At 43.6% G+C, this 116,561-nt stretch overlaps 7 protein-coding genes across 12 annotated transcripts; 5 read left to right on the forward strand and 2 right to left on the reverse strand.

The window, feature by feature from the left end:
- Positions 1–16,554: 16,554 nt before the first annotated feature.
- Positions 16,555–49,493, forward strand: mcama (melanoma cell adhesion molecule a). Of its 4 annotated transcripts, none has more exons than XM_062536155.1 (16): positions 16,555–16,715; positions 39,497–39,621; positions 39,826–40,051; positions 40,162–40,232; positions 41,526–41,613; positions 41,884–42,063; positions 42,483–42,610; positions 43,108–43,255; positions 43,698–43,813; positions 44,058–44,199; positions 44,329–44,459; positions 44,823–44,964; positions 45,483–45,515; positions 46,501–46,630; positions 47,085–47,214; positions 47,388–49,493. In XM_062536155.1, the coding sequence occupies exons 1-16, from the start codon at positions 16,655–16,657 to the stop codon at positions 47,388–47,390; spliced, it is 1,854 nt and encodes a 617-aa protein (XP_062392139.1). In that variant the 5' UTR covers positions 16,555–16,654; the 3' UTR covers positions 47,391–49,493. The 4 variants fall into 4 exon arrangements, with proteins under 4 accessions (XP_062392139.1, XP_062392137.1, XP_062392140.1 ...); XM_062536153.1 differs by having other exon boundaries at positions 47,393–49,493; XM_062536156.1 differs by having other exon boundaries at positions 47,100–47,214.
- A 1,918-nt stretch (positions 49,494–51,411) lies between these two features.
- Positions 51,412–55,469, forward strand: rsph4a (radial spoke head component 4A). The gene is made up of 7 exons (XM_062536157.1): positions 51,412–51,614; positions 51,803–52,031; positions 52,212–52,511; positions 52,606–53,055; positions 53,642–53,786; positions 54,714–54,831; positions 55,128–55,469. Exons 1-7 carry the CDS (start codon positions 51,514–51,516, stop codon positions 55,357–55,359), a joined length of 1,575 nt encoding a protein of 524 aa, XP_062392141.1. The 5' UTR covers positions 51,412–51,513; the 3' UTR covers positions 55,360–55,469.
- A 76-nt stretch (positions 55,470–55,545) lies between these two features.
- On the reverse strand, positions 55,546–60,380 carry napaa (N-ethylmaleimide-sensitive factor attachment protein, alpha a). Its single transcript, XM_062536158.1, has 11 exons — positions 60,188–60,380; positions 59,727–59,806; positions 59,518–59,634; positions 59,362–59,408; positions 59,083–59,160; positions 58,786–58,841; positions 58,584–58,668; positions 58,391–58,495; positions 58,070–58,138; positions 57,835–57,885; positions 55,546–57,594 (listed from the first exon to the last, which is right to left on the reverse strand). The coding sequence occupies exons 1-11, from the start codon at positions 60,283–60,285 to the stop codon at positions 57,493–57,495; spliced, it is 888 nt and encodes a 295-aa protein (XP_062392142.1). The 5' UTR covers positions 60,286–60,380; the 3' UTR covers positions 55,546–57,492.
- Positions 60,381–60,888: 508 nt separating this feature from the next.
- Positions 60,889–69,927, reverse strand: znf541 (zinc finger protein 541). Its single transcript, XM_062535827.1, has 16 exons — positions 69,675–69,927; positions 69,115–69,261; positions 68,332–68,554; positions 67,092–68,208; positions 66,901–66,959; positions 66,333–66,444; positions 66,012–66,176; positions 65,488–65,821; positions 65,027–65,081; positions 64,787–64,929; positions 64,215–64,318; positions 64,025–64,100; positions 63,651–63,739; positions 62,942–63,055; positions 62,435–62,574; positions 60,889–61,748 (listed from the first exon to the last, which is right to left on the reverse strand). Exons 2-16 carry the CDS (start codon positions 69,245–69,247, stop codon positions 61,583–61,585), a joined length of 3,030 nt encoding a protein of 1,009 aa, XP_062391811.1. The 5' UTR covers positions 69,248–69,261; positions 69,675–69,927; the 3' UTR covers positions 60,889–61,582.
- A 2,962-nt stretch (positions 69,928–72,889) lies between these two features.
- Positions 72,890–77,891, forward strand: ehd2a (EH-domain containing 2a). Its single transcript, XM_062536159.1, has 7 exons — positions 72,890–73,078; positions 74,245–74,474; positions 74,611–74,787; positions 75,598–75,695; positions 75,891–76,303; positions 76,411–76,575; positions 76,663–77,891. The coding sequence occupies exons 2-7, from the start codon at positions 74,257–74,259 to the stop codon at positions 77,299–77,301; spliced, it is 1,710 nt and encodes a 569-aa protein (XP_062392143.1). The 5' UTR covers positions 72,890–73,078; positions 74,245–74,256; the 3' UTR covers positions 77,302–77,891.
- Positions 77,892–78,515: 624 nt separating this feature from the next.
- selenow1 (selenoprotein W, 1) lies at positions 78,516–80,447 on the forward strand. Its single transcript, XM_062536160.1, has 6 exons — positions 78,516–78,697; positions 79,191–79,215; positions 79,299–79,352; positions 79,531–79,605; positions 79,733–79,826; positions 80,141–80,447. Exons 1-5 carry the CDS (start codon positions 78,525–78,527, stop codon positions 79,808–79,810), a joined length of 405 nt encoding a protein of 134 aa, XP_062392144.1. The 5' UTR covers positions 78,516–78,524; the 3' UTR covers positions 79,811–79,826; positions 80,141–80,447.
- Positions 80,448–82,689: 2,242 nt separating this feature from the next.
- akap10 (A kinase (PRKA) anchor protein 10) lies at positions 82,690–97,855 on the forward strand. 3 transcript variants are annotated; one of them, XM_062536161.1, is made up of 15 exons: positions 82,690–82,887; positions 84,827–84,874; positions 85,506–85,691; positions 87,721–88,305; positions 89,759–89,857; positions 90,172–90,256; positions 90,356–90,479; positions 91,204–91,340; positions 91,588–91,732; positions 91,992–92,162; positions 92,941–93,050; positions 93,592–93,674; positions 93,971–94,023; positions 94,249–94,344; positions 96,436–97,855. In XM_062536161.1, exons 1-15 carry the CDS (start codon positions 82,866–82,868, stop codon positions 96,439–96,441), a joined length of 1,950 nt encoding a protein of 649 aa, XP_062392145.1. In that variant the 5' UTR covers positions 82,690–82,865; the 3' UTR covers positions 96,442–97,855. The 3 variants fall into 3 exon arrangements, with proteins under 3 accessions (XP_062392145.1, XP_062392147.1, XP_062392146.1); XM_062536163.1 differs by having other exon boundaries at positions 93,595–93,674; XM_062536162.1 differs by having other exon boundaries at positions 92,944–93,050.
- Positions 97,856–116,561: the final 18,706 nt, after the last annotated feature.

A 116,561-nucleotide genomic window follows, 5' to 3' on the forward strand; every position in this document is an offset into this window, starting at 1 on the left:
TTGTATGACTTCTTGAATAAGATAATACACTTTTGTCTGAATTATTTTGCCGATGCACAGCTTATATACACATTGGACTATACTTCATCATTCCTTAACCTTGTGTGGCGAGAAACCCTTGCCTTAGCTGTGATTAAGGCCATTGTATCCACCTGGCATCCGGACACAAATTCTCACACAACATAGGAACCAGGCAACCAGTCCTTCCTCACGGCTGCACCTGTGACTCAACTGATAGGGCATGGGACCAACTCTGCCAAGGCCATGCCATTCATTCCTAAAGGGTGCAAACATTGATAACACACACCCAAGCTTTGCACTACACCAAATGTGGTATCAGATGCTGATGCTATAATGATTCAATGTCTGAGGCAATGGACAGTTCTTATGTTGTCCCCTGTTGATGCTGTCATTTCTGTTTGTGTCTTTCTGTATTGCTTGTCCCTCTCTTTATCTTCTGTGTACCTGACTACAAGATAAGTTTCCCTTTGGGATAATAAAGTGACTGAACTGAAAAGAAAAATACCTTATTGGGCGGCTACAGATACATTTATACAAGCGTGAATGTATTTGTTGTCAACAATGCAGTTTGGGGTGGTTGCCAGAGGGGGGAGCACTTTCCATCCTCTGTGAGGGTCCACCGAAAATCTGCTGTACTGGGGAAAAATGAGCTGATGACAAAGACTTCAAAAAACATCACACTAAATCCCTTTGATCACACTTTATGTTGTCAAACGTGATTAACATAGGATTCCTGGTGGATGAAACAGTCAGGTGAATACATTACCTTCCTTGCATAGATTTCCCTCATTAAAGGCAGGGCAGGAAATTAGTGTTTGTGTCTTATTGAGACAACCAAAATCACAGCATGACATTAGGACTCGTTTTATTGTTCTATCTATACAGTCCTTTGTTTTCCATTCAAAACACAGCAAGGTACAAACACCGTGTGGAGGGTTAAAACCAGAGAATATAATGTAGCTTTCAGGTGGCACAGTGGCCTAGATTTTATTACCATGCTCTATAGTGCACTGAAACCCTACAGCCATATGTGTCACCATAATGGCGAAAAGCAAATGAAATTCTCTGCTGTACATATCAAGGCTAGACGATGTACAATTGGGTTTAGATGCTGTAGGGCTTCCACCTCCAAAAAGAGGTGCAGTCACAGATGAAGGGGATGAGGTGAGCACAGTGAGGGGTCGAACGAGTGCGGAGAAAGAGGTGGATGAGGAGAATGAGGAGGAGGAGGAGGAGGAGGAAGGGAGGGCAGTTTTCAGTCCCAGCTCTGTGTGTGCCTCTTTCATCTTTCTCATTAAAGGGCCAGTCAAAGCTGTGGGGGCCGTGCCAGTGAACTGGGGGCTGGTGGCCTGGCGAGAGGAATCACAGTCCGGGCACAGGGGCTCTCCCCCACCCCACCCCACTACGCCACTGCCCCACTGCCCCACACCGCCTCACCTCGCCTAACCTCACACCCCACAATGTAGGAGTCTTATCTGCACACGCCTACCCACTCACACATCCACTGCTGCATGTGACAGGGCCTGATAGGGACAGAAAAATCAGGAGAGGCTAATAAATGAAATAGTATTATATTGAGCAAAGGCTGCAGAAAACTGATTAAGAGAGACCCATACGTGAGATTTTTTTTTCCATTTGTGTAAATTGTGTCCATTTTTTAAACTGAGTGCTTTTCCTTGGTCTGGAGGTTGGTTGATGTGTTTTGCTAAGATTTTATTTAAACAGATATTTTACTTTATTCATAAATGAATTCACACATTTTTCCCTCCACAATTTGTGCAAGGACGATTATCAGATATTGTTTGCTTACTAGATGTATGCCATAGTATTGTAGCACAATGTTAGAAACATGCAAGTACGCTCATTTGTAAACAGTGTAGATTTTCAACATAGAAGAGTGTGAGAGTAATCGATGAAGATGTCACCATATTCTGATCAATAGGTGAGCCTGAAGTCTTTGCTTTGGTCTGCAAAATCAACCAAGAGATATGCAAAAATCTATGGCAATCACAGGGCAGCTTAGTAGGCCTACACATCACTACAGTAATTTCCCGCATATAAGCCACATTGTGTATAAGCCGCAGGACAGTGTTTTATGCGAGTTAAAAGAAACAAAACCATATTAACTGTCCCTGTGTATTAACCTCATAGCTGAAGACATTTTGCCAAATCAATGTATAAGCCGCGGCTAATAGTCGGGAAATTACGGTATAGGTTGAATTTGTAAAACTGGAAGGTATTTGGAACAGTTAAAATACAGTATTTAAATGTTTAAATAGAGACATGGCTCATGTTTTTTTTATTCAAATCACTGAATCACACAAGGGATGTTTTCCCACACTGTCCCGGAGAGATTCCAGTGGGAAGTTCAACAAGCTTCCCACCCCTCATCAAACTGTGACATTTAGTTTTGGTGCTTTTGGGCAGCTCTCCAGTGCTCACAGAGCTCGGAGACACTGATCCTCTGACCACTATAGTGGACGATCTCAAAATGATATTGAAGAGGACAAAGGCTAATTTATTTATACATGCAGTGGTTTGTGTTGCAACACACAACTGTGGTGACTTTCAGCGTTCTGAATATTCATATCTATTTCCACAATGTACACAAGGTTTCTCAGTGTCCTGCTGTATCAAACTGGCACACGGGTATAAGCACTAAGCTAATAATGACCTAAACTGGACATGTAAAAGGATTGCGATACAGTTAATCCTTTTAAATAGACAATGAAGTCCATCAGTTCTGTACTCCAGATTTGTTTTTCCTGCATAATGAAGAGGAACCAAAGGATGACATGCTGCAGATCCCAGACATTTGATGTGCTCAGGCTTATAGCTGATGTAGCGCAGAGATAGCGCCTGGCTCCTTCTGGGGCGAGTTGCGTTGCGCAGTATTTCTTCATTCGGCTGAAGGTTACGATTCAGTGGGATATCAAAACAGATTAAACCACCCATAAGCCTTCTGGGCCTGCGGCACACCAACGCAGGGAGGGGTGGGGGGGAGCAGAGTGGGGTGGCGGAGGAGTGGAGGGAGGAGGGTGGAGGGTGGAGGGTGGGTGGAGCAGGAGTGGTCCTGGCACAGACAGGAGGACAGCCGGCGACAGGCTGTGTGTTCTTGGATGGGACGGCAGCCCGTCACAGTCAGGGAAGGGTCACTTCCTCTCAGCCCAGCCCAGCTCGCGCTCTCCAGCCCCACAGTCCAGGGCCCCCCCGGCGCGGTCTGTCTGTGCTCCACCTCACAGGTTTCTTTACCATGCGGGTGGAGGAGAATCACTCCGCTGCCCACCACTGACAGGATCTCACACTCCTCTGCCATGTGAAAAGCTGGCAAGAATTTAGCGATAAGCTGCTGCATGATGGAAAGCGTTTCAAATTAATATTTTTAGAAGTTGCAAAACATTTAACATATGATTATGATGATCCTTGATGATTATTTGTAGTGGAATCTTTTTCAAACTGTGGTTTACTCTTTCTTTGGACTGGCAGGTATTTGGGACTTGAGGGGGAGGGCTGAGTAAGTTTCTGGACACAAGCAGCTCTGCCAATCTCTGATTAGCCCCCAGTGTAGTCAGCAGACCGCGACATGTTAGGGGGCCTGTTGATTCAGCCAACCAACCACCTCAGATACCTCGCTGGTGTAGCGCTCAATACAGAACCACTGAAGCGATACTGGGGAGGTTAACCAACCCATTAACCAGGAAGTCTTGTTGTCTGCTAAAAGGCTCCATTTTCACTGGTGCCTTCATGCCGAGAAAAGGCATTTGTACACTTAATATTCAGCCTAAATTGTTTTCAGCCTACGATATGTGTTTGCTGTTGTGCTGTAGATATTTTTACGATCAATTTACATTCATAATGTACCAAAACAGAACTGAGGAGCACAACATGTTTATTTGAAGGAAACTACAGCATTTCAAGTAGAGGATTTTGAAAAAGATTGCCATGAAGACAAGAATATTGACCTTTACACTCCCTGAAATGTTCTTTAAATGTCATTAGTCTCTGAAGATCAATAGATCTCATGAATGCTTCATCAGGGTGAACTCAAGTGTCATTATTAATGTGCCACGAGCCTGTCACGTTTCTTTGAGGAAGAGCATTCTGACATTTTCCTACAGTATGTGCTTCCTATCAATAACAACAGTTAATGAGGGAGAAGGCAAGCTGGAGAGACAAATAATATTGAGGAGAGAAACCTTTTTCCAACATTTTGCGTGCTTAGATAAAACCTTGAAGTATAAGACGATTAGGTCATTCTCTTGTACAATGACTGTGGTCCTATCAACTTATGAGAATTTCAGCCCTAGAGAAGAGGCTTCAAATATCTTCAGGAATTGTGCAGCATCGTTTGTGGCCAGCACTAATGGGATATTATGAAGCAGTGGCCACTGAACATCCGCTCTATCATCTAGGGGAAAGGTTACATGGGCTGAATTTCACAAAGTGTCATAGTCTAAGTGGACAACATGGTGGATTCAAACAGTAAAAAATCTCCTCATAGAGACAACATAGCATGGATTGGCCCTAAATGAATCTGTAATACGATCTTTGTGGCTTTCTCTAGGCTATTGCAGCATATCTCACTTTTGTTTCAGCCTCATTCAGTTAGCACACAGAGGTTTTGGGGGGAAGGGCGCAGCCTCTTCCAGGGTTTATAGATGAATAACAGGGTGGCTGTACCCATCATCTGCCAATGTGTCAAGACTCCACAGAACCCGTCTATTTCAGGAGCTCAGCAAGTGAAAACCTTGCTCATCTTTGCATCACCCATACCGTATCACAGTGCTTAGAAAAAATCACAGTGTAGTGCACATTTCTCTCTCGCTCTCTCTCTTTGTCTGTCTGTCTGTCTGTCTGTCTGTCTGTGTCTCTCTCTCTCTCTCTCTCTCTCTCTCTCTCTCTCTCTCTCTCAGTACTCCTCATTAGCAGCTATCTTCATACCCCATCCGCTTGCAGACCATTTTTGCAAGACAGCAGGAAGGAGCAGATGCCACTCTTTCTCTTAGCTGTCACTCATTCTGGAGGGTCCGGAGTGGACCCCCCGCCGGCCAATTCTCCCCTCCCTCGGCCCCCACAAAGGTCTCTCAGCGATGACCGTGCTGGCACGGCTCCAACCGCGAGTGCACAAAGCGCTCCAAGACTGGGATGCTGCACATGTACGTCTGGAGCCACCAGCCACCATCCTACAGACTTCCAAAGCCACCTCAGGTTTTTAAAAGTGATGCTCACAGCCTCCCTGAAAGAAATCTATGGGGGTGGTAGAGCGTGAATGCATTTCTATTTTACCCAAGCCGAAAAATACACACATAAAAATTAAATGGGGAGAGCGGAATTTCCATTTTTCTGATTTAATGGAATGCAGTTTTAAAATTTTTTGTTTGCAAGTCAGCAATTTTTTACCATGGAATTTTTATCATACATTATGCACTTTTAATGGGCTTTGCGAGGGAAAGTGTACTGTCTGGCTTTCAAGCCGGCAACTTGCTGACTTTAACAAATGAGGTGTTTGAGGGCATATTAATGCCTTTGATTTCCAGTCACTTGGTGTTGGGACACCCCTTCACATGTCTGGGCTACGCATGAAAGCCTAGTGCTACTTGTTTGCGTGAGTGTAGGCTACATTCATCTTCACAAGCAAGACCCCAGAGTCTTCAAAGCAAATTTACATATGTCCTTTCAACAAGCCTAACAAACCATAAAACAGTTGTATTACTTAAATTTAATTGAGTTGACTGAGGCTTGTAAAAATCCACCTCCACCCCCCCTCCAAAAAAGAAAATCATCATCATTGAGAATGATAAGGGGGAAATAGGGTTTAGAGGTTACAGTTCAGTGCACATCAATCATTTTGACTAATGCCAATGAATTAAAAACAAGGTGCGATGCCCCCAGGCTTACACCATCTGTGGGGCAGAGAGGGTAGTGCTGCTTCACTTTATATCCAGATGGGTATAAGGGTTGTAACGCCAGTAACCGTTCTTATAAATAAAGCATGGGACTGCTCTTTTTTATCGCTCTGTTCTGATTGTCTGTGATGTGAAAACCGATATATCTGTATCTGAATGGCTGTTATTTTTCATTTGTCTGAATTGGTCAATTTTGTCTGCATCGTATGAGGCTAGCTGTAAATTTGCCATTAAGGCAAGCACTTGTAAAATATGATACTATAAAAGATCTCAAATCCAAGCCTCGTGTATACTTGTATCTTCAGATTAAAAAAAAAAAAAAAACTAAGAAAGGTTTTCCCTGTAAAGCTAATGCTGTTATGTCATGCAAGCTTATAGGGGCCCCCATACCATTAGTGGAGGTATACTGTAGGCTACTCTCTCAAATGAGGAAAAATGACGCTTCAAATCTGCCCGGAAACCTCCCTGCGGTCAGAGGTGATTTAGGGGTCTGTCATTTGAAGAGTATAAACTGGAGGATTTATGGCTTTTTTTCTGTCCAAAAAAACCTCAACAAACTGTAAGTGGTTCATATTTCACTCAATATTGGCATGTCTTAACTAGACAATAGAGCATGGGTGGTTCCCTGACCAGACACTATCTACATCAGAGATACTGTACATGTTACGCTCTGGATCTAGAAGTCTCTGCGACATGATTCTTGTTAGATAAAGCAGAAAAAAATTTGAACAATCAGAAAGATGAAGAACACTGTGAGGTTGAAGAAATTCATTCATGAACAGAGCACTTACTCATACAGAGACAGGGGCTCAATGTCTCAATCTAACACAGACTCGCATGGAGTGCTATGGAACACACAGGTTATGTGAGGACAGGGGATCATCAGTCAAAGGCTCCAGCTCTGCGTAGATCTGAGGTATTTTCAGATCACTCGCATGCTCCAGAGTCTATTGTTGAAATGTTCTTGTGTGTGGCCCAAGATCAAGCCTGTGGCTCTGTGCCAAGAACCTCTCATCTCTCTACTTCACCTTTACCTGCCTGCACCTGTCCGTCTTCTCTCACCTGTTTCTTTCCCCTGCAGAGATGAACCTACCCACTGTATCCATACCTGGCTCTCCTGGACACCTTGAACTTGCATGCAAACACTGTGTGTGTAAAAGTTCTGTAGTCAATAGCAATAGCTCAATCGTTCTGACATTCTGACAAGGGGAAAAAGACTTTTCAGCATGATGGCCCAAAGTTAAAGGAATAATTCAAAGCAAAAACAACCTGCGGTCTATTTATGGATGATAACGAGTTCAAAGTTTTGTCTGGGAGCACCATGCCTGTCATCACTGTGGGCCATGTCGATGTTAATGCAACAACAAAAAAGAGCCTGGCTCAAAACACTTCCGATTAACATATTTTTGCTCCCAAACAAAAGTTTGAACTTGTTATCATCCATAAAGCCCTAGGTTGTTTCTACACTGGAATATTCCTTTAAGATAGAGCAGTGTGAAAAAATAGCTCACACACTGATGACGGCCTGAGCTGAAACACGGACATGGTCCAATAAAAGCTTTCATGAGAAAAGGACTTGGGGGTGCGTTTTTTTTATGTTAAAAAAAAAAACTATGACCAGCATGGTGTTGAGATGTTGAAGCAGTACTACGGTTTCAAAGATGTGACTGAGGGGAAATTCCACACTGGCAAGGCATTCACGAGATGACAGGCACTCCCACACGACAGCTGTACAGAAAAGTACACAGAGTGTGAGCCAACTCAAGTGCCTTCTGTAAGGGCCTGGAAGCCCGCGTTCCTCACAACTGCCAGAGGAGCCAAGGGGTCTTGCGAGTGCCAACCAACGGTGGCACGCTGACAAGGGTGTGAACAAAGTAGCGTACAAGGCTCCGAAAAAGTGAGGTATCTGTCACGTACATGGTGGTGCAAACAACATACCCACAGCAGGTATGCTGCCATGATGGGGGGACATTTTCATTTTTGCTTACCTTGTAGTGTGTGACAGGATAATGTTTTCCCCACCATACGCCTTCAGATTTGCACCAAATATCCAGGCTCTGTAAGGAGAGGCACAACTTCATTTTCAGTAAAGCATCCAGGTGTTATTGGACCACTGCACAGCAGATTGGTGTAAAATCTCACACTCTATAAAACTGTAGAAAGCTTTTTAAAAATATATATATCTGGAGAATGCTGGCAAATATTTCCATTCAACCATAGCTGTACCATTGTAATAACATGACACCGCTCAACAACATGATATGTGATCATTATGTTGCCACCTTTGTTTGACAGTTGCATAGCTACACAGTTATCAGGTAGCCCCACAGAAGGCCTAACTGGACACATAATCACTTAAATGGGAAAACAACAGAATTCGTAAAGGTATTCTAGACATGTGACATAAATCCCTTTTCTTTGGAAAACAAATGTCTAGCTGGTCAAACATCAATCTCGTGCAAGTATGCTATTCTGGACTCTCTTGTCATTCAGTCTGTCCAACCTGAACAAAGCTCAAACCATATATGATACACGTTCAGTAATATGATGCACACCATTGTTCTTCTCATTCACCTGAGGCTACACAAGTGAGAGTCATTGGGTAGAGAGAGAATGGAACGAAGAAAAAATGAGTTGGGAAAAAAATGTCCTACCCAAATTTGCTGTGCGAATAGGATCTTTCAGCTAAGACAAGTTTAAGGATTGCACAATTTACTTGTGCTCTGCGGGCCACATTGTGTTTTTGTGAATATTTCACTTTGTCTAATTGTTTTTTAAATGCTCCTATTAGTTTACTATTGCCCCATCTCGCCCCAAGGGCAGAATTGCCATATCTATGTGCTGCATTCATATGCAAATCATGATGTGTTTTGAAATGCATTAAAAGAAAAAATTATTTAAAGTGTTCAATTAATCACAACAGCAGAAGTATTCTTCTGCACAGGATAACATGAAATTTCAATTTCTAACAGAAATTCCTTAGTCACAATCAGAATCAATCGATTCTCAGACGTTACGCATGCTTTTTCTACCATCCTTGCATGAGACATGACATTTGCTTGCAAATAGCTTTCCTGTCTTTCCTCAAATGTCAGTAAATACGTTAGCTCGGGGGCAGGTTATTTGTGACGTCTTCTCGCATGCCTGTTTTGCCCCGTGGATATCTATGAAGGCAAGATCTCATATGACACTCCACCCATCGCATGTCTCCTCTCCCTCTGCCTCTGCCTCTGTATGGGGTCCTCTTTTAAAGGGTTTCATCAATCAGTATGGTATGCATATGAACTCAGGCTATTTTGGGGCATATGTTTGTGACATGACATGTAGATTCCCTGTGTGGCTAATGACGTGAGTCGTAAAAAGGTTTGTGGTCCATTAGAAAATTGTTTGTTGGGTCGCTTTGGGGCACTAATGCAGACTTCACATAATGGAACAGTATAGAATATTTACACTTACAGTAACTGTGTATGTGCATGTGCATGTGCATCCATGTGTGTGTGTGTGTGTGTGTGTGTGTGTGTGTGTGTGTGTGCGTGCCTGCGTGCGTGCGTGCATGTGTGTGTGTGTTCTCTGTGTGTGTGTGTGCATGCTTACATGCATGTGTGCATGTTGTGTGTGAGAGATTTAAACACAAAATCGACCTGCTCAATAAAACATCTTAATAGATTGGAAAGACATTGATTTTAACAGTAAATGTGCTCCTGCAAATTAAACAACTCAATTCGTCAGCACCACCACTCTCTTCCCTGCCAATTTCTTAGTGGTGCATCAACATTTCCTTCTACAGTACTACAGTACTGTCCTTACTAGGCCTACTCACCAGCAATGGCCACACTGCGTGGTTTAACCATACCTAAAAGATCTCAGTGTTTTCTCATTGAAATAGAAAAGCCTTTTGTGACACCCCATCCCCTACAAAGAAGTGAATAAATTAAGATATCACATAGAAACATATGCCATAAAGCAGTGTTTATTACTCACTGGACCAACTGGTGTGTCTGTCTCTCTCTCGCTCCCTTACCCATAATAACAGCTGTTGTCTGCAACTGTCCACAAAAGGGGAAAAAAAAATGTTTTTGACCATATGCATTATCACTACAATTTCCCAGTTCTATCCCACCCCCTTCTTTCTCGGTAAGAGCCTCTCTGAGCATTTTAAACAGTCTTGAGCCATCTTCAGTACTTATCTTAATCCTCTCAGCCCTTTGGTGGTTAAAGCATTACTCAAGGGAACTTCCTGTCGAAATAATGAGTTCTGCACTCATTTTAACTCAAAGTACATTATTGTGTCAGTAAAGATCCCATTAGATAAAATTAGTGATGTTTTAAAGGCGAATGGCAGTGAAGCTAAATGAAATCTTACCTAACATTCTTTCTGATTTTCAGCTTACATGTTTGTAAACGTTCACGTAAGTAACATAAATATCTATGAAAAGGACATTTTGTGTTGCCTTAAGCATGTATGTGTGTGGGTGGTGGGTGTGTTCTCAAAGTGACCCTGAATGCCCTTTAAATCACCCAAAGTTAATGCTTTGTTATGAAAGGATCAGTAACAATTTACAATTTCAAGGTAGAAAATGACGTAAGGGGTTTATTGACATACATTCTGCTACTCCAAAACTTTCCAACTGTCATGCTTAAAAGAGACTGTCATGTTCCAAAGGACAGCAACTTGAATCTTGCAGGGTGGGCTTCTGTCGCTATAATTTTCTCGTCCATCTTTGCCGGTTCCGTGGCGGCGGTCCTGTGGGTTCTGCGACAGACTGACCTCACCCGCAGAACAGCTGAGCTCTAATTGCTTTCCTCGGTCGATGCTCAAGGCCCACGCTTGGAGGAGAAATCTGCTGAGTTGCTCGCCCTTGTCCCGTGTGAAAATCGGGGGGTCCTCCGTGTCTTGGCCTCTCTCAGGAGCCCAAGGGCAAACATAAACCTAACTGCCATTACCTTTTGTCCTCTAAACATGGCATAGAAAAATGCTCAGGGACACTGTGGCGATGGCCCTATATGTCTCCATACTGCCCTGGAGGGTCTACAGCAACAACAATACAGTTTGCTCCAAATGTGTTTAACTGGGGACTGGATCAAATTAAAGGCTTTAGTGGTTTACAGCTCGTCTGAACGCTATCACAAATCACCGACAACTGCAGTGAATAATCATGCGTGAAATGGATGAATCTGCCAAGACTTTGATAACAATGGTCTGTGGCACACTGTAAAGAATTCAACATATCCATGTAATGTTTTTACAGCTTAAAAATGTGCTTGGCTATACTTTCTGTGGTAATTTTCTGTCAATCAGCCAATGTGTGTGAACATGTAGGTCAAGTGTTACTAATGCCCTCGTGTTAAGCATATCCTCCTCTTGTTCCAAAGACAAGAGATTTGGACAAACAACACACAACCCCTCACACACCATGTCCACCTCTCTCTAGTCTCTGGCTCTCTCTCCAGTGACGGCATGGAAATGTCAAGGACCACTCAAGGGTGCACAGCACACACACGGTATGATCACAGAGAGGCGAGCGCGCCCTGTCCGGACCCCTAATGAAGATGAAAAGGTGCCATGATCCCAGTTTAATGCATTATATTGACATCCCGCCCAGCCACCTGGGTACCGCGCCTCGCTCCACCCTCCCGCCCTCCTTCACCAAAGTCTTTATAGCCTCCCTTGACACAGGCTCCGCCCCCCCTTCTCCTCTCTCCGGCCAATCAGCGACTGAGCCCAACAGAGGTGCTCCAGAGTGATTCATTAGTTAATTATGGCCAGGTTCCCATGACGACGCTAACTGCTACAACAGGGGTCACCCTAGACTGTGAGGAGCCCCAAGCCAAAGCCAGCCTTCCTGAATGAGGGCTTTGGGAAGACTGGCACCCGCTGCACCTCGTCCTCCTCCTCCTCCTCCCTCCTCCTCCTCCTCCTCCCTTCTCCAAGGAAGCCTCCAGAGACCCCCTTTCACCTCGCATTCACACAACCGCACTCATATATCTTGTGAAGCGTTGCTGTGTGGAGTCCCGAGAGACAATGGTGCCGCGACTGTCGAAAGGGCATCCACGGTACAATGGACCAACAAATGGAAAAACATGTGAATTATTAGTATTCCCAACACAGACAGCATAGGAGATGTCAGCTATCCCTCACAGCAGACACCAGAATCAAAAGAATTTGTACTAATAATGACAATTTATTAGATTAGCCATATTTGTAAATCTAGATTATCAATGTATCTTTCGAGAAATGTGAAAACAAAGAAAGCGATAATATATCTGTATTTGAAAATGGTATGGTATGGTATGGTATTATAATGGCCAACACCAAGTGTGAAACAAATATAGCCACTCCGTAAAAAAACAAAAAAAACATCAGTCTTCTGCCACAAGCCTCCAAAACATTTCTGAGCAAGAGGAACAGGAGGACTTTGACATTGTTCGATGGTCTTGGTGAACTATCATCTTTCAGCTTAACATTTGGCTGGGGCGAGTCTGACACCCCTGCCGTGACACTCTGTGCTCCCAGACTGTGAAAGCCGAGCTGCTAATGTTGGCTTCAGCTCAGCTTGGGGCTACGGGGTGGAGAATGGCCAGCCTAATCACATTACCTCCCAATCACTTGATAATACCAGGCCCACATTAACTGTCATCAAATAATGCGACTGGCTAGTGTCAGCCATAAACAAGATGGGTCCTGCCTCGCCTAGCGTTGCTTTCATGCTGCAAAGTGTCTAGAGGGAACCTTCTAGACTGCTCGGAGAACATCCTGGAGAAGCAATGCCTTTCTGTGGCTGAAAATGCACTGAAAATGATTTCCACACACGGATAAAAAAAAAATCAATAAAATGAATTGCTAATGACTGATTTGCATTAGGTTAAAAGCGGTTAGTGCATGAATAATGGATTCCACCACCTCAAACTATCACACCACCACCAAAGGTCCCTATGATCTTCATTGGCATCACATTGTAGTTTTCCTGCGCTTGATGAAGTGCTAATTTGAAACGTAGGAATTGCTATACATCGACATTGCCAACCGCGCTTGCTCTCTCTCTCTCTCTCTCTCTCTATCTCTCTCTCTCTCTCTCTCTCTCTCTCTCTATATATATATATTTCACATTTCACAAGTTGGAATTTCTGTTGTGGCGCCATGAACAGAAACATAAAATACTCTTTCCTCATTAACCAACAAGAAAGGTCTGAAAGGAGAGAAGCGAAAGGGAAAAAAACAGCATCCTTATTTTAGCCGATGACTCATAGTCTGGTGTGCGTGAGCATGGCCTGCAGGTTGGGTCTAAGGTGACTGCCCAGGTGGAGTCTACAGGTGCCCGTGGGTAGTACGCAGCCTGCCTTTGTGTGCAGAAGAATACACATTCCTGGCTCCCCAGCGTCCTCCCCATCCCCATCCATGGGCCTGTGCTGTGGGGGGCCCCGGTGAAGCAAGCAGACACCAGCCTCTCTGAGCCTGAAGCAGGGGGAGATCTCAGGGCAGATAGCGTTAGCCGCCTTTGGCAGAGGAGATGCTTCTCAAAAAGCCACCCTCACCTCAGTACTCCTTTCATTATTATTTACAAAAAAGCATGACCAGAGAGAGCAAGCGAGAGAGAGAGAGAGAGAGAGAGAGAGAGAGAGAGAGAGAGAGAAAGAAAAAAGTGAGGGAGAGAGATTACCATGACGACTAGCCACCACGGGCATAACAATAGAGGGAAACAACCGAGACAGAGACAGGCTCCAAAAGACTTGGAGCTCTTCTGATAAACATTACAGATGGCAAGAGGGATGTGGCTCAACACACCTGAACATCTTCAAAGTCCCATCATAAGATACACAGTATGGGCAGGATTCCCCTCCATGGATTAAGGCTAGTCTCAGACGAAAGGAAAACTTCAATGAATATCTCCACTGAAAAAAGCTTTCAGTCTAGAACTTGGCATAGTTAGTTGCCTTATATTCTCAATGGCCTTATATTCTTGAATGTCTATAGGGGTGATGTAATGACACATGTATACAAAATAAAGCTTTTTTTACTGCTGTGGGCAAAACTTGTTAGATTTTTTTGTCTTATGATGCATTTTAATGTGACTCACAAGTGTGGACATAGTTTATGCATCTGCTCTCTGGCCTACTTCAGGCATTTTGTTTGTGACATTTTCTAGTTCCCTATTTCTGTCTCAGTCTGTACAGGTCAAGGTGCACGCTGCATGTGTCTAGAGACTCAAATTCTATCTGTGCGCAATTTAAGATATTCAGTGCTGTCTGCAAAAACCACACTGAGAGTATTTGCCTTGCAAAAGAAACTGGTTGCATGGACTTAGTTTGCAGCAGGTTTTCAGCTTTCATTTTGCTTCAAAGAAGGTTACTGTTTAGCTTGCCTCTCTGACTCTCTCTCTCTCACTCTCTCTCTCTCTCTCTCTCTCTCTCTCTCTCTCTCTCTCTCAGACATACATACTGAACTTTTAGAATGTTTAAGATTTTGTCCTGGCTGTTTAAAAACCTCCTGGAACATTTCCTTCAACAGTTGTAAAGACGCATAAATAAACCAGAAGAAGAGTTCTCTAAAAAGTGTAGGAGAGCTCATTACTGATTAAACAAATGGAATTGAACAAAAGTTCTGTGAGACTTTTCCTTTTGATGAATATCACAGTTCTACAGCATGCATGCACTTTGGAATAAAGTCAGAGTCAGACTTGCATCTTCACAGAGATCTTTGAATCTTTTACAGCACGGCCTATTATCTCCTCATAACATTTGATCACAAATCACAATTAGGTTTTTAGCATTTTTATTTATCTATTAATTTATTTATTTTTTTACTTTTAAAGTCGACCAGCAAACTTGACTCTCTGTTGAGCTGAGCTGGTCCTTTGGTCATCCCACCAATAAAGCAATCTCTGTGTGTGCTAATGGTGTTTGTCCTTTAAATCCTCCTTGTCACCCCTTCCTATCTCGCTAACAGCTCTGTTTGCTCTCCCCTGACACTACACTGAGATAGACAAATGAGCAACGGTGGGATGCAACAGTGAAAGCCAGAGAGGAGAGGAAGAAGGGATTAGGAGAGGGAGATACGAGTGGAAAAGAGAGGGATGAGGTCGATTTGAGATGGAAAATTAATTAAATGAGGTTCATTTCTCACTGGTGAGAAGAAAGAGAGAGAGAGAGAGAGAGAGAGAGAGAGAGAGAGAGAGAGAGAGAGCCTGGAAGGGACTCTGTTCTCACTTCTCACTGGTGAGAAGATGAGTGAGTTTGTGTGTGTGAGAGAGAGAGAGAGAGAGAGAGAGAGAGAGAGAGAGAGAGAGAGAGAGTGATCCGGAGAGATCTGGCCTCCATGCCGACATCAAAGTCCTTTTTCCACTGCTGGCTTATGATCCTTCTCAGCTTCCTCTGAAGAGCCAGACTCAGAAGGCACTGATCGTGTACCCACTCTCTACTCTACTGCCCTGGATCCAAGCTGCGGGCTGTCCTCCGCCCACAATGACCTCGCCAAGCATTGATGATGAGGGTCTTTATTTCATACAGGTGAACAAACATTGTGCAGTGCTGACGAGTCAACTGACAGACCCCACTGAAGTGTAACGAGTGTGTTTCTCTGTGACCTCAGTCTCACTGCGTCCCCACCACAAGTATGCACATTATTCTGAGCCTGCATTATGGCTCAGTGGGATAATGAAATAATGATGTTTTTTTGTTTTAATGGCGACATAATTAAAGGCAACAACTAAAACCACAACGTGTTAAGTTAGCTCCACGGTATAATTTTAACGCAGAAAAAAAGAGACGTTTTTGTTTCACTATGCATTTTTTAACAACTGATACACACCCCCCTCCGCTGCTTCCCCTTCTAAACAGAATCGCTCCACTGATATCTGGCTTACAGTGGAGGGGAAAGTTTAAAGGCTGAATTTGAAAAATGCCATTTTCCCCCTTCCAGTGTAACTTAATATTCCCCGCGATTTTGCATCCCAGGCAGAAGGAATGATCTATGGCAGCCGGCCTGGTTAGACAGCTGGAGTGGCAGAGCCCGGCAGGCAGCCCTCTGCTGCAGCTGTTAGCGAAGGTGACAGCAGAGTGGTGAAAACAGCAGAGGTCGTTAACTACCTGCGAGACCAGACTCTTGTTTGGAGAAGCCCCCATGCGGGATTCATGAAGCCCCCCAATCTCCTCAGGAGCAAAACACAACAAAAGCTTTACTTATTTGCTTATTTATCTCTTAATCTGTTTTATTCTGGTTCAAGGGATGGCTTGGTCCAATCTTTTAATACAATATACACTCTCTAGTCGGCCATAATCATCCTATAAACCTATAATCATAATCTTAAACTCATAATCATGCTATAATCCGTAAACGCCATTTCTATTTGTTTGTAGGGGAAAGATGTATTGTCCGGTTGTGTTGAGAGGAGGTAGGCTAACTGGTCAAGTCCATCAGAGAAATACAATGAATTTCCATTTGCACCTCTTTTAGCCACTGCCTATTCCGGATATTTTGGGGGCCGAGTGGGGGGTACACGCTGGACAACAGCGGGGAGGGGAGTGATAATTGCAAACCCACCACTCTCCTCCTCTTCCCTCGTGGAGACAGTACAATAGCCGGCAGACCACTCTAGCAGTTCGACTCCCCCTCTCCCCCCGTCCACGTCTCTCAACCACCCACCTACTCACTCAAGCAAAGTCTGTCTAGTTGCGTCCCAGTGCGCGGAGTAAGAACGCTTCATTCCAGTGACTGGTACGCTGCGGAAAGCATGGCTTGCCGGAAAGATACCCTCTTGCTCGTAATTTTGCTCTCCCTCGTCACTTTTTATGGTGAGTAAACTCCACTTTCGTTATCAATTCTTTAGTGTTGAATAGTATAGAAACTTCAGAAAGAACTGTGCAATGTGCTGTTGCGCTCTCACTGTAGCAGGAGGATGCTGGCTGTTCAACTCAGGTTAGGTTATTGTGTTGTATTTTCTTGATCAAGAGAGTACAAATCTACTGAATTATGTCTTTTTCTGTCACATGTATGAGTGAATTTGCAAGTCAATTCAAACACGGCAAGACGGAGACGAAGCGCATCTCTCGCTTTTTCAGTCACTTAGATTATGTGGCGTTTTTAAACATGCCATAGTGTCAATGGAAGTTGATGTGATCTTTAATCACAACAACCAACAGAACGTTTAGTAAAGTTGCTACTCATGAAACGGTCTAGTATTATCTGATCTGAAGTAAAAACATGATTATAACCTCATCACATTGCACCACCATCAACGTTTTAATCCAAAGGAAGTTTAACCAATAACTGTTATGTCTCTACCTGCCTCTGTCTTGAGCCTTTCCTCATATCTGAATATCTTGTGCAGGACTGGACAAGCTCTGTTATGGGTTTGTTGTTGGGCTAAAATATTTTTCAACAAATCTGGCACCTGCACTTGAACACTCTATAAACTCTCAGTCAGATGTGTTGGAGTAAATGAAGCAATCCCTGTTAAGGATATTTCACACTCAGTGTAAAATGCTGTATTGCGTGTAACCCATTATTGGCACTTTAGAATAACAACAGTATGCCTAGTTACAAAATTGACAGATATTGCATGACAAATCCCAAGTAATAATTTTTCAGAGAAAGCACCAAGGGCATTTTATGTCTTTATCCCTTTTTGATCATTCAGCTCAGTCGTCCTTGTTTGTGTAGCCCAGGCTTGGAGATGTTTATCACTCAGACTTCACGTCCCCCCATCAACCTGCCGTATTGATCTGATGAGAGTTCTTCCACGTGATGATCTCTGTAAGCCCTGCGAGGAGCCCCTCCCCTCTGCCCCCCCTCCTCTAAATTAGGTCCCCGTCCCCCACCCCTGCCGACCCCCACTCCCAGCTCCCACCCCCCCTCGCAGACGGGGCTGTCTGTTTTGGGATTATTGACTAGTTGGAGCCTGGACCGTCCATACGGATAATACCCTCCTGGCGATGATGTAACCTACCTATTAGTATCTGTACGTTTATGTAAGAAACTGCATGATGGTAAAGCGGCGAGATGTTGAATGGGCCGAGGAAAACCATATTGATTCTGACTTTCTTCATTTATTCTGAGATTCAATACTAGTGTCCTATGGTAATGACCAGTTTTCAGTGTGTGATTAAGATAGAGGTAAACAACCATAGCCTACAGACAGACTGAGAGAGAGAGAGAGAGAGAGAGAGAGAGAGAGAGGAGGGGGGCAGAGAGAGAGGCAGAGGGAGCTTATTGAGGTATTCTTGCTCTGCTCTTTGGCCAATCTCATGGCTTGCCGTACGAACACAAGGATGCCAGAGATGTCATGCGTCTGAGGAGGCCGAGAGCGAGACGTGGCTCTAATAATGCATCTGATGGAGGCCAGATTAGGCTTCCGCTGGCCGGGCATATTAATGCGTCCGCCGCCTCCATCCATCCCACCATTTTATGCATAATGAGTTCAAGTTCAGAGGAGAACCAGTCTGGCCCAGTGACAAAAGGGTTTTTGCTGGAGACTTCCTGCCTCGGAGAGCAGCCTCTGACCTCCACTGAGGACAACACAATCAGAGTGCTGTTTCCCCCATGAGAGAACTCATAGCAGAACTTTCCTCTCAACCACCAAAATAAAGATTGCTTTGCACGATGGACTTTGTTGTCAAGGGCAGACGAGACCATAGCTTAGCTGTGTCTGAAAGGTGTGCTGCATTAAAATGGAGGAACTTGACCTATTTTGAAGCCACCTGCTAGTGGTCATTATGGTGCTGGCTTTATATTGATTTTTTGTTATCATACAGTGCCTATAGAAAGTTATCATACCCTTTTGAAATAGTTACTTTTTTTGTCTTACAGCCTGAAATCAAAACCCATTTTAAAAAAAATCTTTTCCAGTTTTATTTACAAATGTAGCTTTACAACATCAAAATAATGAAAAAAAGTCAACAGTTCTGAAAATTAATAAAAAATTAAAAACTAGAATAACAGGGTTGGAAAAGTCATCATACCCCTGACTTAATACTTTGTAAAGCTTCCTTTTGCTTTCATTACAGCCATCAATCTGTTTGGATATGTCTCTATTATAGCTTTGCACACCTAGATAGGGGAATATTTGCCCAATTTTCCGTGCAGAAATGTTAAAATTTAGTCAAATTCTGTAGGGAATGGCGATGGACTGCTCTCTTCAAGTCAATCCACACATTTTCTATAGGATTTAAGTCAGGGCTCTGACTTTGCCACTCAAGGATATTCACCATCCTATCCTTAAGCCACTGCTTTGTTCTTTTGGCAGTATGTTTAGGATTATTGTCGTGTTGGAAGGCGAATGACCTCCCCATCCTCAGCTGTCTAGGAGAGGGACGCAGGTTTTCCTTAAGAATGTGGGTGTACTTGGCAGCATCCATTTTCCCTTCTATCCTGACCAATTGCCCAGTTCCCGCTGAAAAGAAACATCCCCACAACATAATGTTGCCCCCACCATGCTTCACACTAGGTATGGTGTGTTTTGGGTGGTGTACTGTGTTGGTTTTCGCCAAACATTGCGCTTGGAGTTCAGTGCAAAAACACATCTGGAATATTCTGCTACCATGTGGAAAAAGCTTATATGGTCAGATGAGACTAAGATCGAACTTTTTGGAGACTAAGATTGAAGTTTTTGGACTGAGCTCCAGGCGCTAACCAAACACTGTATACACACCCAAACACACCCAAAACACACCATACCTACTTTGAAGCATGGTGGGGGCAACATTATGTTTTGGGGATGTTTCTCTTCAGCAGGGACTGGGCAATTGGTCAGGATAGAAGGGAAAATGGATGCTGCCAAGTACACCAAAATTCTTCAGGAAAACCTGCGTCCCTCTCCTAAACAGCTGAGGATGGGGAGGTCATTCGCCTTCCAACACGACAAAAATCCTAAACATACTGCCAAAAGAACAAAGCAGTGGCTTAAGGATAGGATGGTGAATATCCTTGAGTGGCAAAGTCAGAGCCCTGACTTAAATCCTATAGAAAATATGTGGATTGACTTGAAGAAAGCAGTCCATCGCCATTCCCTACAGAATTTGACTAAATTTTAACATTTCTGCACGGAAAATTGGGCAAATATTCCCCTATCTAGGTGTGCAAAGCTATAATAGAGACATATCCAAACAGATTGATGGCTGTAATGAAAGCAAAAGGAAGCTTTACAAAGTATTAAGTCAGGGGTATGATGACTTTTCCAACCCTGTTATTCTAGTTTTTAATTTTTTATTAATTTTCAGAACTGTTGACTTTTTTTTCATTATTTTGATGTTGTAAAGCTACATTTGTAAATAAAACTGGAAAAGATTTTTTTTAAAATGGGTTTTGATTTCAGGCTGTAAGACAAAAAAAGTAACTATTTCAAAAGGGTATGATAACTTTCTATAGGCACTGTATCTTGGCACAGAGAATGTAGTTTAGTATTCTAGAAACAGCATCTGATACATGTGATGATAAACATTTGAATTTATGAACAGCTGACAGAATGCTGCACTGATGGTGTTGAAAAACAGACTTAATTCAAGTAGTGATGTCAATAGGGGGCAGCAAAAGGGCGACTCTAAATGGCCCTGGTCCCTCTGCCTGAGATAACCACAAGGACCAAACATCAGGCCTGTTACCCTGTTACTCATCTCTGGAACCATTTGCAGTGGGAACTCGGAGTCCGCAGAATTCATATTCTGTTCCAGCTTGTCGGCAGTTTGAGAGAGACAACAAGTCATTGTAGTAGCTGGGTTGCATAATGTGGGAACGTTTCTGATAATATCATCGTGCCACGCTGTACCTTTTTCTGCGTTTTCCACAGTCCGGGGGCCGACAGACAACTGTGCAAATTGGGGGATTTTCCTGATGGCTGTTCAGAGGGAGCAGCTGGGAGGCTTTGTCTACGCAGCGTTTCTGCGTTGGGCCAAGGGAGAGCCATGCGTGTCGGGCACAGGCACTCTTGTTTGCTCTCATGCGGGCGCCCGAATGGCGCACAACCTGTCCCGTTTGGCTCAATTGAAATGCCCCATTCGTGCTGCATCGAATTCATTTTCTATCGCCGCCTTTGACGCATTTCTTGTTGCGCACGCAAGACTTGGCTTGATCTCGGTCATCTCAAATGTGCTTCTAAAATTACCTAGGAATTTAGCACCCAGGAGCCAGCCAGAGAAATGGAGGGTGGGAGGGAGGGGGGGGGTCATGGCTGGTATGGTAGGGGCACCCGACCCTGTTGCTGTTTTAGCCACCTCCCTGGATAATCAGGAAGTTTTCATTTCCCATTCTGTCTCAAGGGCTGGCTGGCCCGCGACGGGACTCATTCCAGGGCCCGCTTGATCACAGCGGCGGACGCACCTTGTTAGGGCCGAGACCTCGCTGTGCCTAACCTGCTGGACGGTGATGCGGGCAGACAGGGGCTAGACGAGCGGGTCTGTCCACGGGGCTCAGCCTTGAAGTCGCCTGCTTAAGGGTGAACCAAAACAAAAGGCCAGGGGTCCCCTTAAGCACCGCCGACCTCGCTGAATAGGGGGCTGATTGGCCGGAGGTAATCCGAGGTGTGTCTGTCTGAGACAGGCAGACGGCCTCCCATAAAGGATGAAGGCCCAGATCTTATCTCCCTGAGCAGGCTCTTATCAGTGCCGCGGAGGCTGAGCTGTGGTTTTGCTCTCGCCTTGCCCTCATCGCTTATTACAATCCCCAGTCCCTGAGCTGCGCGCAATAAGGGGCCCCCACTGTCAATAAATTGTTGCTGTCTCATCTCTGCAATAAAAATGATGCATTGAAATTTGGGATGGGGCCTTGGGCCGTCAAGGGGCCAAGCTGTCCTTGCACAAAAAGCATCTGAATATGATTGGATGTTCTGGGTTGGACTGTCTGACTGATATTTATTGCTGTAAATACAAGGTATGGTCTGCGGCAGAGATGAGGATTTTATCTAATTTCTGTCTTATTGTGTTTGGCACTAATGTCAGGGTTTCACCTTGTGTGCGCTGGTGGAGTAGAAGGCACCTTATTAAAGTCAGAAGTGCAGACTGTGGTAATTGGGCAAGAGAATGAATAACAGTCATCCAAGTCCGGTGGGGAGAGGGAGGAGGGGGCAGAATTTAGCTATTATGGACTGATGCCAGACACCTCTTTCTCTCTCTCTCTCTCTCTCTCTCTCTCTCTCTCTCTCTCTCTCTCTCTCTCTCTCTCTCTCTCTCACACACACACACACACACACACACACACACACACACACAAAACAGCTCTACATAAAGGACCGTGAGGGACATGCAAAAATGGGATCCTCACAGACACACATCTCCTTGCGTTAGTGGTAATTTCGAACAGATTCACAGGAAATTGTTTTTGCAGTGACAATAGTGCATGTGTTGAGAAAATAACACGCACGGTGCACCGTAAGCGAAAAGACTCGAAGCCGTTGAAATATAATTGCTTAGCGGCGACAGAAGGTGCATTCACTAAAATATACCGTCATCATTGTTTGTTAAATCGCCATCCAGTGTATTGATTAAGGCTGAAGTCTACAAGTTGCGCGACCCATTGTGGTGCCTCAGCATTGTTCGATTTTTCTGCTGAGCGTTTTATGCGGCGTGACCGTATTTTTAATGTGGAATATTAGACGGCCAGTGAGAGTCCAGTCATATCGGATGGGGGGGCCCATCTGTGGGGCACATGGCACTCTCGCAGGCCAGGCTCTCAGCCCTGGCACCAATCCCGGCGACGCGCGAGAGGGGGATTTGAAAAAGCTCTCAGATACTGTCCTCTCAGAGAGAACAAAATCTCCCGCTGAACCAGCCACGCCAATCCTCTTTTTTTTTTTTTTTTTTTTTTGGTTCTCTCCGTTTGCCCCAAATCTCTCCCACACCCCCGGAGCAGAGCTGCCCGCAGCAGGGGCAGACAGCTGCGCACACCTGGCCCCCCGGCTCCACAGAGTCGACGGGCAGATGTGGGTGTTTTTGCACGCGGCGGACTGGGCCGAGGCGCCCTACTCTGGTTACAAGAAATCGTACACCACAATGGCGGGCCGTGCCCACAGCCACAGCCTCTCCTCCTCCTCCTCCTCCTCCTCCTCCACCACCCAGCCAACCCACTCGCCCCCACCCCCACATCCTCCGCAGTCTTCAAGGCAACCAGCCTCCTCCTTCAGCACTCACATGCTCCAGTGCCCAAATATCCCCCCCCCCCCCCCTTACTCGCCTCCCCTCCCCTCCCCTTTCTCCCGCCCCAATCCTTTCTTCCCATTCCGGGGCCCGTAGGCTCTGAGGACTTCACATGTTTTTTTGGTAGCCGGAGTAAACATTATTGATTGAGAAAGAATAAAAAAAAAAGTAGGTTTTGTTTTGACACACCCACAGTAAGAGAGAGAGAATGAGGGAGAAACAGAGGGCAGAAGAGAGAGAGAGAGAGAGAGAGAGAGACAGAGACAGAGAGACAGAGAAACAGAAGAGGAATCGGAAATATAAAAAACAATAGATAGGGGGATGGTTTGTTGGGTGTGTGGGTAGATGGCTGCAGGTGTAGGAGGAGAGTGGAATAAGAATCATAACGAGTACACGAGTATTTATGATTCATACAGTGCCTGTGCTGGCGGAGCTGCATATGAAATGTTTATGTCATTGCCCTTCTGAATTATCATTTTTTTCCGCTGTATTTTATTGTGTGAGCAGAAGAGCTGTCCATTGTGTGGTGAGTAGTATGGTATATGGCCAGCACATGCCCCATTGTCTTGTCTGAGCCAGAGATCCATTTCAAAGGGTTGTGTAATTTGATGCAAAGAATGTGTCATGATTTAAGACCTTTGCCTCAAGTCATTTTCTGAGACCTATTGTAGCAGAAATGGCAATGTTTCATGATTTCACAAAGCATATGTCAACCAATAATGTCAGTCATTCAGATTTTTTTCCACTACCTATATGTCCTTTATGCTAAAAAGCAAACCATCCCCCATGACCACCATGTTATTGTGAGTCACCAGATATTGTGCTTCTTAAAATCAATCAATTACTTGATACATGATTTGAATTAGCCTGCATCTAGACCAAACAGTAGTGTTTATGTTTTCAACATTAAAGTTGAAGAATTCACTTTTGCGGCAGTTTATTCCTCTTTAAATATCCGAATACACAACGGAATCTGGTAAATTACCTCATGGACGGCGACCAGTCCAATTCAAACAGGAGAAGAGTACAACCAAACCAAAAGCAGACCAGTGGCTACCATTTCAGTCTGAAACTCTTAAATGTTCCTCTAAACCATGAAATTGAATTGGCGCTACCTCCCGTGGTAGCACGCCATCTTCTGAAAAGACAAAAAAAACCCAACAACTTTATGTTAGTCTTGGGTTCGGATGGTTGGGTTTCACTGTGAAACCACATTGAGCTGTGGTCGTTATGGGTGGACTAAGGGAGAGTTCGCTCCATGACAGTCAGTGGTGCCCTGGTAAAAGAGTGGGAGTGGCTCCAGGGCCTGGCCAGGTCGCGGGCAGCTTTTGTTGGGTGGGTAGAGCGGGCACCGCGCCCCGTGCCCCCCCTGTGGGCACAGGTGAACTAAATCGTCCTCAGAGGAAGCCTACGCTCCTTCTGGGCGCACCGCCAAGCCACTGACACCAGCGGCCCCCAACCAACACACGCTCACATGCCCCCAGCACATCTGATCTGGCCAATGGCACAAGGGCTCCATGAGCGCAGACTCAGCTCCAGATACTGTAGTGCATATGCACATGCATATTCATGTGTTTACCCCCACCAGTGAAAAAAATAAAACAGCTGTTGCTCTGAATCGAGGTCCTTTGTGTTTGTATTTGATATATTCATTCGCATTCCTCTATGGCCATGTGGAATGTTATCTATACATATCTATGAACAGTTATTATTATGTTCAATTATGTATTCATATTATTCTAAATTCTGTATCACCTAAAATCTGTACTGTTATGCACAATGCTGAAGTGTTTTGAAAAGGCAAGTTTTACAATGGAAGATTTATGTGTGCGTAGTGTATTCTTTTTATTGACAGGCAGCATCCCACACAAAGATAAAAATGGAGCATTTCAAGAGCGTGGTCTTCACCACTCTGCAGGCCAGATAGATTTTTATCCGTTCTAGAAATGTGAATAAATAGAAAAACATTGCGAAAACATTCGGGAGGACGTCTTATATATCCAGCAAAAAAAAAAAAAAAATCAGTCAAGGATTTGGAATTCACAACCTCTCATATTATATTTGGATCCACCATCAAAACAAATGAATGAGTTTCCGTATCGCTTTGTGTTCCAGGATGAGGAAGAGATAGTGATGACAAGAGGCCAAAGTAAACAAGTCTTTGCTTTATATAATCTACCCAGGCCCTAGTGCACGGACTGAGAGAGAGAGAGAGAGAGAGAAAGACAGCAAAACGGATTGATTACTATCAAGTTACACTAACATATTCAGCTGTCAGTTCTTTCCCAATTAGAAAGAAGGCAACCATCACAACAGATACTTTCCCAGTTTTTCTGAGCGGCTCCATGTTATTAATCATACAGCTACAAGATTGTTTCTTTTGGACGGAAAACTCTTAAACAAACGGATAGATTCTTGTGGTTAGAAAATAAAGGATTGCACTAGAATGTCAAACAGCAGAAATGTAGCTGATTGTGTAGGATCTAAGGATAAGACCAAAATAGGGCTGAGATGATGATGATCGCAATAAAGTAACTCTTAGGTTTCGCAGAGATTTTTTCATTTTCCCTGTAAATTAAAACCACGCACTGTAACACATCAGGCCCAGTAAATATGCCCAGACTCATAGCAGCATCTTGACATGTCTCGCTTTGCCAGGTAATAAAAAGAGAACAAATTGACCTGATTCACTCAAAGGCTGTTGTTCCCGAGAACACTGCTTTCTTGTAGTCAAAACCCAGACAGACATTACTGGGGCCTCTTTTTTTCTCGTTGTTGCACCTGGAAATTATTGCAGATCCAGTGTGAGCCTCACAGCCCCGGTAGATGAGGGCAGAGGACCTGAGGCGAATGCCAAACAATACACAGCCTAATTTAGCCTCATCAATCATAATAGGCCTCTCTCGATGGCCCTTTGTCTGTGACATTTCAGCCCTGCGTATATATCGAAGGGGAGGACCCCCATTTCGCCACATGATTTAATCACGGTGAAGCTAAAGCGCTCGAAGGCCAAAGTGTTTCTCCTGGCTGCCTTTAAGAGCAGAGAGCCATTTCCAAAGTGTCATCAGATCCCCCCAGCTGTCCTCCAGGTCTCATATCGCTGCCTTCCCCCTTGACAGCAGCGCCCTGAAGGAGGCCCTTGTGTTTTTGTACGCTGGCCCTTGGGACACTGAGCGATTGTGTGGACCCAGTCTTGTCCACCCCTTCTTCTCCTTCACACGGCCACACAGGCTACTCTCTGACCTCTGAATGGCCACTCCAGCTTATATCTGTGAGGGCAGAAAAAAGCTTTGTGTTTACCAAGCAAATGGAGTCACGAGTACCGACTTAGAAAGGGGTGACAGTGCATCATGTGTGATTGAGACTGTGCAGGAGAGGAGAGCGATCTCCGTAGCTTATCTTGCATAAACTATGTAGAGTGAATCTTTACGTTACAGTTATCAACATGAGCACTCTCTCTCTCTCTCTCTCACACACACACACACACACACTTTCTCTCCCGCTCTTTCTCTCTCTCTCTCCCTCTCTCTCATGCTCCTTGAGCACCTGTTTGTGTTGGGGTCCGCTGGTGGTGGCTGATGTATTTATATGTGATGCATTTAACCCCTCACCCTGCGGGCCTGTGCTTACTAAACACCCACTCACCAGCCTCACACTCCCTCGTGGCCGAGATTAATGACCTGTCCGTTAAAAGACTTGTCTGCACAGTCTCCTTGTCTGGCGGCCACAACAACAGCTGACTCTCCGATGTGAAATAAACACCGAAAAGTCCGAAAGTGTTCTCGGTGACTTTGCCATTTCCCCTCCCACACTGTATTGATTTTCATTTAGACCTAATGCAGTCCTGGGGAGCCAGGAGCCAGGTATTGCAGTGGATGTGAGCCCGCCAATGGACATTTGATTGCTGAGCACATTGTGACCGGCTGTCAGCTCCCCCGCTAACCTCTCCCCCGAGTGCACGTCTAATGCTGCCTTTTCCGAGCTGATCATTTTAAATTGGCCTCCATTTTGACTATAGGCCTCTCTGGAAGCCAGCCCTGGCACACAGCTCCATTTCAGCGTGGGTGCGTGCTTCACCAAATGACTCGGTCCCTCTCCACTCCCCCCCTAACCCCCCACCCACCCACCCACCCCAACAGCACACCTTTACTGTGGCTTGTTAAACGGTCCGTAACCTCCTTGGCCGCCATTTCATTTCCTATCATTAAGCCCCCTAATTAAAGCTGCCTCCTTCCCACACATTCGTCAAGACACACGCCACGCTCTTTTCTTTTCTGTCACTTGGTGAGGGCATACTGAGAGTGGACACTAGTTCCTTGTCTTTTCTCTTTCTGCTCAGATGTTAAGTTTCTACATTACATTGCCTTACATTTGGCTGATGCTTTTTAACCATAGCGACTCCTAACAAGAGAAGCATCAAGGTAGAGTACGATAAGGACTAGTTAGTGCAGCAGTAAGAACTTCTATATAGTCAAGTGTCAGTTCCAATCAGGTGGTAAGCGCTACATCTTCATTATAGAGTGACGTGATAAGTATGGTATGGTAGATATGCATTCATAGTATTGCTAGACTACATAAAGACAGGGAACAACGAGAGCTATTTTTCAATTGAATTCAATATACTAATTTGACTGCACAGATGTCTTGACCCAGACAGGGGGAAGTGATGTTAGGATTTTAACGCATCCTAAATGACATCTTCATGATGATGGGATGCCAGCATGGAGCGACTGATGGATCGCTGTAATAAAATCACAGCAGCAGCTGCATCTCTCCAGATTTAGCCTTGATGTGCATGAAATCGCCCTCTGTAGCTGATCAAAGATGCACTTCAGTGTTGAGACAAGAGGCGAATTATTGTCGTGTTTGGCCTTTCCAGTCTGAATCGTGCCAAGAATACGGTTGTCCGCCCCAACAGGAGGATGGATACCATACCCTGTACTTCCCCTGAATTAATGCATGATACAACGGAAGAGTTTTTGCTTACACACGCTCGAGTAGCCTACTTTCCTTTCAGATTAATGACTAGGGCTGTACAAATTCTGGCATATGCAAATGTGACTAGATTCCAAACCGCCGAGAATCAGTTAATGTTTCAGAAGCTATTAGAAGCAGAGGAACGCCGTGTCCTCTGCAAGTAGACAACAAAATATTGATGGCAGAATTTCTGAACATCTTTACTTTACATATTTTGGCTTTGACCAACCATTTAATATCGATATAATCATAATCTCATTAAGGAGGCCTACTGTACAGTACTGTATCTACACACAAGGGCATTTACAGTACAGTGTGAGTCATTCCCTGTGAGACTGAGCTGTGTTGCTTTATTGATACAAGTTGACCCCCTGCAGAGCACACATGCTAATCAGCTTTTGAAATATTCATGCCTCCTGAGGCATGTCACAGACAGTCACCATCTTAAGGCTGCCTCATTTAAGCACACACTGACATGTAAACTGTGACCACAAACAACTGCAGGACCGGGGCGAGTATTCTCAGGTGCCGCATCCCTGGCACCTGTGTCCACCTCACACAGGCACAATTAGACGAGGAAAGCGGGGGAGGACCAGCGAGCGCTGTAAATAGTAAACAAATAGGAGAGGGCATTGAGGTCTAATGGCAGGGAGATGACTCAGCGCTTCCCCCTGCAGGGCCGGAGGAGCATTGGCACAGCAGGTGCCCCTCCACCCCCAACCGGCTGGCATCTGCTCTCCCAGCTGACGCCAGGAACTGTAATATTGACAGGCAGAGATAAACTAACAAGCACCGGGCACACAGGGGAACTGAGGCATGTAATCATCGGTAGAGGAAAAACAGCCTGGCCCCATGACTTCACCAGAAGGTACTACACAATGGCACCAGAGAGACACCCGTCTGCTTAAATGAAGCCATTTTGTGTTCTTTATAGTGAGGTAAAGCCAAAAAAAAACCCAAATTATTACATTTAAGAGAGTACTGTTCATTCTCAAGTCAAATATTGTAATAACAATCCTAAAATGTTCCAGGACAATTCATATCAAAGTTAGATTAATGTTATTCTTATACAAAGCTGAGGCTTTGCCGTGAAAAGAGTTTCCCCTCAACAAAAGCAGATTGAAATAGCAAATGTCTCTGAAGACCCACAAGGAAGACACAGAGATGCCGGCCATTCTCCGCTCTTCCAATTCCCAGCGTTTTTTTCCCCCTCCAGCTCGGCCTTCTTTGGCTCGTTTCCAGTTCAGCCGGGCAGAGAGTATGGTTGACACTGGGATTGACAGGCTCCAAATGAATTGGCCAGACTTCACACAGTCACCCCCCCATTGACAGGGTGCCCACCATGCCTAGACTGCCTCTCGCAAAACAAAAGATTTCTGCACATCCTCGGGCATATAAATGAATCGCCCGACCACATCACTTCATTTCACAGACATGCCAGTGACGCCCATTTTAACACATTCATTAGTCGTGTGGCTTGTATTTGCTGTTACCCCTAATTTGTAAATACCGATTCAAGTGGAGAGTTTTCACAGCTCCTGACCACTGAACATAGACAAGGTTAGGGTATTAAAAACCCTCCACCCTGGAGAAAAGCATATTCACTGCGGTCATAGATCAGGAGAAGTCCTGCAGATGCACCTCCACTGAAGAAACTATAATGTTTAGATATGTATGGATAATGTATAGAGAAGTGAACTATGTTTTCAACAAAGAACTGCCTGTTGATTGTTGATGGGAACTCGCAGTGGCCTTCTCTTTAGGTCGTCTTGGCCCACAGATCAAGGCAATTGGCTGTTAACTTTGAACTCAGTATTTCAAACAGACACTTAAGTATCAAGGCGTCCTCCTCCTATGCCTAGTTATGAGGTGCTGTTAAAAGATCAGCAGCGAAATCAAAGTGGCCACAAGTATAAGCGCTGATCTCTCAGGATGATAACAGCTTTCGGACAGAAGTGATTCAAACCCCCCTCAACACTTTTTAAAATAATGAATGCCCTGTTCAAGATGTCCAGGCTAGCAGCCTAATTCAATAACCCTAGTAAATGATGTTTAGTTTCTATCTTTGGAGCAGGAATGCAAGACCTGAACATGGCCTTTCATTTCTTTTCCATTTTTCTACCCAACGTCCAAGTAAAACAAACACTGAATGAACACGACCCAGAAGCCAAGGAGCCAATCAGGACCCAAATCACTATATCAAGTTTAGCTGTTGACCGTTATGTCATGACAATGTCTTATGTGCAAATATACTGTATACTTATGGACCACTGTTCACTGTTATGCAGATGATACTCAACTTTACCTCTTTCCGATCTGATGACTCTAATACTGTTGCCTGCCTGACCAAGGGGTTACCTGATCTGGACCATGCTATCTTAAATCATGATCCAGATCTGTGTCCTCTCTGGCTTGCTGTAGTCCTCTGATGAGCGTCTGTTATGTTGGCCTTCCATTGACAATAAGAGGTCATAGTCAAGACTCTTTCCTAATGCTCTTCGTTCAGGCAATATTTTTAGCAATTTTCCAAAAAGTGTCTGTTTTTTTAACTGATTCTTTTTTTGCGGTTGTGGTTTGTGTATGATTGTTATTATCATGTTATATTATATTATATTTAGTCTACTAATAATAAGTGCTATTTTCTTTATTTAGGACACATACCTTAACTATAAACAGTTACTTTTAGTCTTAATGCAATGTTTACTGATGTCACTGTAAGTTGCTTTGGACAAAAGCGTCTGTTAAGTACCATAAACATTATAAGCTATTTATAGAAACAGAGAAAGAGCCATATGATTGGGAGCTTTACACAAAATGTCTGCTCTTATTGAGGTACATTTGAATGTTTTTGGTCTCACCATTGAAAGATTTACCTGAGTGTGTTGCTGCTGCACAGATCTAAATGTGCGGTATGTAAGTGAAACTGGAGAGTTGCCAAGTGAGGGAAAATGGCCAGAAAGAAACTGCCCAGCCCCGAGCTCCTGCTGCCGAGGTCAGGGGACCCCTGAAGATTTAATGGCCCCGTCTCTTTTCAGAGGACCCTGTACTTGGGGGGATAAACTACATGCCCTGACAGGTTAAGAGGAAGGGCAGGATTTGTTGTAGGCACAGGTGCCTGAGACAGAGGACACAAAACAAGGGATGCGCTTGTCAGTCATGGTGTGTGGTCCTACTCGTTGTCCCTCCTCCCTGTGCAGTGTCCGGCTCTCGCAGGAGCCCTTGTCCAATACCCTGTCACGTCCGTTGACAAATGGCCGGGCAACAGGTGTCAACGAGAGGAGTTCCTCTCGCCCAGCTGCGACTGTCCTTCACAGGGGGCAGTGAGAGACGGGCCCATTGTTTGCAGCTGCGCCCCGCGTCCGTGTAAAGCCACCTCCGGGATCCGTGCTTTAACCTCCAGCACCCCTGTTCTCCCCCCTATAACTGCTGACTACCCCGGGCCCAGTGACACAGCAATGTCTCAGAGACGCGGCCAGAGTACAGCAGCCACTGAAGGTCTTTCACAAAGTCTTCAAGGTGATGCAAACTGGTGCTGTGAGAGTCATTATGATTCAGCAAGACCTATCCACCCACTCGTCCTTCTGTCAAGGAAGGTACACAGAAAAATAAACCAGAATAATCTAGGATGGCCATCTGGTTATAACTCTCCTATTTGTTAGTAGGGTGCTGAAAGTGAAGTCTGAAATAAGTTTAAAACTTAAAAAAAAAAACTTTTCTTGTTATTGTAGTGTTCATGTAAGTCACTTGGGATAAAAGTGTCTGCTAAATTCCATAACCATAAGTCACAAAATGCAACTGTTATTGTCATACAGTAGCTGTCCGATTGTAAGGACAGATCAGTTTGATCTTTCAAAAATATACAGTATAGCTCACAGTAGCTTGCAGATCATAAGATAGAAGTATCGTCTTCACTCAGGAGATGAGTCTCACAAGAGAATCTCCATTTGACAAGAAAGGTGGCTCATCTCTCAGCAGAGTCTCCGTTCTTTTTTTGGCTTGTTAGTTTCTGGAAAACAAACACGAGACAATGACATTGCCATGCCTGTGCCTGGAGGGCGAGAGAGAGCGGCGCAGCACAGCACAGCACAGCACAGCTCAGCTCAGCACGGTCGCGGGGACTGGAGGTTGTTTGGGAGGCTCTGTGTTAATGAGAAACATGGGCGGTTTGTTGTGAAAACAGATGGGGCCCCACAGTCCTGTCGTATCGGCATGCGCTGCCCGAGACCGAGCCTGATCCCGAGCCCGAGCGTGCGGTGAGGAGCAGAGCTCCGGGGGGGGGGGGGGGGGACCGGTAGGCTGTGTGGGCGTAGCGGGAGAGCTGCACCAGGCGCTCATATTTGTTTAATTGCTTTCACCTTGGGCTACTGCGATTGACATCACGAGCCACTGAAGGAGAGAGGAGTATATAAAAGAAGCAGCAAAGCTGTTCCACAGACCAGCCTGGCCACGGCCAAGGCCAGTATATCACAAAACAGATGAAGGATTTATGATACCTTCCGCAGTTTAGAGAGTGACCACACCGCAGCGCAGCCCACGCCCCACATCACATCACATCTCCTCCGCTCTGGTTTCAGCCTGCCCTCATCCGACGGAAATGAAGTCTCTCTTTTCCTGTCCGCGGCGATCCCAGCGCGCGGGAGAGATCCTAGTATCCCAGACCCGCTGAGTGATTTCCAGGGTAGGGAAAGAAAAAAAAAAGAGAGCAATGAAATCCCGTGGCGTGAAGGCCTCTCATTAGCCAACAGACAGCCATGATGCCGGGGCAGGAGGAGCAGCAAGAGGAGAGGAGAGGAGAGAGGAGAGGAGGGAGGAAATGGGAAGAGACTCTGCCTCATTAGCGCCAAAGTGCACCTGTGATCACTTTGCTATTCTCTTTGAGGGCATTGGGCCCCCGCAGCATGGGGCCGGGTGGTGGTGGTGGTGGTGGGGTGGAGTGGGTGTGTGTGTGTGTGGTGGAGTGGGTCGGGTTGGATGGGTGCTGGTGGAGCCACTTACTTGTTCGTTCGCTCGCTCGCTCGGTCGTTCGCTCGCACATGCCCATTCACCACGGGGCGCGCGTCTCTCCACCCCCACGACTGTACATTCTGTCTGATGGGCGCGATGAAAGGCGGCGATGGGATGTAGATCGGCGGCTTTGTTGTCGGCTTGTTAAGGGGCCTGGGCGCGAGATGGGGGCAGAGAGAGACGTAGAGAATGAGAGAGAATGAGAGAGAGAGAGAGAGAGAGAGAGAGAGAGAGATAGAAGAGAGGATTGGGGAGAGCGCCTCTGAAGAGTGCCAGCTTTGACACACCCTCGGCAGGCGCTGGCGCGGCGCCAAGGAGATCACAGAGGTGCTGGTCTGCCAACGGGGCCCGAGGGTGGGCCCTGAGCGAGGAGCGTCTCCTGGGACACGGACGCATGGCGCAGCGACGCAGGGGACCCTTGGAGTTCCATCACACACACACAAAAACACACACACACACAGAATCACTACCCCATGCAATAAACATGATATGCCGTGGCTGTGCATGTGGCTGACTGGCCTTCCCTTTGTGCCGGGCCGAGGCGGCTGATGTTTCTGCTACCAGAGGGGGCTGCACTCGTCTCGCACCCTCCACCCGCCCTCCGCCCAGACACCGTCCACCCCATCCATCACTGTGGCAGGCGAGCGCCGCGGCGGCAGACAAGGGCCCCTTTTGTTAAGCGCGCTGTCACGGGAGCTGATGAGAAGCAGGCAGGCTTTTCATAGTGCTATAATAACAGCAGCCGAGTGTTTGATTTGCTGGAGGTTTGCGCCATAGGCCGCGTCTCCACTGACCTTCACTGGTTAATGTCAGGGAGGGCGTCGGCGTGAAATTCAGAGTCCAGATTAAAGCACAAGTCCTCCTTCTTTAAGGGCAAAAACAACATCCATGGTCCTGGCTTTGCCTGACTTTTTTTGCCAACTGTTGTACTATGGACTCTTATGATGTGTTTTTTTAACGGCTTTGCATACACATATACAGTAAGGATGGAATAAAAATTCGGGTGAATGAATTCCCTTATTATGCTTTTTAACTTTAGATTTCTAAAACATGAGTAATATTTCTTACCATCCAACATATTCACGACTCTAATTGGCCTGTTGGTCTGTTCATGTTTTAGGCAGTCTATCATTAATAAATCTAGTGCATTAATATTATTTCACGCAGTCAAAAGCTTTCTCAGTGTATTGCAGAATCCCTTCAAGTCCAGGAGAGGAACCAAAGATTCCACATGAGAGTATCTAAGATATACAAGTGTAAATAAAACATTAATTAACTTCTTCAAGGGGGGGTGAGCCAAAAGGGAAGATGGTGAAAAATTAATGCAGAGTCTTAAGATGTGAGTAAACCACTGGGGATAATTACAGGAGTCAATGGGCCTCATATTTGTCAGCAGCTGAGTGTGGTAAATAGGAAATTATCCGGGAATTAAGACGAGCATTTTTAATGAAAGCTTTTTACACCATGCTGATGTGCCATCAATTAAAATCATGTAGTTTCCTTTAAGGGCTGTGCCAGTGTGACAAGAGGACACACAAAACACAGCGCCTGCATAAAATAACCATGTGTTATCTTTCCCTGTGCATGCACAGTTTGAATTGGTCTTTGTTTGTGTATGAATGCATGGTTGCATATGTTTGTATGTGTATGTGTCTATGTATGTATGTGTGTGTGGACATGCTATGCATTAGTGTCTGTGCATTGGCTGTGTGGTATGTGTGTGTGTGTGTGTTAGTGTGTGAGTGTGTTAGTATGAATGTGTGTGCGCGTGTGTGTGTGTGTGTGTGAATGCATGTGTGAATTCAGGGGACTTCTGTCTGGGACTTGTGATGGAGGCCCTGCCCGGGCCCATGCTCACAGTGGTGGCTTTGAGGGATTTGCATGTTTGATGTTGACCCTCTATGGGAAAGAGCAAACTTTGCCTGCCTATGTGAAAGAGTGTCTGCGGAAGAAAAGGAAGGCCCTCCTCGGGGGGATTTGTGCCAGTTCGTAGCTCTCAAAGACGAGCTGAGATCGACGGGGTCACAAGGGACTAATCTCTCGCGAGGAGGAGAATGTTTTTTTCATCAAAGTGTGAGATAAGCCCTAAGCGCTATATATCCGCCACATGGTTGTGTGATTCTAACCTGTATGATCATGTTTGCGCTGTGTGTATGCGAGTGTGTGTGTCTCTGTGTGTGTGTGTGTGCCACAGTTTGTCTCTGTGTTTGTGTGGGGTTTGAGTGTGTGTGGGGGTGGGGGTGGGGGTGTATGTGGGTGTGTGTGTGGTTGGGGGCATTAGGGAGGTGGTCTGCCGGGACCCTGGTGGCTTTGATCTCAGGTACGTTCGGTGAGGCACCATCCAGGTGATGTGGGAGATCAGAGCATTTCAAAGAGCAGCGGCTCACAATGCTGCCAGCCCATCACAGGGCTTTACATGGCGAGCCACCCAGTAGCCGTCTAACCTTTCTCTCTCCTCTGAGAGCCTCACAAATGCCACCAGAGCCATCTCCCTACAAGACAAAAAAGAAAGAAAGAAAAAGGGGTAAAAGACAAATCGAGTGAAGCTGGAAGTAAGGATGAGCGATGTTTCAAAGAAGAGATCTTTTTAATGTGCCCTTATAGCCAAAGAATTGATAAACACCAGCCTGTAGCGATTAAGAGAAGCCTTTAGACTAGAGCTTAGAATAGATTTTGAATCGTACTGTATGGCTCCAGATGCTCTCCTCATTACTGGGGCAAAAGTAACCCTGGTCTACTTTTTAAAAAGTCCATTTACTTCTAGCTGCAGTGGGAGAGGTGACCACAATGCCTGGTACATTAAAATGTAAAATTCTTGGAAACGGACTCTTTTTCGGAAGGGTTGTTCCTGTAATTCTCACCATTATTGCACAGTCTACATGGGTGGTTCCAAGCAGTATATGTGTGCTCTCTGTCAAGAGACACCATTGACAGCCTATGCATGGTGTGTGCCCAAAAAACTATACAGCCTTGATGTACCACCCTTTTTCTGAACACACACTGAAACTACTTTCAGATTCCTTTTTCACGCCTCAGCCTAGTTAATTGAGTGCATCGTAAATCCCGTGTTATTGCCCGTATAGAGCTTGGCTGCCATAGGCAGACGGACAGAAGGGGGTGAGGAGAAAGATGGAGAGACTGTTTGTTTCAAGGCCCTCCGTTTTATTTACTCTGTCGAAGATGTGGGAGTTCTGCGGCCAGGATGAGGAACAGCTGGAGATCTAATTGGGCTCAGCTGGGAGGGAAACGGGAGCCGATTCTTGCTTTGTTAGACCAATGTTGTGACTACGACACTTACAGGCCACTGCTTTTGTCTGGCTATTAGGGTCACAGTGACACACACTGTAGATATACAGGCCTCTGTGACCATGCTAAGGGGTGTGTCCTATTGTTCAAGCCATTCTATTGTTTACCGCCGAAACAGAAGAAGAAGAAGAAGCCCATTTTCTCCTTCTTTGAACAAAGCGTCTCTGACTTTATGGACGCTGCGACTTGGAAGAACAGAGCCAACTCCTGATGCGTCTCGCTACGGCACGTCCCCTCCCCTTAAGCCATGGCTCTGTTCGAGGAGAATGGTTTCAGGCGATTGAGGCTCCTCCGCAGACTCCCTGTCAACACATTCAAATATCGTCCAAGAGGGTGTTTTGGGCAGACAGAGAGAGAGAGAGAGAGACAGAAAAGAGGCAGAGAAGGGAAAAAAGAGGGTGAGAGAGAAAGGACTCACAAGCCAAACAGTGGCCTGTTAATGGAACACATTGTGACGAAATGACGTGCACGGGCCTCAGGTATGCTGGTTCTCTTGCTGCAGTTCGAGATAAGACCGAGACCATGCAGGCAGCTGCCTAGAAATCTCCTCATGACAAGATATTCCGTGCCAGCACTGCTAATCGGATTAACAGACGTTTTCGAGCTCTGAGAGAACGTAGCTGTCGCTGTCGGTCATGTTGATGTTATGAGTTTTTCAAGTGAGCCTGCACAGCAAGGCAGTCTGGAGATACAAGATGGCGTCAATAACAAAACAAAACAGCACCATTATCAGACAAGCTCCCTAAGCTCTGATTCAAGTTCAGTTTCATGGGCGGATCCAGGATTTGGGGACTCAGGGGTGGGGTGGAGTGGGGTGTGATGGGCCCCACACAAAGACACAACATGAGTCTCTGTAGGCAGATCAGGGGAGGGAACCAGCCAGACGAGGAGGGGGGAGCAGAGGAGGATAGAGGAGAAGAGGAGGTGGAGAGGAGGAGGAGGGACTCTCAGGTGTGGAGGCACAATGACACGGGTGTGAATAGTGAGGACCAGCTGCGCACGGGCCGCGGAGCCTTGAGCCTTGGGCCTCCACGCTCACCGCACAGCAGAGGGGACCGGCTGAAGAAAGGAGCTTCGCAAATAGCTCCCGCTTCCAGACCACAATGAGTCAGGCGGGTTGCCTGGTGTTGAGGATGGAGAAAAGGAGAGAGAGAGAGAGAGGAGAGAGGGAGGGAGGGAAAGAAAGGGACAGAGAAGAGGAGGAGGGAGGGAGAGAGAGGAGAGGAGGGAGGGAGGGGTCAGCCACTGAAAGGCAGGCAGACGGACAATGGAGTGTGAAAGCTGAATAGAGCCAGCAGGATGTGACTGTGAGTTTAATAAGGCTGCATGTGTGTGTGTGTGTGTGTGTGTGTGTGTGTGTGTGTGTGTGTGTGTCCAGGTAATGGTGTGTTCACTGAAACACCCAATACCTTGTTAAAGGAAGTTGGTTTGTTTGCAGTATGTTCAGTCCTGTAATTCATAAAAAAAAAATATTTACAAAGTAATAAAATGTCATGTAAAACCCCCAAAAAAACCTTTGCATTGACAAATTGAAAATGAGAGGATAAAAATCAGTACAACTTGTTTCTTTTCATCGCACCCTGACGAGCAACTTGACCTTTCATGTCGCGGTTACAAAGGTCATAGAAGGACTCGTCATTGTGTGCCATCCTCTCCCCTTCTGTGCCAGCCAGTGTCTCCTGTTTGCCTCCACAGGGCTACCGTGCCAACAACGTGGAAATCCCATAATAACCCATTCCGACGGCACCCCACCAGTCAAATCCCCCACTTCCCAGATGTTTCCAATTAAAAAAAGGAGGCCCTTCGGTCGGTCCTTTTCTCTCTCGCTGCCGAGGGGGAGAGCAAGCAAATAAGAGTCACAATGGGGGGAAGCGAGAGAGGAGACGGAGCCAAGAAGGCTGAGAAAAAAAGACACAGCATTCCAAAAATGTCTGTGACTGAGATTTCTATTTGTGAGTGACTCCCTTTGACCCAAATGATCGAACTCCGAGATATTTTCTTAGATTCCGTGGAGGTTATCTTCGATCTCCTTGTGGTGGAGACAGTAGTCAACACACAAGGACACACAAGTGGCATTATACTGTAGCTGGGCAGTGCATGTGTGGTTCTTATCTGTGGTTCTGTTGTCTCGAGTGCAGAGAAAGGGTTAACGTGCCCACAGCCTTACGGCACCCATTTCCCCATCTGAAAATCTGGTATGCAGTCAAAGCCTCTTTTATGACAGTTTGAAATCTCATTGAGAATGCCTGCCAGCAGTCTACTCGAGGCAAACCCAAAGAAAACATCCCTGAGCTCCCAGGACAGGAACACAGACTCCGGGCATGGAACGTCATGTTGGTGTCCACGCCTAGATTTCTCGAATGCTCTTCGATTCGCAGTTGACTTGTTTTGGCAGCCAATTAGCGTCACATGCCCCAGGGCAATGTTCGGAACAGCCGTTGCCCATTTCTTCCCGGCTGCCATTAATGCCAATCAGTGCTCTCAGGATGGCAATCCAGGGATGGGTGTGTGGGAGAGTGAAATGTTCCGAGTAGAGCTGTCCAGACAAATCCATATCATCATCGCTGATACCTCGTTTACTGCCCCTGGCAGCGATCCTGCAAGGGGCGACTGGTGTAATTATTTTGGTGTTGTGTGAATACCTTCCCGTGGGCTCTGTGGGTGCTAGGTGTGGTGGGCAAACAGGGGGGCTACTGGTGGTGGGCTATAGGCAGAGGTCCACACAGCAGGACAGGGAGTGGGCTCGACACATTCCCCGCATACATGCCCCCTGTCCTCTGAAGCGGTGCCAAGGCAGTTGGGCCGTCAACTGCTGCAGGGACGGTGATCCCAAAATATGGGTCACCCTCTCTGGAATGCCATGCATCCCGTTCATCCACACATTGGATGTGTCAATCAATCTCAGAATTCCATGCTCGTGCTTACGCAATCTGCTAAAAACGTGTGAGGTCTGATTTGTGACAATACTTCATTTATAAAAGTCAGACATTTTAGGAGGAAAAAAAGAACAAGTCTCATACAAATCTCAGCAACCTACACATGGTATGCATAGACTTGCTTTTGAAGGAGTCAGTTGTTGGCCAGCACTGGTAAGCCTGTGCCTTTATGTGGAAAGTGAACAACCAGAATTGATTTTAAATGTGTTCTACTGTTTCTATTTGCAGTGCGGGCCAAGGTGGACATTGACATGGATGACATCGTGTCTGTGTACAGGAACGACCCGGCAGATATCCACTGTCGGTATTCATTCTCTGAGGAGCCCAGAATGATGATGGTCCAGTGGTTTGTTGTAAGTATTTCTGCACTGTGACATTTTAGCTTTTTGAACAAATAGAACCACAAACACTTGTATACTTGTACTTAAATGTATATAAAAACACTATAAGAATGTAATGTACTATTATTGATAAATGTGATACACAAAAGCGCCCATAAAATGGCCATGCCTATCATTTTTGGTGATGATTTGGTCTCTTTCCCCTGCTCTGTTCAGAAATACCCCAATGGCACCAGGATGAGGATCTCCTACCGTGACCTGACCATGGAGAAAGTGGACGAGGGCACAGACTACACGGACCGCATCACAGTGACCGGAGACAACAACAGCGAGATCCTGACCCTTCACGCTGTGAGGCTGTCGGACGAGAGGGAGTTCTTCTGCCAGGTGAATGGCATGGCCGCGGGAAACGGCGAGAGGAAGACCCATCTCATGGTTTTCGGTAAGTGAGGTAGCAGGGGCTCGCCCTTGAAAGAGGCTCACCCAGCATTAGCTGTACAGTATGTCTGGCCTGAGAGTGTGGCGTCTGACCGTTGTTTGGTTATTGTTCAGATCCACCAGAGGCCCCAGTGATTGAAGGAGTCCATTCAGGGATATCTGTGTCCAGTCATCTCCTCTCCAAGGTAGGAAAGTTGGAAAAAAAAAAACTACACGACTTCTCTGCAAGTCTAGACACAGTCATTGTATAATCATACAATAAACAAAGTAGTAACAACTGAGCTAATACAAGCCACGGCTATTATACAATACTGCAGTGATACAATAGTGCTAATATGCTAATAATGCCCCTCCCCATTCATCAACTCACCCACAGCGCACCCCCCCTACCCCACCCCCCTCCTCCCCATCATCCCCTTCCAGACCTCCCACACACAAGCACCAGGGGAGAGGCAGACAAAACAGATAGGATGAATAATTAAAAAGGGAATGGAAATTATGTAAATGCAATGCAGCACAGAGCGTGTAAAAGTGCATAAAGATTAGGTGGCAAGAAGACAACTGTACCTCCCTTCAGATACTTATGAGGACTATTCACAGGGAAGGGAGGGCATCAAGAATAGAAGGGACTGGAATGGTTTAGCTGGTGTGTTAGAGGGCATGTTTTCTATCTGAGTATGACGTGATTTAGGGCAAGAGAGAAGGGCAGTTAATGGTCCACTGGACTCAATGAAGAATGAGTGGGCTGGACCTGATGCCCACTGGGCAGATATTTGAGGGAACAGAATTCTGTCTCAGAATTCGGGATCAAAACATGTGGACCGCGTTAGCCGAGGCCTGTCTGCACCTGTTGCAGTTGTTACATCTATTTTGATGTACCGTGACCTTGCCGCTATTGCATTAGCGAGATGGACACAGTCAGAAATCAAAAGCAAAACAAAATGAAAAGGCCGTGTGAAGTACATAGAGGCTGAACGTCGTTAAATCTATAACTCTATTCTGCAGCACATATGGGAAATCTTAACAAACTGCAGCCTTGAACTTTTGAGTCGGGTCAGACTTTAAATGATAGAGTCGTAATAGAGACAGACTTTCTCTGCTTGAGTGAGAGGTAGCGGAAAATCAACTTTGAAGTTTAAAGAAGAAAGAGTTAGGAACGAGGAATACAGGGAACATATGCAGAAATGGTCTGCTCTGAAAAAGGCAAGAAAGTTGAATTAAGGAAGACTGAATTGGGAAAGGAAGACAAAAAGATACTGACACTGTTACCACTGTGGATAAGAGGGTTGGGGGGACATACAGGACATACAAAGGTTTCAACTTTTTGTATAATATCATACGTTTTGTAAAATAAAGTGAAGTGACTAAAATATACATAAATGTAGAAATGTGGGTATAATTATGCATAACAACACCTACACTCTAATAACTGAAACTGTGTATTTATTTTAATAAATAAATGTTTCTGTTGTGGTTAGGTTGCAACATGTGAGACTAGGCAAGGATACCCCAGACCAAACATAACATGGTACCGCGATGAGACCCCTCTTATACCTATAAACGGAGGTAAGTCATAGCTATGTATGTCATATAGGTGTCTCTTTATAGTCATATGAACTGTAGTCATATATTGTAGGTATCCCTTTAATGCATAACTGTAAAAAAATGGGGTTTTATTATGCTGGATAATACACAAATACTGAGATGTTTTTTATATAATGTTAAAGTCTAGTGTCTACTCATGATAGCAGCGTTCAGAATTGTTGTTTTGGTGATTTAACTATTTTCATGGTGCACAGCATGGCCAATATAACGATCGTGTTCGCCCCCTCACAGAGGTCAATGTGGTCACCTTGGTGACTCGGGAGGCCAGTGGCTTCTACACGGTGCAGAGCGAGCTTCAGTACAAGGTCACCAAAGAGGATAAGGATGCGCGCTTCTCTTGTAAGGTCAGCTACTTCGTGCCGAGCGATGTCAGGACCTCTACTTCGCAGCCCATCAACATCACTGTGCACTGTGAGCATCCAATTTATCACTCTTCTGCACAGCTGTCCACTCCGAGCAGAATGAATGCAGCCTCTGAACAGCACAACACTTGAATAATCTTATTGATCATGAAGTGAACATACTTAATCATTTAGATAGTGTACGAGTTATATGAGTTGCTATGACTATGACCAAAAAACAAGATTAATTCAACTGATTATTGACAATTGATGAACCATATGTAAATCCGTAATATACATTAAAGCAGTACCTTCAAGTATGCCATTTTGTTGCATTGCTGCGGTTGGACTGTGGTAGTCATGACATGGGCAGAAATTACTTGCATTGTCAGCGCTGACTAAATGGATATACTGTACTGTAAGATCATGTTCCCTGGCTACAAACGGGTGAATAGAAAACAATTTATGACCTCCGTTTTTGTCACTTAGATCCCACGACGAGCCTGGAGCTGTGGAGAGAACTGCCTACAGGCCTGGTCAAAGAGGGGGACACAGTGGAAATCCGTTGCCAGGGTGACGGCAACCCCCCACCACCTTTCACTTTCAACCGTGAACAAGTGAGAATGGACCACTCTTTGTGTCCCATGCCGAAATGAGAATAGCCATAAATCTGTGAGAATAGCCTGACTTGCAGTCATATGGGGTTGAGAATGCTTTTCTGACGCACTGCTGGATCCATAACTCTGACTGAGCTTGGCAAACTGAGTGAAGTTCACCCAACTTACGAGAAGACTATTTTTCAAAGCTACTTACTTTGCCCCATAAGCATTGGGGGTCACACAAACTCCTCTTATTTTGATTTGGTTTGACCTCAGTCTTTAAAATACCAACTAAAGAATCATTTTTTTTTTTTGGTAGACTTCTTTGTACAACAAAAAATACGATAAAGCATTCATCTCCATGTCCATTGTTCCTGTTTGTAAGGCAAACATATGCAAAACACATGATGCTGACATGGCCTCTGTGCCACATCCACTATATTGACAGTCCCATAGGGCTACTGCTCAAATGCATGACACAATGTGCTAATGTATTCTCTCCCTTGTGACTGAAGCAACCTGAGATTGAGCTCGACTCAGACTCCAACGGAAATCTGGTCCTCCACGATGTGACCCGAAGGGACGGCGGGGTTTACCAGTGCCGCACTTTGGATCTGGACACCGAGGAGGACGTGGTGGGAAACATGCATCTCACTGTGCATTGTGAGTGAGACCTGTTTCATCCCTCTAATATGCGTCTATACCAGGACCACATGTCCCTAAAGCATGCTAATGTCACTGGAGGTACAGTATTGTTTTTCATTGGTAAAAGGATGGTTAATCTGATCTGGCTGAGTGTGGTTAACATTTACACTCTTAAATAGAATGTGTTGTCCCTATTTGGACATAGAGATGTGTTGAAAATAACACAACTTCCGTTGTTTTTAACACATATTGTGTAAAAAATAAAAAAGGGAAACAACACCAATGCAAGTTGTGTCGTTTCCAACACATTTGTTTCAAGAGTGTTCTTGTTTGAAGAGCACTGATGGAACTGATGGCTGTGTGGTAGAAGTGCATGTTAGTGGAATGACAGAGAAGATGGCTGACTGCTCTTGACAGCTCCTTTTCATTTCAACGCTCACCTTCCACAATCAATGTATAGATCTCGACCCTGCCGTGGTGGTGCCGAAAGATTCCGAGGTCATGTCCAAAGGCGAGAGTCTCACAGCGACCTGCAACGCTCTGTCATCTCTCAACACCTCCACTGTGTGGTTCAAGGTATGAATGGATGCGATTCTTTACCAGACAATTATGCTGAGTAAGCTTAAGAGCGAAACGTCATGTCCTAGCATTTTGAAAACGTGAATGACCCTCTTTCTTTTTACCAACCGAGACATGGAGCTGTGTGCAGTAAACACTTTTACGCTTTTTTATCATCTTTGTGTCCTGAAAATGCACTCATTTCTCTAATATAATTGTTGCAGCATCATCTGTATCTTTTTGTGTTTCATTTGAAATGCAGAATGACCGAGAGATCGGCCGAGGACACAAACTGCTCCTGGAGGACGCCACGTTTGACACGGCAGGAGAGTATGTGTGTGAAGTCTCCGTGCTCTCTCTGCCAGACCTGCTGACCACTGGCTCTGTTCATATCATTGTCCAAGGTGAGTTTGTAGCCATTCATTTACATGACATAACAACGTCATGGCAATCATGATCCAAGTTCAAATAAGCAGGACCCACAGGTTATAGCGCCATCAGTCTAAATCCGTCATTGCTTTTGTACTTTACAGGTTCACCTGAAATACGGGATGCGGAGAATGAAGTTGATATGGAGGAGAGAGCAGGCAAATGGGTGAACTTGAGCTGTGAGGCACGTGGCTTCCCTAGACCCATCATATCTTGGAGTATTCAAGGAACCCAGGTATGTCTACTAAAAATGGACTGCATTTATATAGTGCGCTGTTAGACTCCTGTGAGCACCCAAAACCCTTTACATTGTCATGCCTCGCATTCACCCATTCACGCACACTCTCACACACCGATGATGGAGGCTGCCATGGAAGGCACCGACCTGCTCATCTGGAGCACTGGGATGAAGTGTCCTGCTCAAGGACACTTCGACAGGGTACTAAATTCATACAACTGTGGTGTATACTACACACATACAGTACATCACCGCACATACTACATGAAAACATGCATATTACATCATGTGTAATGGGTGAACATAAACTATATCCTCTAATTGTTTTTGTTTGGGATTTTCTATATTTTTATTTGACAGAGCTGGCGTGAGGTGGTTAACAGGGTCACAGAGGACAGCGTCCAAAGCTTGGTGACTCTCAAAGTCACGTCCGACATCTCGGCCATCTGCAATGCCACAAACGACATGGGCGTGGAGACCAAGACATACAACATCAAATCCAGTGAGGACCCCATTTAATTGACATAAATTGAATTTAAAAAGAAACGTATAAAGCGCCGAGTTCAGCAGAGAATAGTGAAATCCCCAGTGAAACAGTACCCCTGCGGCATGTGTCTGAGCAGCCCACTGACCCAGGAGGACTATAAGCCCAGCTGGGACTTGTTTTCCAATTACGTCGGGGACTGACAGCCTTGTATGAGTTTGACCTCTTGGTGCGAGACCGGAGGAGAGCGATGGCTTTTGTATAGTAGCCATCGAAATGTACTTTTACGTTATGCAATAGTATGTTTTACAAAGGCACCCTTTGTCTATGTTCTGCTGAGTTAGCAGTGTCTATGTTTGGTTTGTGTCAAGAGCAAATTACTGCTGATATTTGTGGTTTTCTATCCTGTAAAATGTACTAACTCACTGTGTACCTACAATCACAAAAGACAAATTGTGTCTGTGTGTAATATTATTACAAATCGGAATGATTTTTTTTCCCTCGATCTGTAGTTAAACCTCAATTTTATTTTGCAGACTCTATGGTGACCCCAGCAGCAAGATTTCAAGGTAAGAATAGGAAACCTTACAGACATTACTGGAATAACATTACGAGTGAAACCAAAATAAGAAATAGTGAAATAAAGGCTTACAAAGCATTGTTTTTCATACATTTGTCCAGCCAGAATTTTCAGTCACTCTCTACAATATCAACTCAATAATGACCGATCAGCTGACAGGAATGAATTATTCATGATTTCCTGATGGTAAAGCTGAAGCTGCATTGCAGTAGGATTGGATCTCCTCTGTGCCCCTGGGCATATTTAAAATTCTGTGTGAAGAAAGAAAGTCTAAAAGAAAGAAAAAAAAACATAAGCCAGACACTGCTTAGAAAAATGGAGGGGGATCCAAGACCAAATGTTTTTCCAAGAAGACTATATAATTAGAGTTTGTTGAATATTTTGCAACTGTCTCTGCAGTGCAGAGTTAGTATAATGAAAGTTGTTTGGGCCTCCTGCTGGTTTATTGGCCGCTGTGGCTTGTAAATTCATTCCTAGACGATTGTTCGCTGTCTCAGTTTGCGTTTATATATAGGACTTAACAATAATACCTCTGAATGGTAGGCTTTAATTTCCCCCCAAGAGGATGACACAGTCGTGTTAAGGCTGCTACCACATCGGTCACTTTCTATTATTGTGAGAGTGAGCTATGAGAGTCGAGGTAGCTGGAACTGAAGCCTGCTCTCACAATTTCTCGTAAAATGGGATAAATAGGGTGATTAAAATGCTGACTGCACAGCGTGATTCATCCTAGTGTGTGCACGGAAATACAGGTCACTCACTCAACCAGCAAATCAGCTTATAAAGTCCGAACCACGCTCACCACTTAAATCACTTTACACACAACATGAGGAAAATCATGACCATCAAAATGGTCACACAATGTACATTCATTAGGCCTATCCAGTGGAATTAGTGATGGTAATATGCAACAATTTTTTTTTTGCTGTTGTTGTTGTGCAAACGTTTCTTACATTGTTCTGTCACATTTGCAGCTGAAGGTAGTGGCATTATCATAGTGATCATCATCATCTGTATCCTTCTGCTGGCCATCTTGGGGAGTGTCCTCTACTTCCTCTACAAGAAAGGAAAGCTGCCCTGCGGACGATCAGGCAAACAAGAAATGTGAGTGTTACTGCTCTCACACACTCTCAAGGTGAATGTGTTGGAAACAACACAAACTGTGTTGTCCATATCTGGACACAGAGATGTGTTTTAAAAACAACAAAAGTTGTGTTATTTTTAATACATATAGTGTAACAAATAACAAGCGCAATGTGTTAGAAATAACACTAATTGCAATGTCCCTATCTGGACACAGAGATGTATTGTCTTCAACACATTCATTTTGAGAGTGCACACCAGGTTCCATATGTATCAAACATTAATAAATACATATAGCCTACATACATGCATACAGACATACTGTATACTAATTTACATATGTGAAGACATATGCACACATAGGTCACCCATTGGTGACATTACCGCTGGTAAGTTCCTGTTCCATTAATGCATAGTTGTCCCAGCATTCTTAGCTGTGTTTGGACAGAGACTATCCGTGTGCTAATGTTTACAGCATTAATGTCTACAGCACCACTGAGAAAACCAACAAGGATGACATTGTGGTCGAGATGAAGGCTGAAAAAATAGAGGAGGCCGTTCTTCTCAAAGGAGTCAATGGTGACAAAAAGCCCATGAATGATCAGGTAACTACACGAATAAACACGGAGGTGGTTTAACTCTCTCTCTCACTTGGCCATTTGTACATTTTAGTGGAATGTGTGCAAGCACATTAAAATGTTTGTTTTCTTTCTTTTTTGCTTCTCCCTACCCTTCCCTCCCACCCCACCTCTGTTCACCTGCTGTTTTTTTCCTGGAGTAAAGTACATTGACCTGCGCAAATAACCTGGATGAAAGTCAAGTGCCGAAGATGCCAGCTGTATCCCTTGTGGGACCTTCCCGGTCTGGCAATGCCCTCTGGCTCAGGCTTTGAAGGTCATGTACATACACTTCTCACTTCCTTGGCTCGGTACATCTCGTTGATCAGCAGTATTTCCGATTGAACACACTGGACCAATTTGGACCCTCTCGAAAAGATGTGAATTCAAAAAAACAAACACGAAACCTTTTCTTCCCAAAATATTTTTGCTATCTTATCTGCCATCTTTGAAACACAATGAATCAACAATTATGTGTTCTTTATAAAGTGTACATATTATATATATTTAGTTATTTAAAATATTTTGACATAAACCTTTCTGCTATGAAAAACACAGTTCATGGGGAAAACAGTGCACTCCAGTAGTCTAGAACATTTTCACCATTTTAGCGAGTGGGGAGGTGTTTAATAGGCCTCTATCCTGGTGTTCTTCATTCCCCTCTCTGTACAGTCATGCTACTTCAGGTTTCAGTTCTATCCTAGAAATAACTGCCAAAGGACCAAGCTGTCCTATTCCTCTGTCTCTGACCTGGGCTTCTATACTACTACTTGACAGACTGAAACGGTGGCCACCATACACCAACAGACCTCTCTGACACATGCCAAAAGATTGTAAAAAAAAGAGAAAAGAATAGGTTTGATATCAAAAACTGGTGATGTGTAGTTTAATGTCTTGGCACTGTACCCATAGTTTTCAGCTCCACTGGTTTATCAAAACTATTTTTGTATTATTTCAATGTGTATTATTAATGTTGCTGTTCATTTGTATTGAGAGCAGGTGTAGCTAAGTTGAAAAGGTTTTTTTTTTCTCTCTCCAATAAACGAAAGCCCTTAATGATTCATCGGTTTTAGTAATCACCTCACATTTAAAGTTTAGGTGAATATGATCTGTGATACATTAAATGCTTTCCGTTATTGAAATATTACTGTTGATCAGTGGTCACTAATGGAAATATATCATAGTTCACAGTGACAGCAGAGCAAAGAGCCAACAGCCATCTTTGCCTGCTTGTTTATGTTCAACATGTCCAACCATGGTGACTACATCCTTAACACTGATGAGTATCTGCCAAATCCTGTTTGTTTCGAGTTGCCAGAGAGAAATGGCACAACATGGTGTTTCTTTCTTTTTCTAATTATTTGTAAAAGAAGAAATTGTCCATTGCATTTGTAATGTGTGGGGAAATCTGGAAGTGTTTGCCCTTGACAAACTACTGCTAAGCTCTTGTATTGTTTGTAAATAGTAGCAAAAACCTGTAGCTGTTATGTTCAACTGCAGCGGGGAGAGGCATCCTCCTGCTGTTGCATGAACTACAGTGCCTGTGGACACGTCTCCATTTTATGAAATGTTTGTAACACTGAAACTTTTGGTCTTTGTATGTTTGTGCGTGCGTGCGGGAGAGAGAGAGTATGTGTGTGTGCATGTGTCTGTGACTGGTGAAGGGAAGTGGTGTGGTTACAGTCATTGTTTTTAAAAGCTGTACAGAAGCGGTATTAAAATATACATACTGATGAATTGGACAAATCCTTTCCTGTTTGATCCGAGATTTTGATTTCTTTTAAAATCTAGACGACATGCTGGTACTTTGTACATATACAAGGGGGTAATATTCCTGTACAATTTGAAGTACCTGATTAATGGGGATAATGCTTATTTTCGATGCAGAGTTGATCTTTGCACCTGAAAGGTTAGTCCCTGATGAATCATGCTGAACAGCTACCTATGTAAAAATGAAAGTACAATCTTATTATCACAGACCTGCTTTTTAATCATCATTAAATCAAAACATGGAAGTGTCACAAGAGTGGGTATGTTCACTGAGTGCTATTTCAATGAATAGCCTACTAGAACAGAAATGAACAGCGCCCTTAAATGTCTGTGATTATTACCCCAGACTTTACAGAATCTGCGGTGTTCCTGCGGGATCCTTTTCATTTGTTTAGAGTTTCTGAAATTAAACAACTCCGACTTAAAATTAAACTGCAATCAGTGACTCATTTGAATACCCTCTGGTGGGCTATACACAAAGAACCAACCCTCATGCATTGTGGAAAAGAAAAGAAAAAAAGACAAAATTAACCCATTCAGTCAGTAAGGATTATTCTCCAAATTTGAAATTCCAGGTCTCAGGAAGTGTATATTACAGCTGGAAACAATCCCATAGGATTGCCTGTAAGGGCTTGGATAAGTGACTGATGTTTTATGAAAAAGATTGTCTTTAAAAAATAAAAAAAAGTTAGTTCCCTCCTTCATTGTGTAGAAATGTTTGAGCTTTGCTATATGTATTTTATAATGTTCTGGTGTGTGTAAATTGCGTACTTGTGATTTAAGGCTTGCTTTTTTTATCATTCGTTTTTTTGCAAAAAACAATGCCAAATAAAAAAAAAATATGCTACATACAGTGCTTGTTCTGAGTTCCGTCCTTCACACTATTTATTTTTAGATAGAGACCACAAAATATTCGGAATGCAAAAGCTGAGCCTCTCCATGCCTTGGCTGTGTCATGTCTGATTTCCAATTTCACATTTAACTCAGAACTGTTTAAATATGTTATTATTATGTCTGACTACATGGCTGACTGTGGTCTGTATCAGGAAGCCAAATGTGACTTCTGAAGAATGGGGGGATTTCTTTAAACCACGGTTTCCATGGTATCCTGTAGGGCTGCAGGCCTACTGTAGTTATAGATCGGTGTGACTCCAGGGGGGCACATACACAATTTTTGCCAAGACGTGCATTCTGTAGGCCTACATACAAAGAGTTAGCACTTTAGCATTACGTAGAGTTTGAATATTAATGAAAATGTCTGCTATTATAGCCTATAATACCAATTTTCATTTAATTTTCATGCATAAATCTTTTCCAATTTCAAAATAAAATCCAGTCACCATAGGCCTGCTATTCAAGCACAACACACCCACTGTGAGTCTAATTTCTCATTTAGCTAATCAAAATAATTATGGGTCAGTCACACAATCAGGAGAGATGCTGGCTTTGCCCAGTCAGATCTGCGGCTCTGCTCACAGTGGTTCCATGCTGCCCTCTAGTGACTGAAATCATCATGATTTAATGGGCTGCATGTCGTCAATGTAATCTATTATTCTCACCACCACTGGCTTCAGTGGGGAAAAAAGAATGAAGGCAAATTCAGATCCTCACAGGCCTTTTATTCAGTTGCTTTTTAAATACACTATAAGTACTGGGTCACTAGCCTTGACTCGCATAAACTTCAGTGACATCCCATTCTTAATCCATAGGGTTTAATATGATGTCGGTCCTTGCAGCTATAAAAGCTTCACCTCCTCTGGGAATGCTTTCCACAAAGTTAAGGACTGTGTTTATGGGAATTTTTGAAACACAACACAACACAACACTTCCAGAAACACATTTGTGAGGTCAAACACTGATGTTGGACGAGGAGACTGGCTCTCAGTCTCCGTTTTAATTCATCTCAAAAGCGTTCTATCGGGTTGAGTTCAGGACTCTGTGCAGGCCAGTCAAGTTCATCCACACCAACCTCTGTCATCCATGTCTTTATGGATCCTACTTTGTGCACTGGTGCAGTCGTGTTGGCACAGGAAGGGGCCATCCCCAAACTGTTCCCACAAATTTGAGAGCATGGAATAGTCCAAAATCTCTTAGTTAATGCTGACGCTTTCAGAATTTCTTTCACTGGAACTAAGGGGCCAAGCCCAGCTCGAGGATGGCCCCTTCCTGTTCCAACATGACTGCAAATTAAACAGAGTTTATGGGTTTCATCAGGTCCCTTTCCACAAATGTATAAATCAAGCATCTAGATTATGAGTGCAGACTGGTGCTTAATATAGCCTACCTGTAGAAAAGGTCCCTTTCTACAGGTGATGAAACCATAGGATGAAACCATGAAACCCATGAACAGTCAGAGCCCATGATAGTCTACCACGTGAGGACGCAGCCATGACAACCGTTTTGTTTATAAAAATTACCATAGCAACAGGTTAGGACCGCAACAAGAGGAGGCAAGGAAGTTCCTCCTTGCTTTGACTTCATAAATAACTGTTAAAGACATTTTTTTTCCTAGCAAATATGAAGACCTCGGAGGATGCAAAAGACAAAAACACGGAGCAGATGGCGGCATGTCTAAAATCATTCATGCTGAAGAGCAGCACGAAAACTAACCTCAACCTGTAAGCCACAATTTCAACGTAACGCTAATGATGTCTAGCATTGCTAACGTTAATGCTTGTTTTGACAGTCTTCTCAAACTATTAATGACTGAACAAGTTATCTTTTGTAGTAATAAATAAGCTCAAATTGTGCTTTTAACATTTGGCACTACCACTGTCTAAATGTTAACTCTTTTAACTTTCCCAAGATATGATCACCTTGCCCGGTTGCTTCATAAGATTCTGGATGAGCGTCCCGAAAATGCAGTTGACGTGTTTGAGGACATGAGCCGAGATTTGAAACGAGGCCTAATGCAGGAGAAGCGGAGTGCCTTGCGAGATATGCCATTCACTTCTGCACAGCAAGATCTTGCTGAACTTCAACGGATACTGTTTGCACGCCAGCCAGGTGACGATGGGGATCACGACGACGAACTGGTGAGAACACCGACACAGCTCCAACGTTAATGTGTGTAACTTGAGTTAAAAATACTTCAGATCACAAAATCTGAATCCAACCTAAAGCTCAAGCAAGAATGTGTCTGTTGTCTACACAGGCCCACCATATGCATTGTTGTTTATGAACGATATGTTCTCTATCACTGTGCCATCATTCAGGTTGAGGCCCCAATACCCAATGTGGCAGAGCTGGCGTTTTACCTGGAGCAGGCCGGTGTAGGGATGGAGAGGGAGGAGATGCAGAGGATCTTCTTGGCACTGAAGCACCTGGTCGACACGCAGCCCCTGCAGCGCTGCCGCCTCTGGGGCAAAATCCTGGGCACTGAGGCCAACTACCTGGTAGCAGAGGTGGAGCTGAGAGAGGGTGAGGAAGAGGAGGAGGAGGAGGGGGCGGAGGAAGCGGCAGAGGAAGAAGAAAAAGAGCCACGTGATGAGGAGGAAGGAGAAGTTGTGGAAGTGGTAAGCTCAATGCAGGGTTATTTTACTATTTCGGCTTAAAAGAGTCTCTAGATACTGATGTCACTAAAGGTTAATTAATGCCTATGTCTTGTAGGTTGACAACCTTCCAAAATCTACACATAAACCCCCACCAGTTGTGCCTAAGGAGGAAAATCGCACTGGCACAAACAAGTACACATACTTTGTTTGCCAGGAGCCTGGCTTACCTTGGGTCAAACTGCCTAGCGTCACCCCTACCCAAATCTCAGCTGCTCGACAGATCCGAAAGTTCTTCACAGGGCGCCTGAACACTCCGATCATCAGTTATCCACCATTTCCTGGCAATGAGGCCAACTACTTGCGGGCCCAAATTGCACGGATCTCGGCTAGCACACACGTCAGTCCTCTGGGATACTTTCAGTTTGGGGAAGAGGAAGGCGAGGATGATGATGACGGCGCTCGTGCCAACTTTGAGGAGAACCCTGACTTTGAAGGCATTCCTGTATCAGAGATGGCAGAGTCATTGTCCACATGGGTGCATCACGTTCAGCATGTCCTAACTCAGGTAACTTTCATGCAAACTATGCTATGCACTGTTATTATTAGGGTTCATAATCAACTTCATAATCTTACAGTTAAGTATTCATCTTGCCCTTGTACAGTAGGTTGCATTCTCATGTAAGTTAATTGACAGTGTACCTCTCTCTATATATAACCTAGCTAACATGGTAACTGTTGCAACTACATTGAAAATGTCATTGTACTGTAGATGCAATTTATCTTTTATCGATGTGAAAGTAAAATTCATTATGCCTAAGGATATTCACTTAAACCTACAGTATAAATAGCAAACACACTGGCAGTGGCCTAGCTGAGGAGTCTGATCTGAAGTTTTTGCCTCGACTTGACAGCTGTGGCATTTGTGTGACACACTCGGTGCCTCTCATGTAAAGTTTATACGTCCTCCCTCGCTCCTCGGGCCTCGATCCTCACTGATCTACATAAAGAATGATGGGGTGGCAACAACGATAGTCTATCCCTTCGTCTATCTTTCTTTATGTAGATCAGTGAGGATCGAGGCCCGAGGAGCGAGGGAGGACGTATAAACTTTACATGAGAGGCACCCACTGACTGACATGTCTGTCTCCCAGGGTCGCTGTGTCTGGGTCAACCTGGCCGAGAAACCCGCAGACGAGTTTGACGAGGACGAGGAGGAAGAGCAGAGAGAAGAGGAGCCCGATGAGCCGGAGCCCGAAGTGGGCCCGCCCCTCCTGACCCCTCTGTCTGAGGACGCAGGTCAGAGGTCACGTCATCTCACAGCCACAGGCTTACTAGATCACAATTTTAGATGTGTACTAGTTTTTCCCACTTAACAGGTTCTCAGTATTCACACTGCAGTATATAAAAAACACAAGGTTACTACCAGATCACAGAGACACTGGATTACTACATCACAACTTTAGATGTACTGTATGCTAGTTCTCCCTACTTAACAGGTTCTCCGGATTTACACTGCAGTATACTGTAATAAAAACCACAAGGTTACTACTAGATCACAGAGACACAAGGTAGTTACTACCAGAGCCAGACATTGCTGAGTAAATCATCTGGATGGTAGACATCTTAACCTCACAGGGGGTTTACCACATTATCACAGATATTTACTGCAGTGTAAATATGGACACACTTTAAGTGGGAAACACTAGCATACATCTAAAATGGTCTAAACCAATGTTTTGTGAAAGCAGAGCTAAGTATTGTTGCTAGCTCTGGAGGGGCTGTGGCACAACCATTTGCAGCGCCAGTACCATATTCAGGTCCATGTATCCTCAGGAACACAAGTTTTAGCCCAAGTCATTTCCTGATCACACCCAATTTTTTGTAAAAGCATTGTTTCTTACTCTGAGAGTCAAAGGATTTATGAGGGTGTCAACGTGTATTAAAGAGTTGCCCTTTTGGGCATAAACAAGATATTCAGTGAACACGAGAGGACCAGAATATAACTAAAGATGCCATTACGAAACAGCTGACATTTCACCAAAAATATATGAGCTGGCTGAAAAGCATTCCTGGCAGAAAGGCAATTCTCTGAGTTTGTTTTGTGATCACAAAGAACCTGCCACGTAATTTTGCGCTCACGTCCTGCTTAGATGATAATCTGTGTTGCACTACAGAGACCTCTTGTGGATAAAGTATGAGCTCATGTGTGATATGTGTATCTAGAAGTCAACAGCACCGTTCCATGGACCAGTGGCCTATCCTCAGCTCTCATACCTCAATTTGCCATCGCTACTCTGCGCTCAAACCTCTGGCCAGGGGCCTACGCCTACGCCTGCGGGAAGTAAGAAGCAATTTCACAAATTACAGTAACTTCTTACCATTACACAAGTCACTCATGATCAGCCATTCGAGACAACTGACATACCTGCATATTTTGCCCCCTCAATTTCACAAATTACAGTAACTTCTTACCATTACGCAAGTCACTCATGATCAGCTATTCGAGACAACTGACATACCTGCATATTTTGCCCCCTCAATTTCACAAATTACAGTAACTTCTTACCATTACGCAAGTCACTCACGATCAGCCAATTCGAGACAACTGACATACCTGCCATATTTTGCCCCCTCAAGGAAATTTGACAGCATCTACATCGGATGGGGCCTGAAGAGCGCCGACTCCAAGTACGGCTACAGCCCCACCATGGTGCAGGCGCCCCAGGCCGAGTACACGAGCGGAGCGGAGGTGACGGAGTCCCTGGATCCCACGCTGGAGGAGGAGCAGGCCCTGAAAGCCGCCCTAGAGGAGCAGAGAGCCGCGCAAGAGGAGGCCGAGGGCCTGGACGACGAAGAGGAAGATGACTGAGGAGGAGAGGAGTGCTACACAAGACATCTAGACCAATTTCTTTGTTTTCTAAAGAGGGCAACTATACATCATACCCCTATTTTAAATAAATACTGGACTTCAGCACACAACAGCATCCTGTTTCACGTACTATACATACAACAAGTTGTGTCCAATACAGATTCTGAAGACAGGTCAGCAGACAACTTTGACAGTATTTTGTTTTTTATTTAGTTGTTGTCAAAGAATTCATTAAGATACATACATGAGAATTGCTGAGAGCAGTTGAAATGCTATCACATGTTGGTCACAGACTAAAAGGTCACTGCTAAATTTAATCTAAATTTAATCTAATTTACATAATGTTTTTATTATTATTATCATTACAATTTACATTGCTTTTCAGCCTCAGCAATAGCAAGTACTTGCTTAATCATGTATTTTGCCATAGCACTTAAATAAATGTAAATAGAAAAAGATGGGAATACAGGAAACTTTTCCTTAAATGGTTGGAATGGTTTAAAATTCATGAGGTTTATTTATTCATTGTAACTAGTTCACAGTTAATTAAATACCTGCAATGTTATCAGTAATAGATGTACGTGAAAAAAAAAGTATGGTTTTAATTCCTTGGTAGTGCTTGGTAGTACACTCACAGTAAATACATTACAATTTTGCAAGTTCTCCTGGACCTTGCAGAATGAAATTCATAATAAATAAATAAAATATAATTGAGTGAGGTCCATGACATTATAGATGGTGGGTTTTTTAGATTGTGAAAGCTTAATAATGTTAAGCTATGGCCAAGTTCCTCAATAGAGGACATAATTAGTATCTTTCCATATGAAGCCTACATAAAAATTAAATGTGTATAGTTTAAACAGAGGACTCGACACTCAGCTTCAATTTGGGTTGACCTATGTAGTAATGGCAAAGAATGCTATGTAGTTGGAAAGATATCATGCAGAACAGATCATATTAAATGGATGTAGGCTTTTGTAAAGAGGTGTAAAAGTCTGGCTTCAGCAAGTAAAAGTCCTACCGTGTATTTTTTCTAACTGTTCACAAAACCAGCTGAATGGAATTACCACTACTGTAATCTTCAGCCAGGTAGATCAGCTAATTTGTGAAATCACCTGTGCTAAGTGCACAGGTGGAAACCAATACATGGCAGGACTTTTGCTCTTTGAAGCCTGACTTTTATAACTCTGCCTATGTAGTAATGATAAAAAAGTGGAAAGACGTCATGCAGAACAGGTCATACTAAGTGGATGTAGGGTATTTAGGATGCAGTACGTGCTCTTGTATACTAAATAATTCCTGATCACAAAAAAGGAGTCTGTGAAGATGCTTAGGGGTAGCTTGCAAAGACAGGAATTACGGATAAGTTTGGAATTATTCATCCCATGCCTCGTTGAAAAGGTAATTTACTACTGTTTCTAGCCTTTCTCTTGTACGAAAAATGTTAATTGAGTTAGCAACCGCTCCAATTAAAACGTATTTTCACTCTATTACAGTTGGTGAGTTTTACTGATGCTAACATTGCAGCTACAGTATGTGGCAATATGGCGAAACACTGTCAGGCAAAATAAAGTGAACAAACCCCAGCTTACATGAAAGCATGGTTTGCCATGTTTTTCTAGATCTAGATAAGCATTACAACGCCATGAGTTTCATGTTGTAGGTGTTCCTGATTACTGGAATTAGTCCACTGAGCTGCACTCAATTATACAGAAAAGTAGACGACATTATATGGGGCAATAACAATTTGCCATTTCCGATGTAACCACCCAGGTGTCACAGAAGCATAAACAGTGGGTGTACACCTCTAAATGGTCAGTAACTTACCAGGAAAAGTATGGGTTAAAACAAATAAAATAAAATAAATAAAATTAAGAAACCAGCTTGTTCCCTTGCAGAACCAATACTGTGTCTTTAACAAGCATAAAGGATTCATATAAGCAGCACTTGGCTCCGCTCTGTGTGGAAAAAACATACTGTATGCTACTGTTCTTTGGAGACATTACCTATACTATACATGCCACATTTGAAAACGGTGAGTGCAGTTCCCATTGAAAGGTGTAAACATTAAGACAAAGATACGAAAAGGGAGTAGGATGGGGTGTGGGGTCACCAGGCAACGCAAAAAGAGCGTTAGCGCAGGTCACTCTCATCATCCTGGATAGTCTTCTTGATTCTGAGTAACATTGTGGTCTGCCATTGATCCAGCCTGGTGATCGAGTCAAATTCCTTTATCTGAAGTCAGAGAGACAGCAGAGACAAGGGTCCAAAAAGGCATTCATAAGGTGATGCACAAATTATACAGAGGTGATTTTCTCTTGTTTTTAAGTCTACTCTAGTAGGTATGACTAGTTTGCTTAACATCTCAACCAAGTAATGAATTTGGCTGGCATTTTACACAATTCTCAAAACCTGCTGAATACTTTTTTTGGGAGCTTTGGGAATACTTTGGGAACACTTTGGGAGCATACTCACAGCATCAGTGTAAGCATCAACACTCTCTTCTTCATGCGCAATCAGGAGTTTCTGTTCAAAACAAAAATTTGAAGTGATTAAGAAAATGACATGACACTATAGGAACAAAATTGCTCACACAATCCCTCACAACTAATGAATATATTTCAACATAAATGCACAATGGTGACACAATAGTGAAAGTAAGGCATGTCTATATTAAAGATTGAGTGTTGCGTTTGCTGTTAAGATGTACCTTGACAAGTTTACACTCTCTTGCGTCGGAGAAAGCTGGAAACATTTCCTCATACCTCTGAATGGCCAACTGTTTAAAGAGACAGAGAGAGACAAAAATTTCAAAAATGTAAGAATGTACCAGTGGTTGAGGGTGTCTTTCCAGTTCCATTAAGAAAGTTAAAGGGACACTTCACCGATTAGCATTAAGCTTGGAATCTTTAGAAAACCAGTCATGTTTTTGAACATGACTGGTTTTCTAAAGACACAAAGCTTAATGCTAATCGGTGAAGTGTCCCTTTAAACACACAAAAATTGCACTGCAATAGAATGTAAACATTACCTTTGCATTCAGCATGTCTACACAAAAGTGACATAGTGCTGCTTTGAAGAAGTAATCTTTCGCACCATACTTGAGCAAAGTGCTATCCATTGCATAGGTGCCAATCTGAAAAAGAGACAGCAGGTCAAAATAAGGTTCTAATTTAACAAATATGTAGATTTATGAATGACAGAACTTTTGAAATACCATGTACCTGCTCATAGATTTCAATAGCTCTTTGGTACTGCTCCAGTTGGGCTGCATACGTAGCCACTTTCATGAGACATTTATTGCCAGCACTGCACAACATGGGATTAAGAAACATGTATTGAATCTTTCACAACAGGTTAATGTTCAGATTTGTAGTATCTAGGCATATGTATTTAAGCATACTGTATCATATGGATTCTAAATACCTGGTAGACTCTTCCATTTTGTAATAGTCCGCTGCTTGTTCATATTGGGCGACAGCCTATGAGGGAAAGAAATACAACTAGAAGTTAACAAAAACAAAGATGCACACCTGCAGTGAGTTTGTTAAAGCAAATAATTCATCAATAAATTCAGTTTCATTTCGGTGGCATTTTGCAGATAACTGATTTGATGGAATGCAGTTCTCGCACATGCGGCTCATGCATACAGCATGAATGTCACATGATGGTTTATTACAGGTGAAGGTAACATGAGCTTCAAGTAGTCCTTTTTTGCCTCACCTTCTCAACGTCCAGAAGCTCATTTTCATATATTTCAGCAGTGGTAATATGATGTTTAGCTGCAATTGTGAAACGCCCCTGATGAGGTAGAAATACATCAAAGTGTTTAAAAATCAATGTATAGATAGCAAAACAACTGTCCTAAAACTCTCATGTCAACAGTGTGTACCAAAATCCATCTTCTCATTTTACAGTAGCAATGAAATATCAACTACATTGTTACAAGATCATACAATGTTCTTATTTAGAGACAAAAGTATGACGGTCTTTTCTTCTCACCATATCAGTGTAGATCTCAATCGCCTGACCAAGACATTTCACTGCCTCTGTAAACAGCAGAAGAAGTTACAACCCCCATATTACAAAATATTTTTCATCAGGTTAATTCAGTTCAAATGAAGTGTGAGAATAGCCTACAAGAGACGAGTAGCCTACCTTCAGGGTCCGATTTTTTAAAGGCATTTCCTGCGTCAATAAAACTCACAGCGGCATTTAATTTGTTGTCCACTCGCAAGTACAGTCGGGCAGCTTTGCTGAAAGCATTGCCTGCCGCTGAAGGAAACAGACAACACGTTTAGCAGTCCTCTGCAAATTGTGACCAAGAAGTGCCTCAGACAGATAGAAAAGACCTAATAGATGCTTACCATTCCAATTTTTGGCCATTTTGAACATATTTGCTGCTCTTACATACGTATCACAGGCATCTTCGGCCTTTGAAGAGCTCCTTAAATAAACCATATGATGAAAAAAAGTTAATGAACATTTGCAGAAATAGATCTGAGATCTCAGATCTGAGTCTGCCTGGCTCAGACGTCAAAGTCTGGATAGTCATAACGACTACAGAGCGTACTACGTATATGTAAGCACGACAAATCAGTTGCCCTGTATGTGGACTCAAGCCATGGACTCAAGCAAGCAAGCAATCATATAGTTTCCTTTCCGTTCATCTATGTCTATCACTATCTTGATTAAAAACCAAGTAACACTACACAGTGAGTAACCACTGCACGGCTGTTTGCAATGTAAACAGTAGGCTAGCTGCTGCTGCTGCTGCTAGTAAGATTGATTAGCTAAGGAAGTAGCTAGCTGGCTAGCCAGATCTTACCCAAATAACGTCCCCAAAAACGTCCCTGGTGACTTCATTTTCTTATCTGCTTCTGCCACCAAAGCCATAGCCTCCTGTTCTTTTGCGGAGTGGTCCATTTTTGGATTGTTTTGAGAGTATGTTAAGCCTACGATTAACCTGACGTTTCTAGCAATGTATCATCTGAAGTCTTCCCACTGCATCACAGGGCTGCTACGCTAGTTTGCGTTCAATGAGGGGAGGGGCTTTGCAGCAGCAGGTAATGAGGCAAACAGGAGCAAAAGGACCGATTGTTGTCCCAACCAACCTCAAGTCACATTTCTCTATCAGCTGACAGGTCACCGTTGTCGTCTCCAACCGATGAGTCATGTTGATCTGATTTTGCACAGTCTGCTAAAGGACAACCGTAAACAAAAGTGTGAATCTGTGTAATTTCAGTATATGTCCCTCTCTTAAGCACTTTTGAGGAAATTGGGTTGGAAAAAATAGTAAAATTATAACCTAAGATTAGTCTATGTTAGCTCATCCTAGGCTGAGGCTCATCTTTGATCTGAATGAATATGTATTGGATTAACCTAGGACTGTATAGAACTATAAAACATGGGTGTGCCAAAAAGTCTGTTTGTGATATTCCAATACAAAAACATTTAGCAGTCGTTGAGACCATTTCATCACCTTAACAATTCCTTTAATAGGACAGTTAACGCTGTCATACACAAAAGAACATCTTTCAACACCCAGAAATCTGCTGCATTTTCCCTATTAAGAATATAGTGCTGTTTGAAGTAAAAGAAAACAATGTTGAACAATTGTGAGCACTTAAAAATTCAGTTTCAATCTGACCGTATCAAATAATATATTTGTGTACACAATTCTGTACAGCCGTCTCATTTCAAACCAATAAATAAATTCAAAGCAGAAAAGTAATAAATAAAAAAGTAAAATACAATAAATAAAAAGTTCAGAGAGTTTTTCATGAGATCACTTTAACCTGGCCATAAAAGCTCAAATTCAACATATGCAGCAACCCAACGGAACATACACACCAAACTGAAGTTGAACAGAATGAACAACAGCTGATTCTACATTATATTTAAAAGCACCATAATTTAAATGCCCATTGCCATTGCCCATCATGCCCATTTTAGTTATCCAAATAATCCAAATTTCAAGGCTACTATAAGCCAACATTTGACATTAATTTGAATTATTCTCAGCTAAAAATATTTGACATTTGAATTATGTCCTGCTAAATATCTGTTTTCAATTAGTTTTTTCGTTTAAGTACTTTTTAAAAATGTAAAAATTATTCATGAACTGAACATTTTACTTGCCAATTTGAAATCTGTGGCTTTTGTAATGTACGTTTGGTTGCTATTAAAACATGTTGCTGTTGTAAAAATGCAGAATCCTGCGTTACTGCGAGTCTGATTCGGAGGTGCCAGCGAGCTCTCCTCCAGGGATAGGCTGTTGGGCTGCCTCTCTGTTGCAGGCAGGCCAGCTGTATGCCATGGAGCAATTCCGCTCTTGGTGTCGGTGGGTCTTCATATGGGCACTCCGACTCCTGACCTTCTCGAAGCTCCTGAGCAATAACACAGGGTATTCACAAGATGCTTTGCCCTTTCCAAAATAAAAAATACAGGCCTTTCCCAGACTGATTATGTTTTCTTTATGATGCTAAATTGTGTAGTTTTGTTAGGCGTGTACTGTAATATGTTGGGATTTTGACCTTTGACCTTTCAAATGAGCAAATCATCCAAATGTTTTCAAGACCTTCACCCATATTTCCCTACTTTTCCAGGTTTGGAAAAACAGTAATTCATATTTCCGTACTTTTCCAGACTTTCTTCAGACCTGAGCAAGCGCCTTGATTCATCACCTGGTACACTGGACGTCTGCCAGGTGTGGTCTCTATGCTCTGCGCCAGAGCGGTAGATAAAACAGAGTGGCGACACTCCCATAGACCTCCATAGGAAAAAATGGCAGCGCTTTTTCCAGGCTATTTCCTCGTTATGGGACTTTTGGAACTATTTAAAGCCAATCTCTTGGTCAGTAGTCAATGAGTTAATTGATTACACCTTCCAGCATCCAGAAGGACATCCCACCCTCCTGCGATTCAGCCATTCAGCACAGGTTTTTTGGAACTTTTGATTGTGTGGTAGCAACATCAAAGAGTGTCGCAACTCTCTCTCTCTATGGCTCTGCTCTGCGCTGACCACACGAGGGTTTTTTACACGGCAATGTGTCGAAAAGGCTGCTGTTACTTACCGACCGCACTCCTCACAGGTGTACTCCATAGAGGCGTCTGCAGCCGTCTGCTGCTGCTGTGTGGGCCTCTGTCTGGTCAGGGAACGCTGCACCCCCCTTCTGCTGCCCTGCTGGTCGTCAGGACCATTAGGCGACTCTGTCTAAGAGGCAGAAAGGGATCTTTTAGACAAACAACCTCTCTCTGTGTTCTTTGATATTTTTGCTTCCGCTGAGTTTGTTGGTGCCACTTGCCAGCTGAAGGCCCTTGAGTCTTGTACGTACATTTCAAGCACATACTCAGTACAACATGGTGTTTTTTTTTTTTTATTGTGTGGTAAAATCAGTACACTTAAATTAAATACACATTCACGACAGTATCTTAACACCCTTGGTACAGTAGTGTGCTTGTTTATCCATTTACTCTTGATAAGCTTGAGGTCAAGATAAACATCATTTTCAACCAATTTTCAAATATCAACTACATTTTACATTTGATGTCTTCACTTGTCATCTAGACTTAACACTCACAGAATCCATTCCTCCTCCTTCCTTTTTATCTGCTTGCGTGCGCTGTTTGAATTTCTTGATTTTCTTCATGCCATAGTAATACTCAACACACTGGTACACCGTCTTGCTCTGCAACTGTGGCACAGACTACATTTCAGTGACTTTTCGGTGACTACACTGCACTACGAATTTCCCTCACGGGATCAAAAAAGTATATATTCTATTCTATTCTATTCTACTCATATGCTGACAAAACTACAGTATATTTATTTCAAAATGTTATTGATAAAAGGCAATATTATTAATCTGGAAATACGAGATTAATGAAGCAGTATGAAGTATAAAAACCTCTACTGTGTGGTAGGTTCCCCAATGAATATAAACAACCTTCTTATTAGGTGGGGATCACACTAGCCAGCGGCAAGCGGCAGGTTTCCTATTGTTCTCTATGGTTCGGCAGCGGAATGGTGACAACGCTGGCGTAACGCTAGCGTTGAGCAAACTGTGAGTTGAACTTGGTTCAACTTTGAAGCGCAACGCTCGGCTCGTCACAATCAGTTTTGGAATGTTTAGGTATTTTAACCAATCAGATTTGTCTAAGGACGTAGCAACAAGATTGAACTTAGCAACGAGATACTGTTTTGGATGTATTATTATGGTCTGAGCGTTGCGTTACGCTGCCGCTTGCCGCTGGCTAATGTGATCCCTGCCTTAGTGTTCCAGTGCTCACCATGTTCTGAATACGCAGGAAGTCCTTATTCTCTGTGATCACAGCTTTGCGGAACACTTTCTTTTCTTGGGCACTCCAGAAGTCTGACCCTATAGTGACCCAAAGGTTTACAGAAAGGCAACACAAGACAATTGCATAAATTATTCCCGGCATCAATTTTAACTACTTGAACCAGTACGTGAACCTTCACATACTGGAATCTCTGTAAAAGTTGGTCTAGTCGTTCATTTTTATGAGATAGAGGAATTCAGGCATGGCGCAATACATTTATCGTTATAAGATGTATACCCCACCTTCTGACTACCCTTACAACCCAAAATGAACCACACATACAGTCACCATCACCATCTATGGAGTGTAATTACAGCTGATACCTGTATACTGATAGTCATTCAAGGGGTGCGAGGAGGAACGATAATCTCCTCTGACCAAAAGAAGATCAAGAGCAGCCTAGAAGGGGAAATAAATGAACACATACACACATAAAACATCACATACATACACACACACATACACACAACATATTTCAACAATTTTCTCATACTAAAACAGTAATCATCTCACCAGAACATCTCCTTGCACTTCATGAAGGCAGTGAAGGGCTAGTTCCGTGTTGGTTCCCCCTCCCGGTAGAACACTAGAACAGCACATGTTCAGGAACTCTGTAACTAAGTAAGGAGAAAAACACGGTAAAGTGAAGACATGCCCAGCTATGCAGAAGCCTCGTGGCATCTTCATGACCTAAAGCATGACATCAATCAGCTTAGATCATGCACTGCATGCAGTCCTAAAACAGTGACACAGAACAAGTCTCTGGAAGCAGTCCCTCCTTTGGAAGTAACTAATGGTGAGTTATAATACAATATTAATTTACTTTGCCTGTGTTTGTGAGAACATGATACATTTTTAATTACCATCCATCAAACCTAAAAAACTGGTATTAATTAGGCCTTACATGTATGGTATAAGTAATGGCACAGACACTGATACATCCAGCACCACAGAGCTAGAGTATGAAATCTTTACACTAAAGAGGCAAACGAGAAAGAAATGGTGAAATAGAATCAAATGCATGTCCAGTATGTGTGCAATAGTGTGTGTATGTGAGTGAGCCCGTCTGTGTTTGCTAAACACACCTCTGTCTTGTGTGTCTGTATTACTGGCTATGTCTCCCCATGGCAACCAAACAATCTGGGCGGGATGCTCCTCATACAGCATCAGCAGCCGGTTGCGCAAAGGCGGGATCTCCGCCTGGAAGCGTGAGCCCACGTTGATCCTCCTGTAGTTGACATGGATGGATATGGAATAGATGTGATGCCTCGACTCTAAATATGCTATGCAGTGGTGCACAATATAGGACACAGGAGTAAACTTACGGCTCAATACTAACAACGGTGTCATCCACTACCATAGAGATGCCATCTTTTCTGTCTGGGGATGAAAAGAAAACAGTCACAATAATGACAACAAAGGGCATCTAATTATGCTTTATTTATGCCCCATTAATCTGTGAGTCAGCGGCTATGATGTCATCTCATCATTTTCAGTGCTATACTGTGATCACATTCAAAAGCTTGTTTTTTCCCTTTCTGTCCAAATTGATTTGATTTGTGTCTGCTACGGTCCAATAGCTTTTTCGGTGAAAACAAACAAAACGAAAAACAGGAAAAAAATGTTGGCCGTCTGTTTCTCTTGCCCGTACACAGCTGTAACCACAAACATCACACTAGTGACGTGCTTAGGGGTAGGGACGAGCCAAACACCCAAGCCTGTTCAAGCCCACACTGAGCTCACGTGGGTCCGACATGAAGAGGATGGAATGAAGCAGCACACAAACCCATCGCACTGATGAAGGAGTTGGCCAGGGGTGGACAGGGATGCTGCTGGGGCAGCTTGTTGAAGTACAGGCCACTTCCTGGCCTCAGCGGGCTCAGCATCGGTGGGGGGGTGTAGGGGGCGCGCTGCAGGTCGGGGTTCATCAGCTGGCCAGCCAAGTATGGGGGGGAGCGCAGCTGGCTTAGGTAGCATCCTGTCGCACGGATCCGCAGGCTGGCCAAGGCCTCCTGCTCCAACAGCTGCTGGGGCTGACCGGGGGCGGGAATGATAAGGGTTTTCAGCGACTCCAGTCGGCGGGGTTTTTTCACTCCCTCTACCGACTGAGCTGCCTCGTCCTACAGAAGACGTTTGTTTTAGTTTCACACAATCAGAACGGACACTTTAGTTAGATTTCCAGATTAGAAAGAAACCACAGACCCCCTCAGGGTATTTCACTGCAATATTTAGTACAGCTGGTGAAAGGAATTCCGAGAGTATCATGAACAGCGTTCTTTCCGGAAACAAAACAATGGCTCTTTTACTCACAGTGGATAGCAAAAAACTCTGGTGAATGCTGTTCTCCGATGAGCCTTTCGTGACAGGTACGGATACAGGGATGATAAGGGGTGACAGACACTTCTTCTCGGAATACTGGGGTGACCACTGGGAGACCGACACTTCATCAGCAGTGGTCTCCACTGTTTGACCATGCTGTTACCAAAAATACAACATGACCAAAGAACTCTTTGCATAACTCTGAGTTGCAAGATGATTTAAACTTGTAACTAAGTAAGCAACACAGGCAGACATCAGACAAGGGTCACAACCAAGCTTGAGTTGTTATGAAGTTGTTGTGAAGTATGACACCTGAACAGAGGAGGGTGACTCTGGGGAGTGAGAGTCCACATTATCTCCTGCCCTGGAGGAGGCAGGATGAGCCCAGGAAAAGCTATCTTCAGAGAGGTCTCCACAGTCTGACCTGCAGAAACAGGAAATAGATGAATTGCATACATATAACTGATGGATACTGTCACATGCAGCAAAGCCTACAACTGATACAAAATAGAAATCAACTATCATTGCAATCTTTAGTAGCCAGCATAAGATTGGGTATTGGCCTTGATGATTATTTTATTATATTAATCTGCTGTCTGCAAGTAATGTGATAAATATCAGATGGTTTAAAAAGTAGTTTGACATCCAAAAAAAGTTAGACCACAGAAAAACGGTGAGTTGACAAAACATTTACAGTTTAGTTGTGTAAGATGTTATGAAAGGTTACTAAAGAGCTCATAAAGCCAATAAAAACATCCCAACCTCTAAGTATGAATAGGAGGATAGGATCACATATTTAACACATTTCTCATTTAATTAATTATCAAGCTGTTATCTTTACAATCTTGTTAGAAATTGACTTGATTCACTCCTCACTGACCTTTCACAAGACTCCTGGCCTTCGTCTGCTCGAGTGATGACAGAGACACTACCTCCCTTCTAACAAAACCAGCATGTTAACATCTGACCAATCAAGAAAATGCTAATAAACCGGAAACAATAAATAAATACAAATAATAATTTTTTCCGTCCACTAAAAAAAAGGACGCTGAAAGGCGGTTCGACACAAACCTTAAGGGACAGGTAGGGTGCGCTCTCTGAGCTGAAAGAAGCCATCGCTACCTGGCTTGGAGATATAAGGAACTCAGGGCGGGACCGTGGCCGCCGGGAAACGGATTCTTCGTGACAAACGGGCAAAGGAAGGACATCGTCAGTTCTGATCTTCTTCTTTCGCACCCTCTTCCTGGCCTTGTCAACCATTTTAGGGTCAGCAGCATGCATTTCTTCTAGTACACTCAATTGAGAATGTGGGGCAGGTGGTGGGAGGTCTGCTGCTGTGCTAAATTCAGGGCCAGAGACGGGCCACGAAGGTAAAGTCTCTGACTTAATCTTTTTGACCTGGGTAAGACTTTGGTTTACATGAACATACTGACTCTGTTTGGCTTGACTGGAATCTTCCGAAGACACTGGCTTGTCCTCGATGTGGCAGTTGGCCGTCTCCCGCGATGACTGAAATGACAAGATGCTATCGAGGACCTGGAGGTCTGTCACAGGAAATTCCAGCGCGTTTTCCCAGCAGGAGTCGGTAATGCCGTCCGCCCCATAAGTCTGTACTGTTGCAGCCTCTGCTCCGCTGACACTACTCGGCCCTGGCTCTAGACTCACGGGCCACTGTGAAGACCCCTGCATATCTTGAGAGGTCACCACTTCATCTCTGCTCATGGCATACACACTTTTGGCAGTTCCTGAGATCCACTGATCCCGGCTTACCAGGGGCTTCTCTTGAGAGCCACTCTCAACCGTGAACTGACCCACTCCATGTCCTCTGACCACATTAGAAAACCCTGAGTAGTTGTTGTAATTAACATAGCCGTGGTAATCCGAGCCTGCGGACTGGGTGTTGGTCTGGATGACGGTTTTTGGGGCAGAAATGTAAACGGTAGGATAGCCAGTTTGGTCAGTGCTGCTTTGCGCACTTGGAGCGTCCTCTGCAGTGGCTTCCCAGTGTGCTGCAGGGTGGAGGGCAGAGTGGGTGGATGTGCTCTCTGATGGCGTAGGCTTGGGCTGAGCGCCATGCTGAGACAGACAGTGGCGCTTCAGGGAGTGTGCGTCACAGTAGCTTCGCTGACAGCCTGGCTCTACACACTGAAACAGCTTCCGCTTCTGGTGTGTCAACATGTGGCCTGTCCTGTATGGTTATGGTTATGGTATTTAGCCGATGCTTTTGTATACAAACAAAGTGACTGAGCACACACAGCAAATGTACACACTACAGATATGACACTGGCATTTTCATAAAAAGTGTACTTACAGATGATCATGACGTTTAAATGCACGCTGGCAGATGGAACAGACGTGCGGTCGTTCTGACTGGTGTGTCAAAAGGTGTTTATTTAGTGCATTTGTGTTCCCAAATATTTTGCCACAGAAGGAACACTTGTAAGAGTTTCGGGCTTTCTGTCTGTCCACAGATTCATGTTCAGCCTGTTGATACCTCTCACTCTCTGCTATAGTGTTACTAGCCTTCAAGAAAACTGAAAACATCCAACAATAAAAGGAAATCATTCATTAGTAACACAACTGCACTTAAAGAAGCATGATTTTGTGCTAAACAGTGAATAACATTACACTTCTCTCAGCCATGCTCCTAAAATACCTGGTACCTTGGTACCCTTGCTAAAAGTATTGAGAGGAAACACAAAAATGTTGCTAGAGAATGCAAAACGTATTGTGAGGTAATGCAAAAATGGCTAAAAAAAACCCCAGCTTAACTAAGGCTTCACATTCCCTCCCTAATTCAAAATCAGAGGGATCATGGTGGTGATTTCTTTTCTGCGCTATATTTGCACTCCCTTACAAGAGTTTTATGTTCACTCATCACAATATTTTTGCATGCAAAGTATTGCAAGGAGATGGACAATTATTGTGAGGGAATACAAAAGGAAAAGCTTATCAACTTCTCCCCCTTTTAACCCCCCCCCCCCCCCCGTTTCATGATTCTTAAGGGTTTCCATACTTTACTGACATTACATTACATTACATTGCATACTGACAGTTGGAAAAATGATTGCTACTTATACATCTGCAAACATACCATCTTGTTTCTGCCATTCCTCAAAGTTTGTGAATTGCATGAACTGTTCAGGTGGTGAGTTAATTTTGAGACTTTCATCAGACACATCAGTGAGGCGGTGACTAGAATAACTGAGGTCCACAACTTCATCCATGTAACAAAACTAGCCTGCAGTATATTAGACATTGTAAAGAACATTGGTGTCACTCAGTTCTAAAATGCAAGAAGCAAAACTTGACAAATTTTACATTTCAGCCTCAGTTTTATTCTGTATCACATTTTTAGTCCAAAAGTTTGTATTCACTTATGAATCAAGTTTCTCCAACATTGTCTTTGAAAACTTCTTTCACTCTCAAACTATTTTACTCAGCATCAATACAGCATATTTATCAATATAAAGTTAGCCCAATACTTTTATGCTAATTGAATCCTCAAATTAAGCTACAACATAGCGAGCAGCTGGCATTACCGCTGAAGCACATTTTGATCTATGCAACATTGAATAACAGCTATTGTTTGTAAATCAATGCAATCAAACACATACACAGTTGTGATTTGGAAAGGCACAACATCCAACTCACCTTAATTTGAGATGGCAATGGCTAGTTAACGTTACCTCACTAATCTTTGTTATCAATAGCAAATTTAAGTTAGCACTATCATGTGCAATTTAATGTAACTATTCTGATTACGACTCAAATCAAATTGATTGATATTGATCGATACTGAATCCTACAATGTACTGATAAAACAAACGACAACTTGTAAAAACAATCAACTCATAAACAACATCAACAATAGTTTACCTAAAAATAATCGGACTACCTATCAGCTAGCTTCCTGCAGCTTTCTGCTTCTTGCCTTCATCCCGTTTTTCGCTTTGTTTCCATGTCAAAAAGCAACGGACTCAACAGCCATTCTCATTGGCTCTCATTGGCTCTCACTGGCTAAAACTGAGCGGGAATTAGACAGTGTAGATGTCACATACCCATGGAAAAAGCATGAATTGTACTTTTTGAAGCCTATTTTGTCTTCATGATACCTGGAAGGAAAAAGCAGCACGTTAGGTTTGTGCATCAACCACAGACTGTATGGCAGCAACCAGCAATATTTTTAACTGCAGCTACTGTACTTCTGAAGACAGCTGGACAGTTTGTGGTAGGACACTGATCTCCTGGTTATGAATTAGCCTCATTCAGTTGGATTAATAGATATGGTAGACAAAATAATCCATTTGGCCTGAAGTATTCTAAATACAATGTAGGCATGCAATGTCATACTCCAACAAACGTTGGTATTCATGGTAGTGCATGTAACAGCTCTTAGCACTTTTCCTGAAGGAAAAACTTGCATTTTCTGTGTCACTGCTGTCACTGTCGCAGTGTTAAGGCCCTGTAGTCACTGGCAACAGCACAGGGCAACAGGCCTTTGCTCGGGAACAGTTCACCTGACTGGCAGTAATAACTGCATTGCTTCAAGTGTGAGAAGTTACTGCAGTTTTGGAGGAAATAATTGCAGTTCTTATGCAGGAAATGCATTATTATTATTAGTTCTTGTTTGTAAGGGCATCCACTTGAGATTGCCTTGATCACATGTCAGACGACCTGGATGCCTTTCCAGATGTTACTTGAAGTGCATTTCATCACCCAGAGACCATCTAAAGTCTGTGCACAAGGGCACTCTGGCAAAGCAGCATCATAGAACCACCTCTAGTGATATCTGGATACTCTTATTACTTCTGAGTGGCAGTGCATTTCTCAAACATCTTCAGGACAGTTTCTATCTTTGACTGCCAGTGCTCTGTTTCTCTCTCTGAGGCCATAGTGTGTGTGTTTGTGTGTGTGTGTGTGTGTGTGTGTGTGTGTGTGTGCGTGCGTGTGTGTGTGTGTGTGTGCCCCTCTACTCTGGGGCGGCGGAGGCTTCCTGGTACAGGTGCCAAATGGCCTCACTGAGGATCTTGAGGGCATGTAGTAAACGTCACCCTTCTCAATAAGCATCTTATTGGTGGTCCCTTCCTGAAATAGTGGAGATGCTGGGATGAGAGGAAGATAGCCAGTGATGTGGCCTGTCTATGCAGGTGGAGTTATACACAAAAGTCAGAAAAGCCAGGCAGTCCCTTCTCTGCCTCTGGAGGTACATCCAGCTGAAGCTGTAACCATTCTCCTGTAGGCTCCACACAAGCTACAGGTCTTCAGCCGTGCCTTCTATGAAGTAAACAGACTCTACCTTCTCAATGTCCTGGACCTCTGCCTGTCTTTAGTAAGAGATGGGACATCTGGGAACAGGTGGGTTATCAACTTCAAAGTCTTTCTTCTATCAGAGGTACAGTAGAAGTAGGGACAGGGACGCTGCTAGAAAATTTGGGCCCTATGACGGACAAATAATTTTCCATTTGGATTGCAGTGGTGTCATTAAAACTCCCGCCCTCCTTTGTCTGTCCGTCTACACTGTCTATGGCAAACACGTGGGGAATCTAGCAGTGTTTTATGATAAGATCTAGGACATAAACATTACCAGGGCTGTGTCAGCTGACACTGCAGACATACATGTAGCTGGTCTCAAGTCTCAGCCTGCTGTTCAGCATGATTAGTGATCGGCTGCCTTCTTGGTGAAGTAGTAGTCACAGCACAGGACACAATATAGCCAGAAGCACGATGATAGCTTTCTCTGCTGTTGGCTGATCACCTCCACTGAGTCTGGTATTTTGTCATTGAGTGTCATAGCTGTGATGTTCGAGACAGAAAGTCAGGAGGAACCATGTCATTAGCATTAGTCAACGATGTCTCAGGATTTCCTATCACGGGTTAGCCTCTCTCACTTCATACAATAAGCTTGAAGAACCTTTGCGGCTTGCAGCAGTGCGTGGTATTTCTCATCCATATGCTGAGATGCATCTCACTGAGTCATCTCAGTGATTCTAGGGCATCACCAAGTGCGTTTGTTGCTCATGTGAAAGCTGAACCACATGTCTGGTTAACGACTGAAATACATCAACCAAAGTGTCGCTGCAGCTTTCATTTCAGTGTAATCAACTGGTGCTGATTTGCAGTGTTGATACCAGGCTCCTTCGTGCAGTGATTTCACTAGGAATCCGGACACGTCATGGAAAAGGTGGGAATCCAGCTCTTCTCCAATAGCAACTGCACACAGGTGCTACCTTGACTCTCCCGATGGAACGTGCATCTTGTGGTAAGCTATGTCATGTCATGACCTTGACTCATGTCTCAGGGACATGTCATCTCTTCCTACTGTAACTTCTTCCCTTTCCCCTGGATGGCAAAGTTTTTTGACTGATTTTTTTGTGAAGCATGATATAATAATGACGTAAACAAGCAAAGCTGACATCAGTTTTTAACCATATTCCGTGTATATGTCATACATTTAGCAACTCTTATGTTGTAGGGCTGGTATTAGTTAGACTGGCAGCAAAAGTGCTATTTTGCAGGAGGGGTTGCACAGTTTGGACCCACCCTGTAGATTTCCAGAAGTTAGCTGACCAGGTTGTGCACCCAGGTCATAGTCATTGAAGGTTCTAAATCTCATTTCTGGCCTGGTCCCCAACCGTTTCTAACATTCTGAGTTCTGAAAAAAGGGGTGTTGCCCCCCTGGGTATTACATGCACATACTTACACACGCACAGCTTTTGTGTATGTTGTCATAGCAGAACTTTGGTCCCTAGTCAGAGGTATGACTCCTCCTCTTGCTCAGGCCCTCGGCCCATAAGACATCTGGATTCATTCTGAGGACCGAGTTGTGACTTACAATGGTGAAGCCGACCAAGTGGAGAAGTTGAAGAAATGCTGCAACAAGGAGATTTGCTGCTGCATTGGTCCTTGTGAATTTGAAAATAGGACTCAATTATGTGCACCATTCTAGATGCATATGCTCTGAATGCATAGGCATTTAGTGAAACATTTGTCTGTATACAGTCAGAAAATTCATCTTCACCTCGCATTGTTCAGAAGGAGGTGAAAACCATCAAAAGGTAAGATACTACTTTTATTCTTGTATACTGTATCCCCTACCTATACATTCTGCATAGAACTATACATGAATATCACTGGACAGTGCAGTGAAATACTGGGGGGAAGTCTGTGTTTTGCAATACTCTAAATGCATTTGTCCTTAACCCCTTGCAGTTTGAATTATTTGTATCATAATTATGATATGATTCAGGGCTTAAGAATATAGAAATGCAGTATACTGTACATGAATTGCAATACAAGTTGAGAGAACATACTTTCTTGCACGCTGCATTTAGATATTTTAGAATTCATATCTTTATTGTAAATTGAATAAGAACAATGAATGTTGTGCTAGATTACTTTATTTCACAATTAAATGATGCTTAATATCCCTCCCTGTTGATTTAGCTGAGTTCTCTTTTCTTCTCAAAGAGGGATATTCCCCATCCTGGCCGCTGGCCCCTCTGTTCATTTCCTCCCCCCACCCATAATAAGCTATGGGCCCTGATTCCCATTTTGATTGGCATTTAAATTCTGTAAGGTCTGTTTCACCGACCCCACCCTTTCCCATGTCTCATGCGCTCGCTCTCTCTGTCTCGTTCTCTTTTGCACTTAAAACCTCTTGAGCAACTGTGGTTCACACCCCTCTATGCTCTTGCACTGTCTCAGGGGCTTTACAATGGAGAACAGCTGTGAGTTCACATGGTCTCTCGCTCTCTCTGTCCTCTCATGTGGCAGCGGCTCCTCCCTACCGCTAATACAGGAAAGATTAATGAATTAACGATACACCCGGGTGCTCTGTGTTTTCTTTCGGATGCATTTGATAATGATTTTTGGACAGCGCTACTTGATTTTAATCAGGCTTGGATGAGGGGCTCTGGAGGGTTCACCAGTTATTCCGTGACTCTTTGCAGTTTGTAGATGGTTGCCTGCCCTGTTCCCATGCTTTTGCAGTGAGTCACGCAGAATTTTGTTGTCTTATTGTTGCTGTTTATTGTGCAGTTTTATATTTTGCACACACTAGTCTGATGCCTGTACTTTGCTTAGCCCTCATGCATAGCCTGTGCTGGATACATTTACAATCTCACTCCAGGAACAATGATAGTCAGTGGCTTTGTCATTCTACAGCAGATTGTGGTATGCCCCAAAATACTGATCTGAACACTGAGCTGATCTCCACCCACAGACACAGCCCACCATGCCTTCTTGGGGACTAGGAGAGGATAAGTCTTTAAGAGAGATCAAAACAGTGACCGATGGCCTGAAGAAGTTGTACCGGGAGAAGCTTCTGCCCTTGGAGAAGCAGTACAGCTTCTCCGACTTCCACACTCCAGGCTTAGAGGATGCAGATTTTGACAATAAACCCATGGTTCTGTTGGTGGGCCAGTATTCCACTGGAAAAACAACTTTTATACGGTAACAACACTCATAATCATAAACACCTGTTCAAACTGAAAGATGTTTATTGTTCTGTGAGTGACCAAAGCAGTTATTTTGTCTAATAGAAGTTAGAAATAATGACCTCATGAGGAGTTCTCTTTCACATCTTCAGATATCTGCTCGAACAAGGCTTCCCGGGAGGTAGAGTGGGACCTGAACCGACAACAGACACTTTCACTGCCCTCATGTATGGGGATGTGGAGGGCGTCATTCCAGGAAATGCATTGATTGTCGATGCCAATAAACCCTTTCGCAAACTCAATCCATTTGGAAACAAGTTTCTTAACAGGTAAATACAGGGGATGGTGGTAGCATAGTGGATAAGAAGCTGGGCTTCTGCAGTAGCCAGAAAAGTCTGTGGGTTTGATTCCTGATTGCCACCGTTGTGCACTTGAGTGAGGCACTTTACCCTGAGTTGTTCTGAGGAGACTGAGTTTGTAATGCTTGGCGTACATGTATGTATGTCACTTTCGACGAAAGTGCTAGCTATTTGGTATAGGGTAAGGGTGGGTGAGAAGAACTATGCAGACAGTGAAATACTTCTGAGGGAGGGTGTAATAAGAAATCAGATATCCCCAGCACATACGAAATTCTTCATTTTGAGCTTGTGGGAATGTTTTTTTTTATTTATTCTTTTCAAATATCCCAGATGGACTTGTCTGTCCCAAAAAAATCTTATAATACTAAGGAGCACAAAAACAAAGAGCACTTTGTCAGATTTATTTGCTCAACTATTTTTTCCAACAAATATGGACTGTAATGTTCCAGAGGCTCCAAGCGCTAAAACAACAGACAATGTTATCTATTTCATAAGATTTATTAGGTGACAGAGTATGTCTGACAGACTTATTGATAAAATACTGTACGCTGCCAGATGTTTTAGTATTTTAGCTGAGGTCAAAATGATGAGGTAGGCATGTTTTTTTTCTTTCTTTCTGTTTTACTGATAATTTCTCTTTTGGTATCACAGTATTTTTACAGAAATGGTTGGCTATGCAAGTTTTCTAAATTAAGCATTATCCTCTCTGATCTATTTTATTTAGTATTATAAGTAACATGCATCAAACACTTGTTGGTCTTGTTGTTGAACCTCTTGCAGATTTCAATGTGTTCAACTGCCAAATCAGGTTCTGCAGAGTATCAGCCTCATCGACACACCAGGAATTTTGTCTTCAGCCAAAAAGAGACTGAGCAGAGGTAAGACATTACAACCATCAAACAACACATTCATACCTCGCTGCATTGCAAAGCCGTTGTGGCATTTTCTGAATTGGTTGCTGTGATGTATCTTTCTTGAGCATGCCCATGTCTTCTGGAAGGTGGAGTTGTGGGAGTCGGAGTTGTTTTAGAGGTGATGTCACTTGCACCCCTCACATTTAATTCTCCCTGCAGGATATGATTTCCAAGCGGTCCTTCAGTCATTTGCGGAGCACGTTGATCGCATCATACTCCTCTGTGATGCCAACAAACTGGATGTGTCCGACGAGTTCTCACGCACCATTGGGGCGTTGCGGGGCAATGAGGACAAGCTGAGGGTGGTGCTCAACAAGGCCGACCTGGTAGACACCCAGCAGCTGTTGCGGGTCTATGGCGCCCTCATGTGGTCGCTGGGGAAGGTGTTCCGCACTCCTGAGGTGCTGAGGGTTTACATAGGGTCCTTCTGGTCATCGCCGCTCAGGGTGCCCGACTACCGTCGAATGTTTGAGAAGGAGGAGGAGAGCCTCTTCAAAGACATCCAGGATCTGCCTCGCAATGCTGCTCTGCGCAAACTCAATGATCTGGTCAAAAGAGCTCGTTTAGTGAGGGTGAGCGCCAGATCTCCACACTTTGCATTATATTAAAGATCTGTGACAACTTTTGTATTATATATTTTTCGTTAAGCTTGACCCATTTTGTGTTTGAACAAATACAGGCCCATGTTTACATTATTAGCTATCTCAAGCAAGAAATGCCCTTGATGTTTGGAAAAGAGGCCAAGAAGAGGGACCTGATCTATGACCTTCCGGACATATTCGCTAGGATCCAACAGCGGCATCAGATCTCTCCTGGTGACTTCCCAGACTGTGCCAAGATGCAGGTTAATGGCCTTTACTATAATTTGGCGGTGATCTAAACTATGTGAAAATACTTCACTTACACCACTCTGTCTGTTCCCTCTCCATAGGAACGACTGATGAGTCACGACTTCACCAAGTTTAAGGTGCTGAAGCCCAAACTAATGACAGCTTTGGATGATTTTCTGACCACTGACATTGCGAGACTTATGCCTCTCTTGCGCAAGGAGGAAATCGAAGTGGCCAGCCAACCAGGGGTGCAAGGTGGGGTGTTTCTGGGGCCACACAGAGGCCCTTTCAACAATGGCAACCCCTTTGTGCAACTTCAGGAGAACATAATAGAAGGGGACATAGCAAACTGGATAGTTGCTAAAGATAAGACCAAATACGACGAGATCTTTTACAACCTCTCCCCCACCGATGGCAAACTGAACGGCACCAAAGTCAAGAACTGGATGATCAGCACCCAGCTGCCCACCTCAGTCCTGGGCCGGATCTGGAAGCTTGCTGATGTGGACCGCGATGGCATGCTGGATGAGGATGAATTTGCCCTGGCGAGCTATCTCATTGAGGTCAAGCTGGAAGGTCATGGCCTACCTCCAGTGCTTCCTGCTCATTTAGTGCCCCCGGCAAAGCGCAAAAGGAAGAGCGTGAAAGAAGAAGAACCAGAGACGGTTGCACCAGTTGAGTCAGAGCAACCCACTGCTGCTGCAGATGATGATGGTGGCAATCATGATGATGAACAATAAAAAGGAGACATGGATATTTTGATTTTATTATGGACTTAACATACTATTATCATTGTACATTAACATATTATTATTATTATTATTATTATTGTACATTAATTCATTTAGCAGATGCTCTTATCCAAAGTGACTGACAGAATAACGCTCAAGCTACAGTGTGGAAGAGAATTTAGGTAGGAAACACCAGTGCATCATTCAATACCATTAGAGGGTGACAGTGCAGACGTGATAAGTAGTATAGAGTGTGGTAGAAGGATGAGGTAGAGGGAAGTGTGGCTGGGGAGTAGGAAGTGCATGGTAAGTGTGTGTGCCAGGTTGTTATAAGTGTTTAGGAAGGAGGTTTTTACCATTCTGGTATTACCGTCAACTATTATAGCCTATTGCATGTAGAGAAACACTGCAAGAAAAAAAGAATCTAGTGTAAAGGTATTGCATGCATTTTGGTAAGAAGACTAAACCATTAGAAAACCAATTTGGTTTGGTAATATTCACGGCAATGAGTCTGTGATATGGAATCAGATTTATATGTTGAAAATAAACTTTCCATCTTCCTGTCATTGGACTCTAATGGCAAAACGTCCTTAATTGGAAATTACTGTCTGATCTATCAAGAGTAAACTTCTATAATTAGACCATCAGTGTGATGTTTTGAATTTATGTTGCACAGAGCCAACACTAGGCCAACTAACGATATACATTCCGAGGTAGGTTCAATTTTGATTTGTAGGCCTAGAAGAAATTAATTGTATGACTTGGTGAAGGTGTAAAGAAATAGGCTCTATTGAATACCGATGGTCATAATGTAAAAAGTGTGTCTGGTAAGTTTTGTCTGACAGTGGACCAATGTGTTCATTTAATTCAAAACGACTGATGTTTAAATAGGCCAACGCTACACCTCATTCGTGAAATTCCCATAGACATAAACATAACCGTCCTTCGACATAAGACACCTCAAGTTCAGAGCAAACCATACAGTAAATACGCGCATGCGCAAAACTAGCACGATTAGGCGTGTAAATACACGAATTTAGCTTAATATACAGCACAAATTTACTTTATTACAAATATGGTTCACATGCCATAAAAGAGAAGATAATTGCTGTTTTTAAAAGACTGTCACGTAATCGACATAGTTGTGGTCGGAAGCGTGCTTACGTGTTGGTTACATATTTGGCTACGAAGCTCCGATTTCCTGGGCTGATCCACTCAGAATGTATCGGCCCATGCTCCGCCTTGGTTCCACAGTAATTAAGGAAATATTACCTACTCGTTTCCTCAGAGTGAATTCAATCTCTAACAGTTCACTACCAATTTATAGCTGCTTTCCGCATCCTCTAGTTGCTTTCCGAGCTAGTTCGACCTGCGCCATGGGTGTGAAAATTCATGTTGTTTACTGGTACGTACGGTTTATTGTGCAGACCATTTGTTTGATACAACGTTACATCGATTTATCGCGTTGTGACTAAATAATCTGTATGAATTAAGTGATTGGACGTTGAACTGAAAACGTTTCATTTGTTGTGTTCTTCACGTGTTTTGCTTATTGCATAACCAAACGTTAGCAGGAAACATGCACGCGCCCTCTGTGTTATATGAAACGTTTTTTTAACATGGGAACGATTATGACCCAATTAGTGCAAGAATAGCCTTCTAAAGTAGTGGCATTTTTATTAATGGTTTACACCTTTGTGTTTGGCACATGTGCGTTGGACCTGCGAGGTTGCACAACAGCCTGCCTTTCAGATCTTCCGTTATGCTTTTGTAGCCTCCATAGGCAGAATACTGTATAGCCTATACTGTCTACTCGTGGAGAAGTGGCCTTTCAGATCTGTTTTTTCTTGATGGACAGTAGCCTATTGTTTTCACTAATGATGTTGTCTTTACTTTAGTGGTGGATGAGGGTACAGGCCCAAGGTAAGTTTGTTTATTATATTCTAGTTCATGATCTATGCACATTTTCAGATACAATCCACGTCTAACATAAATGCCGTTCACAGTTCACCAAATTCAAGACATTGCTTGAGGATGAATTCCCGGGCGATCTTGACATAGTAAGTTGACCACCATCATCCCTTTCAGGAGTTTCCTCACAGGACAATATGTTTTCTTCTAGATATAAGAACACTCATTTCATTACATTTAGCAGACACTTTTTTTAGTCCAAAAGTGACTTCTATAATTGCATTGTCCCCCCCAAAATGATGCAAATGGTCTTCTTAAACCTTGCAGACTGGTGAAAGTACTCCTACATCAACTGGGTATTTTGAGGTGGAGGTAGAGGGGAAGGTGGTGCACTCCAAGAAGGTTGGTTTAGTCATGAGTTGTTTTTGTAGTCGTAACATTCTTTCAATGCAATCATAACAGGTGATATCCTGAAGTACTAGTTGTGCTGCTTCAGATAGACTTGAAACTCCTGTTTTATTTGTTTTAGAATGGGGAAGGGTTTGTTGATGATGACAAGAAGATGGCTAAAGTTGTGAGTGCCATTGAGAAATGTCTGGGGAAATAAGTGTTTGCTGACAGAGGTATGAAACCTTTCCATTACTGTTCAATTACATCATTAATGAACATTTTGCATTGTTATGGTTACAGTTATGTTGCTTAGCAGACACTTTTGTCCAAAGCGACATACAAACAAAACTCAATAATTGAATTTAGCATTGTCTGCATGTCTGCTGCTCTACTCTTTGGCACTTTATCAGTCTGACTGGCATTTCAGTTTTAGGTTAGTAGCTAGCTTTAGATAAAGCATTCTGAGTACATGTGGATGTATGTAAACATGTAAAACGTTGAATCTGTTCACTTTGACTTTAACCATTTCATTTGACTCTGTCCTCAGTTTTACTTCTCCTGTTGTACTTCTTCCTGGGAATTGCGAATGATGGTGTTGCCTGAAGTGTCTATGGCACGGGTAGCACTTGATGATCTAGACTCTTCCTTCGAGACGGCCAGCAGTGTGTGTGTGAAACTCCTACAGTTGCACTACTTTATAGGAATTCAATTCATAGAATAGCATTTTTTTTGTGTGACAATTTGAATTTATTGACGGGCATTGTAATGTTTCTGCTACCATCCCAAAAAGTAAATATATGATGTTCAAATGTTAATATACCATCCCAAAATAAAAAGAAACCACTGTTTTGAAATGTTTGAGCATGAATATTTTTTTGTTGCAATAGAGGTGATCTTTCTGAAGGACCTGGGAAAAGGAAGAGTGCAGCATTTCTGTGGAACATTTTGAACAGGCATGTCAATGTCTTAAAGAAAAGCTGTGTAGTTGTACATCCTGATATGGTTGCTTACTGGAAATCTAATTTTTGATTTAAGTTGGAGAAATGATTGGAAAGATCCATCCGAATACTATCCATTTGTGACCCTCTGAGTCCATAGCAAGTAGGGCCTATGTAAACAGTTCTGTTAAGCCTAATCAGGGTGTGCCCAGAAATGATGACTCATGATGACTCAGGTGAACTGGTGAATACAGGACTACAATAGACCCAATGATTCATTTTTTCAATCAATAAATCTCAAACTTAATCGCTTTGAGTTGTTCTCTGTGAATTCAAAAGTGTGCTATACAAACAAATGTGATGTGTGCTTTACCAATAATTTGCCTGATGCAAACAACTTGTGGCATCACGTTTTTAAGATTCTAAAGACATGCAAATACTGGACCACATCACTAGATTTGCCTGACTTGGTTTCATGTCATTTGATTCCCAACGACATGTTCATGTCCAATATTGCATTTATGTTGTGAAGTACAGTAGTACTGCAATGCAGTTTTTTCATGTTCAAAATATTGCATTTCCTGCATAAGAACTTCAAATAATTCCTCCCAAACTCCAGTTTTGATATTTAGAAAACTACAGTTGCAGTAGTGCAGCTATTATTTTGTAAGGGTTTGACAAAATAGCATTGTGCTGTAGCATTGTGCTGTGGTACTTTTATAATCTGAGCATTGTAGTCAAGTTACTTTTATTTCTATAGTACACTTAACAAACAACAGCAGTTGACTCAAGGTGCTTCCCAGCAAAAAGATCATGGCAGAGTACAATGTTAAAGACACAGTTCTTACCCGGTTAGAGTAAAGCAAATAAAAATAGGACTAGCAATGCAATATAATACCGAAATAAAACAGGTAAGCTAAAGGGGTAAAAACACAAAATAAAATTGAAACAGTAAGGCTAAAAGGGTAAAACATATAGTCAAGTGAGACAATAAAATATGTAATAAGAAAATAAAATTAGTAGTTAGTGAGAATGGATGATGAAGCCGGAATTGTGAGAAGGGGTGGGCTTAGGAGAGCACGAGTCTTAACTTGGGGTAAAAGTAAGAGTAAAAAGATGGGTCTTCAACTTAGATTTAAAACTGGCAAAAGTGGGGCTGAACCTGCATCTGGGGGAGGTTGTTCCAGAGCCTATAGCAATGACAGGGAACGCTTTCATCCACCTTTAAACTTGAAGGCGTGTGTGGGGAATAGAGAGGAAGCGTTGAGATGATGACCTGTGACCTAGATGTGGAGTATGGTGTCAACAGATCAGTCATATACTGTATAGCTATGTACCTACAGTACAGGCGGTTAGATCTCTACACACTGTATGCTATATATAGGCCTATGGGTTTTTTTTTGATCATTTGGATTGAGGCTGGGCTTCTTAAGAAGGGGTTACACACACACACACACACACACACACACATATACAATGGCGTGCTTGAAAGAGGAGAGGATGTTTGACAAAGATCAATGTATAATATAAGGGGACTGATTGCAAGAAAATACGTCTTTTAAAAGGCGTGATGGAATAACATCAGAGGGACAACATGTTGCCTTCATCTTTGCCACAACTTCAAACCGCTGCAGTGAGTCTGGAGAGACATATTGGAGATAGCTATCTGAAAGAATTTGCATCTCAAGTGAAGTTTAAGTTTATCTTTATAGTGCATTACACACAGAGGTCATTCAATGTGCTTTACATAAACAAAAAAACAGTGATAACAAATAAAAGCATAGAAAGGCAATATCAAAGAACAGTTTACAAGGTAAAGATCATAATAAAAAAGAATAGGCCTACATTAACGCAAGGTAAAATCATTTAAACTAAAGAATAATTAAAAAGACAAAAGAAGAGACATAAGGTAGGATTATTTTCAAAGCAGATTTAGAATTTGCAACTCTGTGTTAGAACAAAAGCACAGTTTGGTCTTAAGTCTAGATTTGAAACCTTAAAAGGCCTTTTTTATATATAAAAATGTCACCCGAAAGTGGCTTTGGTGTCTACCAAAGAATTTAGATAGGCGGGGCCCATGTGAAATCCTTGTTTCTACTGCCCTCGTCTGTTTTGATCGAGTTATTGACGTTTCCCACAATGCTGCGGCAGCATTCCGGAAGTGAGACGTTTATTGACAATATGGCGACCGGGCCAACTGAGAAAAGAGGGAGGAAAATTGGGATTTGACTGCTTCTGCACGCAGTTTAACACGATTGTTATGAATGAGGGGACACATGATTTCACGGGATGCTGTCACTGAGCTGAGAACATATTCACAGCGTTTTTTCAACGATGTCGTTTTTTAAACGGAAAGGTAAGGAAGTAGCCAGCTAGCTATATTCCCCTTCAGGCTAACGTTATCTGTTTAGTAGCAGCTAGGCGTAAAGATATGCAACCTGACCCAAGCCCAGCAGTACCCGACAGTGAATGCCGAATCTGGGTCCTGCCCGGTTGGTAGATGCTCGTATTGCATGACAATCGTTCAGTTTCGCCCCGTGTTTCCAAGCACCATCTGCAATTGTCGAGGCTAATCAGGGTGAACGTTGCAGTGTCAGGTTAGGTTATCGCGAATGAAAAGTCATCGAGGCTTATATGTATGAGAACTCCCCTCACCCCTTATTGTAATTTAATTTCACGTTTCCATGATGCATCAACATCTCGAAGGCATCTTGTTTTACTGTCGGTCGCCTTTTCCAAGACTGCACAACAACGGGAAGTCGAGGGTACATAAGATGTGTAGCTGATAATGCCGACCGAAAATCAAGTCGTTTTACAGTCAGGGCAGAAACTGGACAGATGGACTGGTTTCACGCCTGAATGGTCTTACACTGTTAGTCCTCAGTGAACGTCAAGGAGCAGAAGAGATCCATAGAGGTGAATCTGAATCCCGTTGAAGTGGCAGCATCGGTGGGACATAGCTGTCCTTCAGATTAGCTGCTATTGAAACATAGGATAATATTATCTGAATGGCACCGAAGCCAAACATAAAGTGTTCAAAGTTCTTAAGGCTATCCGAAAGGCCTGCTCTGTAGATTATCTTCCAGTGAAGTTCTCATTAAATAACAGTGAAATATTGTTCTTTTTTGTAGAGCAAAGAGGTTTGTTGTAAGGCTTAAAGGTGCACTAAACGTGTTTTCCAGGCTAAACGAAAAGAGCAGTATGATTTTTTGTTAATTTCTACCCCCAAGCTTTTTTCAACCATGTATTGTGTGTTTGTTCTGACTTGAAGATGCTATCCTAAAACAGCCAAGGGCAAAGTATGTAGTGCTGTTCCAGATGTGAAACCGACACATTTTTTGACAGCAAATCTGACAAACAGCACACTCAAATAAGGATGTCGGCCTATTGCTCTCTACTGTCAATTGATATGCTCTGTATTGACAAACATACATTTCCTACATATGAATCTGTGCATTTGCTGTCTATCACTGGTTGTCTGATTTTGAACAATAACCACAGACTTTACAATAGTCATCATCATGGTCAGTAAATTCAGGAGAAATCCTCAGCACCTTTGTGTTCAAGTTCAACTGTGTAATGTGACAGTTTAAGGTAGGTGCAGGCTTGATGATGCTGTGACCTTGCAGCCTTTTTTATGTGCATGGCTTTATATAGTTTAAGGGGATTTTTTTGTCTTGAACAGAATGAACATATGGTCCCTCTTTGACAACTATGAAATGGGTATCTATTTTGCCCATCCTTTACAGTTCGCCATTGTATTGGTATCTTACAGTGCATTTCCAGATCTTCTTTGAATTCCTGGAGTCCATTAAAAGATTTTCCCTGTTTTGATTTTTTGTCTCTACTTAACCATATCCTCCGGGAGTGAGGTTGTTAAGTGTGTGGGGGCCTGCAAATGCCTGAATCATGTGAGGGAGGCCTGCCTGCCCAGTTAGGGAGCACATTCACAGATAGCTTCCACTTTAACTCATCCATTCTGGTAAAGCCGAAACGGTTTATTGCATCATATTTGATTCACACAGATACAAGAGTACATATTTGTCTCTTAAGTATTGTGTAGCTAATTTTTTTTTGTGTGTGCATGTTTAAGTTCCTTTTGCCTACATATGTTTTCTATTACTTGCATTGTATCTTGTGAAATAACTTGTTTTTAAACTCTCCAGGTCTTTAGTACGGTTACTACATGCATATGCACATACACATGCTTGCTTACTATATAGGCATACACATGCTATATTGCATACTGTATAGGCTGTTAATATATATGCTCAATCCTGTTTGTTTCTCTGCAGCAAAAGGAAAGGATCTTGAGAAGCCTGCCGAAGTTAAAGCCAGTCGAGGTAACTTTTAAGCTGAAATAGAGAGAGATTTTTGCTCATAAATGGTCATTATTTGATGCATAGTCTGTTCACAACCCTCTTGCCTTGGACTGAGGGCAGCATGCAAGTTCATTTTACATTTTAGCATGGTTGAATGGAATACAGAGTCGAGGCAAACCCTGCCCACCTTAGTTCTCTACCTGTACTGAAAGGAGAGTGAGAGGACATCAGGGCTAAGTTGTGACGAATTGAATATATATGATTTGGATGTAAATTTTATTATAGAATCACTTAGTATGGTTAATATGCTCCATTAATATGAGACTGTTTGTAAGGAAATGTAAGAGACAGACTGTGTCGTCTGTAAGCGTTAAAGTCAGGTCACATGCACAAGAAAATCCTTCACAAAACATTAATGCTCATTCAAGCCAATAGTTCTCTATTATTCATTATCTCTCTCTCTCTCTCTCTCTCTCTGTCTGTCTCTCTGTGCCTCTCTGTCTGTCTCTCTGTCTGTCTCTCTCTGTGCCTCTCTGTCTGTCTCTCTGTCTGTGTCTGTGTCTGTGTCCTCTGTCTGTCTGTCTGTCTGTCTGTCTGTCTGTCTGTCTGTCTGTCTGTCTGTCTGTCTGTCTGTTTCTCTCTTCCTCCTCAGGTCCAGTGTCCCCACACTCCCCGTCCGTCAGCCCTCGTAATCAGCATGCTATCCTGGAGGCAGCCGGCCCCAGTCATGTGGCCATCAACGCCATCTCCGCCAACATGGACTCCTTTGCCCGGGGTCGCACCGCCATCCTCAAGAAGCAGCCCAGCCACATGGAGGCTGCGCACTTTGGGGACCTTGGTGCGTTTCCCTTTTACCTTATCAGTGGTTATCTCTTAGCACTGCCGAGAACTGCTGAGAACTGCTTAGAACAGCTACCGCCACTAGAGATAAAGACTCTCCTGAAACACACAGTGAATTTTCTTTGGTTTGTTTCTATTTTGAATTCAATACATGTGGTCCCTCGTTTATGGTTATTGTGTGGTGTTTTAATAGGTAATCTTTTTTCTCTGAAATGGAAACTGTTCAGTCATCTATGGAGAATATGTAACAAAGTTGGTGATTGTGTGGAGTGCTTCTTAATTTATGGATTTGATGGCAACTCTATTCAAAGAAAGCAGAGGACTTCAGTTTAATCATGAGATTAGTGATGCTTGTTTTTTGGTGTTCTGATCGGACAGTTTGGCACCTTCCCTGCCCTCAAAGAGCATACTGGAACTTTGGGTCAAAACATCTCTGTAAAGTGGGCTCATTTTTTGTTCAGATTTAACTGAACGATAGCATCAGTTGCCCTCTAGAAACACACCACCCTTATTGTTACCAAAGATCCTTCATTACTGCTCCGCTTTAACCCTCTCTGCTGTTACTTCATGACCTCGGCCTATGATTCCCATGCTTCCCATAGCCTAAACACTTTGATGGACTGAACGCCTGAGAAAGACGTAGGAGGGGAGATGATGGAAAAGATCTCTGTTGTACCTCAGGAGAACACTTACGTTGCAAACCTCTGGATATAAATATATTTCATTCTGGTAAAAATATCATCTCTACCTAAAATAAAAAAAAAAAGGTTGACCTTTACATCAGCTTGGTTTATAATGCTTATACTTCCCTAGCGTACTTGGGCAAAATGTAGCGGTTAGCACTGTAACAGGTGTGTATGGTTCCTGCTGTAATTGCTGTAATTATAGGCCGCTAGTCAGCACTGTATGCATCTCGGTGTTGAGGGGCGAGGCAGGACACCTCAGCTGCGCATTTCTTGTGTTGTGAAATGGGAGGTGGCTGTTGAATGCCTCAACAGACAAACCTCTCTGTCCTCAAAGAGTTCTGGGGCTGCGCATGACTTGGCTTGACTTGACCTCCCGGTGTTTTGACTGTAGTGCCTTTTCTGTTGGTTAACGGTAGAGTTACTGTACTCGCCTGAACCAGAGGCCTGCTAACAATAGGTGTCGGTTGCTGTGGAAGAACCAGTGGTGCAGTGCGGGGGTGTGGGAATGCCGCGGGGCCACTATGAGCTAAGGGCCTCGTCAGTCAGTCGGGCTAGTTGCTCTTGTTGGATTGCTAATCCTGGTGTCTACAGTGCGGCGCACACCCCGCCTGTGACACTGGGCCGAATAATACAGACATTGTGTGTTGGGCCCTGTGTCTCTGGTGGCTGCCATTGCCCCTTTGTAGACAGTGACTGACCTCTCTCTGTGGACTGATGTTGTAATGTGATGCCGGGTCTCAGGGGAAGGGCTTCGCTCCAAGCTAGACTTTGTGACCTCCTTTTGGGGGGGGGGGTTATTGTTGTTTCTCTATTTGGGTGTGTTGAAGGGCCGCAGGAGGGGCAATGCCGAAACTGCTTGAATGTGAGGCCACGGTTGACATTTGACTGCTGTTTAAGTAATGAAAGTGGAACCTCCAAAAAAGCTTGGCAGTGATTTTTTTTTTTTTACATTCAAAAAGTTTAAAAGAGCTTGTCAACTGCTAACATTTAATAAATGTATCAATCTTTTAATGTGGTGTCCATATTCCTACATATCCTGTTAAACGGATTTTCTGAATCAGTGAAGCAGTGAAGTTGTCAACTGCTAACATTTAATAAATGTATCAATCTTTTAATGTGGTGTCCATATTCCTACATATCCTGTTAAACGGATTTTCTTTGCACTTTGGCTTATGCAGCATGTACTGTACAGAGCAGCAGGTTGTGGTATGCAAAGCTGGCTTGTGATGAAGTTGAATGAATGCAGAGCCATATAAAGGGAGAGTTGCGACAACCCGGGTACAGAAAATTGTCGCAACTCTCTCTTTATATGGCTCTGAATGAGTGACTTGTTTCACGCAGGCCGCTCCAGTGTGAACTACCAGGCCCAGGACACGCGCTCGCGACTGTCCAAAACGGTGGACCAGGTGCTGCGGGACAACGTGGCGATGCCCTACTACATCCAGTTCATGGAGACGCGCTCGGCCGACCACCTGGTGCGCTTCTGGCTGGAGGCCGAGAGCTTCCGCGCCACCAGCTGGTCCCGGGTGCGAGCGCACAGCCTGAACTCCGTCAAGCACAGCTCCCTGGCCGAGCCGGCGTCCGGCCTGGGCTCCCCGGGCTCGCCCGACTCCCCTTCCGACGTCCGGCGGACCCTGGCCGACGCCGTGGCCGACCTCCCCGACCCCTTCTCCTCGCAGCCGCCGTCGCGGCCCCTGACGCCCAGCCCGCAGGACCCGAACTCCCACGGCGCCGCCGCCGCTGCCGTCGCCGCCGTCCTCGTCCACCGGAACTCCTTCAGCTTGGACGTGGGCCAGCGGCCCGGCACGCCTCAGCCGCACTCCAGGGCCGACACCCCGACCCGACAGCCCTCCTCCCGCACCGGAACCCCCCTCAAGGTCCCCTCCACCAGTGCACTGAGAGAGCTGTCCGACAAGCTCATGAAGAGTAAGTCATGAGTCCTGGGTTCAGTTGGGAGCATGCGCAGCCTTTACCCCTCCAGGCTGCTGAGGGGTATCATAAAATAAAGTCCGTGAACACAAAGGAGCTGTATAATCAGGTTTTATTGTGCGTAACTGCGACCATTATGCCTTTTTGCAGCTTATCAAAGCTACGGTGGTGGTGTTTGCAAAGCAGTTCTATAAAGATATATTTCTGTACATGTCAGTCCTGATACTATGATATGACAATGTAAGGGAATGTCAGTGGGAAAAAGGGAAGAATCTAGTTTTCTGCGTAATGAGATGTCTCAGAGAGAGAGAGAGAGAGAGAGAGAGAGAGAGAGAGAGAGAGAGAGAGAGAGAGAGAGAGAGAGAGAGAGAGAGAGAGAGAGAGAGAGAGAGAGAGAGAGAGAGAGAGAGAGAGAGAGAGAGAGAGAGAGAGAGAGAGAGAGAGAGAGAGAGAGAGAGAGAGAGAGAGAGAGAGAGAGAGAGAGATGTGGTGTTTGTTTTGACGTGGCGTTATCGTGGCTACTTTAAGTGAGTTGTTGAAACAGTGCTGATAAGTGCTGAATCGTAGATGATATATGCGGCTACTACAACCGATAAGCCCGAACAGCTTAACAGTCGCAGCGCTGTTTGTTGCCTTCATTGTGGAGTGACAAGTGATAAAGCCTGGGGCTTCTGGGGCTTCTGGGGCCTCTGAGAACTCGCTGGAGCTTAATGACATCACGTCAGTTCAGCGGGGACGACCAAGCCTGATCAGCCTGCAGGTCAGAGTGGACCCGGAACAGCCCTGCTGTAAAAACACAGCTAGCTGTGTGCACATTGTGTCTGTGTGCGCACTGTGTGTACTGTGTGTGTGTGTGTGTGTGTGTGTGTGTGTGTGTGTGTGCACATTTTACTAGGCTCTTGGAGACATTTCCTCCGTAACCTTAATCACACTCAGCAGCACATAACACCAATGGTCAGATCTTTTTAGGTCACGGAAAGTGTACCATTAACTGAAAGAGAAAGAAAAAGCACATGACACTTGAAGGCTCACAGTGTTCAAAGTCTGTGGTGCATCTTTCCCAGAATGTATGCAGGATCAATTAAATGTATACAGGATATAAATCTATAAGGATTTAAGAATGTCTTGCCATTTGAATGTCAGTACTTTGTGTCCTCATTACCAGTTGGCACCTGAAGACAATAGATATGTGTATACCGTAGTAACATTAATTTGGACTAATAGAGTGTAGTATGTTATCCACGTTAGTGGAATTAACTTGCTTTGAATGGCAGCTATCATTGTTTTACAGTAACATATATTACTGATGAAAATACATCATTCATTATAAACATTTTGTCTGAAAAGATCATTTTAGTGAATGCGGGGTCTGGTATATGGAAAATCCTGATAAAAATGGTGTGATCCAGGTCTTTTCCATTTTTAATGTGATATTCCCTTTTCTCTCCAGGTATAGAGAGGGATGCCGTGAACATCTTCACCAAGTATATCTCTCCAGATGCTGCTAGGCCTATTCCCATCACAGAGCAGATCAGAAATGACATAGTGGGTAAGGCCTCCGCTTTATTCCCAACTCCCGCTTCTCATCAGTGAGTGGAGAACTGAAGAGTTTTGATCATGTTTGAATGCTTATAAATTATTAAGACTGGTTTGCATATGCTCCAGGCTTAGAGCCCTTTTGATACTGGCTTAGTGTTCAGATTTGTTTTTATTGATACTACAAAGGAATGTTCTGTGTACATGACCCTCTCTTTTTCACTCTCTCTTTCTCTCTCTCTCGCTCTCTCTCTCTCTCACACACACCCACACAATGGCTTTGGTTAATATTCTTTTCCTTGCGTTTCCCTCTCTTATCTCCTGTAGCTAAAATCTGTGGGGAAGACGGTCAGGTGGATCCTAACTGCTTTGTTATTGCACAGTCTGTAGTCATCACTATCATGGAACAACAGTGAGTGTCTGTCTGCGTCTTAGTCCTTTAAATCACCTCTCATTTTTACCCGTATATTTTTATGCATGTAACATTGTCTCCTCTTAAAATCCATAACAGGCACTTAAGTGAATTCATGCGCAGCCATCACTTCTGTAAATATCAGATCGAGGTGCTGACGAGTGGATCCGTCTTCCTGGCGGACATCTTGTTCAGCGAGTCTGCCCTCTTCTATTTCTCCGAGGTGAGAGCAGAGATGTTGTCAGACAAAGGGTGGTCTGCTACTAAGACAGCTGATATTACAGAGACGGGATTCAGACAGAAATCTGTATGCGCTTCCAATAAGAATGTCTCAGTAATACCTTTGATTTTATGTCTCCACCCACATCTAAGAAGGAGCGCAGTGTAGCAGAGCTACGTAATTTGCTGAAAATGTGTTGATACTGACATTTACAACCTATCACTGAATTAATCTAGCTCATGTTGATTAATTAGTTACTTTGCCCCAGTGTGTGCATTCATGAGTTGTCTACGTAGATAACAGAAAATACTGTGTCGTGCTCACGTGCCTCTGCCCTGTCAAACTGACGCTTGTCAGAGTTCACGCAAAACCACGTTGATGGCATGAATGACAGGAGAGCAAACACCATCCAACAAGCCTTGAGCCAAGCAGCTTATACCGCAAAAGAAAGCAGTGCTCATCATTGTTGTGTGATAACTATAAGGGCAGTGTGAAATAAACGATCGCTCACAATTGTCGTAATCAAGGTAAAAGTTTGAAATAATGATGTGGTTTGAAGTCGTATGGGCCGGCTAGACTCTGTTGGGTTCTCTCCTCTCCATTTGGTGAGACAGATAGGCATCAGAAGGAAGGGTTGCTTAATGAAGGGTGTGGACTATGACTACATGAAAAAGGGAAGTTCTGGGAAAGTAAACGCTCTTGTTTTCCCCCTCTGTCCACTCCGCAGTACATGGAGAAGGAGGAAGCTGTCAACGTCTTGCAGTTCTGGCTGGCTGCAGACAACTTCCAGGATCAGCTTGCTGCTAAGAAAGGCCAGTACGACGGTCAAGAGGCCCAGAACGATGCCATGATCCTCTATGACAAGTGAGGCTTTCTGTTTCAAAAACTGTTGCATATGACGGCATGCAGGGGCAAGCAATGGAGTAATTCCCTGTGATCTTTTATAGCATATGTTATGTGTTAGCAGTACAAATATTTTGACACCCAGGCCTAATTGTAAAACAGGTCTTGACTCACCTGGTTCCCACACTAATATCTCTCTCTCTCTCTCTCTCTCTCTCTCTCTCTTTCTCTCTCTCTTTCTCTCTGTCTCTCTCTGGCTTCTCTGCAGGTATTTTTCTCTCCAAGCCACCAACCCTCTGGGGTTCGATGACTCGGTACGAATGGAGATCGAGTCCAACATCTGCCGGGAGGGCGGCCCTCTCCCTGACTGTTTCACCACTCCCCTCAGGCAGGCCTGGACCACCATGGAGACGGTAGCGTAGCACCTCAGATTCAGAACCCACCAGGACAGTCTGTGGACTTTACTTGCGTTCCCCTATTTTGTTATTTGAGCTAGAGAAGAGGATATAGCTGGACTGACACACTCATGGAAAAAATAGCATGCATGAAGCAAAAGAAAAATGAACACATTTCTCTCTTGCAGTGAAGGACAACAACATATAGATAAATCTTGCATTCTGTTTCTGTTTCAAGTTCATTGTCATGTATTGTTTGTGGTTGTCTCGTCTGCAGGTCTACCTGCCTGGCTTCTTGTCTAGTAACCTTTACTACAAGTATTTGAGTGACCTTATCAATTCGGTGCGGGCGGATGAGTTTGTCGGGGGGAACGCCGGCGCCCCTGGAAACAGCGTGCCCTCGGACAACGAGCGAAGCACAAATGCCTCCGAGGGGTCTCAAGCCCAGGTAACTTCCTCGGTCCATCCCGGCTTCCTGGTGACGGACCCTTGCTCTCCCATTCGCTGACCCCTGAGTCTGTGACATTTGATTGGCCTGCTCTCATGTGACCTGTTCAGTGCAGGTCACTGGGGAAATCCTCCTGTGTAAATGTTAGTGGACCAGTCTGGATGGTAGGAGACAGAGAAGGGCACCAGTGGTGTCCACTGTGTTGAATTACAAATGACAGCCCTTGTTTGTTTTTGTTTTACATTGTGAAAAAACAGAGATAGCTTTAGGACGGATATCTTATGCCGAGGTCACAAGGGGACATCATGTCTTCTCCATAGCTGTTCAGCTAGGGTGTGTTTCCCAAAAGCATAGTCACTGCCAAATCTGACCGTATTTGAGTCACACGTTACAGATACATTAACGATATAGAGATACGGTGTTGAACTTGATGTTCGGTAGTATTTGGGTCACATTTTAGTAAGAGCTTACAAATATTTTTTAATTTTCGAAAATGAAAAACGTGATCTGAGACAATATGACGCCGAAATGTTTGTGCATGCCATGCGTAACTCCAATCTACAGACTCATATTTGGCAGTGAACCAAGGTAGTTTCTATCATAGTTAGCAACTATGGTTTTTGGGAAAAAGACCCCTGAGTAGTTGTGTGTGTACTATTTTGAGGCTGTTATTCTCCTTCTCCACCCATTGCTGTTCCCTAACATAGCTCTGGTGTTGGCAGTGACGGAGTGTTCTGTAGGTGTGTCTGTCCCTGATGTATGAGTCTTCTCTTGGCAGCAGGGTACCAAAAGAGCAGCCATTAAGATTCTGAAGAACTTTGATGAAGCAATTACTGTCGACATCGCAAGTCTGGACCCGGAGTCATTGTACCAGAGACCCTATGCTGGGTCAGTATTAACTCTTTAAACTTTAATTATCTGTATGATTATTATAATTACTTATTGTAATAATTGTAGTATAATTATTTTCTTCCATCCTCAATAGCAGTGTATGCACAATCTGTTAAACAATTAATATTTCATTGAAGAATGTTATTTTCATTTTCCATTTTGATGTTTGAAAGCAAATAGAGTATTACTACTGCTTCTCAAGTGAAACCCCAACACAGAAAAAGTTGGGACATTGTGTGAAATGCAAATGAAAACGGAGTGTAATAATCTACAAATGTCATAAAGCCATATTTAGCTGCAAAAAGGACAAACATATCAAATGTTGAAAATGACAAATGATTAATTCTCTCTCACACACACCACACACACACACACACACAAACACACACACACGTTCTACAGTACATGCATAACAACGTATTCCCTAGATTCAAATAAAAGACTGGATGACTGAGAGGGTATAGGTGGCCTCAGGCGCTGTAAAGGAGATGTTCCACATGCTGTACATTAAGAGATGCCGTCTCCCCCTTCTGTTTAGAAGAATGACGTTTGGGAAGGTGAACGAGCTCGGCCAATTCATTAGAGAGGCTGAACCGGAACCTGATGTGAAGAAATCTAAAGGTGAGACAAAGACACACACACATACATACACACAAACACCCACACACACACACACACACACACACATACAGTGGCACATACTATGAGACATCAAGTAGACTAGAAGAAGAGAAGTGTGCCATACTTTGAAAGGAATTTATTATTGCCAGTCCATTGGTTACTTATCTCTGAATGAACATGACGACAGAGCCTTGACTTCTTGACACTCTGAAAGTGGGGAATAAAACACTCTTTTTCATGCGGTTTCTCCTTTTCTCCTCTGTGTTTCTCTCTGTCTTTATCTCATTCTCTCACAGGCTCCATGTTTTCTCAAGCAATGAAGAAATGGGTGCAGGGAAACTCAGACGAGGTGGGTCAGCTTATCATTGTCGGAAAAATTCAGTTTATACTTTTCCATTCTTTCATTTGCTGTTATCAGAAGTGAAAATCGGCCCATTATAAGTTAGAATAGTGTGTCATTCAGAATGAACAACAAATGTATCTCTTTAACCACTGTGTTGGTGGTAACTCCGATGAGCTGAAGGGGTTTTGATGTGTCCTCATTGTGGTCTCTTGTAATTGTTGGCGATTGCAGGCGCAAGAGGAGATGGCCTGGAAGATAGCCAAGATGATTGTGAACGACGTCATGCACCAGTCACAGCACGATAGCCCTGGAGTCAAATCCACTAAGGTACAACAGGGATGCCATCTGACTGCACTTTAACATACCTGTAATAACATCATAACATAACATTACATTTCTTTACTCTACTGTAACTGACCCTAGGCAGGTGGGTTGGGATGCCATCTGACTGCACATTTAAGCAACACTAAAGAGTTTTTCGTATCTTAAAGTAATGTTTGCCAAAATCATTTCAGCGGTTCATCAACTCTCAACAGGGTGAACGGCACTTGTGCATTCACTTTGCAGCCCTCTATTGGCTATAACCGTGCTATGTAACTTTACCAGATCAGGTAGCGTACCTGTAGTTAGATGAAATGAGACATGAGAAACTACAAATTTGACTTAATGTGATGTTGCAATGCCCCATACTTTCATAAAATCATGCAACATACTCTACATTGTCTGTGGACATCGTTATTTGCTGGATAAACAAAAAGCGTGCGTGCAACAGAGGAAGTGCTTTAGTGTTGCTTTAACATAACAAGTCACACAACTCCAACAAGCCAGAGACCTTGCATCTGTGAACAAGCACTGTACATATTTCAATACCAACATTTTATTTAAAATCTTTGGTCTGTATAGCTTATGGAAGACATTTTAGACACATAAGACACATACTGTATTCCTGGAAGTGCTGGTGGGATGTTAATGAAGTGAAAGGTGAACAGTCTGAAAATAGTTACAGACTTTTATATAATAGTTACATATACAGCTGTGCTCATAGATTTACGCACCCTGGCAGAATTTGTCAAATGTGTGCATTTGTTTAAGAAAACTCAAGTGTTCAAACAAAACACATTACTTTTATTATAATGGGACTCAACAACATAGCAATTAAGAATATATTACATTATCCCTGTTCAAAAGTTTACAAAAGTAGTTGTAGTAGTATATTGTGTACTGCCCTCTTTAGCATGAATGATGGCTTACAGTCTTTTGTGATGGCTGTGTATTAGTATCTTTATTACTAATAATAATACATCAGAGATCCATCTTCCTGCTTCCCAGTAGGGATGGTACACTTGTTGGCCATGTTGAGTCCTCTCCAAATGTAGCCTTTATGGTTGTGACCCATTAAGTTCAGTTTTGGTCTCATCCCTCCAAATGGCTTTATTCCAGAAGTTCCGAGGCTTGTCTAAGTGCTGTTTGGCATACTTTAAACATGTTCTCTTGTGGCATTGGCACAGTACTCACTTTTTCTGGCAGCCCACCTTTGCTCAAGTTCCTCCTTATCGTGGATCTTGAAACTATGATGATGTTACTCTCTTGCAGTGAGGCCAGAGCAGGGGTGTCCCTTTCTGCCTTCAAAAACTCCTGAAGGCCCAGCTCTTTAGAGAGTTCCTCCTCTCCTAGCACTACCAGCAACTGCACATCTAGCACTTAATCTAGCATTTATCACTGGACTATCCCACTTATTATGGCACTGACATGTCCTTGTAGGACTGTACCTTGATTGTCTTCCCTTTTTTTTGTAAGTCGCTGTGGATGAAAGCATCAGCTAAATGTCTAAATGGCAAAATGTCTAAATGTCTGAAGCCTGTAGTTCAGATGGAGTAGCTTGAGGGGTTTTCCTTTGCACTCCAATCAATGTTCTTGGCAGTTGAGGCTGAAATCTTTGTTGGTCTCGTGCCTTGGTATTAACCAAACCACTAATTCTGACTTTGAACAATATTGACTAATATAAGTTTAAAAAAACAAACGAAATGAGCAAAATGGCTACATCCCATATTCCAGTCCGCCTGTTAGCTATGAATTCAATTATCCGCTAATTTCAGTTATGGATGTATGAAGTGGATGTCATAGAGTGTGAACGCTGTTTTCAGTTTTTCTATTTAAGTTTGCTTAATTTGTAAGGACTAGCTGAGGGTAATGACCAGGATACACAAGAACAAATACCAAGATGGTTTAAAGGATATGCAATGGGGTTACTGTCAGGGGATAGTGACCAACTTCTAACCCAGTGCATCGCTCATGTCCATGAATGGCACTGCATGACTATACTTAGAATATTTTATCTGGAAGGAAGCATATTTTTCCTGGTTGTGTGCCTTGCATGATGATTCCATATCCTAACAGTCGGTTTGCTTCTGTGTGCAGCTATGACCCTTGTATCATGAAGAACCAAAGTCGCTGTCCTTCCCCCCGCCCCCTCGCTATAGCCTGGAGCTGAGTGGCGACGTGTGTCATGTGATGGACCTGCACACTCCACACAACCGCTAGAACAACTTTCCTTATGAAGATGTGATCAAGGCATTCCATGACTTCCTGCATTTCGCTGCGCTCTATTGGAAGGAGGTCGTGTGGATGGGAAGGGAGCATGTTTCTATCTATGTTTCTCAGTTCAACAACAGAAGAAGAAGAAGAAGAAGAAGAAGAAAAAGTAGAAAAAAAACAAGGAATCATCCACCGTCTCCATATCAAGCACTAAGAAGACTTTTTTTTAAGGATGTGAAGACAAAAGCAGTGCGTAGCCAAGTGAGAGAGAAAAAAAAGCAAAGACGTTGCACAACAGCATCAGACGTTACTGAACAAAGGCCCGAGGGAAGCGTGCTGGGAGGAACATTTGTAGGCTGCAGAACTTCAAAAAGCCTCGGTGTTGATATTCTGCTGTTACTATGCCAACTGGGAGGGAAGGAAGGAAGGGCACAGGCATGGACGTGAAGGAGACTTCCAGTCGTAGTGATGAAGACCAGATCATTCACCATATTTCCCCCTCCCTCTCTCTCTCTCTCTCTTTCTCTCTCTCTCTCTACTTTCCCTTTCCCCTGGCCATCTCTTCTGCTCTTCCTCCCGACCATTCATTCCTTTTAAAAGAAATCTTTGAAGTTGTGATGCATTTTTTTTTTTTTTTAAATGAAAGGATTACTATTTGTGAATAGGCTCCATGTCCAGAATTATTTACAAATGTAATTCTTTGCTCTCCTGGAGTAAAACTCTCTTTGTTGTACTGGTCATAGAAGTGAAGTCATTTCCTCTTGTCTAAGGTTCAGGTGAGCATTACAGAGTCTCTGTAAAACTGGAATGGATATTACTGATCTTCAAGTCTGGCAAAAACTCTGCCTGCTACTTGTAGCAACTTCCTGTCACCTTCCCACTGATATAGGCCATTGTTTTTTTTTTTTTTTTTTTTTTTTAAATGTGTTGATAAAGGTTCAACTCCAGTGGACTGAAGTGCTAGTTGCAATGTAAAACTCCAGGCTGTGTGCTATTAAGATGTAGATTTCTGGTTTATCCCATGTATTAATGTTAGTTATTTTATGGTGGTTGTTGTCCTTTTTTGTTTTGTTTTTGTATGATATGGAAAACCAATGTTAAAAACATGTCTCATTGATGACTGTTCATTTACAAAGTGTACTCAGTGAATATAATGTTAAGATTACGTTGGACCTCATTGAGATATGGAAAAGAACCAGAAAAAGACTTTTGGTACTATGTACCTGTAATATGTTTTCTGACATATATATATGTGTACCTAATCTATAATATATTTAAATTGTGTTTGATTTAAATACATATATTATTGAAATGCTGCATCTTGTCATTATTTGGAGTTTTAACTATCAAGTTTGGATATTTTTTTTTTTTTTTTTAAATGACTATTTAACAAGCCCAGATATGTTGTTAAAATGGGGGGGGGGGACCCTTTAAAGCACATTAAAATAGGCATATTAATTTTGTACATTCTAGAAATAATTACATCCTCAAAAAAAGTCAAAAGGTCAAGTAGCTGCCTCTTTCAGATGAAGGTTACATAAAGCAGCCAGATGATGGCGCTCCGGTCCACGTCGTGTCAAATGAGTCAAATCATGTTGGAACGAAAGTGAAGCTGTATACGGATCATCATAATGTCAAGGTAAACTAAGGTAGACGACGTTATGGATGGTGCAGAGACAGTTTGTCAGTTAAACAATAGAAAAATGTTGTTTTCCCTCAATTTATATTAGTTTTTTAACCAGCGTAATAGCCTATGTCCTGTGGACCATAACGCACGGACTATGTCACGTTGTGGCAATGCTTTCTAGATAGCACTACGCTTGTAACACAATCACATGAACTGTAAAAAGATGGTAAAGATAAATGAAAACAATGAGCCAGGTATGTTTCCGTGGTCCTGCGAGGAGACTCGCGAAAACATCCCACTTGAGGAGGAGACGCCCACTCCAGCGCGCGACGCTGGCCATGTACTCTAAACTTGACCAAGCTTCTTGTTGGCAACCACGCTCACGCTCGAGCTCTCTCTACTGAACCTACAACTCAGCTGCCGGGACAAGTGGACCGTTGCAATCGAACTGAATTGGACTAGCCCTCTATTACCTTTTATATGCCAGCAAAGAGCTCGACACCGATATTCTCAAAGGCTAGAGACTACCCAGCCGCAAGATGACAGTTGCGCGTGCTCCGTGAACGGTGTTCAGCTTATGTTTAGGGTGTGACAAACGTTTCCGTCTGCACCTGTTAATGACTATACAATTGTTGGACATTTCATCTAATGGAAAATGTTTTACAGAGGAATCTTAACCCTGCCAACATGGGACTACTCATTCTTTAGAAATTGAATTTGTGAACTGAGGCGGTAGTTTTATTGAACCCATGCGTGGGGCGTTCATTTACCTTTTTTGGCGCATTTGTCGATAGAAGGGCAATATTTTTCCACAATACGAGTGATGATTATCTGATGTAAGACTACTGGAGTGCTTCTTTTTTGTCTACCTGGGCAAGCGAACTCCAAATGCATTCATTGCTGGATAGAAAGAAGAAAGAAGCCGGGGTTGGGTTTGATCTGTCTCCGAGCCTGTTCCCCCAAGCCGCGAGGATGTTCAGCTGTGTTGGTTGCTTTTGGGTTCTCCTGTCGTCCGCCCTTGTTGCTGTCTGTAGTTTCAGTTTTATCTCACCTGCATGGATTGTGAAGGACCACCTGAAAAATAAGGATTCTGTGAGCTTCGGGTTACTTTGGCATTGCTCCGAGTCTATGGACCATATGTACAGATGTTACACTTTCGGCGGCCTCGGAAGATTTGATGAAATTCCATCCAGTTCGTGGCAGGTAAAGTGATATGAAAAATGATGATGTTATTTAGGAATGGACTTGTGTGGACGGGCTGTCATTTTAAAACATGCCTACTTTTACCTCTTGATAACGGGTAGTTTTACTTTTACATCTTGCAACGAGAACACCTTATTTTGGAGACACTGTTCTTGTGATATAACTGTAGCCTAAATATGGCACCATACTGTGCAAAACGAGTCCCTATGGCCATAATATGCATCTGAATTATTTAAAAGGCTAGGAAGAGGATGCAGTGCCGTGATGGGGCCAGTGCACTTATGTAAATCAGGAAGTGGCAGGTGCCTCTGAAGGTGTTTATGTAAATCAGTTTTTAAGATTAATCTCCACAGTTCCAGATGGGATGCTGTAAATCTCAGAACCCAAGGTCTGTTTTTGTCATGGCACATCATATAACTTCCCCACTCAAATTTATTGTGTGTTGTGTGCGCGATGAAAGATGACCAATGTTCCACGCCTGTCACCTGTGCCGAGAGTCCATTTTCACAACCACATTTACAAGTGTTCTGACTGACAGATTTGAATGTATCTGCCAGAGCCTATTAGAGAAGAAGTCACTGTGTTTTGTGAGTGTCGACTAGCCCTTTGTACTTATTTTAAGCAAATAGCCTATATTATATGAACTGTAGATAGAGAGGTATGTCCTATTGTCCCATACTGTGACTGACAGTAGGGGAGAGGCAATCATCTTAAGACTGGCTTCCCAAATGATTGAAACAATGGAGATTTTCATGTGTAATTGTTCTTCTAAAATATGTGAGACTTGTGATACTGATGAGAAAGATGTGATATAGCTTGAACAGAAATGTATTGCCTCATGCTGGCCAGGTGTGTAAGCTTTGCATGTCTGGAAGTTTCTTAAGTTTCTGAAGTTCCTGAACACTCCAATTACTTATTAGCTACTTTTGCTGCCTTATCTGTGCAGCTGGTAGCATTTAATATGGACTGATAGTCATCAATGGTCCACATTTGTTGATATTATCATCAGCAATTAAGTAGCTACCTGCAAATAAAACGCCTTCACAGAGCTTATTTCTAGTGTTTATAGTTAAAAAAAAAAAAAAAAAACCTTCTCTATCTTTGTCATTAAAAAAACATTACAAGACTTGGACAGAATTGTAGTCTGATTGAGTTTGTCCGTTTGTCCTCTTACTTAAAATCGGAGACTAAAACTTTAGTCCATAAGTTCTATTCTAGGGCCTTGATGTACACTTCATAAGGAATGATAAAATATAAGGCCAGCCCTGGCATTTGACTGCATAGATCAGCATATTAAAAGGCTTCCATTAAGCTCAAAACTCCACGGACAGACAGAGTTTCTTCACAATTCAGTCAGGATGCTTTGTTGTTGCAGATTCCTACAGAGCTGCCCAGTTCTTAAATAGGCTCTTTTTTATTTCAGATTACAGAGCACAGAGAACAGGCCGGTTAGACCCCCCTTTGTGTCAGAAAACGCACTCACTTGCCTCCGCAACACCAGCAACCTCTGGAGTTATGATTTATGCATGAAGACAAAAAATTAGCATTTGAAAGGAGATATTAATAAGTTGCCATTTTTTTATATATTATGGGATTATGGGTGGAGTAGAGTAAGATGCAGCTTTTTTTTTATTCTCAAGGAGTTCTTCTGAATCAGGAAAGCAGCAGTCTGTTTACTGAACGTTATGTGAATGCAGTGAGTGGACATATCCTTTGGTTGCATTCACAGTAGCAGCCTGGCACCCTCGCTGCTTTCTTTATGCAACACTTCGCTATATGTATTTTGTCAGTTTATCTGGGTTAGCAGGTTTGGTGTTGGTATGGAGTGCAGCGACATGCCCTCAGTGTTTGTTTTGCTTTGCATACATTTTCTCAGGCTGTCTCAGCTGCTCTGCCATACAATCAGCAACAGCTTGTCATTTCCAGAGCAATTCCCATTTTGTCCCTCTGTGTGAATTGCTGACAGGGGCAGTATTTTTGATATATCATATTTTGTACTGTGGGTGCATCCACGAGCACCATGCATGAAGCACTGTGGTGGAGGGGAAAAGCAGCATGCCCCCCCACAGCCATTAATAAAGGTGAGGAGGAACCCATGCGATTTCCATCACGCGTACGTCTTGGAGGTCCTGGCACGGCTCATTGATGTGCAGATTATTCTTCTGTGTTGTCGGCCTCCTTTTCAGCACTCTCCCTCGCCCTCTGGCCACTGGTTGGCACTTTGCTGGCTGTGTGTGGGTGGCCCACCAACACATCTTCCCAGCGTCCATAAAGGCCCGAGCAGACTCTCTTTTTTACTGTCTGTCAATGAAGGCCTCGGACCTTTGAGTGGGTGGAATAGTCAAACGTACTTCCCAGGGCCCCAGGGAATAAAAGAGCTCAGTCTAAACACATGTCTCACTGATGAAGGAGAAACAGGACTGCCAGAGCTCTAGATATGGACTCAGCAGACTCAGAGATTGCACACCTGCCAAACATACTGTAGTCATCTGGAGCTTCTCTCATCTGGTCGTATTCATGTCCCTTTTAAAAAAGGAAGCACTTCTGTAGTGGGGTGTGTGTGGCTGACATGATGGGTAGGGATTGAGCTCTTTGGTGCTCTGAGAGTAGTCTATTCTACCCTTATAGAACACTTTGAATGACCCTCTGCCTTTTTGGGTCAACCTGCGCTTTGTCCCCTCTCTCCATGTTTTTGAAGCCCTCATCTGAGACCCAGTCACAGAGCAGAGTTGGCTTGCCCTCAGGTAATGCTCCCAGCCTGTAGGTGCAAGGCTGACACCCTGAGCATCCGTCTCTGGGGCCTTAGACACATTAGCTCTCTACTCTCATTCATGAACGACTTGGATGACAAAAGCAAGGGCAATGCAGGCAAGATGGCTGATTCCATGACATACTCTCAGACCAGTGATGTTCGTAAGTTGCTCTTGATTTTGTCAGTATTGAGTCGTCTCATTTCTGAGCATAATGGCTTCCATCAGTGCCCCCGCCCCTTGAGACTTTGTTAATGGAAATTGTCTTTTTGTCCCATGATGGCTGTCACCGCATGTTGTAGATTACAGTAATCCAGAACCGCATGAACTCTATCCTCCATAATCTGACTCTGTTGCTTTTGTGGCTGTTGTTTGAACTCCTGGACACTAGTGCAGATGGCCTACCCTGCTGTGTGTTGATATGAGTAGGAGGATGAAGCCTTTTTTTGTTGTTGGTGCCTTTTCTCCAACTTCTCGAAAGTTGTTTATGTTGTTGTTTGGCCGATGGCTGATTGGCTCTGCTGCTGCAAACTCTTGAACAGGAGCATGCTGGGTAAAACTCCAGGGTACTTTTGCTGCTCAGAGAATAAATAAAAACTAGTGTCTCTTTCCGATCATACACTAGCCTGTTAATATGATTTCTTTCTCTTCTTTTTAGAGTGGCCTCATGGTAGACAGAAAGTTTGTCAAGGTCTTTCTTGTCAATTTTTATGTGAGTGGCCTTAAACACAGTGGTTAAAAACAGTGCAACAGATTACTTTACCCTGACCTTCTCTCATATGTACTAATTAATTGAATCATTTTTCTTTGTCTCTTAAAGTATTTCAGGCTCAAACGCATACACAACCAAAAAATCTTCGAGGGAAAGGGGTTTCTGTCTGGTTTGTGGTCTGGGAACATTTATTGATATGTGACGGACCACCAGTTCAGGTTATTTCCATCTCGTTCCACCTTCTCTTTGCTCTTTTCTCTGCGGTATATCATATCACAAGGAGGCAGTAATTTCCTCCTTCTGAGCCTGTTAGAGTCTGTGCCTGTGGAACCGAACTGTGCCAGCCACAAGTTTTTTATCGCGCTCGCTCACCACTCTGACGGCTAATAAAATGATGGATGAGACCCAGTCTCTATCTCCGCCAGCCGACCCAAAACAAGGGAACGGAGCGGGGAGTGGCAAGAGCCGTGCGCAAGCAGCATCAGAGAGCTGAAAAGGCCTGGGCCCATAGCTTTCCATAAGAGCGTGGGGAGTCAATGGATTCCCTGTCAGGCGGAGATATACAATGCCTTTGGCCTGTGCACATTCACGGTAAAGAGGCCGCGGATAGAGAATAAATATTGAGATCGAACCCATTCATGCCACCCGTCATAGAGAGTCAAAGGGCCTTTCTCTCTATAGATTAGCAGCGTCCCAGCCTGACATCTTTCTCCTCGGGGCTATGTGGCCTGTTCTTCATGCTCACTCATCAACAGAGACCTCAATAGACTTTGGCTCGCAGTATGGCTAATGGAGTAGTCACACTTATGGTCTGAGATGTTGTTTGTTGGTGGTGTTTCAGATAGACATGATGGACAACATTTCTAGATAAGATATAGTCAGTCTGTGTAATATTGGTCTTATTGTTTCTTTGAAAGGATGTCCCAGAGCACATTTTGAGAGGAAAACATGAAGAATATCCTTGAATAGCTCACTGCAGATAGATAAAATGAGGCCAAGGAAAAGAGAGGTAATGTGTAGCATTACTTCAGCACATTCACTATTTTACCTGACATCCTCTCCGTAAGGTGATGGGTTTTTATGAGCAGTGAAAATGCACAGATGCAGAGCATAGTCTTTGCACTTTGAATTAACCAACAGTGAAGGAAACAAAGGTCTCCAGACAGACCACAGTGTAACAGCAGTGTCATGGCATTAGATCACTGTATCAGATCCCTTCACATGTTCAACATTAACTTACTAAACGCTTACCGCTATTATTATCATTATCATTATTATTCATATCACATGGCCTGTGGATCAGTCACTTCATAAACAGTTGCAATGTCCATCCCACGTTTGGTTCAGCTTCTTGCAACAGGAACACAAAGAGGGGGAGAGAAAGCGAGAGAGAAGGAGGGAGAGAGAGAGAGAAATATGGAGAACATTTTGCGAGGTGTATTTTGTATGCATCATTAGAAACTTGCAGTATAGAGCCCTGTATCTCAACATAACCACAGTTCACCATTAAAAACATATGAGTCACTCCGACTGCATTAGCATGACTTGTCCTCTCAGCAGCACTGCGTTGGTACAACCCCGAGGAACAGCGCAAGTGATTACTTAGTCATTTCATGTCATGGCACACTCACTCGAAATCCATTTTGTTTCACAAGCCTGGCAGTGATGCAAAACCAGCATTAATGAAATTATGCACTAAAAATGTGTCAGGGAAGACTACGCTGGCAGCCTAAACATTCCCCTTCCAGGGGCATCTGTTGGTGTCTAAACGGTTTGTTGTCCCCCTACAAATACATGGCTAGTGGATAACTAGATTTGTTTGGCGGTTGCTAGGAGAGTGTTGATGTCTCAGATTATCATCATTCCAGAATGACAAGGCCAGGTACCCTCAGTGAGAGGAGAAGCGTCAGAATCATCCAAGGGAGCTTCTAAATAAACCGATAAAACGCCACGGGTGTGTTTTGACAGCTTGCCTTGAGGGAAATCAGGTCAAGAGATGTTTGTGCCAACTCGGCTGTCACGTTAACCCCGCGCACCCCTGATGTAACAGCACAAATGGCGTCCGAGGTGAGAGTTTTTAATATGAAGAGATGCGAGTGAGATGTGCGGGGGACGGGGGGGGGGGGGGACGGGAGGGTTTTTGTGGAATGGGCGATGGATGTGGAGATACAGGCTCTTGCCGCTCTGGCACAGTCTGCTCCTATCAGGGCCAAGGTTTCATTTATATTTGATGGTGTTTTAATCCGGTTGCAGCTCCATCAGTCGTGCACACTGAATATGAAAACGGCTCTCGAGTCTCCTGGGCATGGTGGTGCTGTGTGTGGATCCTGATGGATTGGACTCACACTCATCGTCTGTTCAGCTGGGGCCCCTGGAGAAGATCAGGGAGGGGGGGGGGGGGGGGGGGGGGGGGGTGGATCTAATGTCATGAACTACCAGATGGACAAACACATTGGGGGTTGGGGGGGAGAATGATGTTATGAGCTCTCAGATGGACAAGACATTATTGCCACAGTCATAGAACGTGTGGTTTACTGATATCAGTAATACCAGCAGTAAACCCACTCTCACATTTGGAATGAATAGAGAACTGCTGACATTCAGAACAAATGCGTAGCTCTGCGATTTCTTTAGCTCTGTGTTCCGTATCTAGGCTGCATGAGCATCGTCTTTAAACAGCTACTTGAAACAGCCTCACGCTGATACCAGTGAAAGTCTATAAACAATATCTGTGAGTGAGTCTGAGGCACTCCTCGGAGACCGAACCACCATTACTGTTTTATCACAACCTTGCTGTCTGCAGGGGTCCTCAAAGGTTCATTTGGGATGTGACCGATTTTTGTGTCCACACTCCAGAAGGCAATCCAATCTGAAACCAATTTGGCACACACAATGGAGAGAAACCAGAGCATTTGTCACCGGGCTAAAGTCATTGGCTGTGGTATTTTAGATTTGTCCTGCTTGACTTAAGATAGCTAAAGTGTTTCAGGGCAGTGGTTCGGGGTTGCAACTCAGACTGAAGCAGGTATGGAACAGCTGCCCTCTCTGTAAGTGACTTGTGTGTGTGTGTGTGTGTGTGTGTGTGTGTGTGTGTGTGTGTGTGTGTGTGTGTGTGTGTGTGTGTGTGTGTGTGTGTGTGTGTGTGTGTGTGTGTGTGTGTGTGTGTGTGTGTGTGTGCATGCATGCGTGCGTGTGTGTGCATGTGTGCGTGTGTGTGTGCTTGTGTGTGTGTGTGTGTGTGTGTGTGTGTGTTTGAATGTGTGTGTGTGTGTGTGTGTGTGTGTGTGTGTGTGTGTGTGTGTGTGTGTGTGTGTGATGGATTGATAGGCCATGCCGGTTAGAAGCACTCATGGGGTGGGGTGAGTGAAGCACAGCTGTGAGAAGCTGCCTGTAGAGGTGTTGCCTGCATCCATGATGACCCACATGCACAATTAGAAAGGCAGCATTGCCAATGAGGACTAATTCCTCTAATTCCCATGAATACACCAGCTTAGCAGTATCAGAAGTGCATCTAAGTCTTTTCTCCCTCTAATTGATTGAAGGGTAAATTAGGGGCTTCACAAATGCATGATCAGACACCATAACACCCTCTATCTCATTTTTTTTTTTTTGCTCTATCAAGATATATGATAGCAGAAGATATACGATAAGATATATGACGACTGTGGAGGTCATCAAGAAAGATCAAACAAGCTGATGCCAAAATGATAGCAGGGAAAAGCGTTCGAGCCGCACAGTAGGGGCGACAAACACGGAGAGGGAGATGGATACGGAACGACAGGGAGAGGCTGATAGAGTGAGAAAACGAGCGCAAGAGAGCCGCTCGGTGAGGTCTTCCTCTCTGCGGAAAACGCTGAGTCAGCGTTTCCTGTGTGCTTCATGTCCATCCCTTAACTGCCTTGTCACTTTCACTGCCTCCATTGTAGAGCGAGAGGGTAGTTTATGTATTGATTTAACTGGGAGTCCAGCGCCATTTCTCCGTGTAAATGATTGTTCACTTTGCTTGATGCATGGAGCCTAGACGTGGCCATAAACTGGATTCCATCAGTAGTCTTCGTACTGAGTCCATTTGTAATGAGGGAACCAGGTACAGGAGAGAAAAGCACTGTCCGTTGGATTGCCAGATTTAAGGAATCACCTCCCAACACTGGACACTGCATGTGTCTCTCCACCATGAGATGTCCAATGTTGTTATTTTGTGAAATATACAGTATATAAACTTTTATTTGCTGCATGGTTCACTACATCTCCACCCAAAGTTATTGTGGAGGTCTGCTGTGGTGCTGAGGTAAAAACTGGGACGGCTTAAAATGTTTTTTTTGAAGGTCGTAAGCCTGCTAAATGTTCATTATTTTTTAGCGAGGTTCCTCAGACTGAACATTCACAGGAGCTTTTGATACATTTTGAGGAGAGTAGCCTTGCGTCGCCTCCAGGCTAAAAAAATGCTGACCACTGAGATTTGCTGTGCAAATTAAGCTTCTTCATCTGAAATCTGCCTCTTAGTTGAACATTCACAGAGTAGCTACACAAACTATTTAATACAACTTTTCTGTACTTCTTTGAATAAAAGTTAAAATTGTGCCTTGTCGGCCTCTGTCATATAGCATGGTATGATGTGGAAATGTAATTTTCACTTTAGGCTAGTTTCGATCAGGTTGAATATTTGTAATACAACATTGTCCATTATATTTTGTGTTTTATAGTCAGGTTACATTACCACACATATGGAATTGACCTATTTCCTAAGGATTATGTGTTGTCAATCATTTTATTACGAAGGTGACCATGTTATAAATACTGAAACGATCAGCTATTTGATGCCTTTCTGGGAAAAAGAGTAGCTGAAAAAAATGAAAGAAGGCTGCCTCTGTCAGTTTTATTTCATGGCAACTGTCAGTTGTTTGAGATATCATTGGAGAGTTCTTCCTCAGAGTCAGGAAATGATTGGTTTGATCAGTCTGATGCAAGGATTACTCTCCACAAGTAATTCGCCTCATTTTCAAATTCAAGGCGGAAGAGCACCATTACAGCCTTGCAGGTTGTGCACTGTGAGGTGAAACACACGATTCACGCAGTTGCAGGTACTGTCATCAATATTTGAACAAGGAGACTTTTTCAAAGGCATGCTTCATTTTAAAGATGCAGGTTTTTTTTGGTTGTTGTCAAGAAATAAAAATGCTGCCTAGACCTATCATCCTGATGTAATTCTGAAGAAATGGAAAGGATAGTGCTCTGTAATGTTCTTACATTCTGCACAACTTGATTCTTAGTTTTTAATGAGGTTTGAATATTTCAAGGACTGACAATTCAGTAAAATTAGTAAAACAGGGAAAGTACTGTAAATGCTTTCAATGCACTGGAATTGATATTGGCATCATTATTATAGAATCTACATTTTTACACTGAAAATGTGAGACATCTAGGAATCTCTGTTTAATTTTCAGTTAAGTCATTACTTAGTTTAGACAGTGTTCCATAAGGTGTTAAGATAAGGTTCTTGCTGTGGAGTTGATGATTTATGATATTATGATGTGGAATTTCATGTGAAAGCATGCATCCAAGCTACGTCTGTTTTCGTCTCAGAGAGACGGCATGAGGAAATGCAGGTCAGCTGTCCATATTTTAGTGGCGTAAGTGACCTATTTATTGCAGTAGATATATGCAGAGCGCCAGCAGATTTCCCCCCTGCGGACTCGAGGATGTCTCAAGTTGCTGAGCGGTGGCCGTTTAAGGTTGTTTATTTGGGCTGGAGAGGGGGGGTGGCGGGGCTGGGTCAGAAGCACTCTGGTGCCAATTTAAGTGGATTAGATTGGCTCCTCTTGAAGTTGCTGATCGCCTCGGCTGATTGAGCTTCTCTCAGGGCTTTGGGCTTCATCTCTCTTCACCACCACCACCACCAGCAGAGCCACCCCTTGTTTAGGTCTCAGAGAGTTGTAAACATCCGCTGTGTGTTGATTGAGCTTGTTTGTACCATACTGGGCTCCCTTGATTACTGATGGCTGTGTTGTTGTTGGGTTTGTCATCACTTGTGTGTATCAGAGGGCTTTAATATTGAGGGGGGTCTTGGGCGGCAGGGGGGGGGTTGGGGGGGTTGGTGGGTTGGTTGGGGGAGCGCTGTGGATACTGAAACATTTCCAGTTGCTTCAATATACATGAATAATGTACGGAGCACATGGGAGCGGTGGCAGGCCGGATCATGCATAAATGCAGGAGGGCACAGTGAGTTTGGGGAGCGTGCGTGAGGGGGGCACTCAAGGACACTTACCTCTGAGCAGAACACGTTCTCTGTCACCGTCACCACCGCCGCTACAGTACATCCGTAGGCTTGTTCTCACGAGTTACTGCCTCTGCTGCCTGTTTTCAGACGCAATCGAATAACCTTTAGCTCAGTCTTCTGTTATGGGTGACATTTTGGTGGGTTCACACATTATTAGTGTGTTTCAGGGCATTCATTAATTAATGAGAAGGCATGTAATGTAATGATGAGAATGTAAGTTAGGTTGCAGCCCAGTGGCCAGGTTGCAGCCCAGGCTTTGCTGAGTTTGTGTGATGGTTGGCTTTGTAGAGTGTCGGATGTTCTGTTCCTATGGCTTGGTCTGATTACACTTGACGAAACTAAATAAAAACAATAAATAAAATGTCAGAATGTTGTTGGTCGGAAAATTGGTCACATTGCAAGATCATCTGTCATTCCCATCGTGCGTCGCCGTAGTGTCAGTGTCAATGTAGGAGTCGCTGGAGATTCCCCCAAAATATGAATATGGTAGGTATTTGTCCTGGTGTTGTGGAATGTCACAGACAGTAAATCGCTGGTTGTTGAATATGTAACATTTCAAGATATGCTCCTTCGATTCAAATTGATTGGCTATGACAAAATTGAGCTGAAATCGTATAATCTGACCAAGCCATTAATTAGTCTGTTCTGTGTCTTCTTAAGTAAGGAAGTGAGGAAATGGGCTCTTTCATTTACCTTGAAAGTGTATTTATAATGAATCACTCTCAATTACACATGCAAGCATTCAAACACACGCACACACACACACACACACACACACACACACACACACACACACACACACACACACACACACACACACACACACACACACACACACACACACACACACAAGCTCAAACACACACTTAGGGTTTATAAATGCTCCAGTTGCCATGTGTACGTTCCACTCTAGTCCGTCTTGCATTTAGTGCTCAATACAGGACCTGTTGCAAACCTAATCAGAGAAATGCTGACTCATCGTTGTGACTCATTATCCGCGCCCTCTCTTATGCTCAGCCATCCATTAAAGTGGGCAACGTCTTTCTCAAAAGTGCTACACCTCTCAGGGTGATTCATTCTTTATTTGTTTATTAGCTGATGGATATGTGTAATTTCCTGTTCAAGCTGTTGCAAACAACCAATTTATTTATGCGTACATTATTCAACATATCCTTTTTTTTTGTAGAACTGACAGTAAATACTCCCGTGAACACCGTGCTTTTTGTTTTGCCTGTGGGAACTTGTGTCACTTGATCAGATTATTTTAAAAAATAATGATGTACTGTAAAGGCAAGATTCAGTTAAGGAATAATGGATGGAGTTCTTTTGAGTTCCCTTTGGAAGGAACTTTTCATATTCGGAAAAGCTTGCTAGCCTGCAGCCAAAGGGATGTCTTTAATTAAAAGTGCTCTTTTGGCATCCCAAATCTTTCAAACTGGCTTGCTGTGATCATGTCATCATTAACTCTTCGCTCTGGCCCTTTGCGCGAGCTGAAATCTCTCATTTAAACTGTGATATGATCTGCCATTTTGATCTATTATTCACCTCCCGTAGCCCAGGAGGGACAGGAGAAGAAAAGAAAGGGAGGGAGGGAGGTGGCAAGGGGGGAAGAGAAGAGGTGAAGAGGGCTCTGATGAAAGAGGTAGAGAAGAGGAGGACAGCAAAGGGGCAGTGGAGGAGAGGAGAGGAGAGGAGAGCAGAGTGAGGAGGTTGAGCTGTGGCTCTCCTCCTCTGTGCCTATGCTGGTGGCAGAGAGAGAGTGAGTGAGAGAGAGAGAGAGAGAGAGAGAGAGAAATGAGATAGAGAGAGAGAGGAAAAGAGAAAGAGAGACTGTATGAGAGAGAGAGAGAGAGAGAGAGAGAGAGAGAGAGAGAGAGAGAGAGAGAGAGAAAGAGAGGGAGAGAGAGAGCGAGCGAGCGAGCTGGGTCTCCCGGGACATCAGCATCTCTGTAATTGAGCGGCCAGCCGGCTGCAGAGCTGTACCACTGGAGAACTTGGCCGTGGCGCGGTGCCCATCTGAGCCTGGGCTCGCTGTCTGCTAATGGGGCGCTTGCCCAGGGGCTCTGTGCCTTTATCGCCCGCTGCCCAGTCAGCACCGGGGCCGCAGGCCTGCCCGTCTTCACTGTGTGCCCGTCCGTGTGTCATCTCAGCCCCTTTAGCTGGAGCTCCCACTCGACTCGCTCACCACTGGCTGGTCATTAGCCAGGGCCTTTCAGACCCCACTGGGTGGAGGGTAGACTAGAGAGAGGTATTTTTCTCACAGTGTTATTAAAGCAACTCTAAAGAGTTTTTTTGTACCTTAAAATAATCACTTCGGTGGTTCATCAACTCGTATCAGGGTGAACGGCACATCTGTATTCGCTTCATGGCCCTCTATCGGCTATAACTGCACTACTGTATGTATGTACTGTAGGTTTACCAGATCGGGTAGCGGATCTGTAGTTCGATGGAATGAGACATAAGAAACTAAAAATTTCACTTGCTTTCATACTTTTTATAAAATCATGCAACATACTCTACCTTGTATGTGGACATCGTTATTTGCTGGATAAGCAAATAACGTGTGTGTGTGTGTGTGACAGAGGAAAAGTGCTTATAGTGTTGCTTTAATGCACAGCATTTATCAGACATTCTGATTCACATTCGTATTATCTGCATTACCTTCTGATCTCTTCTGTAGCGGGTAGGTGGTGTTTGTGGAGGAGTAATTACCTGCTGAATACCTGTTACAATCATTGTCCTTGTCACCTCTGACAGCAATCAAGGCTGAAGCTGCTTGGTGTTAAAATGGAGTTGATGCGTGCAACTGTGGCAAAAGCCTTGAAAGTCCCCGATTAAACGCCACAGGAGAGTGCAAGAGATCTATATCTCGTTGAGTGCCTCAGTAACTGCCATTGGATATTCACCCCTAAACCATTAAAGTGGATTTCCCTCCCTTAGTATTGTCAAGCATACATTTATCTCCAAGTCCCTTGAACGCTTTAAATGATGAAATAACAATAAGCGTTATAATCTGGTGCTTGTAATAGCGGCTAGTAAAACTTCATCCAAGTCTTGTTCTGTCTTTCCGCACAGCGAGGGACTCCAAGCGCTCTCTTTTTCACAAATACTGACTGTGGCCAAACACCCTCTGGGGCTTTTCATTGATATACAGAAGGAGAAATCTCACTTGGTGGTGCAGTCAGTGATCAAGAACTCTCAAGTTTTACCATTTTACTGTAGGCCTACTCTTTAAAACAGTGCTAAAAAAATTGCCCCAAATGTGCTTTGTGAAGAGGTACCATTCTCCCTTATCCCCAGGCTTGTTTATTTAAATAAATAAAAGAATAAAAACAACTTTTTTACCTCCCATGCTCTCGGCCCAGTGGCACAGCGCGAGCGTCTTGGTGGTGGCGAGCAAGCAGGCCCTTCTCTTAAGAGACTTACGTAAGAGGCCCATTGAGTCTGTTTCTATAGCGCCAGCCTCTGCAGCGCGATGTGCAGTGCGCACCTCCGCTGGGACGCCGAGGGATTGATCCTCTGCGTTGTGCCGCCTCCCACTGCAGAGTTAAAAATACACATGAAAGTGCAGGCACAGCCAGCGCCACTTCCTCACTTCTTACAGCCGCTTGAACCCAGCCACAGACCTCCTGCTGCCTCCAGGAACTCACCTTCCCATAGCCAGTCCCCTGCCGCCTGCTAATACATGCACGGAGCACACTTAAGCCACCTCATCCTTATTTCCGGTGGAGCCAGGTGTGTTGTAGCCACCGCTAGGCTATTGGTAATGTAATTAGTGTGAACACAGACCCAGTTGGGTGTTGCATCTTGTGATCATCAGCACGTTACGATGGAGAAGCATTTTATGCGTGTGTTAAAAATGTGGATTATTGGGAAAACAAGATATTCAGTGTTCAGTATTCAGAGTGAACATGAAAGGAGCAGAATATAACAGAAGATTCCGTTGCAACACAGTTAACACTCTAACCGGAAATAAATGAGCTGGCTTAAGAGGTCCACTGAACAAAATCCATAGAACGGTACACCCTGTATTATGGGACTAAGACTAAAACTATATTGTATAAAGTTCTCCTCTAGGTTTGGATTAGTGGGGGTCAGAGACTGTTATAATAGTTAGTGGTTGGAGCTGATAAGCCAATTCAAAGTGCTTTACACCGTTATGATAACAGAATAACAAACAGTGATAAATAAAAGCATGAGGGACAAATAAAAAACTAAATTAAAATATATAAAAATTTAATCACATATATTGAAACTCATAAAAAACATAATTAAGTCATGAAATTCTTAATTAAAAGTCATAAAACAGAGAGTGCAACTGGTTACAAATAAATACATTTAATGAGATTAGGAGAAAGCAAATGTGAATGTGAATAGTTTTGTCTTATGCTTTGATTTAAAACTGGTACTGGCTGGAGCATATTTTATGTCAGATGGAAGTTGGACCCAGAACTGAAATGCATAAGCAGCTAAATGCAGTTTCACCTTGTTTTGTTCTGACAGAGGGTTTTACTGTAATAGCAAGTGTTTCTCCTGTGATCTGAGACCACACTGTATGGTGTGTGTGTGTGTGTGTGTGTGTGTGTGTGTGTGTGTGTGTGTGTGTGGGTGGTATTAGTTGGGAGGCTGGACAGCCCCTCAGCAGGGATGACAAGAGCCAGCTGTGGGGGATATAAGGGAGTGGGGGGGGGGGGGCACACTGAGGAGCACACTGTGACTGTGACTGTGGGCCGGATGGGAACCTTGGGAAATCTGCCGAGTGCGCTGTCACAGCACTACAGAGACACTGTGTGTGTGTGTGTGTGTGTGTGTGTGTGTGTGTGTGTGTGTGTGTGTGTGTGTGTGAGAGTGTGTGTGTGTGTGTCCCTGTCGGCCCCCCTGGTCAGCTGTCCTTTGGTGTTCAATTGTGCGTGTTGACAGCACGAAGAAAGGCAAGGAGGTGGAGGAAATATCACACGGAGACCAGCACCACTGAGACCTGCATTCCACCCCAGCACCCGTAGGCTGGGAATACACTCGCTGGTAGACCAAGCGTACTTGTTGCCCCATAGTATACGTGGCCAAAATTATAATACTGGAGGTCTTTGCATCTTGCGGATGCGTCATGTTACTTTGTGTCGACGTACACGACCGACGCACCAAACGAACGCAGAATGCGCATGGCAGCCATGATGCGTATGCATCGTTAGCAGCAAGTATACTGTAACCTGCACCCTGCTTCAGGGCCACTGGGAGCATGTCCTGCACTGTCTGTGTCCTGATCTGAGTCAAGTAGAGAAATCTGTCTGAAGCTCTCCGCTGCTGTGAGTTTGGCAAGTGACTGCAACCTCGCACTTTGAGTCACAACAATGGCCCTTCAGTTGCCTGAGGCCCCTTGATGCGGTGGCGATGCTCCCTCTCCGGGGGTGGGGGGGCGTTGTGGTTTGAACTTGACCTCTGACCCCTCCAACGCTTTGCCCAGGGGAGGGGGAAAGGTCATGGTGGGGTGAAGCGGCTTGGGAAACACACACACACACACACACACACACACATATACATATGCACTTGATATGATAAGCACACAAGCAGACACACACACATGCAGAATGAGAATGATTTGATTTGTGTCATTTTCAGTCTATGTCACCTTATCCACTGACATTAACATTAAAAGGTGGGTTTCCCAGCCAAGAGTTTCATCCTCATAGAGCAGACAACAGGTTAGTGTTACAACACCTGCTGGCTTCCAATGGGAAACTACCCTTCAGTGGGGGATGTTTATGGGAAACTCTGTGGCAGTGTAATGGAATCCAAAGCCTTCTTATGTGCGAAACCAAAATCCATACTGCTTTCTTCATCAAAGGCTGGGAAAAAACCTGTTTCTCTGGACTCTGTGGCTGGACAAAGACAAGCTTTTATGATTAATGAATCACAGCTCTCTGTCAGAAATTCAACAGCAACTCTTTGTGTTACTCTTGTGAAAATGTTTTGGTTTGGAAAGTCTGAGTCTGAGTTGATGTTGTTGATTTCTGTAACCGTCCTTTTATGATGTCTACTGCTCATTGCCCTCCAAGTGCCCTTAGATATAGGTCTTGCCTTAAAGCATGACTGAAATTATGGACATAGATTACTTTTCTAAAGTGATCATAGCACTTTGTGTCACCGTAGATAGAAATGTGGCGGCACTAGAATGCCCTTCGGAAACTGTTCCCTGGCGCGATGAGGAAAAATGTCTTGTGATTTCACATGAAGCCGTTTTCCTGGTAGAGAAAAAAATGCGTTATCAGTAAAGCGGTAATTGAAAAATGTTGCACAGGGCTAATTCTTTTTGGTTTTTGGTCTCATTGTACAACTGTCATCTGTAACAGTCCCAGGGACAGAAATAGCGGCTTAATAGCTTGCCTGAGATATCCACATGGATGTGTTATAGCACTGTGGCCTTGCAGTGACTTTAAAGCAATAAAGAGGGAGAGGGATGCCGAGCTATTTCGCCCTCATATATCAGCGGGTTGTTATATCTCAGAGCCAGGTGGAAGAAGTATAAAGGCAGTAAAAAAAAAAAAAAGGCTGAGCCCAGAAGCGATGATTTGCATTATCTAATCTCAGAACTGCTCTCCAGTGACACAGTCATAGGCAATCAAAAGTCATGGGCGTGAAGTTGGGGGAGAAAAAGAATGAGTACTTGTTTACCGTGATTTTTAAAGATTGAAAGAGAGCTGCTCATGGTGAGATGTTTGATGAAATGAGCATGATCGCACCTGAATAGGTGACATGAATATCCAGTGATACAGTACCTTTCGTGCGCAATAGACAAAGTAGCCATTGATGTACTGAGCAAAAGCAGCTCTGAGGACTTACAGTAGCAGCACACTTAGAGTAAAGCAGCTTCTTCTATAGCATCTTTTCAATTCCATGCTTCTCACTTTTGCATGACACAAATGCATTCACGTACAGTACAACACGCTGGGTTGGCTTTATCCTGCAGGACATATACTGTAAGCTTACCCAACAATGTTATGGATCGTACAAATGAGACGTTAAAGGAAATCGATACTTCCCACTACTGCGTGTACTGTAGTTAACCTTCTGTTAGTAAACCTAATGCAGTAAAAAGTGAGGTATAATGTGAAATTGGTTCAGTGTCCTTCAGGGTTTCAGCTTAACTGGTCCGGTCTAGCATACAACAAGTCTCTGTATAGTAGCCTACCTAACATTAGGCTTCATCAAGAGTGATGAGGAGAGAGGTCTGCCCAGCTTCGTCCATTTTAATTAAAGTCAAATAAATGCTCCCATTGTTTGTTTCTCTCCCTGCACTACTGTTTCCATCCAACGTGCCACTTTATGGAGAGTAAATAAATAATTAGCATCTATTTAGGCGCCTATTTCTGAAAGAGTCAGCACAGTTAAAATGTAATTTCATACCAAATTGACTCCATCTTTGAGATGCAGTAATGGGGCGGG

Source organism: Sardina pilchardus, chromosome 5 (assembly GCF_963854185.1).
Source record: "Sardina pilchardus chromosome 5, fSarPil1.1, whole genome shotgun sequence".
NCBI lineage: Eukaryota > Metazoa > Chordata > Actinopteri > Clupeiformes > Clupeidae > Sardina > Sardina pilchardus.

Coding starts and splice junctions, on each gene's coding strand:
- akap10 (XM_062536161.1), top strand. CDS start 82,866: ATGTCGTTTTTTAAACGGAAAG. Junction 91,733..91,991: donor CCTGGACCACCATGGAGACG/GTAGCGTAGCAC, acceptor TCTCGTCTGCAG/GTCTACCTGCCTGGCTTCTT. Junction 93,675..93,970: donor TGATGTGAAGAAATCTAAAG/GTGAGACAAAGA, acceptor ATTCTCTCACAG/GCTCCATGTTTTCTCAAGCA.
- mcama (XM_062536153.1), top strand. CDS start 16,655: ATGGCTTGCCGGAAAGATACCCTCTTGCTCGTAATTTTGCTCTCCCTC. Junction 40,233..41,525: donor CCAGTCATCTCCTCTCCAAG/GTAGGAAAGTTG, acceptor TGTTGTGGTTAG/GTTGCAACATGTGAGACTAG. Junction 46,631..47,084: donor CGATCAGGCAAACAAGAAAT/GTGAGTGTTACT, acceptor TAATGTTTACAG/CATTAATGTCTACAGCACCA.
- ehd2a (XM_062536159.1), top strand. CDS start 74,257: ATGCCTTCTTGGGGACTAGGAGAGGATAAGTCTTTAAGAGAGATCAAA. Junction 74,475..74,610: donor GGAAAAACAACTTTTATACG/GTAACAACACTC, acceptor TCACATCTTCAG/ATATCTGCTCGAACAAGGCT. Junction 76,576..76,662: donor CAGACTGTGCCAAGATGCAG/GTTAATGGCCTT, acceptor CCCTCTCCATAG/GAACGACTGATGAGTCACGA.
- rsph4a (XM_062536157.1), top strand. CDS start 51,514: ATGAAGACCTCGGAGGATGCAAAAGACAAAAACACGGAGCAGATGGCG. Junction 52,032..52,211: donor GGGATCACGACGACGAACTG/GTGAGAACACCG, acceptor GCCATCATTCAG/GTTGAGGCCCCAATACCCAA. Junction 52,512..52,605: donor AAGGAGAAGTTGTGGAAGTG/GTAAGCTCAATG, acceptor TATGTCTTGTAG/GTTGACAACCTTCCAAAATC.
- znf541 (XM_062535827.1), bottom strand. CDS start 69,247: ATGGATGAAGTTGTGGACCTCAGTTATTCTAGTCACCGCCTCACTGAT. Junction 64,319..64,786: donor TACAGACACACAAGACAGAG/GTGTGTTTAGCA, acceptor CTCCTTACTTAG/TTACAGAGTTCCTGAACATG. Junction 63,740..64,024: donor GAATGACTATCAGTATACAG/GTATCAGCTGTA, acceptor GGGTCACTATAG/GGTCAGACTTCTGGAGTGCC.
- napaa (XM_062536158.1), bottom strand. CDS start 60,285: ATGGACCACTCCGCAAAAGAACAGGAGGCTATGGCTTTGGTGGCAGAA. Junction 59,807..60,187: donor TTTTTGGGGACGTTATTTGG/GTAAGATCTGGC, acceptor GGTTTATTTAAG/GAGCTCTTCAAAGGCCGAAG. Junction 58,139..58,390: donor TAGACATGCTGAATGCAAAG/GTAATGTTTACA, acceptor CTCTTTAAACAG/TTGGCCATTCAGAGGTATGA.